Here is a 144,179-nt window from a genome sequence, read left to right on the forward strand (position 1 = left end):
AAGCTGTGAGGAGGATGTCGTGAAACTCCAGTACGATTTGGACAGATTGGGTGATTGGGCAGAAACATGGCAAATGCACTATAATGTGGATAAATGTGAGGTTATCCACTTTGGTGGCAAAAACAGGAAGGCAGATTATTATTTGAATGGCAATAGATTAGGAGAAGGGGAAGTGCAACGAGACCTGGGTGTCCTTGTGCACCAGTCGCTGAAGGTAAGCATGCAGGTGCAGCAGGCGGTTAAGAAGGCAAATGGTATGTTGGCCTTCGTAGCAAGAGGGTTCGAGTACAGGAACAAGGATGTCTTGCTACAGTTGTACAGGGCCTTGGTGAGACCGCACCTTGAGTATTGTGTGCAGTTTTGGTCGCCTTACCTGAGGAAGGATGTTCTTGCCATGGAAGGAGTGCAGCGAAGATTCACCAGGCTGATACCTGGGATGGCAGGAATGACGTATGAGGAGAGATTGTGTCGATTGGGCTTATACTCACTGGAGTTTAGAAGATTGAGAGGGGATCTCATCGAAACCTATAAAATCCTGTCAGGCCTGGACAGGCTAGATGCAGGAAGGATGTTTATGATGGCCGGGGAGTCCAGAACCAGGGGTCATAGTCTAAGGATAAAGGGTAAGCCATTTAGGACTGAAATGAGGAATTTCTTCACCCAGAGAGTGGTGAACCTGTGGAATTCTCTGCCACAGAGGGCGGTGGAGGCCAGTTCATTAAATATATTCAAAAAAGAGTTGGATATATTTCTTAAGGCTAAAGGGATCAAGGGATATGGGGAGAAGGCAGGGACAGGGTACTGAATTTGGATGATCAGCCATGATCTCATTGAGTGGTGGAGCAGGCTGGAGGGGCCGAATTTGCTGAATCCTAAACTGCTCCCAATCCTCAGATTTGCTGCTTTTTCTGGCCAAATTATATGTCCTCTCCTTGGATCTTATGCTATCCCTAATTTCCCTTGTTAGCGACGGTTAAGTCACCTTTTTTGCTTTATTTTTATGCCAAACAGGGATGAACAAATTCTGTAGTTCATGCGATCTTTAAATGTTTGCCATTGCCGATCCACCATCAACCCTTTAAGTAACGTTCCCCAATCCATCCTACCCAACTCGTGCCTCATACCATCGTAGTTTCCTTTATTTAAATTCAGGACCTAGTCTCTGAGTCAACTACTTCACTCTCCATTTTAATGAAGAATTCTATCATATTATGATCGCTCCTCCCCAAGGGGCCTCGCACAACAAGATTGCTAATTAATCCTTTCTCATTACATAATACCCAGTCTAAGATGGCCTGATCTCTAGTTGGTTCCTCGACATATTGGTCCAGGAAACCATCCCGTATACACTCTAGGAATTCCTCCTCCACGGTATTGTTACTAATTTGGTTAGCCCAATCTATATGTAGATTAAAGTCACCCATGATAACTGCTGTGCCCTTATTGTACGCGTCTCTAATTTCCCATTTAATGCCATCCCCAACCTCAGCATTACTGTTTGGGGGGGGTCTGTATACAACTCCCACTAACGTTTTCTGCCCCTTGGTATTTCTCAGCTCTGCCCATACAGATTCCACATCATCAGAGCTAATATCCTTCCTTACTATTGTGTTAATCTCCTCTTTAACCAGCAATGCTACCCCACCTCCTTTTCCTTTTTTCCTGTCCTTCCTGAATATTGAATACCCCTGGATGTTGAATTCCCAGACTTGGTCATTCTGGAGCCATGTCTCCGTAATCCCAATTATATCATATCCGTTTACATCTATTTGCGCTGCTAATTCATCCACCTTATTACGAATGTGCCTCACATTAAGACACAAAGCCTTCAGGCTTGATTTTTTAACACTCTTAGTCCTTTTGGAATTATTTACTGTGGCCCTGTTTGATTTACACCCTTGATTTCTCTGCCTTCCACCTTTGCTTTTCTCCTTTCTGTCTTTTGTTTCTATCCTTGCTTCCCTTTCCTCTGTCTCCCTCCACAGGTTCTGACGAAAGGTCATTTGACCTGAAACTTTAAATCTGTTTCTCTCTCCACAGATGCTGCCTGATCTGCTGAGTATTTCCAGCTTTTTCTGGGGGGTTTTCCATCCCCCAACATCATTGTCTGTGGACCCACTCTACTCCGTGCTCAGTCAAATCAATTCACACACACTGGAAATGAGCAGCCTGCGGGGGAATATTTAAAGCAAGAACCAGGGAGAGATTTACCTTGTAAGCCACTTCTCCATTAAATCCTCTCTGGCCTTTTGTGCTTTCTCTTCTATCAATCATTGTACTAAAATATTTGTCTCACGGTTATCTAACCGTGGCTCATTAGAACATCAGACGTAGGAGCAGGAGTCGGTCATTTGGCCCCTCGAGCCTGCTCTGCCATTCAATAAGATCATGGTTGATCTGATCTTGGCCTCAACTTCACTTCCCTGCCCGCTCCCCATAACCCTTCACTCCCTTATCGTTCAAAAATCTGTCTATCTCCACCTTAAATGTATTCAATGACCCAGCCTCCACAGCTCTCTGGGGAAGAGAATTCCAAAGATTCACGACCCTCTGAGAGAAGAAATTCCTCCTCATTTCTGATTTAAAAGGGTTTCCCCTTATTCTGAAATTATGCCCCCTAGTTCTAGATTCCCCCACGAGGGGAAACATTCTCTCTGCATCTACCCTGTCAAGCCCCTTCAGAATCTTATATGTTTCAATAAGATCCCCTTTCATTCTTCTAAACTCCAATGAGTATAGACCCAACCTTTCTTCATAAGACAACCCCTTCATCCCAGGAATCAACCTCGTGAACCTTCTCTGAACTGCCTCCAATGCAAGTACTGTATATCCTTCCTTAAATAAGGAGACCAAAACTGTACGCAGTACTCCAGGTGTGGTCTCACCAACGCCCTGTACAGTTGTAACAGGACTTCCCTACTTTTATACTCCATTCCCCTTCCTAATTACTTGCTGTACCTGCATGCTAACTTTTTGTGATTCATGTACAAGGATCCCCAGATCTCTGTGGGTAGCGCTCTCTCCTCTGAGTCAGAAGATTGTGGGTTCCAATCTCACTCCATGAGACTTGACCACATAATCCAGCCTGGCACTCTAACGCAGTACCGAGAGAGTGCTGCACTGTCGGAGGTGCTGTCTTTCAGATGAGACATTAAACCGAGCCCTCACCGGTGGATGTAAAAGATTCCACAGCACTAGTCAAAGAATAGCAGGCACATTCTCCCCAGTGTCCTGACCAATATTAATCCCTCAATCAACATCATTAAACTAGATTATCAGGCCATTATCACTTTGCTGTTTGTGGGAGCTTGCTGTGCGCAAATTGGCTGTCATGTTTCCTACATTACACTTATGAAGAGCTTTGGGATGTCCTTACTGCATGAAAGGTGCTATATAAATGAAGGTGTTTCTTTCTTTAAATCCTCCAGTGATGAGGGGGATACCTCGAGAAGGCCCCTCTGCCCCATGCGAGACTTTTAAAGGAGTATTGGCCATTATGTGGGGAAAGACGGTTTGGGGGCTGGAGACTCGAAGCAAAGCCCTGTGCCGACAGGGATAAGAGACTTCCTTTCTGCAGGTGCTCAAGTCTTACTCTGATTTAGACAATATTCTGGAAAATAACAAAAGCAAACAGATAGAAGTGATGTTGAGCAAACCGAAAACAAACTGTGCTCTCTCTGAATTCTGTTATAACAGCACGATAGCAAAATACTGCGGATGCTGGAAATCCGAAATAACAACAGAAAATGCTGGAAAAACTCAGCAGGCCAGGCAACATCCGTGGAGAGAAATTAGAGTCGACGTTTCGGGTGAACCCTTTTTCAAAACTGTTTTGAAAAAGGGTTCACCCGAAACGTCGACTCTAATTTCTCTCCACGGATGTTGCCTGGCCTGCTGAGTTTTTCCAGCATTTTCTGTTGTTATAACAGTGTTTGACAGTTTAATTGACTTTATACATTCATCAGACAATCTCGTGGTCACAAAGTTCATGACAGTAACTTCCCATTAATTAGACAATTCATGGCCAAGACCAGATCATTACAGTATATTCCTTTCCCTAATCCGGAGGCGTAGCTTGATGGTTATAGGCCAGGTATTGGATTTCTGGCCCAGCCGTTTATTGTGTCTTCAGATGGCTTGACACAGGTTGCAGTTGATATCTTTCTCTGTGAAGCAGGACAGTTATATAAGACTGCACGGAAATGCAGTACTGCAAAATTTCCTTCAACAAATGAAATGTTGCTGCATTGCAGAGCCATCGACTGTCCAAGGAGGCTGCAGTTTAGCTTGGACAACAGCAACTACATCAGTACTCACCTCCCTGTCATTCTACCAAGTGAAACCAGTCAGCGATACATCCACCCCCACAAACACTGGACTAATTCAACATGGATACAGTCTCTACACCTCAATAAAGTCTGGTCAAGTGGCAAATAACCTCTGATTACTGGTGGCTCCTGGTTCCCTGTAGCCAAATGACCAACGTAACCAAATGCCAAGCATCAAGGACATGGTAAGAGAAATAGAATTCTCAGACCTGCAGATAGGATCAGGTAACTGAAGGGTTCATGTTATCAACACTTACAGATCATGTGGAAAAGGGTTTATTCAGGAGAAACAGTGATAAGAACAGGGAAAAGAAATTAGATAAACTCAGCATCTCACCATATTGCTCAATCCCACCTACCCATCTCCCTCAACCCAAATTACCCACCATCTCACAATATCCTTCAACTCCACCTGCCCACCATATCTCCCCTTCCTCCTCTCTCATTCCCTTCACCTCCCAATCCTCTCCTGCCCTTCATTTCCCCTCTCTACCTTCATCTGCTCGTCACTCTCTTCCCCCTCCCCCCTCTGACCCCTCATCCAGCCCTTCACCGCACTATTTCCACCATGCAAGTTGGGAGTTGTGGTTGGATGTTGGTGTTAGTTAGTGGTTAGAAACCACTATGGGCAATAATGCTGTCACTGGAGGTGCCTATAAAAGAATGGCTGTTGAACTTTATTTTATTAAGTTACAATTTGAAGAGGATTTCTGGTGAACAAGTATGCTGCACTTATTGCAAAGATTTAGTCGCATCTCCCTGCTGTCCTTTGCAGCCTCTTTTAAGTGTTAGCCGTGGCTCAGTGGGTAGCACTTTCGCCTCCGAGTCAGAAGGTTGTGGGTTTAAGTCCCACTCCAGAGACTAGAGCACAAAAATCCAGTCTGACACTCCAGCACGGTGCTGCACTGTCAGAGGTGCCGTTAAACCGAGGCCCCGTCTGCTCTCCCAGGTGGACGTAAAAGATCCTGTGGCACTATATCGAAGAAGAGCCAGGGGAGTTCTCCCCAGTGTCCTGGCCAATATGTATCCTTCAATCAACATCACTAAAAAACAGATTATATGGTCAGTGTCACATTGCTGTTTGTGGGAGCTTGCTGTGCGCAAATTGGTTTCCTACATTGTAACAGTGACTACACTTCAAAAAGTACTTCATTGGCTGTAAAGCGCTTTGGGACGTCGTGAAAGGCGCTATAGAAATGCAAATCTTCGAGGTAACTTGTTAATCTCAATCATTTAAAACTTTTTTTATTTGTTTATGCCCTAATTGCCCTGGAGAAGGCGGTGGTGAGCCGCCTTCTTGAACGGCTGCAGTCCGTGTGGTGAAGGTGCTCCCACAGTGCTGTCAGGGAGGGATTTTTGTCCCAGCCACGCTGACGGATCGGCCGACATACTTCCAAGTCAGGATGGTGCGTTGGGAGGTGGCGGTGCTCCCATGCGCCAAACCGTTCCTGGCATCAAGCTCCTCGAAAGCTGGGCGCTAACAGCGACAGGTTGCGGTTGGATCAGGAGGAATTTCGTGTTTGCCAATCACAAATTCTTTTGTGCTCGCCCCTTTAAATGTGCTGCCCCCAGGAGAAGGAACGTGCCACTTTGAGGTTGAGAGTGTGGGGAGGGGGGAGGAAGAAACATATTCCCCCTCCCTAATGGTTGAATAAAAGTATTTTTTTTTAAAAAGCAACAGATTTGGTTGTGCGGAATTGTATGTTGATCAGCAATGATATCGAGCTACTGCACCACGTTGTTGGCTCATTCCTCCCTCTCCAATACCTTCAACCACCCCCCCCCCCTGCAATTTTTGAACTTGGTGGAGTCCGCGTCACGAGCCACCGCCGTTGGGCGTGACGTCAGTTCCGGCAGAGCGGCTCGAGACGAGGGAGCCGAGCTCGAGCAAAACAAGCGGCGGAAAACAATCGGGAGGCGGAGAAGAAAGCTACGCTGCGGACCGCCGGCTTTTTAAAATGTTTTAAACGGAGGAGGAGGAGGGAGGGGAGAAAAAAAAAAACCCCAACTATTCCGTGGCGAATCCGATAACTTTAATCTCTAATAACCGTGTCTTGCTTTTTTAATTGTTTTGTCGGGAGCCGCTAAAAAGGGAGAAAAAGATGTCGGCGCAGGCCCAAATGCGAGCCATGCTTGACCAGCTAATGGGCACCTCTCGGGACGGTAAGCGCGATACTGGCCACCCTTGTCCTTACTCTGTTTAAATCTAGTGTCGAGATTGCCTTACGAATTGAAGTAACATGTCCGCTGCCAGAGTCCGGCCAATATGGTGGAAGAAGCCGAACTCCTGCCTCTCTCTCTCGCTTCCCTCCCTACCTCCTTGCCGCTGATTGACGGGTAGCTTTTAACCAATCGGCGCCGGCCCTTCCCCGGACTAACGGCGGGCCGCGGGCCAATCAAGAGGGAGCTGGCGGCGATTGACGGCGGGACGGGCCAACCGGTGGAAAGGACGTCACCCGAGCGTTCGTAAGAAGGCGGGGCACTCGGGGCTTCCTCATTGGCCATTGCCCGGGTGGCAGCGAGCCAATGCGGTTCTTGGGATGGGCGGGGACTTTTCAGCGATTGCTCAGGCCAGGGGGAAGCCTCCGAGACCGCTGGTCCCGAGGTTGCTGAACCAGTTCTTTGCGTGTGTGGAGGGTGATTATAGCCCGAACTGAGGGGAACAGTTGTAATGCATGCATGCAGGCTATGCATTAAAAAGCTCAAGATTATTTAGAGATTATAAAGGAAATCTGAGCGCACTGGCACCGTGAATAATTGGTTGGAAATGCATAATAGAGTAGTTCTCACCTGAAAGAGAAACGTAAGTTGATACCTCTCTGTGCATTTGCTTCATTTATTCATGTTTTCCGGAGTTTCCGTTTATAATTAAGCTTGTACTACTTGCGTCTTGTGATTCCATATAAACTTCATCCTGCATCTGTGACACAGGACACTGTCTCTGTGCTGAAAGCCACTCTGGCCGGAAAAATAATCCAAAGGTCATACCTTGTGTCTTCAGTACCCTGGAGTGATTTCATGGATGGTGTTGATCTCCAGATTCATTCATACGATAATTACGATCTGTTTGTTCAACTGGTGCAGTTGTCACCATTACGTCTTTGTAATCATTCCTAGGGGACCATTATTCTGTCAAATTGCATACACCTGCTAAATATATAATCTATATATAATATATGGTGGAGATGCTGTGGTCTTTTTATGTGATAATCTTACACTTTATGCAACACTGTATGTCATACTCAGTGTTTGACCAAACATAGAGTATATCTCATCATCAGGACCCTTAAACAAATTAAAAATCAGCCAGTTAGCAAGGATTAGGGCCAACTTTGATATCCCTTTGATTTTTTTCTGTATTTCTTTTGTCTTCTTAAATCTTTGTCTAAACAGTGAGTGCTGAAGACATCGGGGGGAAATGGCTTGGAGAGGAGTTACCAACGTTATGAGGGAACTAAATTAACACACACATCTGAAGTGGTGAGAGTCCCTCTTTTAAAGTCACCATAAGCCCATCTGCCTGTCACTAGTGAAGACAACCTACTAATTCCTGAGTAACGTTACTTGAGATGTCATGAGATAAGTAAATGGTACACTGCAACTATTGTAGTGGTTCTTGACCAGGGATAACTTATGTCCTATTAATCACTTTGACCTAATTCTCAGTGTGAACATGGAGATGTTCTGAAGGTACATTTGTCTATCAAAGTGCATAAAAAAATCACAAAATAAATATAACATTTCCTTTGAAAACTTTATTTAAAATCAGCTTAGATTACAAGATGTAGATATCAGCTTTCGGGATCATTAGGTTTGTTTGCTTGGCAAGTAATGGAAATTCTCATTTATAGGAGTTCTTAATTATAGGGATTTCTGTTACTCACATGATGGGTGTGATCCTGAAAGCCACCGTCTAAACCATGTAATCCAAGTTAGTCCGAATGAAGATATCAATACAGATCCTGTCCTGTTTTACCACTCAACTAATTGGCTCAATGCTGAAAGTTTACTGAGAAAGCAAGGTCACGGCAACCGTAGAACTTGCTACTTCGATCCAAAATCTAAATTTTGTGTATTTTCAAACTTTTGGTTTATTTGGATATATATTCCTTAAGCCATTCTAGTGTATAAAAATCTTTGACAAAAATACATTTAATAATTGGCAGGTTAAGGATTAAGTCATTCAGGACTAAAGATTCAAGGTAAAAGTAACTTTGGCCAATAATGTCCTGGCCTTTCTTGGAGTTAAATCCAAGCAACGACTTGTTAAATTGTCGTGGCTTAATAGATAATTGCATGTGACTGTCTTAATATTGAAGATTGACTCTAGCAGACCATCGTGCACTGTATTAGCAGGTTTGGAACTTCAGCTCTGCAGTCTATTTTTATATATTGGTAATGAATCCACACATCATATGAAATTTCACTGGTGAACATTACTGCTTTATGGTTTTTGTCACTTCTCACCTTGAGGTGATCTGTACCAATGAAGTGGCGGATGAGGGAACTGTCTTTGGTTACACGTGCTGCATTCACAAAGCAAACACCCGGATTGGATTTCTCTTTTCTCCACTGCTCCATTAGGAATGTATTCCGGTGGATGGGGCAAAACGGACCTTCCACCTATATTTGCGTGCCACAGCTTTTTGCATTTTACTGAGAAAATTTACACCAAAAATATATTCTCAATATGATGGACATACTATCTCCAGGGGTTCGGTAGTTTTTGGTGGTTCTGTTGAGTGTGAGCTAACGTGGTATATTGTGAACTTACTACAGTAAGTGGTTACTTGGGATTAATTTGTTGAATCCAGCATCAACACTTACTTGAAATAGTGTATTACATTACAGAGGATATACAGCACAGGAACAGGCCATTCGGCCCAACCAGTCCATGCCGGCGTTTATGCTCCACTCGAGCCTCCTCCCGTCTTTCCTCATCTAACTCTATCTATAACCCTCTATTCCCTTCTCCCTCATATGCTTGTCCAGCCTCCCCTTAAATGCATCTGTACTATTCGCTTCAATCACTCCCTGTGGGAGCGAGTTCCACATTCTCACCACTCTCTGGGTAAAGAAGTTTCTTCTGAATTCCCTATTAGATTTCTTGGTGACTATCTCATATTGATGGCCTCTAGTTTTGCTCTTTCCCACAAGTGGAAACATTCTATCTACTCTTATCAAAACCTTTCATGATTTTAAAGACCTCTATTAGGCCACCCCTCAGCCTTCTCTTTTCAAGAGAAAAGAGCCCCAGCCTGTTCCTTTCCTGATGGGTATACCCTCGCATTTCTGGTATCAACCTTGAAAATCTTCTCTGCACCCTACCAGAATTGTACGCAGTACTCCAAGTGTGGTCTAACTTTTAGTGATTTGTGTATTTGTACTCCGAGATTCCTTTGCTCCTCTACTCCATTTAGATTCTTACTTTCCAAGTAATATGTGACCTCCTTATTTTTCTTACCAAAATGTAATAGCGCACATTTACCTGTGTTGAATTTCATTTGCCAATTTATGCCCATTCTGCAAGCTTATTAATGTCTACTTGTAATTTGTTGCAGTCCTCCTCTCAGGGAAAAATCATGAGGCATTGAATGCCAGTAAACTGGCTCATGAGGAGCATTGACTCAACTGTTCACAATTAGTGATGGGATTTTGGATTAGTATTGACAAGTGTATGTTGATTCTTGGTTTCTGTTACCAGAATTTTGTGTGCCCTGAAGAGTAACAAATATAATTCATTTTTCATTCTTTTAAAAATTGCATTCGGAAACATAAATAACACAACAAAGTGAGAATTTAGTGCTCAAAAAAATGTATTAAAAGACTGCCTAATGATGCAATGTGGCATCATGTCAGCCTGTCAAATGCCGAATTTTGACTCTGGTATTTTTGACATCTATATATAAATTTTTAAAATATCGAATTCACTAATCAATCTCCCGTGACGTTGCACATGGAGAGTAGAGACCAAGTGTAGTCTTCGGATCGTGAGGTGATAATCGGACCAGGGCGCACAGATGTAATTCAGTCTCCATTTTAAAGCCATACATTCTGTCCTATTTTAAATAATACTTTGATTTTATAATTTTTATAGTTAATTAGCATAACTTCGGGCAGTTTGTGAAATAGAGAAGTAGAGTTGGTTGGAGCATAGGCGTTTCTCTGCTGTACATACTGAGGAACTGGGAGATACAAAACTGAGGTGCTGCAGCACCACCACAGACAGGAGGATGTAATTACAGGGAGTCAAGTTTACATAAGCAGTTTCAATAAAACATCTCAACATAGGATTTTATAATATGTGTAGACATAAGATTTTTAACATTTTTATAGTTATAATCTATATCCCCCCTCGTCCTTCTTGACTTGTCTGCAGCCTTTGACACAGTTGACCACTCCATCCTTCTCCAACGCCTCTCCACTATCGTCCGGCTGGGTGTGACTGCACTCGCCTGGTTCCATTCTCTATCTAATCGTAGCCAGAGAATCACCTGCAATGGCTTCTCTTCCCGCTCCCTCATCGTTACCTCTGGTGTCCCCCAATCTATCCTTGGCCCCCTCCTTTTTCTCATCTACATGTTGCCCTTTGGCGACATCATCCGAAAATACTGCGTCAGTTTCCACATGTACGCTGATGACACCCAGCTCTACCTCACTACTTCTTCTCTCGACCCCTCCACGGTGTCTAAATTGTCAGACTGCTTGTCCGACATACAGTCCTGGATGAGCAAAAATTTTCTCCAATTAAATATTGGGAAAACCAAAGCCATTGTTTTCGGTCCTAGCCACTCACTCCATCCCTCTCCCTAACATCTGTCTGATGCTGAACCACACTGTTCGCTACCTTGGTGTCATATTTGACCCTGAAATGAGCTTCCGACCACATATCCGCGGCATAACAAAGACCGCCTACTTCCATCTCCGTTACATCGCCCGTCTCTGCCCTTGCCTCAGCTCATTCGCTGCTGAAACCCTCATCCATGCCTTTGTTACCTCCAGACTTGACTATTCCAACACACTCCTGGCCGGCCTCCCACATTCCACCCTACGTAAACTTGAAGTCATCCAAAACTCAGCTGCCCGTGTCCTAACTCGCACCAAGTCCCGTTCACCCATCACCCCTGTGCTCGCTGACCTACATTGGCTCCTGGTTAAGCAGCGCCTCGATTTCAAAATTCTCATCCTTGTTTTCAAATCCCTCCATGGCCTCGCCCCTCCCTATCTCTGTAATCTCCTTCATCCCTACAACCCCTCCCCCCCGAGATATCTGCGCTCTAATTCTGCTCGCTTGAGGATCCCTGATTATAATCGCTCAACCATTGGTGGCCGTGCCTTCTGTTGCCTGGGCCCTAAGCTTTGGAATTCCCTGCCTAAACCTCTCCACCTCGCTACCTCTCTTTCCTCCTTTAAGACGCTCCTTAAAACTTACCTCTTTGACCAAGCTTTTGGTCACCTGCCCTAATTTATCCTTATGTCAAATCTTTTATCTTAAAATACTCGTGTGCAGTGCCTTGGGACGTTTTACTACGTTAAAGGCGCTATATAAATACAAGTAGTTGTTGTCTAGAGCATACAGACATCACCCTTGTTACAGATGAAAAGCAATCTTAAAATGCTTGATGCTTCTGAGCTATATACCCTGACATTGATGAGCACATTCCAATCTACAAAGTTTCCATACCAAACGACAGTTAAATTCGATTGACCTGACTGTTTATGTTGCAACTCGTATATAGTTGGTGAATACAGTATAACTGTGTTTAGCACTAAATCTGTCATTTAAATGTGCAAGGGCGGCAGAAACAGAGTTGAAATAGCATGGAGAGCGAGACTATGTTCAGAGAGCTCTGAGGAGAAGTAGTTTTTGGCTTGCTTCCCTCCAGTACTGCCAGACCACGGGACCCCCCCAATCACCACCACCATCTGTACTGCAAGAGCAGAGACTCTCTCCACTCACATTGCCTTCCCATCTCCAGTCTAGTAGTACTGAGGTCAGTTGAGGACCTCGCCATCCCTTGATTGAGATCAGTTCATTTGGCAGAGATGGAGAATAAAACTGGGACCTTTATAGGCCGCATGGTTCAGCTACTTGCTGGATTAAATTGCCAAGCTACTGAGGGTGCTGGGTTTAAGTACATATTTTTTAAGAGAAGCGAAGAGGTTTAGGCAGCTGGTGCCTGCATGCTCCCCTGCTGTCATTCTTGTGCTTTCAGTGGGATTTACTTTGTACGTTGCACCTTAGCATTCGAAAAGGAGTGAAGAAAAGTCGAAAAAAAATTGCATGTACTTGTGTGGTTCGTTCAATACCTTCCTGCTTTGTTTTTTTTAATTGAAACTAGTGAATATATGAAGTATGTCCTGACAAAACTACTATGACAAAGGTGAGGAGGTTGCAAGTTATATAATTTATTGCAATCCGGGTTAACGTCGGAACAGGAGTGGGTCATTCAGCCCCTCAAGCCTGTTCCATTGGTTTACATGGATTGGGGAGTGGCTTGTGTTCCTGTTATTTTTTTTTTTAAAAAGGGGAAGATGCCAAACCCTGGTTGCTTTGGGGTCTGTGAGTTTGACTTCAGCAGTAGGGATTCTGTTGAAAAGCATTATATGGAGTGTGATGTATGGTCACTTGAAGAGGTTGTTGATTAGGGTCACTGAGCGTAGCTTTGGGCAACCTAGGACCTGCATCACCAACTTGATTTGATTTAAGGAAGTCACCAGTATGGTGGAGGAAGATGATCTGACTGATGATGTATACCTTGACTTTCAAAAAGCATTTGATAAAGTACTGCATAGATGGGAAAAATATGGGGGAGGGGAAATTTGATGTGGGATTATAGGACAGTAATTACTTTAAATAGGTAACTAGGTGAAATCACAAGCTAAAAGTTGTTAATGGAATTTGAGCTGGTTGACATTTTGAGTTTTAGAAGTTAGGTGGGACTAGGGTTACAAAATGTCAGGAATTTTTAAGAAGAAACTTTCCATGGGAATTTGGGGAATTTATGGGAATTTTGAGTTTTTTTTGCACACTAATGGTTTTTGTCTCTGACCCTTGTATTTGTCATCAAAATAGACATACAGTTCCATACAAATAAAAACAGGCTTTCAAAACTTTATTTAGGTTATAATTTTGAACTTTATTGAACCCCCACAAAAAAGACCCATCTAAAATAAAATAAAAAGAGCGTCAGCTTATTTAGCCTGTAATTTGTCCTTATTTTGTCCCTTTTGAGTCTGCTACTTCTGAGTCTTCTACTCATCATTGCTCCTCCTGATTCTCTGGCTCTGACGTGTCCATTTCCTCCTCTGTGTCACTATCTAGCTGTGTGGTGGACACTTCTGTATCTGGCTCAATAAGTTGTAGGTTCGCCCGGATAGCCACCAGTTTCTCCACTCTCGTTAGTCAGCCTGTTGCGCACCATTGTATGCGTATTCCCAAAAAGTGGCCAGTTTCGTTCAGAGGCCGCTGATGAAGGTGGGATTTGGAGTATCACCGATGCAATGGGTGACAGGGCCTCAGAAGCACAATGTCCCTTCCACCAGGTATGTGCACTGATATACTTGCATGATTCCCATATCCCGTCCCCATTCCAAAGACCTTGCTTGGTAGAGAACTTTGCCAGACTTCCCAGAACTTTGCCCACGTCCAGATTGAGGTGGCGTGAGAGGGTAGAAATCACACTAAGTGCTGTTGATCTGTTTTCCAGAAAGTATTGGTCTCCCAACATGCTTTGGGTCCAGCATGTTGCATTTGGATAAATGCTGCTGCATCTTTGTGGCATTCTTTACATATGGCTTTGTACAGTGTTTGCACATGTACACAGTCTTTCCATTTTTAACGCCTGGGGTAAAATGCTTCCACTCATCCGACGGTAAACGTGACATTGTTCTATGCAGAGAAATAAAGGGCATTCGTCTCTGTGTCGAACTGCGGTCGATCGGCACGATTGCAACAGGGTGAGTAAATTTTCCTGATGCGCCATGTGATGGAAGCATGACCTGTGCACGCAAGAAGCTACATCACCAATAGAGGGAGCTAATCGCTCATCCAACCAATCAGGACACATTTGTTCACAGTCACATACAAAACTTGTAATTATTAAAACAAGCCAAGTAAGCAGATAAACATATATTGATTAAGAAATTTCTTAATAATTAAGATTCCATCTCTGTTAGTAATTTTAAGAGAGGACCTGTGGGGGGGAAAAAATGAAAGATACAAAAAAAAACAATATTATGCTAGCATGTGCTTTTTTGGGCAAAATTCCCAAGCTAAACTTCCCGTGGAAAATTTCCTGGAAACTTTCCACCCCTTCGCAATCCTAGGTGGGACCAACAGTGACTAGTGTTACCTGTTATTGCAATTTCCTAGAGTTTGGTTGATTGCGTTTGGGTTGGTGGGGGGCGGTGTCAGAAAGGAATTTCTCAGTCCACCCCCCCCCCCCCCCCCCCCCTAAATTGGCCTAGTTTTGTTTCCTCATTTTGCCTTTCCCAGAAGATTGTATACTTTCACCATGTCTGGACGGATGGAACAGTTGCTCTTTTCTTATCCTTCTTCATGTGTTCATACCATGCAGGGGTACCTGTTAAAAGGTAACTGACAAGAAAGAGGTCTGGGGTTTATAGTTGATTAGCAAATACAGTTTTATGTTGTATTGCTAGGGCTTTTGGGTATAAACTAAGACTACGCTACTTAAGCCATATAAAACTTATTGTACCCAATTTTCGTTCCCTCACTTGTTAAAGGACATGTCTTTGGGGAGGAGGCAAGCAGGCTGATGCCAATTTTAGTGCTTTCAGTTATGAGGATAGGCTCCATGATTACTTTGAAGAAATGCAGGCTCAGTGGGCACATGATTGGAGTTGATAGTCAGATTATCTGGTTATTATCACATTGCCGTTTGTGGGAGCTTGCTGTGTGCAAATTGGCTGCCGCATTTCCTGCATTACAACAGTGACTGCACTTCAAAAATTACTTCATTGGCTGTAAAGTGCTTTGGGACGTCCGGTGGTCGTGAAAGGTGCTAGATAAATGCAAGTCTTCTAGTCTAGTTAGACAGGTTACTTGAAATGGACAAGGATGGTAAGGCTGCAGGTCATGCCAATAAAATCCATACACAGAGAGATGGTTAGCGGCCAGCAGGTATTTCTTTTCAGAGTCATCATTCTTTGAGGGGGGGGAAAAAGCTGCCAAGACCCTGTGGTGGGTATAGAATTACTGCAGTCCTTTAAGAGAACTTGGACAGATTCATGAGAGACGAGAGCATTTCCAGTTACAGGGAATAAGTTGCTAGTTGGAATGAATCATTGACAAACATGATCTCCTGGAGCCTTTCTTTAGGAATTGGAGAGGAATTTTCCAGGGTGTTTCATGAATTTGCTGCAGTTTTTTTCCTATCAATTTTGCCTTTCTAAGAAGTTAATATCGATGGGAGATAGGTGAACAGTGTGATGGTTGCATTGTTGACTGAATGAGGCAGGCTTGATGGACCTGATTGTCTTCTCGTCCTTTTCGTATATGTCCATATTTCTGAATTATCCAAATTTAAAACCGTGAAAAATTGGAGTTGAATCAAGTGCTTGCGTTGCCACTCCCCTCCTGCTTCAGTGAAACAGCAAACGTTCAGACATTGACCGTGACCGGTCATGCTTGAATCACTGCCAATTGGTATTTTGCATTCATATTTCGTGAAGAGAAAATAATTATGGAGAAAATAAGGGGAGTAGGTAAAGCTGCTGCTAGTGTGATATCCAGCTGTTAATGTTTCTGATTTCAATGGATAGTTCCACCTATGTTATAATTTTTCTCATGTTACACTGGTGTGTACTAGTATTAACTGGTGAAAATTGGAACTGCAAGCCTAGAACCCCCTCCAGCTGTAAAGAGTGACTGCCAGAATCATTTTAAAATCGAACTGTTATTTAGCATGTTAATATGAGGCTATTTCAAATTTGCCACAGGCACGTGTTCTGGATTCCTGAGATCGTGCACAAATATACTGTACAGTAGGTTGCTAATTTAGATGCAGTAAAGTTATAAATTTGAAAGCTTGGTGTCTGGCTGCGCTGTAAACGTCCAGAAAAGTTTATGCTACTGAGTTTCTTATATTTGCAATGAAAAATTGTTTTATACATCACTTGCCATGATTGTGAGAGAACATGGTGATAACGAGGATAATTTCCAACCATTATAAAATAAATCCATCGGGCTTCTCAGCCTAGAGTGTATTCCAGCGGTAAATTGTAGAGCTTGGACAGGGTTCGAGCTTCATGATTGGATTTGAAACTCCTCCGTGCATCTTCACTATATTGAAATTGAGTTTTTGATTCATTGTAGTCTCAGGACCCCCCAAACTGTTGACCGCTTTACTTCTCAATCCTTCCTTCAAGTTTTCAAAGCCAACCTTGGCATCACATAATCATTATTTTCTGATTTACATTGTCTTCCCATTTACTTGGTTTAATCTTGTTGGTTTCTGCATTATGGGCCTGACCCATTGTTGTGGTTTCTTAATTTAGAAAATGGGAAAATAAGTGGATCAGCAATATAGAACATTGTCAAATCTGCCTGACCACGACAAGCTCTACCCTTGAATTGTAGACCACGGCCAAATTCTCAAAGCACTTCAAGATCATCCTAGATAGTAGGAACAACTCCATAACCTTCTCTTCCACAACTAACAATCTCCTCTAACCTCCTCCCACTGATCCTCCATTCTCACCGTAGACACCAAATGCATGGAGCTACTGCACTACTTTGCGTCAAATCTGTTATCCATTCTGCTGGCTCCTATGAAACTTCCCCATTTGTCAACTTCCTCCCAACTGAGCCCCTTGTTCTTTGCTCTGCCATCGATGGCTGCTCCTTCTTCTGGAACTCTGTACCCTGTCATCTACTCTTTGCCAATCCTCCCTGCCTTTAAAAGCAAGCTTAAGACCCTTCTCTTCAATGTACTTTCACCCTATCCCTCCTGTGCTTCCCAACACCACCCCCCTCCTTTCCTTTTTTTGTTTAGGTTGCCAGGGAATGGTAGCTTAGGTAATTTTTTTGGAAGAAGTATCAAACTTTGTGGTTAATGCAGAGGCGAAATTGGTATGTAGCTCGCCCTGGTCTCACACCTTAATACATCTGTGAGACAAGTCACAGACCAGCATTAATTGGTGCTTGTATACAAGTCACTGGCATTAATGACTCATTTATAATTTCTGTATGCAGATCGAGGTATCCAGGCAAACTGGAAGCTGCCTCATGAAAACCTGAATCAGTTCACAAGGAGTTAATATTCCTCTTTATGTAACTGCTTTTATATAGGTTTTTTAATTGTAGGAGTTCCTTTAGACAAATCAGCTGATCCATCTCTTTCTTGGTATGCAGACCTCCGTCTTGCAATGTATCTTTTGGGATAAGATATTACACACAAAATATTAGAGCTTCTTGTATCCACACAGCCTGGTGCACTTTTGTTGGAACTAAAGGTTAACAGCCTGAACTAGGATACTTATGAAACCTTTTGGTTCAATTGGTAGTACTTGTCGCTGAGTCAGAATTCTATGGGTGCAAGTCCCACTACAAGCTTAATCATATAATCTTGGCTGACACTTCGGTGCAGTACTGTAAGTGCTACATTTTCTTTTAGATGAAATGTTAAACTGATGTCTCAAAGGATCTAAAGAAGATTCAGAGAAAAGCAGGGAGTTCTCCAGGTGTCATGGCTACCTGCATGCAGCAAGACCTGGACAATATTCAGGCTTGGGCTGGTAAGTGGCAAGTAACATTTCTGCCACAGAAGTGCCAGGCAATGACTTTCTCCCAAGAGAGAGTCTAGCCACCTCTCCTTGACATTCAACAGGATTACCATCACTGAATTCCCCACTATCAACATCCTGGGGGGTCACCATTGACCAGAAACTTAACTGGACCAGCCACATAAATATTGTGGCTACAAGAGCAGGTTAGAGGCTGGGTATTCTGTGGCGAGTGACTCACCCCCCTGACTCCCCAAAGCCTTTCCACCATCTACAAGGCACAAGTGTGATGGAATACTCTCCACTTTCCTGGATGAGTGCAGTTCCAACAGCACTCGAGAAGCTCGACACCATCCAGGACAAAGCAACCCGCTTGATTGGCACCCCATCCACCAACGGCATGCCGTGGCTGCAGTGTGTACCATCTACAAGATGCACTACAGCATCTCTCCAAGGCTGCTTCGACAGCACCTCCCAAACCCGCGACCTCTGCCACCTAGAAGGGCAAGGGCAGCAGGCGCATGGGAACACCACAACCTGCAAGTCCTCCTCCCTCCAGTAACACCATCATAAACCGATGATCTTGTTATTTATTCATTTGCTGTTTGTGGGCCTTTGTTGTGTGCAAATTCGCTGCCATGTATGCCTACATAACAGTGACTGCACCTCAAAGGTCACCAGTTGATTGTAAAGCACTTTGGAATATACTGACGGCGCTCTATAAATCCAGTTTGGTCCATTTTATGTGAAACCATTTAACTTGAAGCAGTCAAGCAAACAATATGTTAAGTCTTCATGCTTTGGTAGATGGTGAGATTACATTCTGCAACAATTGTTCATTTTGCATCCCCCTTTCCCCTCTAACTGCTTTTACAGATGACCACAGCTATGAATTACCTAATTGTCTGTCAAATCTGTATAATTAAATTTGAAACGTGCTGCCTGCTATTACACCACCTTTTTATATTAATTCATATCTGCAGTGCAGCTGCCTCCTATCTTCAAGTTTTTTAATGTAGCAAAGAGAACAGCCTCCCCTTTAAACCTTTGTAGCTTAAAGCAATATAAAACGAAGATATTTCCAATTTTCTCAGTCTTCCCTTGCTTTCCAAAAAGCATGTTGCCTATGAATAGGATTATCGAAAGATTTATTGTAGAGTTACATGAAACTGAAGCAGCAGGCCTTGGATTCCAGGACTGCCTACATTACCTGGGATGTCAGCTGTAGGTTACTGGAAGTGTTTGGATTATGATGTCCACCCCAATTGAAGTATTTTCATTGGAACCAGGGGCCTAGATAACAGATGCACTGATCTGTTTGTTTGCTACATGCATGAGCCAATACATTTCTAAGATGCCATCCTCATTTAGAGAGTTCCTTGAATGTAAAGCCTAGTGATCTGATTCCTTCTCTAGAGGACACATTGGTGTTACCCTAAACAGCTAACTTAACATATCTTGTCTGAATTGGAAACAGCAAGGGAAGTGAGTTCCACAGAAGGATGAATAAATAAAACTTCCTCAGTAGTCTGAAAAATTTCAAATAATTATATGATTTCTCTAGTCCAGAAAATCTTGGGGTTCTGCTTTCGATTACATTGTAGCCCCAAAGAGAATAGCAAATTCAGATTGTCCCAGGTGTACAGAACTTGAATTTGTGTTTTGTTGAAGGAAAGATTGACATCACTGTAGTTTGGGCAGTTCATCGGGTGGAGTCAGCTGGCAACCATTGACCTGAAAGACATATATACCATATCGGGATTTGATGAAAATATTCAGGGTTTATGTAAGCAAGTCCACTATTTTTACCAGGTTTTCATATTTGGCCTTCTCAGAGTGCTCATGAAGCATTTGTCCTTTTCTACAACCTCTGTTAACTCTGGAACTATGGCACCTATCCTACTTAGATGATTGAGGTCCTATCCAGAATGTTGCACAGATAACCCAAGAACCAAAGCAAGGTCAGGACTTGTGCTTCATACAGGCCTGATTTTTTTTTTGTTCCTGGGATGTGGGCGTTGCTGCCAAGACCAGCATTTATTGTCCATCCCTAATTGTCCTTGAGAAGGTGGTGGTGAGCCACCTTCTTGAACTGCTGCAGTCCTTGTGGTGAAGGTACTCCCACAGTGCTGTTAGGGAGGGACTTTGACCCAGCGATGATGAAGGAGCGGCAATATATTTCCAAATCAGGGTGGTCTCTAACTTGGAGGTGATGGTGTTCCCATGTGCCTGCTGCCCTTGACCTAGGTGATAGAGGTCGCGGGTTTGGGATGTGCTGATGAAGAAGCCTTGGCGAGTTGCTGCAGTGCATCTTGCAGATGGTACACACTGCAGCCACAGTGCGCCGGTGTTGGAGGGAGTGAATGTTGAAGGTGGTGGATGGAGTGCCAATCAAGCGGGCTGCTTTGTCCTGGATGGTGTCGAGCTTGTGTTGTTGGAGCTGCACTCATCCAGGCAAGTGATGAGCATTCCATCACACTCCTGACTTGTGCCTTGTAGATGGTGGAAAGGCTTTGGGGAGGCAGGAGGTGAGACACTCGCCACCCTCACCCTAACCCTCTATAGAGCAGAGTAGAGTTTTGGATAAAAATAAGCAGAGTGGGTCAGGAAGGGACAGAGAGAGTAACAAAGGTAATAAGGCATCAGTGACTAAGGTGACATTAGGGAAAAAGAGAAATAAGTCAAAGCTAAAGGCACTATATCTGAATGCGTGAAGCATTCGCAACAAAATAGATGAATTAATAGCGCAGATAGAAATGAACAGATTTGATCTAATAGTCATAACAGAGACGTGGTTGCAAAGTGGCCACGGTTGGAAACTAAATATTCCAGGATACATAACTTTTAGAAGGGATAGGCAAAATGGAAAAGGAGGAGGGGAAGCCCTGATAATAAAGGATGGGATAAAGACAGTAGAGAGAAAGGATCTTGGCTCCGAAAATCAAGAAGTAGAATCAGTTTGGTTGGAGCTAAGAAACGGCAAGGGGCAGAAAACATGGGTGGGAGTTGTTTATAGGCCCCCAAACAGTAGTTGTAATGTAGGGCAGAGTATAAATCAGGAAATTAGAGGCGCATGTAGCAAGGGTAATACAGTAATCATGGGGGACTTTAATCTACATATAGACTAGGCAAACTATAGTGTGGAGGACGAATTCATGGAATGTATGCAAGATAGTTTTCTAGATCAGTATGTTGAGGAACTAACTAGGGAACAGGCTATTTTAGACCTAGTGTTGTGCAACGATAAATGGTTAATTAATAACCTCATAGTAAAGGGGCCTTTAGGGAAGAGTGACCATAATATGATAGAATTTTATGTTGAGTTTGTAAGTGACTTAGTTAAATCCGAAACTAGGGTCTTGAATCTAAACAAAGCAAACTACGTAGGTATGAGGGGCGAGTTGGCTAAGGTAGATTGGGAAACTACGTTAAAAGGTATGACAGTGGACAAGCAATGGCTAGCATTTAAAGAATTAATAGATAATTTACAACAAATAGACATTCCTTTAGGGCACAAAAACATAAAGCAAAGTGGTCCAACCGTGGCTAACGAGAAGTTAAAGATAGTATTAGATCAAAGGAAGAGGCTTATAATGCTGCCAAAAAGAATAGTAAGCCTGAGGATTAGGAGGATTTTAGAATTCAGCAAAGGAGGACCAAGAAATTGATAAAGAAAGGGTAAATAGAATGAGAGTAAATGAGCAAGAGACATAAAAACAGGCAGACTGTAAAAGCTTCTATAGGTATGTAAAAAGGAAAAGATTAGCAAAAGTAAATGTGGGTCCCTTACAGGCTGAGACGGGAGAAATTATAATGGGGAATAAGGAAATGGCAGAGCAATTAAACAAATACTTTGTCTCTCTCTTCGGAAGAAGATGCAAAAAACTTCCAGGAATTAGTGGAGAACCAAGGGTCTAGTGAGAATGAGGAACTGAAAGAAATTAGTAAAAAAAAAAGTAGAACTGGAGAAATTAATGGAACTGAAAGCCGATAAATCCCCTGGACCTGATGGCCTACACCCTAGGGTTTTGAAAGAGTTGGATGGTAGCAAATGTAACCCCACTATTTTAAGAAAGGAGGGAGAGAGAAAACGGGGAACTACAGACCAGTTAGCCTGACATCAGGAAAATGCTAGAATCTATTAAGGACGTGGTAACGGCACTTAGAAAATAATAATAGGATTGGGTAGATTGAACACGGATTTATGAAAGGGCAATCTTGTTTGACAAATATGTTAGAATTTTTTGAGGTTGTAACTCGCAGAATAGATAAGGGGGAACCAGTGGATGTGGTGTATTTGGATTTTCAGAAGGCATTCGATAAGGTGCCACACAAGAGGTTATTAAACAAAATTATGGCTCATGGGATTGGGGATAATATACTAGCATGGATTGAGGATTGGTTAACAGGCAGAAAACAGAGAGTAGGAATAAATGGGTCATTTTCAGGTTGGCAGGCTGTAACTAGTGGGGTACCGCAAGGATCAGTGCTTGGGCCTCAGCTATTCACAACCTACATAAATGATTTGATGAGTGGACCAAATGTAATATATCCAAGTTTGCTGATTATACAAAACTGGGTGGGAATTTAAGTTGTGAGGAGGATGCAAGGAGGCTTCAAGGAGATATAGACAGGCTAAGTGAGTGGGCAAGAACATGGCAAATGGAATATAATGTGGAAAAATGTGAAGTTATCAACTTTGGTAGGAAAAATAGAAAAGCAGAGTATTTTTTAAATGGTGAGAGATTGGGAAATGTTGGTGTTCAGAGGGACCTGGGTGTCCTTGTACACGAATCACTGAAAGTTAACATGCAGGTACAGCAAGCAATTAGGAAAGCAAATAGTCTGTTGGCCTTTATTACAAGAGGATTTGAGTATAAGAGTAAAGACGTCTTACTGCAATTATATAGGGCCCTGGTGAGACCACACCTGGAGTATTGTGTACAGTTTTGGTCTCCTTACCTAAGGAAGGATATACTTGCCATAGAGGGAGTGCAGCGAAGGTTCACCAGACTGATTCATGGGATGGGGAGATTGACCTGTGAGGAGAGATTGAGTAGACTAGGCCTATATTCTCTAGAGTTTCAAAAAATGAAAGGTGATTTCATTGAAACATACAAAATTCTTCCAGGGCTTGAAAGGGTAGATACAGGGAGGATGTTTCCCCTGGCGGGGGAGTCTAGAGCCTGGGGTTACAGTCTCCGAATAAGGGGTCGGCCATTGAGGACTGAGATGCGGAGAAATGTCTTCACTCAGAGGGTGGTGAATCTTTGGAATTCTCTACCCCGGAGGGCTGTGGAGGCTCAGTCGCTGAGTATATTCAAGACAGAGATTGATAGATTTTTGAATATTAAGGGAATCAAGGGATATGGGGATAGTGCAGGAAAGTGGAGATGAGGTAGAAGATCAGCTATGATCTTATTGAATGGCGGAGCAGGCTTGTTGGAGATGAGCATTGCCTGGTATTTGTGTGGCGCGAATGTTACCTGCCTCATATCATCCCAAGCCTGAATGTCATCCAGGTCTTGTTGCATGTGGACATGGACTGCTTCATTATCTGAGGAGTTGCAAATGGAACTGAACACTGTGCAGTCATCAGCGAACATCCCCATTTCTGACCTTATGATGGAGGGAAGGTCATTGATGAAGCAGCTGAAGATTGTTGGGCCTAGGACACTGCCCTGAGGAACTCCTGCAGCGATGTCCTGCGGCTGAGATGATTGGCCTCCAACAACCACAACCATCTTCCTTTGTGCTCGGTATGATTCCAACCAGTGGAGAGTTTTCACCCCCTCACCCCCCCCCCCCCCCAAAATCCCCATTGACTTCAGTTTTACTAGGGCTCCTTGATGCCACATTTGGTCAAATGCTTCCTTGATGTCAAGGGCAGTCACTACCACCTCGCCTCTGGAATTCAGCTCTTTTGTCCATTTTTGGACCAAGGCTGTAATGAGGTCGGGAGCCAAGTGGTCCTGGAAGAACCCAAACTGAGCATCGGTGAGCAGGTTATTGGTGAGTAAGAGCTGCTTGATAGCGCTGTCGATGACACCTTCCATCACTTTGCTGATGATTGAGAGTAGACTGATGGAGCGGTAATTGGCCAGATTGGATTTGTCCTGGTTTTTGTGGACAGGACATAACTGGGCAGTTTTCCACATTGTCGGGTAGATGCCAGTGTTGTAGCTGTACTGGAACAGCTTGGCTAGAGGCACGGCTAGTTCTGGAGCACAAGTCTTCAGCACAACAGCTAGGATATTGTAGGGGTCCACAGCCTTTGCTGTATCCAGTGCGTTGAGCGGCTTCTGTGATGGTGGGGACCTCAGGAGGAGGCCAATATGGATCATACGCTCGGTACTTCTGGCTGAAGATGGTTGCAAACGCTTCAGCCTTATCTTTTGCACTCGTGCTGGGCTCTGCCTTTATTGTGGATGGGGATGTTCATCAAGCTTCCTCTTCCTTAGTTGTTTAATTGTCTACCACCATTCACGACTGGATGCAGCAAGACTGCAGAGCTTTGAATTGGTTGTGCGATCGCTTAATTCTGTCTTTAACATGCATATAGTCCTGTGTTGTAGCTTCACCAGGTTGGCTCCTCATTTTCAGCTATGCCTGTTACTGCTCCCGGCATGCTCCTCTGCACTCCTTACTGAGCCAGGGTTGCCGGGCCATGAGGTTACAGATTGTGGTGGTATACAATTCTTCTGCTGCTGATGGCCCACAGTGCCTCATGGATGCTCATTTTTGAGCTGCTAGATCTGTTCTGAATCTATCCCATTTAGTATGGCGGAAGTGCCACACAACAATGGAGGGTGTGAGGACAGGACTTTGTCTCCACAAGGACTGTGCAGTGGTCACTGCTATCAATACTGTCATGGACAGATGCATCTTCGACAGGCAGATTGGTGAGGACGAGGTAAAGTCGGTTTTTCCCTCGTGTTGGTTCTCTCACCACCTGCTGCAAGCCCAGTCGGTCAGCTCGGTCAAAGGTAGTGCTACCGAGCCACTCTTGGTGATGGACATTGAAGTCCCCCACCCAGAGTACATTCTGTGCCCTTGCTACCCTCAGTGCTTCTTCCAAGTGATGTTCAACATGGAGGAGCACTGATTCATCAGCTGAGGAAGGGCGGTAGGTGGTAATTAGCAGGAGGTTTCCTTGCCCAGGCTTAACTTGAAGCCATGAGACTTCATGGGATCCGGAGTCAATGTTGAGGACGCCCAGGGCCACTCCTTCCCGACTGTATACTACTGAGCTGCCACCTCTGGTGGGTCTGTTCTGCCAGTGGGCCAGGACATAACCAGGTATGGTGATGGAGTGGTCTGGGACGTTGGCTGAAAGGTATGATTCTGTGAGTATGACTGTGTCAGGCTGTTGCTTGAGTAGTCTGGGACAGCTCTCCCAATTTTGGCACAAGTCCCAGATTTTAGTGAGGAGGACTTTGCAGGGTTGACTGGGCTTGGTGTGCCGTTGTGTCTGAAGCCGGTGCCTAAGTCAATGCCGGGTGGTCCGTACGGTTTTATTCTTAATTGTTTTTCATAGCGATTTGGTACAACGGAGTGGTTTGCTTGGCTATTTCAGAGGGCAGTTAAGAGTCAACCACATTTCTGCGGATCTGGAATCACATATAGGCCAGACCAGGTAAGAACGGTAGATTTCCTTCCCTAACGGACGTTGGCGTCAAACAATCCTTGGCCTAGACTGGATGATGGGTGGGTTAACGCACAAACCTTGCACCTAGCTTCAGATCCAGTTCAGATTGACAGGATGAATGTCACCTCTCAGTGTTAGGGTCATATGTGAAATGCATTTTAGCCGTCAAACCAGTAACTTGTGGTCAGCCTCACAGTATCAAATGCCTAAAAACTGGCATTCTCTCACTCCAAAGACAGTGTGGGAAGTGGAAAATTCATGCTTGTGCAGCAGGGTTATCTTCTGAGGTCAGTGATTAAGGCACTTTGTTTGGTAGAAAGAAGGAGCTTTACTTTGTATTTTGGAGTTCCTGGTCCGGATATTAGGTTTCCAAAGTAGAAAAGTACATACCTGAATAATGTTGATTAGCTCAATAATTTACAAAAGTTTATAATTTGAAAGCAAACAAGTAAAACCCCTATACTATAGTTACTGGCTTGCTAAAGGCCAGACCCCATGAATGCTGCTTTTATAAGTAGGAGACAATGTTATGAGTGGATCCTGCAGTTGATGACAGTAGCCATTTTCATAGGGTAAGATACAAAGATGTTTTGAGTTCTTGCAAATGTCCTTGAGACACTAACAAGCAAAGATCATCTTATTGTATTAAGATGTTTGTATCAAAACCGAACTGTTTAGTGGTTTGTAAATGGATGTTGTTCTCTGGTAACTGCTGCTCACGCCAAATAGAGCTCCGGTCGTCAGGGAGAATGGACCAAGCTTCACATTGGCACTTGGGCATTGATCATTTGAGCAGTCTGTTTTATTGGACAACTGTTCTTGAAATCAGATTGTGGACAGACAGTATTGCGTGATGAGGTATATGAGTGGGTTCTTATTGACTGCTGATACGGCATTGATGGGTGTTAAACCTTTTGCTGTTTCTACTCTGCACCGTTTAGGATTGCAGAATATGGGAGCAGACTCCCTGAACAACAGATTAAGTTACTGAGAGATGTATATTTGTAAAGTCATTTGTAAGATCTGAGCCAGGAAGACACTCATTAACCCTGAACTGACTGAAGGAGCAGTTGTAGTTGGAGGGTCACACTTGTTAGTTTTGTTCCGAGCATCCACTGGATGATTTGATTCTTGAATGGGCCAACCTGACCAAACAGTTGTTTATTGCACCAGTGGTAGAGCTTACAGAAAGCTTCACGTAAAAACCTTTAATGCTAAATGAAGGTGACTGCTGGGATGTAGCATTCTTGCCATTTGGGTTTATTAACCATTACTCTCTGCTCAGAGTTAGCACTTGCCTTTTTTAAAGGGTTCACCAAATATCATTCAAACCTATCATTTCCTTTGGTAGGAAATCTAATTGGTAAGTGCATGGGTTCAGTTAAGTGAACAGGAAATCACATTTCTTATCTAGTTTGAAATACATATAAGGCAGTATACATCTGTGATGTTTGCCTAAAGTTATGTCTTGAGTTTCTTTTATCCCTGAAATTAATTATGCAAATTTGTCTTTCCCGTCTCCCCCCCCCCCCCCCCAACACCAACCAATGCCAATCAAATGTCTTTTTAGAAAGGAAATAGTGGCTTTTACAGAGTCTCAACATTCTAGGCATGTTTGGTAGTCTGGGAAGCTTTTTTTTTTCATTGGGATCAAAAGCATTACTAAGCAGTGAGACCAAACTCTGATGTCTTCCATCTGTGCCTCCAAGACAACTGATTTTATCGAGCTATTTGAATGTTGTCCCGTGGCAGAAGTCCATAGGCCTTTCAATAAGGGCTGGTGGTCGGAACAATTTAAAATGGCACATTCCGGTATCTAGAATTTTTAGTTTTTACATGTGCAAAGGGAGTGAATATTATGAGAAATGGACAACTTTCCAAAGTATTCATAATCCTGCATCTGTTTAGCTACCCACCTGAACCAAAGACTCCACATAAACAGTGGTGAGATTTTTTCTTTAAACCAGTGTTGTCCAATAAAAGTTGCTGACTAGCTATAGGTGTGGCTACAATGACCCCGTTTTAGCCACAAGTACTAATTTTAGTAGAAAACACCTTAACGCACACTATTTAACAAACATCTACCACCATTAAAGCACTCACCATGATCAAATAGAACACTCCTTTTTGTCTTACTGTTTTACCAAAAAACGCACAAAAATGTTAAAGTACACATGCATACACCGTGCAAATGAGTATTGAGATCACATGCCGAGAACGGTGTCTATTTCTCATTTTTAAACTTACAAATCAGAAATCCACATCTGGATTCCCAATTAGTTACATGTAGTGAGTAGCTCATGTATAGGCAGCACTGCTTTAAACTGACATGGTTTGTATCCTTGGTGTTTGAAATTCTTCCCATGGTATTGCACACGGGAAGTCGAGACCGATTTGTAGTCTTCAGGTGAAGCAGAGTTTGAGGTTGGGGTATAAGTAGACCAGGGCACACTGATCTAATTCAATTCCCATTTTAAAGTCGTACATTCTGTCCTTTACTTTTATATTTCTATTATAAATTAGTCCATATTTATAATGAAAGCTGCTATATTAAACTTAGATCACAATGTAATTTCACTCTCCGTCAGTGGTGACACTGCAGTACCACCACTGGCGGGAGGATGTAATTACAACATGGCTCGTTTCCATAGGTAGTTTCCATTATAAATGTGGGCAAAGGAATTAATAATGGAAAAATCTGACAGGAATTGAGTGCAGATGTAAAAATTTTAATATAGATTTTACCGAAGTCACTAACCAACTAATTAGTTTTAAACTAGCGCACAGCAATTTAATGCAAATGTGCATTAACAGCTAAAAGTAGTGCACAAAGGAATTTCAATGTCATAGTTACTTTTAACTAGTAGTAATGTAACAGTTGGGTCTCACCTTGGATGCTGTGCATCTCCTTTTGCTAAGATTCAGTTTTGTTCTGTTGCTGCCCATTTTTTTTGGATCTCTGTTGAATAGTGCTACATCTATTATTAAAGATAGGAGTCCTGGATCTAGATTTTTTTTTAATCCACGAAATTGGTAAAAACACAAGTTAGGAAAAAGAATCAATTCTGAACAGCAAATTAACCCATTTAGTGAAACTGGTGTTGACAATTCAGGAGGTCGTTCTAAGGTCAGTCCAACTGTCATGTGCTACATCCTGTCAGATAATATTCGGACGCCAGAATTGGTTCTATGATACGGAGTCGGGAAGCACAACAGTCTTTTACAGTAACATCCTGAATAAAGTATCATTTAATTGAGCTGAAAGTACTTCATTTTCACTTTAGTTGTTGTAGACAACTCATTGGTGTTTGAGAGGAACTTTTTTTTAATAGAAATGGTTAAAGCCACATGACCCCACAACAACTTTTTAAAATTTCTCTGTGCAACCTGTGTACAGTTATACATTGCTTACTGTGCTGATGGTACAATTAGTTGATCCATAATTTTTTTAAAATGTAAATAGGGGCCTCCTTCTGTACTATATCATTCTATGGTCAGCAGTCACAGTTCGCCATGTGCTGAGCTCCTCTCTCCAACCATACTGCCCAGGGAGTTGCCAAGTGGAGGACAGGCACGTTGCGTAGGAAGGGAGGAGAAAATAATAATCAGAAGCACCTTCTAGTGGCTGACTGTGGCAGGGAAGAGGAATGTTAGCAGGAGCCGAGGAGTAGGTCTTCAGCCATGCATTTTGGATAAGAGAAGTTGATACAGGAGAGGTACTGGGAGTGAGCATTTGTTTCCTGTTTCTCTGTTCAATTACTAGTTAACTTCTTTACTTTGGACTTTTAATAGTTTTTCCACATTTTGTAGTCTCATGCCTGCTGTCTTTGGTTGTTGCTGGTTCTCAGATTCAGCGCAGTTCTTTTTGCTCTCCAATTTAAAAAAAGCATGGTATTGGTAGGGGAGCTTATCTGACATTCATACCACAAATAAAAGGCTTCTATTTAAACTATAATAATGGATCTCTTGCATTTTGGATGCTGGGATAGCCTGATGAGCTTTTGATTTGGGATTGACTATTTGAAAATTTAACCTTTTTGAGTCCTGGTCAATTAAACATTTTATGCATCTGCAATGATCTAGTGTTACGTCTGCACTTGGTTATCTCCATTTGTCACCAGCACCTGTATTGGAGCCACTTTGGAACAATCCCTGTCAGTCAACAAAATGAGGACTAACCAATTGTCAAGTACGTAGGTTCTCTTCTTTTCCCCCCCCCTCCTCCCCACCTCCCTCAAAAACAAAATGCTACATTTTCAAATTGCAGACACCCTATGCAATGTGCAGTTGACCAAACTGGAAACGATCATTTATTTGCAAGTCAATCAATTCCTAGTTTAATGTTGGGGGAAAAAAACAGGCCTGAAAATACTGGATACAAGCTGACTATTTGTTAATGCATGATTCAACAGAGGCCATCCTTAATGATTTAAAAAGAAAATTTAAAAGACTGGATTAAAGTTGCGAGTCAATAACCTGTATTTCTGATCGTGTATAACATCTAATACTGTTTTTTCTGGCTTGGTGCTGGAACTGAACTTGTATAGAAAGTGCAAACATTTCAGTTTATTTTTGAAAAGTGGAAGCATTTCAAAAGTCCAGTGCATTCCCAGTGGGCTTTTTTGGGTGGAAATGAATCTGAATTTACTTAGAGATACTTAATAGTTCAAATAACTGGGGGGAACTGTCTGCATAAGGCTCTGTAAACTGGCAGTTAGTCAAAATTTGGTTATCTAAACTGGAAGGAAAGGACTCCTTTATATTTAAAGCATATGGGTTGCATATAACTACAAAGGTATTTTTTTCCTCCCTTCCAGGACATGTAATATTGCAGTTAGATGCATTGTTGAATTTGCTGGGCGTTACTCTTTTTTCCTATACAAACTGAACAATTTGGCCCCTTGTTTTATTTATAAAGGTTCAGTGTATCTTTGCCTGCCTACTTCAATCTGCAAGGGAGTTACAGAAACACCCCGCGTTCATCGAGCCGTGAGTCATGACTAATTTTTCCAGCTGTGTTAATAAATGTGGACAAGGAAACGGTCGATTTTAATAGCTGCAATATACAAAGATGCGGTGTACACAACAATGGAAAACGAGTAGACTGCAATGCAGTAACAACTCTGGCCAGACCAATTTGATATGTAGGTTTACTTCAGTTTTGGGGGCATCAATAGAAAGGATACTACTGCTAATCTCCAAGCAGCAATTTGAGACCACTAGATTTAAACTGGGACCAGTATTTACTGGACACATGCTGTGATTTAATTGCATTGTTTGTTCATATCAAGAAACAAATTCTGGAGCAGTTGGTCAAGATTTACCACATGCTTTATTGCTCTGGGCTTAAATGCAAATTTGCCATTTTAAAAACCTTGGGTCATCAGAATTGGTTTTTCACTCACTGAAGCTGTTTTTTTTTTCAGGGTGGTGGTGGTACCAAACAAGAATTGGCTTGGCTGTACAGTGCAGCTATAGCTCCAGGTCTAGCACTAAAAGCTCGCATAGTTGCTTCATCTAAAAAGAGCAATCATCTCGACTCGGGGTTGCACTTTACAAGTAACGAACATTGCACTAAATGTGATTAACATCAAAAATGATGGGTGATTGTGGCAAAAGGCTGAATTTCCAGGCAGAACCACCACCAGTATTATTCAAACTGTTGTAATGAAGGCACAACCTTTAAAACCTGATGATACACATCTAAATAATCCTGCCATGTCATATCCTGGAGAATGAAGTATCGATACTTCATCAGATGCACGTGAAAAGAGGACTAGTCAAGAAATGGTGACTTTATACCATATTGTGGGAACACAAGAGACTGTTTCTTCTCTCCCTCACTGAGTGCAGCGATATAGAGGAGGGAAAGTTTTACAAACTGATCAGCTCAACTCTCACACATCCTTACTGCTGGCATGTTTATTTGCTGAGGGAAGGGAGAGGAGATCTTTTGTGTTGCCAGTTCAATCCTATTTTTAGTCTTAAGTATCCAAACATAATTGTCTCCCTAGAATGTGGGAGATGGTGTCAGATGTGCTAAGGAGCAGTGATCTGCTTTGTTTCTGTAAACATGTATTTGGAAATTCCTAGTGGGCAGAGCTGCATGGATTCATCAAAATATAATTGAGAACTTGATCCCTTTTGCAGAACTAAAACTTGGAACACCCATCCCTCCCATAAAACTGTACTGATGTCCTTGCTCATTCTCCTGCTCCATGAGGGAATTTCCTCCATGCTGTACTTTCTCTTTAGTTCTGATTTTTTTTTTGCTGCACCTAGCCACCTAGTTGTTTTGGTTCAATTTTTAAAAAATTGTGAATGCAAACCAGTTTAGAAAACTTCACAATAAGTGCTTTGATCAGTTTGTTTGAGTAATGAAGTGAATTACAACTACAGCGCGGTGGTTCATCAGAGTTAATATTGGCCTGTACTTTCTCGCCGCAGCGCTGGAGTGTTCCTAGTTACTTCTGCATGGAGAAGTGAAGAATTGTCGGTACAGCTGAAAATACTCGCATCACTCCTGACCGGCATTTTTCACTCTGAGGAGTTGGAAATATTCAGGTCTTTTTTGGTGCCTCTTTCTCTCCTGCTAAACCCAGCAGGAACTGTCCCTTTCTAAGACTTCACAATCGGGAATGTGAACCTCAGCTTTCTCTAGGTGGAGAGTAAGTTGGGGAGAGGGGGAGAGGAGCAGAGGAGCAGTTCACTACCTTTTTAAAGACACCCAACTTACATTTGAGAACATTCTGTCCATGCTAAAAGCATTATCTCAATTCCATGTGTATTAGAAAACTGCTCATCCAGTGCATCTAGACTAGTACTCAAGAAATCTTTGTATTACGAGCAATAACATTACTCTAGGATATTATGATGATGGTGGGGGATCATTCACTGTGATGCCTGACCGCCTCCAGAATTTTTTTGTAAGTTGCTACCCATCTGCTGTACTTTCTCTAATGACCGGAATCAGTAACAATGCTATTTTTAAATGTATCGCAATAGCCCCAGCTTTAAATCAAGTGGCCTTAATTGCTACAGTGTAGTAACTTAGCAGTAGATTTCTTTCTGCAGTTAATGGTCTTAATGTCATAGTCCACAAGATCATCTATTAAACATTAATAAAACTGTCATTGAATAGTATCATAAGTGACCAGGGCATTATATACCCAAATTTCATTTGAAGGAAGAGTATGTAGAACTGTTATATACAATAGCTTGGTACATAGGCATCAAACAAGGCTTGACATTGTGCTAATTTGATACATCTGTTGCACTGCAAGGTTATTGGGTATATTTGTTGGTTAAGTACAACTAGAAGATTATTTCCCCCTACTTCTTCCCCAGACTACACACACAGGCCGGGCATGGCCTTTGTGTGTAATGTTGGGGGTGCACGTGGTTGTTTATGGATAATGGCTGGATGGATGTAAGTGAGTTCCAATGCAGTTCTCTCAGTAGAGCAACTCTGATGGCCTAAACAATGAAAATTAAGTGGTTCAACATTATCTCAACCCTAGAATGTGATTTTACTGTTCATTCACTTTGAAGTATGTTATTGCTTCATAATTTGTATGATGGTGAATTTGCATTGCGTTGGCTTTCTTAGTGTTTGATTTGGCAATTTTTTTGCACTGCTGTTTGAAGATGAAAATAGTGTTGCATAGATTAGGTTTACTAATTTGACACAACTTCTGAAGGATAGTGTATTTTGTATTTTGGGGCATGGATAGTCAAGAGGCAATCTGGACAACCAGAAAATGTCTGCCAAGATGGAAAATATGGACACTATATTGTTGCAGTACCTAACCTATATATTATACAGCTGGCCAGCAGTATCTACTGGCAGAACATGTGTACTCCAGCAGTATAGTACTGAGCAGACCTGAATATTTGACCATCAGTTTCTGAATGATCACAAAAACAGTCAAACCTACTTTCTCCCCTTTTCCCGTCACCAGCCTTCTTGCCTCAAAACGTAAGGTATTGAAAGCATTTTAAAATAAATGCTGCCAAAATCAAGTGATCGTGATCTCACTTCATTAGCAAGGGCATGTCACTCGGTTTTCTTTTAGGCTTTATTCTGTTGCCTTCTTGCAAGTCGCAAATATACCCAATAACTTTCTGTTCGGAATTAGAACATTAAAGTCTTAAAAATGCACTTCAAACCCTAGTTCAGTTTAATTAGTGCCTATTGAGTAATCGCTCTGAACTGAGCTGCAGTCGTTTGTGTAACTCTCCAAAAAGCAGAGTTACACATTGTTCAGGCTCAAGTATGGCCTGATGCTTTTGCTCTCTGCAAAAATGTCTCTGCTACCTTGCTTCCCGTTCTTGTTGCCAGCTTTCTACTAAGGAGCTGTAAAGTTAAGGCTATCTGTCCGAAATTTCTAAATTGGAGGCAAGCTCTGAGCTCAGTATAGAATGTAATACTTCTGGCATTTGTTTGCCAAATAATTGATACAAAATATACCTCTTCATATGCAAATAGCTTGTGCATATGCTTGAGGCTTAAACAATTGATTTGAGTCCCAATCATCTATTGCATAATTGTTCCAGAAATCATCATTGTGTCAAAATTGTGACCATTGATCATTAACATAAATCATGAAATTAAATAAACCTTAGAGTATTAGAATTCATTTTTGTTGCAAATAAATATCAATATGTCAAGGCTTGTTCAGAAAAGTATCAATCTATTGGGTAAAGCATTCTATGTAAGATCAAATCAGCAACGTGACTCAATGAAAGAATTAAACAGAAGCAGTCAGGGGCTAAAGTTCATTTTATTCAAACCCAACTCCCTCTAGTTTTTCCTCTGAGGTTCCATTTCCTTATCTTCTAGTTCGTGGTTTAATCACTCATTAGGAAAAGGGCAATGTCTAGCTCATCTTGCAATTTTTTATTTGTGGTTTCAATGATGCTGAAAAGTCAAAACCGTTCTAGTTAGATACTGTAGTGTGTGAAACATAAATTATTTAATTTGAACAGCCTTGAGTTGAAATCGTGCCTGAAGTGTGTGAGAAATGATCTTTCTCACAGTTGTGCAGTGCATAAGTTTTAAACCTACATTTTAATTTGGAATGGCCTTCAGAGAAGTAAACTGTATAGTCAACCAAGTGTTTACTGTTACTATTTTGAACACGTTGTTTAAGACCAAAAAAAGTAATTTAGTTTCATTTTGTAGAACTGCTTGATGTGTGATTGGTGTAAGTCCCTACTTGCAGGTGTATAACACTGAACACTCTCCCCTTTTTAACTTCCCAACATCCAGGGTGTAAAACACTGTGCAGCTGAGGCACTAATAGTGGAAGAGATGGAGGCTGGTGTCCTGGGGGCACTCGCAGTGTGTATCCTCATTTTGCAAGCTTTTTCAATCTATATTTTTGTTTATCCCTCCGGTTTTTTTTTTAAACAAGGATGCTTTGCAGTTGATTTCAAATGACAGTTTTACTGGGCTGAAAGAATTCCAATGAGGTATCATGTCTTGGAAAAGAACTGTGTACAGAATCCTGAAAAGTAGATGTGGGATTAATGAAAACCATGTAGAACAGACTGAGCCAACTGTGCAGTTTGGGAGTTATTAGTCTATAAAGTAATTTAAAAAAAAAAAAATGTCTTTTATTCATGTTTTCGTACTCTGAGCAGTTTATATCCATTAAACAATGCTTTACTCTCACAGGAGTTCACCTGACACACGGTCTATGTTTGGACCACTGCAACACATCATCTGTAGGGTAGGGTGATGCAACTACCAAAATTATATTTGTGAAGATTTGCATATTGTTTGGCGTGTGATCTTAATGGAGCTTACATTATTTCCCATGTGTTTTTTTTGTAACAGCATCCTAAATTTTGCCACTTGCGCACATGGGTTTAGAATTAACAAGTTAACTGCTTGGAGTAGTTTAGACCACGTGAACGCACTGCACTTCTGTGACATAATTGAGGTTATAAAATTCTGGACGGTGCTTTTTTTAATGTATTTATAACTCGTCTTCTGAGTGGTGTTTTCATCTTTTTTTAATTTTTTTTTTAGTTTTATGTGATTTCAATGTGTTTTTCTCCTGTCCGTTATCGCTCACATATGTAATGGCTCCAATGCAGCTAGATGAAAGAAGTGCGTGGGCAGGTGTATAAAGTGGGTTCGAATCAGGTCAGTATGGAGAATACTGTAAGTGACCGCATCTGACTACCCTTACTTAAATTGGAATCCTAATTTTAATTTGGTTGTTTTGGCATGATTGCTGTCAAACATGGAGTTCAGACAGTCATTTTAGTTGCTTCAAGTGATAGTGCAACCTCTTTAAATCTTTAGTAGGAGCCTCATTTGGAGGAAACATTTCCTTGTTTCTCTTAAGGTAGGACACGGAGCTCAGACCTCCTTTAACTGAATCTGTTGATATGGACCACTTTGTCAGTTTGAAATTAGACTGTCGTACAATGTTCTACACGTCGCTCTCTGAGCGTGCAATGTCCAGATAGACTGGCAATCTTGTTGGTGAACTTCTTTCCCTGCAGCCGGTATAATGGTATCCAGCTTTGTAGTTATCACAAAGTTGATTTTCCTACAGGTTTTATTTCCAAGACATGGTACTTGCCTGGAACCTTCTTCAAAAAGACTGATTAATGACTTCTTAAAATACAAGTTGCCCGAAACAAATGTGAAATCATCTGTGTGATTTGTAATATTAACCTACAGTAAACGTACTTGGGTTGAAAAGTATGTTTCCGATTGCCTTCTTGCCCTGCAAGTCCAGACCCCAAAACGAATGTCGGTAAAAGACTACCGCCACAGTTACATTGTACCTTGGGTGAAACCATGAAAGCCTATTCAGGTGTTGCAAAAGGTTCTAGTAACCCATAATGGGAAGGGAGGGGAGAATTCTAGGACTGAGGTGTGATATGCATGCGTGGTGTAGGAGTCCCCACTAATGCTGGTTTTGACAAGTAATGAACAGTCTGGCAGGATTGAGGTACTGGCTACAGACCTGTTCATGTTGCATTATTTACAGAGTGAAGCCCACTCTTTGGAAAGGTCGTGTATTTGATGCCAGTAGTCTCTGGAATGTTGTGGTTCGACAACAATGAATCCACCTTGTGCACCACAGTACTGCCGATAATGCATTCATTCTGGTGGTAACCTGCCGTGTTAGTATGTACACGTAAGTTTGTTTTTGGGAAGTGCCATTTTAGTCTGAGATAGCAGTGATATATTCCAAACTTCTAAACATTAACTCTGGAGCTCAGTGTTTCAGATGTGGCCCCAACAGGAGAATCTGCCAACCTTTTAAAACCGAACAAAAAATGACTTCTCTTTCCCTTTTTTTTTAAGAATAGTTCTAATATTTGATCAAATTGTTACACTAGTGCACATTTATACAAAATGATTTTGCTTTTGTAGAGTCCTATAGTGGTGAGTAACTTAATAACCAGCAGCTACTGGATGTGCAAAAAACCAACTATCTTGATTTCCATAACTACCTGGAGACAAGCCATGTCAAATAAACAATCAGGTAGGAGGAAGCTGGGGGCTAAACTGAACAAGGGGCTTAAACTCAATATTCCAAATTTTATGCTTTAGCTAATATTCCACATCTTTAGTTGTGAGGACCTGTTGGGTTGCAGGTAAACTGTTCATGTGTATCTGGATACAGCATTGTGCTTTGTATCAAATTTTTGAAAGTTCATAAAAGTAACTTGACTTTCAATGGCTTTAGTTTTGGTAATTTTACTGCAAATATCTCCAGACATCTATTTTTAATTAAATTAAAACTAGATTTTTTTTTTGCTTAAAAACCTTCAAGGTTCTGTTCCTGAGCCATTCTGCAGACACTATTGTGTGTGGGTATATTTTTAATTGTATCCATTTAGTTTAGGAAAGGCACAAGGTATTGGAAACATACTTTGTCAGAGGGATGGAGGCTGGGATTACTTGTTACATGTGTGTGTATGGTTCATGGTTTCCTGTCTAACCCTGTCTTGCACTATGACCTCTGTATTACAGGAGATGCCAGTCGGCAGCGAATCAGATTTACTGACGATCGGGTCTGCAAGAGTCACCTCCTGAGCTGCTGCCCGCATGATATTCTTTCTGGAACGGTAATGTATTTTGTTAAATAAAAATACATGCTTATTTTATTTCACAATTTTTTGCTTGGAAATTGGTCAAATCTGATAATTAACAGTTTCGTGCCTGGTAATTTTGGATTTCTGTTACTGTGCTTTTTGCTAAAATAGGGGCACGTTGTAATAAAGGTAGAGCCCAATTAAGCAGCTCCTGGTTAGATCAAGTTACTCGAGTATAATTGCAAAATACTGCGGATGCTGGAAATCTGAAATAACAACAGAAAATGCTGGAAATACTCAGCAGGCCAGGCAGCATCCGTGGAGAGAGAAACAGAGTTAGCGTTTCAGGTCTGGGACCCTTCAGAACTGGAAAAAGCTGGAGATGTAACATATTAAGCAGGTGCAGAGACTTTTTGGGGGGGGGGGGTGGTTAGGAGGGGAGGAAGGAGTAGAAAGAACATCCTGTACTTTTGTAAGAGGCAGGAAAGAAAATGTTGCAAATGGGAATGGCAAAAATCATACTGCATGAAAAATGGGGGCAGGGATAATTATCTGAAATTGTTGAACTCAATGTTGAGTCCGGCAGACTGCAAAGTGCCCAATCGAAAGATGAGGTGCTGTTCCTCAAGTATAATCTTTCCTGTCACTTCGTTGTGAAATAAACACAGGATCAATTTGTAAATTCAGTCATTCTGCCTTTAAGCCAAACCGTTTAGACACGATTTTTAGTCCAATGTCACTTAAGATCAAATTTGCTGCTTTCTTTTATATACAGCACATCTATTTTAATGCATCTCCCATGACATTGCTCTCAGTAAATTGTGTGACGCACAGTTTTGTAATGACAGGAATACTATATTGTGTTGCTACAGTGGAGCTGTGCTGGCTGGTTTGTCCATTTAAAGCCAGAAAGACTCATTGCTGTTTAAATAAATGCAGCCTGAGGTTGCTCAATTTATTGCTGTTTTGTCAGGAATCTATTCATCTTGGAATATGCTCATCAGGCACCCAACATTTCAAGATTTTTGTTTCATGTGTGACGCTTGTCAGTGCGTACTGATGCACTGTTTTTAATATAAGTGATTTCCTGTGGTGTTGCTCATGGTAAGTCATGGTTTTATAAGGACTTGCATTTATATAGCGCCTTTCACAACCTCATGATGTCCCAAAGTGCTTTACAGCCAATTTTTGAAGTGTAGTCACTGTTGTAATGTAGGAAATGCTGCAGCAAATTTGTACACAGCAAGCTCCCACAAACAGCAATGTGATAATGACCAGATAATCTGTTTTTAATGATGTTGACTGAGAGATCAGTATTGGCCAGAACACCGGGGATCACCCCCCCCCCCCCCCCCCCCCCCCCCGCTCTTCTTCGAAATAGTGTCGTGGGATCTTTTATGTCCAATTTTTATTATAATTAGTTTATGGGATGTGGGCATCGCTGGCTAGGCCAGCATTTATTGCCCATCTCTAATTGCCCTTGAGAAGATGGTGGTGACCTGCCTTCTTGAACCGCTGCAGTCCGTGTGGTGAAGGTGCCCCCACAGTGCTGTTAGGTAGGGAGTTCCAGGATTTTGACCCAGCGACAATGAAGGATCGGCGATATATTTCTAAGTCAGGATGGTGTGTGACTTGGAGGGGAACTTGGAGGTGGTGGTGTTCCCGTGCGCCTGCTGCCCTTGCCCTTCTAGGTGGAAGAGGTCGCGGGTTTGGGAGGTGCTGCTAAAGAAGCCTTGGCGAGTTGCTGCGGTGCATCTTGTAGATAGTACACACTGCAGCCACGGTACACCGGTGGTGGAGGGAGTGGATGTTTAAGGTGGTGGATGGGGTGCCAATCAAGCCGGCTGCTTTGTCCTGGATGGTGTCGAGCTTCTTGAGTGTTGTTGGAGCTGCACTCATCCAGGCAAGTGAAGAGTATTCCATCACGCTCCTTACTTGTGCCTTGTAGATGGTGGAAAGGCTTTGGGGAGTCAGGAGATGAGACACTTGTCGCAGAATACCCAGTCTCTGACCTGCTCTTGTTGCCACAGTATTTATGTGGCTGGTCCAGTTAAGTTTCTGGTCAATGGTGACCCCCCAGGAAGTTGATGGTTGGGGAGTCGGTGATGGTAATGCTGTTGAATGTCATGGGGCGGTGGTTAGACTCTCGTTTGTTGGAGATAGTCATTGCCTGGCATTTCTGTGGCATGAATGTTACCTGCCACTTATCAGCCCAAGTCTGAACGTCGTCCAGGTCTTGTTGCATGCGAGCACGGACTGCTTCATTACCTGAGGAGTTGTGAATGAAACTGAACACTGCAGTCATCAGCGAACATCCCCACTTCTGACCTTATGTCGGAGGGAAGGTCATTGATGAAGCAGCTGAAGATGGTTCAGATGAAAGAGCAGACAGGGCCTTGTTTTAACATCTCATCCGAAAGACGGCACCTCCGACAGTGCAGCACTCCCTCAGTACTGCACTGGGCGTGTCCGCCTAGATTTTTGTGCCCAAGTCTCTGGAGTGGGCCTTGAGCTGTCAATCTTCTGACTCAAAAGCAAGGGTGCTACCAACTGAGCCATGGCTGACATTTCATGTCATACAATGCAGAGTGTATTATTCAACTGCTACGATGAAGCTATGTCGCGTTAAGTATGAATAGTAAGCAATGTTCCCTCTAAGCTGCGCAGCCCGGGACCGGCTTTTCCAACGTGAAATTTCGCACTTGCACGAAACTTTGGGCAGCGCAGCAATAAATATCTTATTGACACAGGCGTTAAATATCTTATTGACACAGGACTTATCGCCTGTGATTAACCTTAGCAAACACAATTTTTATCAAAAGAAACTTGGTTGTTCATCCTAGATTCTGACCTACAGCCTGAAATTTGTGACTATCTTCCGATCTGCAAACTGTCTTCAACAAAGAGCTATTAACCTCTGACCTCACACTGTGTTTACTTAATAGCTGTTGGATTTTTTGACCTCAAAGGGACATAGTTTCATTTTAGAAGCACCATGCCCTGTATTGCACAATGCTTTATTCTGCTGCTGTCATTCTACAGTAGTGTATTATCCAGATTACCAGGAGCCCTGCCGCTGGAGGCCCACGAGTAATTAAAACTTCATGGGGGAGAAATTGGGTTGAGGCGCCAAGTTCGCCTGGGCGCTAATTTTTGCGCAACGTTCGGAGCATTAGCGAACGTCAGAAATTCAGTTTCGGTGCCCCTAGAGGGAGACGGGGCGAGGCTCGAGGCGCTCCGTGTCCCTCTTAGGGCGTTGAAACTGAATATCGCAGCGCAACGTGCCGCAGGGCCATGCGCTGCGCCACGGCACGCTGCAGTACTGCAGGCCTTCCTCCCATTGTTAAGGGGGAGGGGCCTGCAACAGCGTGATCCCCGATCGCGAGTGTCGGCATAAGAGCCCGGCACCGAGGAGATGTGCCGGGCTCTCTGGAAACAGCCGGCAATGCCGCGGGGGGGGGGGTCAGGAGGCAGGGGACGGAGGTGCTGGCAGGCGGCGGCCGAAAAAGGCGGCCGCCCCGCACCTCCACCTTAACTTATGCCACTGCCAGCACAGCAAGGCCCCGTGAACCGGGCGCGGGTAGCGAGCGGCGCTACAGCGGCGTTCGCTACCAAATATTGCGATCGGGGCGCTGCGCACACCGATGACGTCATCGGTGGCGGCGCAGCACAATAGGCTAATGCCACCATTAGCGCCCCCGCTGAATATCGCGGGAGGCGGGCCAGTGGCGCTGCAGCCACTGACTGCCCTCTTTAGGCGCTAATAGGTGGCGCTACATACCCAATTTCTCCCCCCATATCTTTCCATTAACATCCTGTTAATACCAACTTGTGACCTTCTCTCTCCTTTCCCCCCCACCCCCCCTCTCAAGACAGTGACTTATGCTGGGTATGGTTCAACAGGTGCTAGCGTCCCTCTGGTGCATTGAAAATGTGGCCACTCTTCCTGTGTGAACTCATAGTCACATCAGGGTGTTTAAACTAGGGTGAACATACGTCCCCGTTTTCCGGGGACAGGCCCCGGATGGGGTAGTGTTCCTGGGCAAACAATGTCCTCTGAAGAGTCCCCGGTTCACAAAACTCGTCCCTGAATAGACTAGAACCATATTCATTGGAATATATGCATAATATACCATTAGACATAATCACAGTTTCAGGTCAATGGACTGAACAGTGTTACTGTATTAGTTATAAACGGTGTCTGAATGCGCTTCAGTTGTGTGATGGCACATCCACGGTAATTATTTGCACATTTATTTTGCATTTGTAGTGTGTATGGGTAGTAATCTAGGCTGCCAAAAAGTTTTGCCTCGCTACACTGGGCTGACGGTAGTGATGTAGGGGTGGTGGGTTGGGAAATATGAAGAGCAGAAAAGCATGTAGCAGAAACACTAATTATAATGGGAGATTTTAATTTTCACATAGAATGGGAGAAGCAGAATAGCTCAAGTGGTAAAGGCAATGCATTTCTAGAATTTATTCAGGACAGTTTTCTGGAACATTATGTTTTAGGACAGATGAGCAGGGATAAGGCCATACTAGATTTAGGAATGAGTAACAAACCAGAATGAGTTAACAATCTAACTTGCGAATAGTAACCATAATGTGATTGAATTAATATTCGATTTGAGAGGGAGAAGCGAGAGTCACAAACTAAGGTTTTAAATTTAAGTAAGGCAAACTTTGAGAGGATGAGAAATAAATTGACCACTGTAAACTGGGCTGAGAAGTTCATGGATAAACAGACGAACAGTGGGACGTATTCAAAAGTTTTTGGTACGATGCAAAACCAGCACATACACCTGAAAGGCAAAAGCTCCGCTTGTGTATTTAGGAAACCATGGTCAACAAATGAGGTAAGAGACCGTATCAAGATGGAAACAAGGCTTACACAAATGCATGAAAAAGCAGAAATCCAGTAGACTGGGAAAACTATAAAAAGCAACAAAGGGATACAAAGAAAGTGATGTGGTGCAAAAAGGGAATATGAAAAAATAAATGCAAGGGATAAATGATAAAAGGATTCAGTAGATTAGATACAGAGAAACTATTCCCTGTGGGGAATCCAGAACAAGGGCACAATCTTAATTAGGCCATTTAGGAGTGAATTCAGGAAGCACTTTTCCACACAAAGGGTAGTGGAAATCTGGAATCCCCTCCGCGCTCCTCCCCCAAAGGCTGGGGGGGTCAATTGAAATTTTCGACTGAGATCAACAGATTTTTATTAGGTAAGTGTATTGTAGGATATGAATCAAAGGCAGGGAAGGGGCTGAATGGCCTATTTCTGTGCCAATCTCCTGATGGGAGATTGTATCTAAAAGCTGTTTTGCATCATTGTTCTGGAGTCACAAGGAAAGTTGCTGGGGTTGTTAACGGTCTAAAACATGTTCTGGTAATAGATCAAAGGGAAGTTAGATGATGTGATAGAATGTTCAGCAGCTCATGCAATTCACCTGTGCAGAGGCTGGAAAGTATGGAGTGCACTGGTTACCAGCCTGCAGAGTGAGCAAGACGTGTAGATTGTGCAAGGCAGTATCTATTTTCTAGAATTGCTGAAGACTTTGCCTGCTTTCATCTAGTAGAAGATTTGAAGGCATGCTGATGAGATTGAACAGCAGTAGTTTCTGTAAATGATGAAGCAGGCAGAATCCATCGTTCACCTTTCTTGGACAGATATCCAAACGTCGGCTGATGAGCTCACACAGTTACTTGTTTCTTCAGAGGGCATCTAGCTTCTCTTCCTGTCTCATTGGTCTGCCTCCTTCATTCACATCGTTGGGTTCAGACCTCTTTGCTAGATGATGTGAACAGGAATGTTTGATGCATTTTTTTTAAGCCTTTCACAGTTGTTTACTTGACATGATCTTCAGCGAGGTGTGATCGGTTCATTGTTCTTATGGGCCTCCCTTTTGAATCAGTCATACTGTGATTGGGGAGAGGATTCTGCCAGAATTCATTCCTTAAGGTTAGAGAAGACTTACTTTGAGGATGTAGCAGCTTACTGTGTCCTGCTCTGGGCTTCTTTTCCCAAGTTAATTTTATGCTGAAGTGAGTCTGAAGGTGTCAACCTTGGCTCAGTGCGCAGCACTCTTGCTTCCGAGTCAGAAGGTTGTGGGTTCAAGTCCCACTCCGGAGACTTGAGCACATAAATCTAGGCTGAAACTCCAGTGCTGCACTGTCGGAGCTGTCATCTTCAGCTGAAATGTTAAACCGAAGCCATGTCTTCCCTCTCGGGTGGACATAAATGATCACATGGCACTATTCGAAGAAGAGGAGGGGTGTTCTGGTTTCCTGGCTAATATTTATCACAACCAGCATCACTAATAAAACAGATTATCCGGTCATGTTGTTTGTGGGACCTTGCTGCATGCACATTGTCTGTTGCATTTCCCTACATTACAACAGCAACTACATTTCAAAAGTATTTTATTGGTTGTAAATTACTTTGGGACATACTGAGGTCATGAAAGGTGCTATATAAATGCAATTTTTTTTCTTTCTTTCTTTCTGGGAGCCCACACCTTAAAACCACCCTTGGCTGTTGAGAACCTAAGTACTGACCATCCTCAAGTAGAATTTTATGTCCTCTGTCAAGTTGTTACTCGAGGAGAGAATGAGTCCTCATCTGGCTTCCAAGGCTGCTGTCGTGTTTTGCTGCTGTGGCATGGAAGACTACGGGTCTAAGCATAAGCAGGCTGCAGCCTGGATCAAAATTCGCTCAACTATAATAAATGTATAATTGACCTGTCTGCTTCAGGAAGTTACAGTACAACCTCAGTCTCTTAGTGCCTTCAGGCCATTGAAGGATGGCTCTTTCTTTTACTGGGTGAATCTTGTAGATTGGGGAGGGGACAAAAACTTTGTGTTTTCCAGGTAAGTGAAACTTTTACATTGTTTTCTTCACTATTATTAGCTTGTTAGGAACAAGAGGCTTATACAGGAAACTTTGTGCTATCCGGCAATCTGGAACCACCGGCAAAAATCAGCAGCCGTTTTTTATTCTTTTTGTTTGTTTTTTTTTTGCTTTGTTTGAACAGTCAAGCTGTGCAAGGTCTGTAGCTATAGCAACAACTTCAGCTACAGAGCTTTAGGGCCACACCCGAGTGTTTAGAAGCTGTTGCTAAGCAACAGTGTTTGTTGTCAAATACGGAGATAAGAATCTCCGTATCTCTCAACATTAACTCTGGAGAGTACGGAAGTTTTGAGGCAACGGCAGCAGCTCGGTCCCGTGGGTGCCGGATAGCACAAAGTTTCCTGTATCGTAGGTCCTTGACCACTCTGTGTTTCAGCTCCAGTGTCGATAAGTCACTGTATAAGGAGTTTGTTATATAAAGCGTGTTTGTAATGTTTTGATGTGATGAGGCATATACATGGAAGTAAGTTTTCTTCAGTTGTAGTTCATGCTGATTTAAACATTGCTTCTTAGGGATCCTGATGTTTAATGATATAGCCCTCTCTTTTTAGAGCACCTGTCCAATGTCATGTTATTTGTAGGTTGAAGTAATGGCTTGGTATTTTTATTTTGTGAATTCATTTAATATCATTTCGTACTGATTAGTTAATCATTCGATTGTTTCTCAATTTTCTACAGCGAATGGACCTGGGAGAGTGCACAAAAGTTCATGACCTTGCACTGAGAGCAGACTATGAAATTGCCTCCAAGTTAAAGGACCACTTTTTTGAAATGGATGTAAGTGATGGTGTAATTACTGCTATGTAGAGTTGAAAGATATGGGCACCTTAAAGTGGAGTCTAAAATTGACGACACATTTTCAATCTACAATTTGGGCTTTTAGTTGCATCCTCTTTGAACAAAAGCATAATATTGCGAATGCTGGAATCTGAAATAAAAACAAAATCATGGAATGATAGAGTGCTGGAAATAATCTGACACGGTCATCAACCTGAAACATTAACTCTGTCTCTCTCACCACAGATGCTGCCCGACCTGTTGAGTATTTCCAGCATTTTCTGTTTTTATTTAAAAGTGAAAAATGGTTTAATTGAAAACAAATTCACCAAAGGTTCCAAAAAATATAGATGCATTTTTGTGGTATTTGGATAATTTGATGGAATGCAATATGCTACAGCAATGAACGAATATGAGATTGTAAATTCCAGTAGTCCCTGCAGGTGGAATTTCAGCTTGCACAACTGCCCTCAAATTCAACAGTAATTGGTATGGATTTCATAGTCTCACTGAGCGAAAGCATAGGTGCACATGATATCGTCCTTTTGGGTTTGAATATATAGGGTGCATCTAAGCACTACTGCACCTGCTTGCCTGGAACTGTTTGCTCTCGCTGGAAGATTTTTAATAATCTTTTCTTCATTTTTTCAACTTCTACATGCAAATATGAATTACCATGTCAATTCCTTTCAAAATCCTAGATACCTCAATCAAATTACCCCTGAGCCTTCTATATTCCAGGAACTAAAACCCTAGTTTCTGTAATCTCTCCTCATAGTCTAACCCTTGGAACCCTGGTGACATTCTGGTGAATCTGCGCTGCACTCCTTCCAAGGCCAATGTATCCTTCCTAAGGTGCGGTGCCCAGAACTGTACACAATACTTCAGATGTGGTCTAACCAGGGCTTTGTACAGCTGTAGCGAAACTTTCTCCCCTTTTATATTCTAGCCCTCTAGATATAAAGGCTAACATTCTATTCGGCTTTGTGATTTTTTTTTTTGTATTTTAGTGATCTATGTACATGGGCCCCTAAATCTCTTTGGATCTATACTGTTTCTAGCTTTTCAACATTTAAAAAAATACTCTGATCTCCTTTTTTTTGGTCCAAAATATATCACCTCACCTGCGTTGAAATCCATCTGCCACAGTTTTCAAATTCGAGTGCATATCCATTATCCCTACTCTCTGTCTTCTACATCTAACCAGGTAACTAATGTGCCTTTAATTCCAAGAGCTTCAATTTTAGCTAACAGACTCTTATCGAACCTTATCGAGTGCCTTCTGGAAGTCCATATAAACTACATCCATAGACATTCCCTTGTCTACTACTTTAGTTACTTCCTGAAAAAATTCAATTGGGTTCGTTAGACATGACCTACCCTTTACAAAGCGCTCATACACTCTGTCCTTAATTATAGATTCCAATAACTTCCTCACAACAGATGTTAGACTAACAGGTCTATAATTTCCTGGTTTCACTCTCACCTTTCTTAAATAATGGAGCAATCTTCCCTTGCTCTACTGTATCATTGATGCAGTCTGCTTCAGTCATTTTCTCTGTCTCCAACACCAGGCATGTCTAGTTTTCTTCTACACAAAAAGTTTTTGTCATTTATCAGTTTTCTATTTGCTACTTGATGGTTTTCAATTCTTCCTGGAAGAGGAAGAAAGCTCAGGTTTTCAATTTTTTTTTAAAGGCTGCTAAGTTTGTGTGCTGTTTGCAGACAGGGGCAGACAAGTTTCGCTGCATGAGATTCATCAGTTACAGCTCAAATGAAACGCTCTGCAATTCAAGCAGGGTTCAGACACAACACTGTCCTCAGCCTGGTGGCATCAGCCATTTTTGTGGTGCCATGTGTGCACTTAACCCCTGCCCCCCCCCGCCCCACTGTTGGTGGCTGCTCAAGTCTCTCGTCGCATCTTTGTCAGTACCTGGAAGTTTATAAATCAGTTTCCTGCTCTAAACTTATCCTGTTTTTTAATATAAAAAATTGATGTCACACTTTTTCTAAGATATGCTTTGGCCACTTAGAATCGTAGCACAGTACAGCACAGAAGGAGGCCATTCAGCCCATCGAGTCTGTGCCAGCTCTTTCGAAGAGCAATCCAGTTAATCCCACTGCCCCGCTCTTCCCCATATTCCTGCATTTTTTTCTCCTTCAAGTATTTATCCAATTCCCTTTTGAAGTCTTTGAATCTGCATACACCACCCTATCAGCCAGTGGATTCCAAATCCTAACCATTTGTTGCGTAAAAAAGTTTTTCCTCATGTCGCCTCTGGTTCTTTTGCCAATCACCTTCAATCTGTGCCCTCTGGTTATCGACCCTTCAGCCATTGGAAACAGTTTCTCTTTATTTACTCTATCTAAACCCTTCATGATTTTAAACACCTCTATCAAATCTCCTCTTAGCCTTCTCTGCTCTAAGGAGAACCAGCTTCTCCAGTCTATCCAAGCAACTGTATTCCCTCATTCCTGGAACCATTCTCGTAATCCTCTTCTCTACCCTCTCCAAAGCCTTCACATCTTTTCCAATTTTTCCCCCCACACTTAGTAATGTGGCACAGAAGTTGGATGGACCTGCTGCAGAATCTACATTTTCTTGCCACAGAATTTTCTTGGGTTTGCTGCAGAAATGAGCCTTTAGGTGCTGCAGAATTCTAGGGACATTGTTTGTGCCTATCTGTTTGACCAGAAATCTTGATGATTTTCCCTCCCTCCTGTCCCCAGCACAGGATCTGAATTAAAAAACGGGAAGCAGCACACTCAGCATCTGTGGAAAGAGAAACGTAGGGTTAACGTTTCAGGCCCACCTTTCATCAGAACCCATTAACAACAACAACTTGTCATTTCTGTAGCGCCTTTAACATAGTAAAACGTCCTAAGGCGCTTCACAGGAGTATTATAAGACAAAAACATTTGACACCGAGCCACACGAGGAGAAATTAGGGCAGATTGATCCAAGAGAGAGGTTTTAAGGAGCGTCTTAAAGGAGGAAAGAGAGGTGGAGAGACGAAGAGGATTAGGGCCCAGGCAGCTGAAGGCACGACCACCAGTGGTTGAGTGATTAAAATCAGGGATGCTCAAGAGGGCACAATTAGAGGAGTGCAGATATCTTTTGGGGGGGGGGGGGTGCGGTTTGTAGGGCTGGAGGAGATTACAGTGATAGGGAGGGGCGAGGCCATGGAGGGATTTTAAAATCGAGGCGTTGCTTAACCGGGAGCCAGTGTAGGTCCACGAGCACGGGGTGATGGGTGAACGGGACTTCACAGAATCACAGAAACCCCACAGTGCAGATAGAGGCCATTTCGGCCCATCGAGCCTGCACCGACACATATTCCACCCGATCCCCGTAACCCCTACACCAACACATATCCCACCCTATCCCCATAACCCCACGTATTTAATCCCCCTAACACTAAGGGTCAATTAATCATAGCCAATCAACCTAACCCGCACATCTTTGGACTGTGGGAGGAAACCCACGCAAACACGGGGAGAATGTCTGTGTGGAGTTTGCACAGTCACCTGAGGCCGGATTCGAACTTGGTTCGAGTTAGGACATGGACAGCCGAGTTTTGGATGACCTCAAGTTTACATAGGGTAGAATGTGGGAGGCTGGCCAGGAGTGCGTTGGAATAATCACGTTTATAAAAAAAAAAGTATTCGTTCATGGGATGTGGGCGTCGCTGGCGAGGCCAGTATTTAATGCCCATCCCTAGTTGCCCTTGAGAAGATGGTAGTGAGTCGCCACCTTGAACTGCTACAGTCCGTGTGGTGAAGGTACTCCCACAGTGCTGTTGGGGAGGAAGGTAACAAAGGCATGAATGAGGGTTTCAGCAGCAGATGAGCTGAGGCGGGGTGGAGACGCGCGATGTTACGGAGGTGGAAATAGGCGGTCTTAGTTATGGTGTGGATACGTGGTCGGAAGCTCATTTCAGGGTCAAATATGACACCAAGGTTCCGAACAGTCTGGTTCAGCCTCACAGATGCTAGGGAGAGAGATGGAGTTGCTGACTAGGGAACGGAGTTTGTGACGGGGACCGAAAACAATAGCTTCAGTCTTCCCAATAATTAATTGGTGAAAATTTCTGCTCATCCAGTATTGGATGTCAGACAAGCAGTCTGACAATTTAGAGACTGTGGAGGCTTTGAGAGAAGTGGTGGTGAGGTAGAGCAGGGTGTCATCAACGTACAGTTGTGTTTTCGGATGATGTCACCGAGAGGCAGCATGTAGATGAGAAATAGGAGGGGGCCAAGGCTAGCTCCTTGGGGGACGCCAGAGGTAGTGATGCGGGGGTGAGAAGAGAAGCCATTGCAGGTGATTCTCTGGCGACGATTAGATAGATAAGAATGGAACCAGGCGAGTGCAGTCCCATCCAGCTGGACGACGGTGGAGAGGTGTTGGAGATGGATGGAGTGGTCAACTGTGTCAAAGGCTGCAGACTGGTCGGGAAGGACAAGGAGGGATAGTTTACCCTTGTCACAGTCACAAAGGATATCATTTGTGACTTTGAGAGCCGTTTTGGTACTGTGGCAGGGGCAGAAACCTGATTGGAGGGATACAAACATGGAGTTCTGGGAAAGATGGGCACGGATTTGGGATACGACAGCACGTTCAAGGACTTTGGAGAGGAAAGGGAGGTTGGGGATGGGGCGGTAATTTGCAAGGACGGAGGGGTCAAGGGTTATTTTTTTGCGGAAAGGGCTGATGACGGCAGGTTTGAGGGAGAGGGGGACAGTACCTGAGGAGAGAGAACCGTTAACAATGTCAGCTAACATGGGGGCCAGGAAGGGAAGTTGGGTGGTCAGCAGTTTAGTGGGAATCGGGTCGAGGGAGCAGGAAGTAGGTCTCATGGACAAGGTAAGCGAGGCGAGGTCATGATCGGAGATCAGAGAGAAACTGAAGAAAGATGCAAGTTCTGGGCTTGGGGGATGGGGGGAACCTTAGACGATGTTTGGCCCGGTGGGCTGGGGAAGGAACAGAAGTGGCAGAGGCAGCTGATCGGATGATCTCAATCTTAGAGCCAAAGAGGTCCATGAGCTCCTTGCACTTGTTGGAGGTGAGGGTAGAGGAGATAAGAGAGTTGGGAGAGTTTTTTTCCAGGGGCGGACACCGAAGGAAGTACGGTTGTGGGTGGGGGGAAGAGGGGATGTGGGTAAAGAGCGATACAAGGAACTGGTCGGAGATGACCTTTGCTGCGATTGACATGATGGGGGTTGCGAGGCCACGAGAAATGGCAAGGTTGAGGGGGTGGCTGTGAATATGGGTTGGGGAATTTACATGGAGGGAGAGATTAAGGGAGTATAGGAGGGTAGTGAACTCGGAGGAGAGAGAGCATGATGGTTTGAGATGGAGGTTGAAATCACAGAGGATGAGAAGTCATTTGGTGCAGATGTTGAGGGAGGAAAGCAGTGAAGATATCTAGTTGAGAAACTTTTTATGGTACTTAGGTGGGCAGTAGAGAACAAGAATTTTAAATAAACATTCACTCCCTGCACCACCGGCGCACTGTGTACGATCTTCAAGATGCACTGCAGCAACTCGCCAAGGCTTCTTTGGCAGCACCTCCCAAACCCGTGACCTCTTCCACCTAGAAGGACAAGGGCAGCAGGCGCATGGGAACATCACCACCTCCAAGTTCCCCTCCAAGTCACACACCATCCTGACTTGGAAATATATCGCCGTTTCTTCATCGTCGCTGGGTCAAAATCCTGGAACTCCCTCCCTAACAGCACTGTGGGAGCACCTTCACCACACGGACTGCAGCGGTTCAAGAAGGTGGCTGACCACCACCTTCTCGAGGGTAATTAGTGATGGCAATAAATGCTGGCCTTGTCAGCGACGCCCACATCCCAGGAACAAATTTTTTTTTAAAAGGTGAGATGGGTGGAACAAGGTGAGATGCTCAAAGGAAGAGAAAGTGCCGGAGGAGTAGGGGGACAGATCAAGGTGTGATTTGGTGATGAGAGTCACACCACCTCCATGGCGGTCTGGGCGGGACATGTGGTAGAAGGTATAGCCAGGCAGGGAGGCATCATTTAGGGGTAAGTTGTCATCACCAGCCAAGTTTCTGTTAATCATGGGATGTGGTGTTGATCCTCTCTTTCATTGACAAACAGCCAGAAAATGCTCTTAACGTTGTGGCGAGCACTGCTCAGACTACGCAGTCTCCATTTTTTCCCCCACACGATAAAACATTTTATTCGCCTCAAAGATAAGGGCTATGTGCCCAAGACCATCTTTCCAAGTCTGACACTTTGTCAACTGAGCTATCCAACCTCTACAGCAGGAATCAAACCTAGAGCGAGTTCTAGTAGACTGTATAACCCAGTGCCACACAATATCAGCTATTCAACCATTGGGGTGGGAGGCACATGTTTGTAATTTGAAAATTATAGATTTCAAGCAACATTATAGGGTCTGTAAGTATAATTCATGGGTTGGAGTTTGATGTGTATCCTTATTTGACACAGTAGACGTTGCCATCTGTATTGCAGTGTTAAACCGTGTCTGTTCTAAACTTAATCATCATTGACTTAAGATCTTCCTCAATCCAACTACAGGAAACTTCGCGATATACGGGACCGGCGTGATGCCGATCTATGAAAACTTCCGGACAGACCAGCGCTAATGTTGAAGGATACGGTCCGTATCGGACAACAAACACTGTTGCTTAGCAACAGCTTGTAAACAGTCGGCCCGTACCTTGGAAGCGTCTCTGTAGCTTAGCAACAGCTTCAGAGAGGCTTTCCAGAGACTGACTGTTTTTATAAAAAAAAAAAAAAAAAAATGCTAGGAGAAGAAAAAACTAACAAAATGGCTGCTGATTTCTGCCGTTAGATCGAGGTTTCCGGACATACAACCTCCGGATAAACCAAAGTTTCCTGTACATTGGATTTCCAAGAATAATCACTGTGCCCTTTAATTTTTTGTAGGCCATGGATCACTTGCAATCATTCATCACAGACTGCGACAGAAGAACAGAAATTGCAAAGAAACGGTTGGCGGAAACCCAAGAAGAGATCAGTGCAGAGGTGGCCGCGAAGGTATAATCAATATTAGTCATTAATCTAATGAACCCAGGGATTTAGCGACAAAATAGGCTGGCTGTAGCGGAGTAGAATAAGCAGGATGTGTGTCACTGCTTTTACATTTGTAAAAGCAAATGGCCAGTTTGAAGTGAAAGATGTAGAATTTCTGCCAACATTTTGTGTTTTGATCAGTTTCCTTGTGTTTTTCTTTCACACATTTTAAATAAAGTTGACTATTGAAGTTCAAAATACCACAAAATTTAGTGATAACACATGTGTGCAGCAGGCTGATCACACCTTGATTTCATGCTTCTGTAATTATTTGTACGGTTGAATTGTGTTAGGAGAGTGCAACAGTATAATTTATTCATCCTCCATAATCGCCTGTAAAGGAGGAGATTTCCTCTGAGATCAGATGACCTTCAATTTCCTCACTCCATAAACTCTGAATTGCACCTTATCAGCAGTTCTTGCCTGAGTTTTTCTCCTCCAGATATTTATTTATAAGGCTAGTGATGCCATCACATCCTGTGATTTTTGTAACCTACAATGATGTGCCCTCAAGTAATGTGATTATTAAAAACGCTGACTTTTTTTTAACAAAGCTGCCAAAATGTCAAATTGCCCGATAGGTTTGATTTCATCAATATTTTATAAAAGAGTTCAAGAGTGATTATACGTGCTTAAATCACTGCCTGAATGCAGCAATTAAACAATTGCAATTCCTTCAGTCGGCAAAGTTGAAGAGGAATAGTATTATCCAGAATGTCAACCAGTGCTGAGGATACAGATAAGCATTTGGGATCCGCTGCCATTCTCACTGATGCAACACAGCATTTTCCTTTTTGTATATATGTACAGTATATGTAAATCCTGTAAACTGTGTGATTGATGTTTCATACGTTATATGAAAATAACAAATGCACTCCCTTTGTCTTTATTAAATGGTAATGTGAAAGTTGTTTGTTCTCTAAGGTGCCACATTTAAAAGAAAAGGCTGAAACAGCCCTCAGTCCTGACAAGTCCCAGCATCACGATTGCACTGATTGCCATGGAACCTCTTGCCACACCGCAAAATCACCTCTATCATGATTGACAGCAAGTTGATTTTGTGACACCCCAAGCGATGATGCAGATCTGACCAGTCAGCACAGTCTGGGGGAAGTGAGAGATTGTGTAATGTAGAGTGTATGGCTGGAGCTGCATAGAAGCCAGGGGTGGGCACTGTTGGTTACTAACAGTAGCATCACATTATTTTAAATCTTATTTTATGTGGCAGTGCAATCTGTAGCCATCTCATTAGCCCCTTCGTCAATAAATCTCATTAAATCATAGTTTAAAGTGCAAAGCTTATCCATTGGCTTATTTGGTAAATTCACTGCTGGTGTTAAACTGGGACATACAGGCAAAGGCAGCCCCAGTTTCTATCCTCAATCTTTATTGAATAATTGATTTCAGTAGCAATATGGATGCTACAGTTGCCCTTCATGTCCCATCAGCCTGATCACTATTTACTGACCCTGTGGAGAAGTGTGCACACAAACGCTGGGCGAAAACAATATCTGATTCTGATCCTTTTCCCTAATCGCACAGCCAGCGAGGAGTCACACATAAAGAATGGTCACTTGGCAGAGGCGTCAAAGGGCTGCTGGAGCCTAAGAAAATGTACCACAGCATGAGTTGGAAGAGGGCGAAAATGGGGGTGGAGATGAGAGAGAATCAAGTGTAGAGCCCAACAACTTTGTCTTGAAAAGAAATTTTGCTTTTAAATCCATTGCATTGTTTTGTGTTCAACTATATTCAAGCCACAATAAATTCAATTTGTACTGTGGATTAGACAATAGCTCCAGGTAAAATAATGGGACTCAAGGCGGATAAATCACCTGGACCTGATGGCTTACATCCTAGGGTCTTGAGGGAAGTGGCGGTAGGGATTGTGGATGCATTGGTAATAATTTTCCAAAACTCCCTGGACTCGGCAAAGGTCCTGGCAGACTGGAAAACTGCTAATGTAACACCCTTATTTAAAAAGGGCAGTAGACAGAAGGCTGGAAACTATAGCCTAACATCTGTGGTAGGTAAAATTTTGGAGTCCATTATTAAGGAGACAGTAACAGGACATTTGGATAATCATAATTTAATAGGACAAAGTCAGCATGGTTTTATGAAGGGGAAGTCATGTTTGACAAATTTGCTGGAGTTCTTTGAGGAAGTAACATATAGGGTGGATAAAGGGGAACCAGTGGACGTAGTGTATTTAGACTTCCAAAAGGCATTTGACAGGGTGCCACACAAAAGATTATTGCTTAAGATAAAAAATCACTGGATCGGGGGTAATATTCTGGCATGGATAGAGGATTGGCTATCTAACAGAAGGCAGAGAGTTGGGATAAATGGTTCATTCTCAGACTGGCAATCAGTAACTAGTGGTGTTCCGCAGGGGTCAGTGCTGGGTCCCCAACTCTTTACAATCTATATTAACGATTTGGAGGAGGGGACCGAGTGTAACATATCAAAGTTTGCAGATGATACAAAGATGGGAGGGAAAGTAGTGAGTGAGGAGGACATAAAAAACCTGCAAGGGGACATAGACAGGCTAAGTAAGTGGGCAGAGATTTGGCAGATGGAATACAATACTGGAAAGTGTGAGGTTATGCACTTTGGCAGGAAAAATCGTAGAGCAAGTTATCTTAATGGCAAGAAACTGGAAAGTACTGAAGTACAAAGGGATCTGGGGGTCCTGGTGCACGAAACTCAAAAGGTTAGTATGCAGGTGCAGCAAGTGATTAAGAAGGCCAATGGAATGTTGGCTTTCATTGCTAGGGGGATAGAATATAAAACTAGGGAGGTATTGCTTCAGTTGTACAAGGTATTGGTGAGACCACACCTGGAATACTGCGTACAGTTTTGGTGTCCATACTTAAGAAAGGACATACTTGCTCTCGAGTCAGTACAAAGAAGGTTCACTCGGTTAATCCTGGGGATGAGGGGATGGACATATGAGGAGAGGTTGAGTAGATTGGGACTCTACTCATTGGAGTTCAGAAGAATGAGAGGCGATCTTATTGAAACATATAAGATTGTGAAGGGGTTGGATCGGGTGGATGCGGGGAAGATGTTCCCGATGATGGGTGAAACTAGAACTAGGGGGCATAGTCTTAGAATAAGGGGCTGCTCTTTCAAAACTGAGATGAGGAGGAACTACTTCACTCAGAGGGTGGTAGGTCCATGGAATATGCTGCCCCAAAAAGCTGTAGAAGCTACATCATTACATAAATTTAAAACAGAAATAGACAGTTTCCTAGAAGTAAAGGGAATTAAGGGTTACGGGGAGCGGGCAGGAATTTGGGCATGAGTCTAGGTTCGGATCGGTCATGGCCCTGTGGGTAGCGGAGCGGGCCCAGGGGCCGTGTAGCCTGATCCTGCTCCTATTTCGTGTGTCTAATTTTGTTAGATTCAGGAGATGGTTCTGTGATAGTGGATTGGCGGTTAGGATCAGATCAGCCATGATCTTATTGAATGGCGGAGCAGGCTCGAGGGGCCGATTGGCCTACTCCTGCTCCTATTTCTTATGTTCTTATGTCCAGCATTGCATAGTGGCTGACAGAAATAGTTTGGGATGTCTCGGTACTGTTGGGAGTGTTTCAGATAACAAAACTGCATTGCAAGTAGACAAAGATTCAGGGGAGAGAGATCCTCACCTGAGGTACTGAATAAGCCGTGACCAAGGAGGAACTTTTTCAGGGCAAGAAACAAAACTGGGTGAGAAGAATTTTGTTTCTGGGCCCAATAAAAAAAAAAGTTAAGGTGTGTTGTCCTCACTATTTGTCAGATAAATTGCGATTTACGATTTTCAGAATTATCAGTGACACATTTTTATCTGTGGTATTAAGACATCTGTCGCAATGCTTATTTCAGGAACAATCTCTTGTTCATAAATCTAAGTCAAGTAGGCATTTCATTTTTTTTTTTTGAATGTCCACATCAGGATTATTTTGATGCTAGGCTATTTGTCTTAATCTCTCAGGCTGAGCGGGTTCATGAACTGAATGAGGAGATCGGGAAGCTGCTTGCCAAAGCAGAACAGTTGGGAGCAGAAGGAAATGTTGAAGAATCCCAAAAAGTCATGGAGGAAGTTGAGAAGGCAAGAGCTAAGAAGAGGGAAGCTGAGGTAAGAATGTGGCTTATATTGATTCATCTACTTCTTTCTCCTCTAGTTCAGTTTAATAAGGCATTTTGTATTGTGTGAAAGTGTGCAATTCACCCACTTTGAATTCTTTGTTCTTTTTCCCGAAAAGAAACTTTAATTTGTTATACGTAGGAAATAATGAAATTTGAATACTTTTCATTCGATTGTGCCTTTTCTCCCAGTGACTACAATTATTAGCAGCACAATTTGAAATGCAGCTTGTGCAACAGATATAAGGTGTGACTTGTTACCATTTTAGAATTCTCCAAATAACAAGCTGTGGACAATACAGAAGAAAATGTGGAGCACTGTTTACATCCACATTAAGTTGTGATGTAACACCAAACTTTTTTTAAATGATTGATATTTATGTATTATTTTACACTTAAAGTCCCATTTGCCAAATTAAGATTGGATGGCAAGTGATCAGTTTGTGAAACTTGTTCGGAGACATTTGCCAGCAGTTAAAACGGTGTCTGGCATTTTAGTTAATAAAATTTGAGTACATGTACAGGCAGCACCCATGTTTATAATCCGAGCAATCCTGAGAAGAACTCTAACACTGTTAGTATCAGGCAGCCCTCCCCCAATTGGGTTACAGGCTTGTATGCAATATAGGGAAAGAAATTACATCAAAACAGAAACTTAAGTCATCCCTGTTACAAACCTGTAAGTGCATGGAGAATCAAACGTTCACCTTTTTGATGTTTAGATTGGGAAGCAAACATTTGTCCCAGTTTGTTACTTAGCTATGTTCTACTAAGAACATAAGAAATAGGAGCAGGAATAGGCCACTTGGCCCCTCGAGCCTGCTCCGCCATTCAATAAGATCATGGCTGATCTTGGGCTCAAAGCCACTTCCCTGCCCGCTCCCCATAACCCTTCACTCCTTTATCTTGCAAAAACCTGTCCATCTCCACCTTAAATGTATTTAATGACCCAGCCTCCACGGCTCTCTGGGGCGGAGAATTCCACAGATTTACGACCCTCTGAGAGAAGAAGTTCCTCCTCATCTCAGTTCTAAAAGGGTGACCCTTTATTCTAAAACTGTGCCCCCGAGTTCTAGATTTCCCCATGAGGGGAAACATCCTCTCTATATCTACCTTGTTGAGCCCCCTCAGTATCTTACATGTTTCAATAAGATCACCTCTCATTCTTCTAAATTCCAATGAGTATAGGCCCAACCTGCTCAACCTTTCTTCATAAGTCAACCCCCTCATCTCTGGAATTAACCGTGTGAATCGTCTCTGAACTGCCTCCAATGCAAGTATATCCTTCCTTAAATAAGGAGACTAAAACTGTACGCCGTGCTCAAGGTGTGGTCTCACCAATACCCTGTACAGTTGTAGCAGGACTTCCCTGCGTTTATACTCCAACCCCCTTGAAATAAAGGCCAACATTCCATTTGCCTTTTTGATTACTTGCTGTACCAGCATGCTAACTTTGTGTTTCATGCACAAGGACCCCCAGGTCCCTCTGAACTGTAGCATTTTGTAATCTCTCTCCATTTAAATAATAATTTGCTTTTTTATTTTTCCTGCCAAAGTGGATAACTTCGCACTTTCCCACATTATACTCCATCTGCCAAATGTTTGCCCACTCACTTAGCCTGTCTATAACCCTTTGCAGATTCTTTGTCCTCTACACAACTTGCTTTCCCACCTATCTTTGTACCATCCGCAAACTTGGCTACATTACACTCGATCTCTTCATCCAAGTCATTAATGTAGATTGTGAATAGCTGAGGCCCCAGCACCGATCCCTGTGGCACCCCACTAGTTACCATTTGCCAACTGGAAAATGACCCATTTATCCCAACTCTCTGCTTTCTATTAGTTAGCCAATTCTCTATCCATCCATCCATGCTAATATATTACCCCCAACTCCGTGAGCTCTTATCTTGTGCAGTAACCTTTTATGTGGCACCTTATCGAATGCCTTCTGGAAATTCAAATACACCACATCCACTGGCTCACCTTTGTCCACCCTGCTCGTTACACCCTCAAATAACTCCAGCAAATTTGTTAAACATGATTTCCCTTTCATAAAACCATGTTCTGATTTGCAGTACAGGTAGACTATCCTTTATCCGAAAACCTCGGGACCAGCCGTGTTTCGGTTTTCGGAGAATTTCGGATTTCGGAAGGTGGGTCGGCGGGGGGTCGTACGCACGGCCGGCCCCGACCCCCGCGGACTTATGGTCGGGGTCGGCGGGGGGTCGCGCGCACGACTTACGCTGACGCTCAGCGTAAGTCGGCGGGGGGTCGTGCGCACGACTTACGCTGACGCTCAGCGTAAGTCGGTCGGGGTCAGCGGGGGGGTCGGGGCCGGCGGGGGGTCGTGCGCACGACTTACGCTGGACTTACGCTGACCGAAAAAACCTTTGGTTTTTAGAGGGTTTCGGTTTTCGGAAGTCCGGATAAAGGGCAGTCTACCTGTATAACATTGCTGTAATGAAATGCAGGTTACGTACATCACTGTCCAGTTGCAGTTTTCAATCATTTAACGAATTATCAAGTACTTTGAGATCAAGGACCCCAGAAATTTGTCACTGCCAAAAGCTAATAGAGAATGTTAACCATTTGGGAAGAAAAAGGGGGAGGGGAGACACTTTCAGTGTAAAGTATCTTGTACTTGCATTAGTTAGTCCATTATCAATCTAAAGCACGGGGAGGCGGTGGCGTAGTGGTTCTGTCACTAGACTAGTGAGCCAGAGGCTCAGTCAAATGCTCTGAGGATATGGGTTCAAATCCCACCACGACAGCTGGTGGAATTTAAATTCAATTCAATTTAATTCTGGAATTAAATGTTAGTCTTAGTAATGGCGACCATGATACCATTGTCGATTGTTGCAAAAACCCACCTGGTTCACTAATGTCCTTCAGGGAAGGAAATCTGCTGTCCTTACCTGGTCTGGCCTACATGTGACTCCAGACCCACAGCAATGTGGTTGACTCTTAATGCCCTCTGAAATGGCCTAGCAAGTCACTCAGTTGTAAACAACCGCTACGAAAAACAATAAGAATAAACCTAACAGCATTGTGGGTGTACCTACACCATATGGACTGCAGCGGTTCAAGAAGGCGGCTCACCACCATCTTCTCAAGGGCAATTAGGGATGGGCACTAAATGCAGGCCTAGCCAGCCAGCGACGCCCACATCCCATCAATGAATAAAAAAAAAAAGATCTGATGTGCGCTCTCTTCCTGCAGCTTTTTTAAAGTTTCAGTATTGACGAGACACTTGGTTGATAACAGGCTGTTGGCGAGCAGCTCTTGAATCAACTTTATATTCCCAGATATCAATCCTATGAGCAGTGACGTTCTAAAGCATTCCTTGGTTGGTTGTATAGTAGTGTCCAATTGAGTCAGCTTGGGATCGAGGTCTAGGACTGAAAGGGTTGCTGGTGATTGATTGGAGGAGCTGAGCAACTTTCCAGCAGATGTTTAGACACAAAATGTTAGGTCCCTTTGTGACTTCAGGGAAGAGAACTAAAAAGTCGATCTTTGTTTAAAAGTAAAACATCTAGACTTTGGTGTAATAATTAAAAACATTGAAAGTATTTTCCTAGTAATGTTCTGTTCAAAGCTTAGTGTAGATCACGAGAAACCTGCTGCAGTGACTATTTGCTCATGTTGAAAGTAAATTTCTACCCAGCCCCCAACCCAAATATGAACAAACATGTTGACACTTGGTTTCTGGTCCTATATATGCAGAACTCTGACATTTTTTCCCATTTGTTAATGAGTGTCAGTAATTTTGCATGCATCTCTGTCCTACTTATGTTGCACAGTCAACACAATACATTATTCCCTGTTTCCTGAAGCTGAACTTTCCAAAAGAAAACTAAATTTTCTGGGATAGATGTAATTGTGGATGGTTAATAAAACAAAAAAGGCTTGTAACATGGGATCTCTGGTTGATCAGTAACTCCTTTTCTCACATTCAAATACTCGTATATTCAAATTGCTGCTTTCCCCTCTTTGGGTTATCCAAATGTTGCTTGGTTATCTAGCTGAGTGTGTGTTTGTGGGGGGGTCCTCTATACAGCAGAGTAGTTTAGTAGAGACCGCCCTGTTTCCTAAAAGAACAGACTCATGTCGTTAGAAAATTAATGGATGTTTCCTTTACTGAGCAGCCTTTAAACGCTAGAAGTGATCATTTTGATGGAATGCAAAACCACCTTGCCTCTATACAGTTTCAACCTGTTTAGAGCCAGCTTGCTGAGGATTTCATGAGTGTTCCATAGTGACACAAGTTTTCTGAGAGATTGCCTAAATGTAGCTTCGTAAATACGGTTCTTTATTTTCAACATACAGATCCACTGGGCCATTGAGAATCATCAGACTATTGGAAGGAAAGCCTACAATTTAGCCAGAAACAAAATGCACCCTTTTATTGTTGTAATCAAACTTCCTGCTTCACAGGAAGGGTTAACAGTAACTAACTTAGGAGTTCTCAAAGTAACTGATCACTCAGCCAAAAAGAAATGAGAGCAGCTTAAATCACTTCAGTAGCTTGGCTAACTTTGGAAAGTGATTGCTCCCACAGACTGAGAGTTCTCCCTGGAAATAGTTTTGGAAGTGGGTGCTGCCTGTACCCAGCATCATCATTTTTAGTGAGGTTGGGCACAGAAGAATTCAAAGTGAGTGAATACCCATTTTAGGTAGAATAGGGAGAACCCTATATGAATTATTTTCCAGAAAAATGCTATGTAATATATTTTAATACCTTTTAAACTTTATTGTGTGTGCAAATTAGGGAAAGCTGTCAATCATGTTACTAGCTGGCTTACTCAACATCACTGGTAAAATTGTAATTAAACTCTACCCTGTTTAAAAAATGATGAATCTCGATTGTTAAATCACAGTCCGCTGTCAGGTATTCTCAACAATGTGCTACTGTGTTCCTGGAGAAATCCAGCTTGTAACGTTGCATTTTTTCACCACCAGGGGGACACCATTGCTTCTCCTTCCTCCAGTGCATTCTGGGTAGGATGACATCACTGTGGCTGACTTGTGTTCTGTAACTGTTAAACAACTTGCACAGAATTTTTGCTCATTAATCTGAGAACATTTTGGTGTAAAATTACAGATAAAATGCTTTATAAGTTATATCCAACAATCCTAGATAAGGGTAAAGCTTTTATTTAGTAGATAGTAGTGAGTTTCTTGCCACCACCGATCAGAAGCTTCTGACAGACACATGCGTAAGTAGATACTACAAGAAAATACCGTAGTCAAGGCATTGGCTATATGTGCGTATGTATATATGTGTGATGTGTGTGGAACAAATTTCCAATTCAGTTGATTATTGAGATTGTAGGAAAGATTTGTTCTTGGGCTTTTCTTGAAGTGATAACATCAGGCAGACAGAAAGTAAACTCCACAAATTTTGTAACATCCTTGTCACGACCAATGCACGGACAGATGCACAAAGTAAACACTTCATGTTGTAAACCTCCTCTAAGGTTTGACTCAGTGGGTAGCGCACTCACCTATGAATCAGAAGGTTGTGGGTTTGAGCCCCACTCCAGAGACTTGAGCATAATCTAGGCTGACACTCCAGTGCATACTGAGGGAGTGCTGCATTGTCAGAGGTGCCGTCTTTCAGATAAAACATTAAACTGAAGTCCCATCTGCTCCCTTGAGTGGACGTAAAATATCCCGCAGCACTATTTCGAAGAAGAGTAGGAACTTTTCTCTTATGTCCTTGACCAACATTTTTTCCCCAACTATTTGTCTCATTGCTGTTTGTGGGACTTTGCTGTGATCAAATTAACTGCCGCAATACCTATATTACAATATAGTGGCCACTCTTCAAAAGTATTTAATTGGCTGGGAAGCCCTGAAGACGTGAAAGGTGCTACGGAAATACAGGAAACTCTTTGGTGTCCGGCACCAACGGGACCGGGATGGTGCCGGTTGATTAAAAATTCCGGATGATGGAGAGGGTTATTTACCGAGACTATTTTTAACAAACAAAAATAAAAAAATCGAGAAATGTGCAGTATACAGTAATTGGGTACTCACCTACAGAATGCTTGATTAAGCACAGTACTGCCAGTTGAGGGTAATCCATAACTCTAATTACTTAACAGTAAAACAAAACTTATACAGTAAACGACTGTATACAGCGCGGGAGAGTCCGACTCCTGTTATTGAGCTGGTCGGACTTCCGACAGCGCCAAGAAGCCAAGTAGTGGCAGCTTGGAGAACTACCCCCACTGACTAACTTGGCCACCGCAGGAGACTCGGACTCGGCAACATTTCTGGTAATTGAGGTGTGGTTTTCGGAATATGAATTTTGCCGGTTAATAGAGAATTCTGGATATTTAGGTGCTGTTTAAACGAGAGTTTCCTGTACAGTTCTTCCTTTCTTTCTAGCAGAATTTCCTGGTCATTGAATCTGGAGTTAATTTTATTTCAGATAAATGGTTCCCACACTTCCTAAGTGTTTGCTCAACACTAAATGCACAGTCATGCTGGCAACCCTGCACTATCAATCAGATCAAATTGGGTAAAGGAGAGGAAATGGAAAAAATATCAGCTGGGTATAATAAGGAAGAGAGTAAGCCCAAATGGAAAAATGGTGAAACAGAAATAGAATTACAAAGAGGCTGAAAACAACAAATGTTTGAAAGACAAACCAGAAACCCAAGTCACTTCACCAATTGTAGGAGAGGGGAAGCACAAAGTTGTAGGAGAGGGGAAGCACAAAGTTGTAGGAGAGGGGAAGCACAGCGTTGTAGGAGAGGGGAAGCACAGCGTTGTAGGAGAGGGGAAGCACAGCGTTGTAGGAGAGGGGAAGCACAACGTTGTAGGAGAGAGGAAGCGCAACGTTGTAGGAGAGGGGAAGCACAACGTTGTAGGAGAGGGGAAGCACAGCGTTGTAGGAGAGGGGAAGCACAACGTTGTAGGAGAGGGGAAGCACAACGCTGTAGGAGAGGGGAAGCACAACGCTGTAGGAGAGGGGAAGCACAACGTTGTAGGAGAGGGGAAGCACAACGCTGTAGGAGAGGGGAAGCACAACGCTGTAGGAGAGGGGAAGCACAACGTTGTAGGAGAGGGGAAGCACAACGCTGTAGGAGAGGGGAAGCCCAGCGTTGTAGGAGAGGGGAAGCACAGCGTTGTAGGAGAGGGGAAGCACAACGTTGTAGGAGAGGGGAAGCACAACGCTGTAGGAGAGGGGAAGCACAGCGTTGTAGGAGAGGGGAAGCACAACGTTGTAGGAGAGAGGAAGCACAACGCTGTAGGAGAGGGGAAGCCCAGCGTTGTAGGAGAGGGGAAGCACAACGTTGTAGGAGAGGGGAAGCACAACGTTGTAGGAGAGGGGAAGCACAGCGTTGTAGGAGAGAGGAAGCACAACGCTGTAGGAGAGGGGAAGCCCAGCGTTGTAGGAGAGGGGAAGCACAACGTTGTAGGAGAGGGGAAGCACAGCGTTGTAGGAGAGGGGAAGCACAGCGTTGTAGGAGAGGGGAAGCACAACGTTGTAGGAGAGGGGAAGCACAACGTTGTAGGAGAGGGGAAGCACAACGTTGTAGGAGAGGGGAAGCACAACGTTGTAGGAGAGGGGAAGCACAACGCTGTAGGAGAGGGGAAGCCCAGCGTTGTAGGAGAGGGGAAGCCCAGCGTTGTAGGAGAGGGGAAGCACAACGTTGTAGGAGAGGGGAAGCACAGCGTTGTAGGAGAGGGGAAGCACAACGCTGTAGGAGAGGGGAAGCCCAGCGCTGTAGGAGAGGGGAAGCCCAGCGTTGTAGGAGAGGGGAAGCACAACGTTGTAGGAGAGGGGAAGCACAACGTTGTAGGAGAGGGGAAGCACAACGTTGTAGGAGAGGGGAAGCCCAGCGTTGTAGGAGAGGGGAAGCACAACGTTGTAGGAGAGGGGAAGCACAACGTTGTAGGAGAGAGGAAGCACAGCGTTGTAGGAGAGAGGAAGCACAGCGTTGTAGGAGAGGGGAAGCACAACGTTGTAGGAGAGGGGAAGCGCAACGTTAACTTGAGTGGGCACAACCACATTACACCACCTTATTTCAAAGTTTTGGCCTGAACACTCTACAGTATGTAATGATTGACTTGCCAGGCTAATGTTTGCATCCTGTTGATCCCAAGAAACAGAGAGTTTGCATTTCTTAAAGTTACCCAATGGTTAAATGAAAGTTGCTTCACTTCTATTATTGCCCAAGGCATGCGATTCATGAGTGCAGCATGATGGTTGTGTGCCAGTGAATGACCAGGGTGGTCCCTGCCATTCCCCCTTTCTGCTCCACTGGTTCCTACCAAAGCAGTTGAGCTGGAATGGAAGAACAAGCTGCTGGGTGGAAACCTGCAGCAGTCTGGATGAAGCCAGAGCTTGGGGCCTAAGCTCTGTTCAAAATTCTTGTTGACAGTATGACTGTTGGGTGAGAGATGAGTGAACTGCTAAATGAATTGTGAAATAATTACATGGTGTAGTATTTTAACTAAATAACAAGCTTAAGTTCGTTTTGCACAGTGAAAGCTACTAAAAATCCATAGTATCTCTTAAAACACCTGCCATCTGCTTGTATTAACTCCTTTATGAAAACCGCAGCAAGCATGGGCAGAAGGTTTGCATTCCACTCACAACAGACCAGTTCAATTAAGTTTTTTCCTAAAGTAGTATGTTATAAACACGTTACACTGTTGTTAGTTCATGTGCTGCCAAATTTTAAAAATGGTGTAAAGCAATTTTAAGTTTGTGTGCAAGAAGCTCACTTGAGCTTAGCTCCTATTTAAACAATACAAACTTCATAAATCATGGTCTTTGTGGACACTCTGCATTTGTGCTTGTTCCTAGCTGTTATCCTCTTGTCTTCCTAATGCACTTTGAATTCAATCTACAGTTGAATTTCTATTCAGTTATGCAATTCACTCTTTTTAGCCCAGTGCATACCAACAGTGCCCACAACCATACTAAATTACAATGCCCTGAAAGTAAAATCAGTCATTGTTGATGCTTTCAACAAAAATGCTTTTTACTGTTTTGAACTGCAGGCTGGCAGCAGTGATTGTATTAATATTAATTATAGGGTTTTTAAACAGACTGTCAAATACAGTATTCTTTTTGCCTATGAAACATCTCTGCAGACCGAATCGTTGGTGCTCCTTGGTTTTCCTGCCAGGAAGTATACTTGAGCAATATGTAAAGTGTCCCTTCCTCCGCCCCTGCTCCCCTCTCTGACCTATACCTCTCAAAACTCCTTGGAAAGGCCAGGTGCTACTTGGACTCTGGTAAGCTAACATTGCTACATCATCCCCTTTGCAACATTGGAAATTTTAGGAACGGGGAAAGTCCATTTTTGGTCGATCTCAACTCTACCACCTCACTATGTTCCTTGAGCGCCTCTTTATCCAGGAGCTAGTCTTGAACTCCTTTTCCTCAATTGCCTTACCTGGTAACTTATTCCACATGTTTAATACCTTTTGTGTGAAGTTGTTGAGTGTGGAATAGTTCTGCCTGAATGCTCTGTTTTAGAAAATGTTGTCCCTTCGTTTTTGACCTCTTGTTTTTGTCTGCATCAATTTTATTATTTCCCTCCTTTTGATTTTTTTGACTGGATCACTTGAGCCATTTTTCCCCCAAAGAGAACAAGCCTAACTCTAACCTTTTCTCATAACTTAAGTGCCTGAAATTTGGTTCCATTTTCTTGCCCTAAGGTGCTGCCTCTCGAGGGCAATAATATTCTTCCTATGGTATAGGTCCCATAATAGATAACAAAAATCTTTTTGTTCTTGTGGCAACTTAATTTGCTTTACTGCACAAACTTAAAAAAAAAAAAAAAATAGGATGCCATGTTTACAAAATAGCAGTTTTCAGTAAAACAAGACACTCCTACAACTGTATTGGGGGAATACTGTTTTTAATAGGAAAAAAAATCTTGTGCCAGACAGTATTTGTACAGCAGTTATTGTACAGGAAACTTTCTGGTATCTGGCACTGACGGGACCGAGTTGGTGCCGTACCATCAAAACTGCCGTATAAACCAGCACTAATGTTAAAACATACGGAGCTTTTCAGCTCCGTGTGAATCAACAAACCCTGTTGCTTAGCAACAGCTTCAAAACAGTCCGCCGCAGCTTAAAAGCGTCTCTGTAGCTAAGCAACAGCTTCAGCTAGACCTTGCAGAGCCTGACACGGGGGGGGGAAAAAGCAACGAGAAGTAAAAAAAACTTGTAGGAAACGGCTCCTGAATTTTGCCGGTAGATAGAGCTTTCCGGACTTCTAACCTCCGGTTAAACGAAAGTTTCCTGTAATCGATTGGGGCTGGAGTATATTTTTTCCCCGCGGCCATATGTAGTTTTGCTGTGTCGCTTAAGCTAGGAAATGCAAAAATAAATAAATTTGATCAAATGCAAGATAGATGTTTATTTAATTAACTGCATTATGCAGTGTACGGTAAAAATTGTTAATTGTTAGAACAAGAAAATGTATGTGACTGCTTGAAGCCAATTTTGGTCACTTCAGGAAATGTTTGGGCCATTCTGAATGAGAGGGTTACAATAGAACATGGTAATATATGCATTAATGCTGCAACAATCTTTTTATTCTCTACTCTAGAAATTTTAATCAAACTATTGAGAAAAATACTACTGAACCCTTTCAGACTTTGTCATGTCTGAAAGATTATTAGGAAATTTGAGCCTTCTGTGTTGTGCAGTACTGTATATTGACCTATTAGAACATGCCCCACTAACTTGGCAGTATCCAACAGACCATAGCTAAACCATACCATACTGCTGCCATGATGGTGGCACTGTGGTAGATAAGTGGACTCCAGCATGGCTCGCACACGTTCACTTGTTTAAAGTGAGCAGTTTTTCACCTGATGGAGATTGAAAAGCAGCATGGCTAAAAGTGCTCTCTTTTGAAAGGAAATTTAAATCAGGCTAGGCAGTTTTGCTTTGTCAGGACCAGTCTTCTATACTGACATCAAATCCGCTGAAGTAGTGAATGTTGCATGGCTTGTTTCTGTTCCCTTAGGAGGTTTATCGGAATTCCATGCCAGCCTCCAGCTTCCAGCAGCAGAAGCTGCGAGTCTGTGAGGTGTGCTCAGCCTACTTGGGTCTTCATGACAATGACCGACGCCTTGCAGACCACTTTGGTGGCAAACTTCACCTCGGATTCATCGAAATTAGAGAGAAACTGGAAGAGTTACAGGTGAGGAATTAGGCCATTTGCCAAACCTTGGGGAATGGAAGCTAGTCATATCTTCCTTTTTGTAATGGTCACTGAAGGATGTAGTTTAAAAACATAGATAATTGAGACAGATGCTTGGTCTGTCCACCACGATAGGATTATATGGAGGCAAACTTGGAGAAGTATTTCCCTGCTCGCTTGTGACCCCTACAGTCAGTGTTTGTAGATGAGCAAGTAGCATTGAAAACATTGGTGGAACTTGGTGAAAACGGCACCTGGCCCTCATGGTACACATCCTAGAATGCTGATAAAAGTCAGTGACTACTGTCTTTTAAACATTCACTCCCTCCACCACCGGCGTAATCTGTCTGCAGTGTGTACCATCTACAAGATGCACTGCAGCAACTCGCCAAGGCTTCTTCAACAGCACCTCCCAAACCCGCGACCTCTTCCACCTAGAAGGACAAGGACAACAGGTGCATGGGAACACCACTACCTCCGTCACACACCATCCTGACTTGGAAGTATAGCGCCGTTCCTTCATCGTCACTGAGTCAAAATCCTGGAACTCCTTCCCTAACAGCACTGTGGGAGTACCTTCACCTCACGGACTGCAGCGGTTCATGAAGGCGGCTCACCACCACCTTCTCGAGGGTAATTAGGAATGGGCAATAAATGCTGGCCTTGCCGGCGACGCCCACATCCTGTATCCTGTTAACAATTTTTTTTTTAATATGGACGTTGTGCCTGAGGGCTGGCAGGTTGCCAATGTAACTTCTTGTTTGAAAAGGGAGAAACCATGTGTAACATATTGGGATTGGTCATGTCTGACCAATTGGAGTGCTTTGAGGAAATAAGAATGTGTATTAAAGAAAATACTGTGGCCATTGTGTACATGGGTTTACAGGAGGCCACGTAGGAGGTGTATTGATGGAATTAAATTGCACAGTATTAACGGGAGTGTACAAGCATGGGTTGGTTAAAGAATAGAAAACAAATTCAGAGTAATGGGTCATGGAATTTTTTTGATCTGGAGAGATGGTGTATATAGTTGGTTGAATGAGAAAACAACTTGGGGCCTATGGGATTGAGAAAAAAACATCTCGCGTGATTTAATTGGTTCCCTTGCTAGTTTTTTTTTAATTGGTAGCCGCTTGTTGATTGGTCATTGATTTTTGAATGGTAATTTTTGTATCTCCTTGTTAATTTTACTTTGATAGGTTCCATAGCTGTTTAATTGTGATCTGTTTTGAGTATACTTGAGCCAGTTGGGCAAGTGTGACAAACGCTCTGCGTGTGTGACCCCTTCGGGTTTGGGAGACCTATACGATGTAAAATTTTATTCGTGCAAATCTAGAAATGTCCTTCCTTTCATGGCCACAACCAAAGCTGGGTTAGACAAACGTCCAAAGAGTCAGTTTGGATTATCTTTTTTTTTTTCTTTGTATGTTGTCCAGGTTATGCCATCAGTTGATGCACTTTTCAGTGCAATGTTTGAATCTTGCAGTGAAACTTGCTAACTCGAGAATCAGTGGTGTAGCATTAGAGGCTGTGCACCTTGGCACATCTGCACATCCTTTAGGGATTGTCTTGATTTAGTCCACCTGTTCATTAAGTAATTTGGTTACTGAAGTGCAATCCTATTTTTCTTTTTCCTGCAGAAACTTGTTGCTGAGAAACAGGAGAAAAGGACTCAGGAACGTCTGAAGAGAAGAGAGGAGCGGGAAAAGGAAGAACGAATGAAAAGAAAGTTAGTGGCTCGTGTTTTTTAAATACTTATGAGATGAACAACTGTGAACTCTTTCTGTGCAAAGAATCATCGCTTCAATTTTCTCCATAAATGTTGGTATCCCTTTTATTTTGACTATATTGAAATATGACTAGAGGACCATATTGCCAATGTGGCTATATACAGGAAACTTTGGTTTATCCGGAGGTTGTATGTCCGGCAACCTCGATCTAACGGCAGAAATCAGCAGCCGTTTTGGTTAGGTTTTTTTTCTTTAACAGTCAGGCTCTGGAAAGCGTCTCTGTAGCTTAGCAACAGCTTCAGAGACGCTTCCAAGGTACGGGCCAAGTGTTTACAAGCTGTTGCTAAGCAACAGTGTTTGTTGCCAGATACGGAGATGAAAACCTCCATATCCTTCAACATTAGCGCTGGTCTATCCGGAAGTTTTGATAGATCGGCAGCAGCTCGGTCCCGTCGGTGCCGGATATCGCGAAGTTTCCTGTAGTATCTTTCTCGTCTGTCAGTTTAGTCCTATTGCTGCCTCCTTTCACTCTGATGATTATAACTGTTTTCTTCACCACTAGCCTGATTCTAATGTTCCTGTACCATCATGTTCTATAATTATGACTATCCTCAAATTTTATTCCTCCAATGTCTTTTAATTCCCTGGTCAATAGAATCGAAAAAGGCCTTTGATCCTGATTGCATCTCTCCTTTCGATGTGTGCTTCCTAACTTAATTCCGGTCTTGTACCATTACTTAGTCTCTTTTACTCCCAGTCCACATTTTCTTCACCTATCCAAGTCAGTGTGGATTTATGAAGTGCAGGTAATGTCTGACTAATCTAGTTGGATTTTTTGAAGAGGCCACTAACCTGGTGTATAGAGGAGTGTCTATGGATGTTACCTATATCGCCTTCCAGAAGGCATTTGATAAGGTTCTGCATAGAAGATTATTAGAAAATATTAAAAGTGCGCGGAATTGGAAGTGACCCTGTCACACAGATTGGTAATTGGTGTAGAGGTAGGAGGAATCATAGAATGGTTACAGCACAGGAGGCCATTCAGCCTGTTGAGCCTGTGACGGCTCTCTGCAGGAGCACTTCAGCTCGTCCCTATCTGCTCTGTCCACACCCCTCATGATTTTGAACACCTCTATCAAATCTCCTCTCCACCTTCTCTGCTCCAAGGAGAACAACCCCAACTTCTCCAGTCTATCCACTTAACTGAAGTCCCTCATCCCTGGAACCGTTCTTGTAAATCTTTTCTGCACCCTCTCTAAGGCCTTCACATCTTTCCTAAAGTGCGGTGCCCAGAATTGGACCCAGTTCTCCAGTTGAGGCTGAACCTGTGTTTTATAAAGGTTCATGATAACTTCCTTGCCTTTGTACTCTATGCCTCTACTTATATTGCCCAGAATCCCGTATGCTTTTTTAACCACTTTCTCAAAACCGTGGCAGATGGAGTTCAATTTGGGGGAAGTGTGAGGTCATCCACTTTGGATCCAAGAAAGACAAATCAGAACATTTTCTAAATGCAGCTGACTAAGAACTATGGAGAAGCGAAGGGATTTGGGTGCCCCTATACACAAATCACTAAAAGCTAATGCACATGTACGAAAGGTAATCGTAAAGGCAGTTCTCCAGATGGGGTCTGACCCAAGGCTCTGTCCAACTGAAGCATCATTTCCTCACTTGTATTCAAACCCCCCTTGAGATAAAGGTCAACATTCCATTAGCCTTTTTGATTATTAAGTTTCTAACATTGTGTTTTATTCATTTAAATGTAAGGTTTAAATTGCTAATTGTTAGACCAGGGATTCAAAATTTATGAACACCCAAGGCCAAGAATTCATATCCTTTTTTGTCATCTAGAGCTGTTTTCCAGTTGGAAATAGTTTTTTAAATATCTCATTTTTATACTGTGGGTTCGATGGTGTTGATTATCATGTGGGAATGAGAGAGAAAAAGAAAAGGACTTGCATTTCTATAGCACCTGTCATGACCTCAGAACGTCCCAAATCTCTTCACAGCCAATGAAGTACCTTTGAAGTGTAGTCACTGTTATGTGGGGAAACATGGCAGACAATTTGCACACAAAGATCCCCCAAACCACACTGAGATACATGACCCGATATTCTGTTTTAGTTATGTTGGTTGAGGGATAAATATTGGCAGGACTGCCCTGCTCATAGTGCCATGGGACCTTTTAGAACCACCTGAAAGGGCAGGCGGGACCTTGGTTTAAAGTTTCATCCAAAAGATGAAATCCCACCTGGCAGCCATTTCGGTCTTCCTCACATGTAGACCAGGGCAACACTCTGCACCCACTGGGATACTTTTATCAGGAGTGGAAGCGCTGCATACAGTATTTTTACAGACTTGTGCAGTAGGGTCCAGTTCTCCCCATGTTTGACTTTATACCTTTGTCATGAAAGAAAGACTTGAATTTATTGCATCTTAAAACATGTAGATGAAATGTCTGAAAGCACCATTATACCACTGTTTTAAAAACTTACACAGGCCATTTACACCATTGCTGTTTTCACAGAAATCACAGAAACCCCACAGTGCAGATAGAGGCCATTTCGGCCCATCGAGCCTGCACCGACACATGTCCCACCCGATCCCCGTAACCCCTACACCAACACATATCCCACCCTATCCCCGTAACCCCACGTATTTAATCCCCCTAACACTAAGGGTCAATTTATCATAGCCAATCAACCTAACCCGCACATCTTTGGACTGTGGGAGGAAACCGGAGCACCCGGAGAAAACCCACGCAAACACGGGGAGAATGTGCAAACTCCACACAGACAGTCGCCCGAGGCCGGATTCGAACCCGGGTCCCTGGTGCTGTGAGGCAACAGTGCTAACCACTATGCCACCGTGCTGCCCATCAGTCTGCGCTTTAATCTACATATAGATTGGTCTAACCAAATTAGTAGCAATACTGTGGAAGAGGAATTCCTAGAGTGTATACGGGATGGTTTCCTGGACCCATATGTCGAGGAACCAACTAGAGATCAGGCCATCTTAGACTGGGTATTATGTAATGAGAAAGGATTAATTAGCAATCTTGTTGTGCGAGGCCCCTTGGGGAGGAGCGATCATAATATGATAGAATTCTTCATCAAGATGGAGAGTGAAGTAGTTGATTCAGAAACTTGGGTACTGAATTTAAATAAAGGAAACTACGATGGTATGAGGTGCGAGTTGGCTAGGCTGGATTGGGGAATGTTACTTAAAGGGTTGACGGTGAATAGGCAATGGCAAACATTTAAAGATCGCATGGATGAACTACAGAATTTGTTATCCCTGTTTGGCATAAAAATAAAACAAAAAAGGTGACTCAACATTGGCTAACAAGGGAAATTAGGGGTAGCATAAGATCCAAGGAGAGGACATATAAATTGGCCAGAAAAAGCAGCAAACCTGAGGATTGGGAGCAGTTTAGGATTCAGCAAAGGAGGACAAAGGGATTAATTAAGAGGGGGGAAATAGAGTATGAGAGTAAGCTTTCAGGGAACATAAAAACTGACTGTAAAAGCTTCTATAGATATGTGAAGAGAAAAAGATTGGTAAAGTCAAACGTAGGTCCCTTGCAGTCAGAATTAGGGGAATTTATAATGGGGAACAAAGACATGGCAGACCAATTAAATACATACTTTGATTCTGTCTTCAAAAAGGAGGACACAAATAAACTCCCAGAGATGTCAGGGAACATAGGGCCTAATGAGAGGGAGGAACTGAATGAAATCAGTATTTGTAGGGAAATGGTGTTAAGGAAATTGACGGGATTGACGGCCGATAAATCCCCAGGGCCTGATAATCTACATCCTAGGGTACTTAAGGAAGTGGCCCTAGAAATAGTAGATGCATTGCTGGTCATCTTCCAAAATTCTATAGACTCTGGAACAGTTCCCATGGATTGGAGGGTAGCTAATGTAACCCCACTATTCAAAAAAGGTGGTAGAGAAAAAACGGGGTATTATGTAATGAGAAAGGATTAATTAGCAATCTTGTTGTGCGAGGCCCCTTGGGGAGGAGCCTGACATCGGTAGTGGGGAAAAATGCTAGAGTCCATTATAAAAGATGTAATAGCAGAGCACTTGGAAAACAGTGACAGGATTGGACAAAGTCAACATGGATTTACAAAAGGTAAATCATGCTTGACTAATCTACTGGAAATTTTTGAGGATGTAACTGGTAGAATAGATAAGGGAGAACCAGTGGATGTGGTGTATTTGGACTTTCAGAAGGCTTTCGATAAGGTCCCGCATAAGAGACTAGCGTGCAAAGTTAAAGCACATGGGATTGGAGGTAAGGTACTGACTTGGATAGAAAACTGGTTGGCAGACAGGAAGCAGAGAGTTGGAATAAACGGGTCTTTTTCCGAGTGGAAGGCAGTGACTAGTGGGGTACCGCAGGGATCGGTGCTAGGACCCCAGTTATTCACAATATATATTAAATGATCTAGACGAGGGAACTAGATGTAATATCTCCAAGTTTGCAGACGACACAAAGCTGGGTGGGCGTGTGTGCTGTGAGGAGTATGCAGAGAAACTCCAGTATGATTTGGACAGGTTGGGCGATATGGCAGATGCAGCATAATGTGGATAAATGCGAGGTTATCCACTTTGGTGGCAAAAACAGGAAGACAGATTATTATCTGAATGGCAATAGATTGGGAGAAGGGGAAGTGCAACGAGACCTGGGTGTCCTTGTGCACCAGTCGCTGAAGGTAAGCATGCAGGTGCAGCAGGCGGTTAAGAAGGCAAATGGTATGTTGGCCTTCATAACGAGAGGTTTCGAGTACAGGAACAAGGATGTCTTGCTGCAGTTGTACAGGACCTTGGTGAGACCACATCTTGAGTATTGTGTGCAGTTTTGACCGCCTTATCTGAGGAAGGATGTTCTTGCCATGGAGGGAGTGCAGCGAAGATTCACCAGACTGATACCTGGGATGGCAGGAATGACGTATGAGGAGAGATTGGGTCGATTGGGCTTATACTTGCTAGAGTTTAGAAGAATGAGAGGGGATCTCATTGAAACAAAGTTCTAACGGGACTAGACAGACTAGATGCAGGAAGGATGTTCCTGATGGCGGGGGAGTCCAGAACCAGGGGTCACAGTCTAAGGATAAGGGGTAAGCCATTTAGGACAGAGATGAGGAGGAATTTCTTCACCCAGAGAGTGGTGAACCTGTGGAATTCTCTACCACAAGACAGTTGAGGCCAATTCATTAAATATATTCAAGAAGGAGTTAGATATATTTCTTAAGGCTAAAGGGATCAAGGGATATGGGGAGAAAGCAGGGACAGGGTACTGAATTTGGATGATCAGCCATGATCTCATTAAATGGCGGAGCAGGCTCGAGGGGCCGAATGGCCTGCTCCTATCTTCTATGTTTCTATGTGCTCTCCTTTTCATTCATGCAACAATTTGATGGGCTCTTACACTGTGTAAAGTGTGTAAAGAATAACAGTTAAGTGCGTGCCATGTCTTGAGTGGGCACATTAGCAGAAAAATGGGAAGTGGAACATTTTATTATACAGCATTTGAATCATCGATACAGGTAACGAGGTTCATTACTTCCACTTGTGTTCAGTGTTAATAGTCTTCCCTTAATATTACAGGACCCGGTCTCGCAGCAGGGATCGTAAGAGGTGAGTTTTTTTTAATATCCTAGCTTGTATAGTTACACTCCTAACTACTGGGGCTTAGGGAATGAAAACAAAATAAAGAACTTGCATTTATATAGCACCGTTCATGACCTTGGACTCTAGAGGAATCGTGGGATAGGACAGGAAAGTGGAGTTGAGGTCAAAGATCAGCCATGATCTTATTGAATGGCGGAGCAGGCTCGAGGGGCCGCATGGCCTCCTGCTGCTCCTGATTCTTATGTTCTTATGACCTTAGGACGTTCCAAAGCGCTTCACAGGCAATGAAGTGCAAACATCTGCCAATACCACCTTCATTCCTACTCACATTAGTCATATCTACCCATCTTCAGCACAATACACCTGAAGATCTAGTACTGCCATTCAGTCGCACCATAAAGTCCTCTACATTTCGGACTTTTATTCAATGTTTATACAGTCCTCTGCGGCTAAGTTCAATCATTACAACTTTGTGCTATTGTGATCTGGTTAGGATATCCTTGGTGAGATTAAACTGTCTAGTCCCCATTACAAATTGAAACCATGAAATAATGTGACGTGTGGCCTGAGTCAGTGTCTAACATATGTAGAACTCACGTGTGTATACATGGTGGAGCCCAGCACATGAATATAAGAGCCGGGCTGAAGTGTTTGCAAGCACCTTCAGCCAGAAGTGCCAAGTGGATGACCCTACTTTGTCTCCTCCTGAGGTACCCACCATCATAGATGCCAATTTGGTTCACTCCAAGTGACATTATCCAAGCAGCTAAGTACATTTGTCACAGCAAGGAGTATAACATCTCAGTTGTAACACTCAAGATCTGCACGTCAGAACTAGCCAGCTCCCTGGACAAGTTATTTCAGTTCAACTATGACACTGGTATCTGCTGGACTATATGGAAGACTGCTAGCCACAAAAGTAGGACATGTCTAACCTGATGAATTAAAATCAGCAGCAAAAGATGAAAGTGGTAATCAGTAGGACCATCAAAGCAACATCTCCTCACCAGTAACCTGTTTGCAGACTCTCTTGTGATTCTCCCAGAACTATTGGGCTCTGACCTCATCGCACTTTGATTTAAACGTGGACACAAGCTGAATGCCAGAGGTGAGAGTAGCTGTCCTCGACATCAAGGCAGCTTTCAACTGCGTCTGGCACCAAGGAGACTTAACAAAACTCAGATCAATGCAGAGCAGTTGCTGGACTTACACCTGACACACAGGAAGTTCTTAGAGACCAATCATTGCAATCTCAGGACGTCACTGTCTGAGTCCTTTGGGGCAAAGTCCTTTGGGGCAATGTCCTTGGCCCAACCATCTTCAACTGCTTCATCTGTGACCTCTTTGTCATAAGGTCAGGAGTTGGGCTGTTCACTGATGATTCTACAGTATTTAGCTCCATTCACAATACTTCTGATAATGAAACACCTATAGCAGGACCTGGACAGTATCCAGGCTTGGGCTAACAATTGGCAGGTAACATTCATGCCACGCAAGTACCAAACAATGTAACTTCAACAAGAAAAACCCAACTATCTCCCCCTGACTTGCAATGGCAACAGTATCACTGAGTGCCCCATCATCAACATCCTGAGGGTCACCATTGACCAGAAGCTTAACTAGACCAACCATTAGCAATACTGTGATTACAAGAGCAGGTCAGAAGGTGGATACTCTGGGATGAGTGGTTCACCTCCATACCCCTCAAAGCCTCTCCACCATCTACAAACTTCAAATCAGGAGTGTGATGGAATACTTGGATGCGTGCCGATGCAACAGCATGCGGGACAGCACCCCTACTATTGAATTTCACTGACGCACTCTGGCAGCAGTAGGGAATATTTACTGGATGCACTGCAGCAACTTGCCAAGTTTACTTCAACAGCACCTCCCAGTTTTGTGACCTATACCGCCGCGAAAGGCAAGAGCAGCAACATTGGGGGAACACCATGACAACATGCTAATCATGCACCATTCTAACGGGCATATATCGCTGTTCCTTCATTGTCACTGGGTCAGAATACCCCAGGTTTCTACCTAACACCATTATGGGAGCAGCAACACAACAAGGACTGCAGCGTTTGAAGGCGGCGGCCCACCAGTGGTACAACTAGGGTTGGGCAATAAATGCGGCATTGCCAACATCACCCATGTCCCGAGCGCGCGCACATACTTTGAAAGAATCCTTTCTGTACAAAATGGTTGCTCTTTAAGAGAGTGCTTTCTCTACTGTTTAACTGAGTTCTGGGTAGGTTTACAGTGACATTTTTAACATTCTAAATGTATAGTTAATGGGTATTATTAGTGTGTTAACAACACTGGCTTGCTGGAATATTAGTTTATTATAAAGATGAGATGTACAAATCTAGAGGGAATTGAGGCGGAGGATGAAATTTTCTAGCTTTAATAGTTATGTTGCACTTGAACAAAAAATCAATATACTCAAATTTAGTATATATTGTAATGGTGCACTGTATTAAAGAAATTGAGTCATTTATTTTATTGCAATTCCATTCTGCACTGTAATAAGCTATGTGTCACACTAGATCACAAGATACATACAGATGAAGGAGATAATTGAGCCCATCTTAGTTGATCAATGTAGAATTTTTCGAAATTGGCACTTCTATTCTCGCAATTACAGTGCTGGTAGAATTTCTTGCTGTTGCATTTAGTGTCTCTGGCTATATTTATTTCCAGTTCCATCTTTGCCTCTCCAAATGCCCTTTTGGCATGCTTCTGAAGTTTCCTTTTATTCTTCCCAGCGCATACCCTCACCCTTCTCAATGCTGCCTTTGTAAAGCTCATTTTATTTCTTTATTTTATTTAATAATCCATTTAGTGTCCTTTTTTGGCTAATCTTGGTTATGCATTTGTCCTGCATGTTCCTCAGTAGGCCTTTTGAAGCTATTCCATTTGCCCTAACTGCAAACTTGTCATAGCAAGTATAACACTCCTGCCTATCCTTAAGACAATTATTCAACCATAAGAATTGTCAAGTACCTGTAAACCGATGTTCACGTTTGTTTTATAGGTGGCTTTTGCACTGGGTTCTGAGTCCTGGTGCAGCCTGCTTTTTCCTCCCTATGTGCACACAGCCTATGGACTGGCACTGACAGGATAATGAACCAATGGAGAATATCTTCTAGTAATGAGTGTAGAAGACATAGTTCATGAGCATTGTAGTGGATAGGGCAGGAGGGAAGATTTGGCTAGTTCTTGGTGGACATTCTCTCGGAACTATCTAAACAACGACTGATGAAAGGGAGAATAATTGGGGGGGAAATTATTTTTACAGATCAAGATCAAGGGAGCGCCGCCGACATCGATCCAGGTCTGCATCCCATGACCGGCGCAAACGTTCCCGCTCCCGGTCTCGGGACCGGCGCCGCCGGCGCAAGTCTCGATCTGGAAGTAGAAGCAGAAGCCGCAGCCACCAGCGCAGCAGGCATAGCTCAAAGGACAGAGAGCGAGACAGAGACCGGAGCAGAGAGAAAAGCTCCAAAAGAAAGTACGTCGCTTAATGTTTCCAAATTACATTGCCAATATGACTGAACTCTATTAATATAATAAAAGTCTGGCATCACTGTCTCACACATGAAATCTGTGGGTCGCAATCAAACATCCAAAGCAGAGAAGATCATGCCATTCTTTTCCATTGGCTGAAATAAGCAATTTAACCGTGTTGAATGTCAAATCCACAGAAAAACAATATCTTCTGAAAGACTTCAGTTTTGACCAGCCACATTGTTCAATTTATTTTTTTCAAACTGGTTCTGGTTACCATTTTTTATTTATGACATCCAAAGATGTGCGAGTTAGGTTGATTGGCTATGATAAATTGACCCTTAGTGTTAGGGGGATTAAATACGTGGGGTTACAGGGATAGGGTGGGATATGTGTTGGTGTAGGGGTTACGGGGATCGGGTGGGATATGTGTCGGTGCAGGCTCGATGGGCTGAAATGGCCTCTATCTGCACTGTGGGGTTTCTGTGATTCTGTGATAAGCAATAATAAATAACAATGTAAGACATAAAGAAATAAATAATTCTCCTAAAATCAATAAATTTACCCATAAATTCCCTGTATTGTATTTCAGGTTGGTACGGTAGCATTTCTTGGCGTCACTCTTTCATCTTCCTTCTACTTTCATTTTTTCATTTGGCGTGTCTCCTGTTTTATTTCCTTGACAATCCACCAAATCGTGCATGTGTTGTCTAGAACCATATTCTTCTCAGGGCAATCAGATGCTTCATTCCTTGTCCAGTCAGTGTCTCTATTTCCCTTCCCTAACTGCCCTTTTAAGGTGCTTAGAGACTCCCGGGTGTACTGAATCATAGAAATTTATGGCACAGAAGGAGGCCTTTCGGCCCATCATGTCTGTGCCAGCCGAGAAAGCGCTATCCAGCCTAATCCCACTTTCCAGCTCTTGGTCGTAGTCCTGTAAGTTACAGCATTTCAAGTGAATATCCAAGTACTTTTTAAATGTGATGAGGCTCTCTGCCTCTACCAGCCTTTCAGGCCGTGAGTTCCAGACCCCCACCACCCTCTGGGTGAAAAAAGTTCTCCTCAACTCCCCACTAATCCTTCAACCAATTACTTTAAATTTATGCCCCCTGGTTATTGACCCTTCTGCTAAGGGAACTAGGTCCTTCCAATCCACTCTATCTAGGCCCCTCATAATTTTATACACCTCAATCAAGTCTCCCCCCAGCCTCCTCTGTTCCAAACAAAACAACCCCAGCCTCATAGCTAAAATTCTGGCAACATCCTGGTAAATCTGCTGGAATTAAATTGCCTAAAACGGCAGCCTACCAGCACAGGTAAGCTTCCTACTTGCCTGTCCAGCTGAGACCACTCTACTGTAGGCCATTGGCTTCCAGGCACATCCAGAGCGAGTAGGAGAAATCACAGTCTCCCCGTCGACGGGTGTAGCTTCCCCAAGCTTCTATTCGTGAGCTAACCTGGCTAGTCAGTCACCAACCGTACCCTGGAGTATGGTGGACCTGTGTTGGGAATTGGCTCCCCCTCTCCCCAAAAAAATGAACAGCCATGTAGCTCTATTGAGAACTGATATTACAAAATTGGGATGGGGTACATACCTTCTGTGGTATGAGGAGGGGAAATATTCTTCTTGATCTGTTTTTTCTTTCATTTGGAAATTTGTTGGATAAACTATTACAGGTTGTTTAAAAATGGTAAACTCCTTTTCCAAACAAAATACTTCCAGGGAAGGAGCATGAGCTTCTCATTCTGTCACCTTCCCAATTCTAAATTCTTCTCATCGGATTACTTTGTACTACGGTATTTGTTTTCAGCTTATTGCTATGATTATTAAAGTCTTGAAGCTCAATTATTTTAGGGTAGGAGTACAAAATCGAGGCTCGTTTTGGTTCCAGGTTTGTAGGTAGTGAAACTTAGCGTGGGATGGCCCCATCAGTGTAGTTTGCAGGACAAGCACCTAATGAATTGAGTATAGAAGCCCAGTGCTTTCACCACCCCCCCTGCCCCTCAGATTGTGGAATTAAGCTACTGCTGATGGGTAATAGATATGTTCTTGCACAGTTACTTTGGGAATATGCTTTAGCTAAAATTATCCCATTTTTCTAGGTCCAGAGACCGAGACAGATCCAGAGAGCAAGACAGAGAAAAATCGAGGGAGAAAGATCGCAAGGAGAAAAAGCGTTCCTATGAGAGTGCTAATGGCAAATCAGAACACAGCTCTGAGGAACGAGAAGCAGGAGAAATCTAACGGACAAAACCTTTTTGGAATCAGGGCAGAGGATGTCTTTCTGATTGTTTAACTCGACTAGGGGAGCTCTTGTTTTGTTTTTGGACTTAGAAAAAAAATTCCAGTGGCTAGGTGACCGATAACTTAAAAATATTAGATAGTTGAAGATGTTGAGGACATTTTGTCAGTTTAACCAGCTGGTTTTGAAGGCAGCAACTGGAGGTGCCTAGAATGTACTGTGTGTGCATGTTACTGGTGCTGTTATACCACTAACATTAGGGTTCCTCCTTCCATTCGCACAAGGGTGCTATTTTATTTTGAATACGGAGTTATTTGTTTTGTTGCATTTTTTAAAAATGTGGAATCTGAAGTCCATGGTAAATTTTACTGGAGCTTAAATAGAAGGAAGTGGATCTGGTGGCTTGGGCGAGAGACCGCTTTGTCAGCAGTCAGTTTTATATCGACTTGTTACTGCGTTGGCTTGCAGTCTTTGACCCCCATGTCAGTAATGGTGTTTACTGCAGAAGTCGCCCTAAAATTGTAACGTTTGTCTTCGTCACTGTGTCATTATTTTTGTCAGTGGCATTGACTAGCAACCATTTGGCGAAATTGCTCAGAATCTCTTGCAGCCAGATCGGAGAAACAGTCCAAAGAGCTGGTTTCTCGCCAGTAGAATAAGTTCCCCTACTCGCATCCAAAGGAACTCTCCTCTCTCCCTCCGCCCCCTCTTCCCACAAGGTTGACATTGTTTGTTTTTGTTAAATGTTAATCCGCAGAAGCCCCCTTGGTTTGGTTTGAGAAAAAGTGTATTTTTTTTTTATTAACTTATATGGTGGAACAATTTACTGCCCATTTCTTGCTAAACCACCAAATAGGATTCATCAGGAGAAAATGCAACTGCTACAAATAAACCTGGTCCCTTCATCACCTTTATTCCCCCCTCTCCATTTAAAAAAAAAAAAAATCACATCTTTGATTTGGAAGAGTTTCCTCGAAGTGCAAGTCTGAAATGCACTGAGGCATTTTTGGAAACCAGAAATCTAAATTGCCAAATTTGTATTTTGTCCGTGTGTGTACTTTTTAATATAATTAAGAGGTCTTGGTTTTATTCTTGCAATTGTAGTAGAAGTTCAGATAGAAACGGTCCAATACTGATGAGTTCATGTGATTTCAGTAGCTTTTCAGGACACTGCGTGTCCAAAAACACACTCACCAAGAAAAGACCTTACTGGCTTTGTGTGCATGTAATCTTCATAAAACCGTAGCATGTCTTCAGAATACTTCTGGATCACAATGCACATCACTGTTACTTTGGATCTTTACTCATGAACTTTTATTTTTTGACAGTGAAATCATGCCCGTAAAATAAAGTTTAATGTTTATTATTCACAAAAATTGGTTCATTATTTACCCAAGGAACAGAACAGGATTTTCCACACATTAAAAGTAACTTATGGGAACTGTTTTGCTAGATTCGAGGGAACCCTGGGTTTTTCCCCATGCTTGTGGCATACGCGGCACACTCCAGGCAGCTCAGGGTGTTGTCTATGGCGGGCGCGGGGGGTGTCATAGTTCTGAAATGTACCAATGTATTCCATGATGGTTATATCGCTCGTTTTTGTTGGCCAGTTGTGGTAATCCCACAATTGCTGTAATTTCTTTTTTTTAAAGTGGTCAGCTTTACTTTGAGAAACTGACCTCTGTGCTATAAGAATATCCCAGTGTGATGTTCCTTAGTATCCACAGTGGCATTCTATTTGTGCACCAGATACTTTGGTTACTCGATGTTACACTGCTTGTCCCCATCATTCATTCAGTTCTTCATGGTCATTTGGTCAGTCAGATTATTGAGTTTACAATTTGTTTTAAGACCCAAGTAACAAGGTTTTAGTTTATTCCCCCTTGAAATCTTTCTTTTCCTTACATGACTTCTTGTCTATACTTGTATTGTTAATTGAAAACAATTGAAATAAATTTTCTGGAAACCATTTAATAAGATTTACAAACAATTTAAGTTTTCCTGTGTTGTATGAAATTGTGATGAATACTTGTTTGCTACTTTGCAATTAAAACAAACCAATATTATGTCTTCCTCCGCTTGCTTGGTGAGTCTGTTGGAACCCTTGGCCACTTGTGCCTTGTTCCCATTCCACTAACGGGGGAGCCACGCTAGTTCCACTGTTCAACTCCACTCATTTGCAAGTGGTAGACTCAATTCTTGCAGAATTTGGATGTGGACCCAGCACTGCAATAGTGATGCTTTGTTGTGATTTTCATATGGTTGAAAATCAACTTGAAATGTTTCACTTTTATCATGCTGTGGTCAAAGTAGACTCCATTTTAATTACGGTGATGAGGAATGGCCACTTGAGCCCGACGTGGTAGAAAGGCAACATTGTTAGCACCAACTTACTAGGTGAGAGTCCAAGCACATTAATACTGTTCTGGAAATCAGAAAGACCTGAATTTGGTTTTAATACAAACTGAAACTGGATGTCTTACAATCAGTGGGTGCAGTCTACCATTAGATCAGGCCACGATGTAATCACTGTACTCCCTTGAAAGAAATGTGCATCAAGTTGGCTCTGGCTCGACCGTAGAAGCTTGAGGATTTTCTGGGAAGGAGAATTTCCTTGCTTCATTCCTCCTGCCCCTTCCTACAGACAAACTAAGAGTGGCTTCTGCCTTGTTTGTTGATAAACCTGACTGCTGTGGTGGTGTCTCTTCATTACACTTGCCCTGAGTCAGAACCTAAAAGTCAACTTGGGCCAACTGTACCATTTAGGCCAACGGTATTGCCCGACGTTCAAGCCTGTGATGCATCACGTGGATTCTGCTGCCGTTCACTCTTTATGGATGTGAGCTGCCCAACTTAAGCCTTTGGAACACTCTTCCTACTTGGCACCACTTGAGAGGGAATTATTTTTCTTGCATGAGACCTCCGCAATTGTCGGTACCAGTTTGAGAAGCAAAGGATGTCGATTGATCCCGATTAACACCAATGGATTGGACTATATCCTAGTTACCTCATACCAACCTAGCTCTCCCTGCTATTAGTGAGGATAGGCAGGCTGTCTCTAGATGTCATTGCTGATGCCTTGCTTCTTGAAATGTGCTGATTATGGTCCCCAGGGTCTGCAAGCAGTCCTGGTTTTTCCCATGAGAAGAACCCAAGCACGTTTTGCAGTCATTCTGGCTGGAGAAGTATCAGATTCAGCAATTGTATCTGATCATAACCACCTTACTGCACTTTTTACAGTGCTTGAAGACTCCAGACAAATTTTACGGAAATCACGAGGAACAAGAACCTGTCCTGACAACAAGGTCTTGCGTTGGTACGCCCTAAAACAAAAACTTGGGACAGTGCACGGTCAGAATATTTTTTTATGCAGGGAAATCAAAATGAATCCTGGAGGTACGCGCACACAGGATAGATCGCCTGGGTGCTGTTTCCAATGCCATAATATCAAAATTTTTTAGTAAACTTTGTGTACAAGCTAAGGGATGTTGGGGAATGGAACATTTCTCATTTGGGCACTGGCTAAGCGTCAGACATTGTTGGATGAGGTTAGAATAAAGCTCCATCTACTCTGAACTGCCTTCAACTGCACCAGTCTAATATGTAGAAAGACTTGCAAAAGTGGGTTGCCTTCGGTAGAACAGAGGAGATCAGGAGTGTCGAAATCTCGACTTCGAGTAAGACTCTAAAACACAAGCAGTACCGTCAGATTGTTCGTTTATTTTACTTGCACAAGGAGAGCGTCCCGCTAAGTCAAAGGCTAGCAGAGACTCTGCAGAATTACAGATTAACAACATATTTATACAGTAAACAGGTTATGGTTTCATCATGTGTCTTTCTAGTCAGACAAAGGGACAAAGAGTTCTTCAATCCTTAACTAAGTTTCTACATATTTCTAAAGTCTGGCGTAGAGAAAGACTTGATAATACAATGGGTAGTTATTTATTCCAGACTATTTAATTAAGACCATCAGTATTGTTTGGAATGTAGTTACTTCATACAATATGTTTCTTCTGTTATCTGGTGGCTCCAGGCTAATCCCAAAATAAATCCAGCAGCGGAGCAGCGTTGGAGGCCCGCAGCGGGAGCTCATTGGGGCTCACTTGGGCCGGGCCTGAGGCGCTAGGCCGCGCACGGGGGCTCGGGCCAGAGCGGGAGCTCAGCTGAGGTGAGTCGGGCCTGGCTTGAGGCGCTAGGCCGCGCACGGGGGCTCGGGTAGGAGCGGGAGCTCAGCTGAGGTCAGTTGGGCCGGGCCTGAGGCGCTCGGGCGGGAGCTCAGCTGAGGTGAGTCGGGCTGGGCCTAAGGCCCTAGGGAGGGGGGGAGGGAGAGAGGGGCAGGGAGAGGGTGAGGGAGGGAAAGGGGGAGGGAGAGAAGGAGCGCGGGGAGGGAGTCTCCGTCTCCTCACACAACACACACACACAGCCCGAGCGATGAGAACCTCCGGCTTCACCTACATTTCTGGATCCTTTTTTTATAATTTTAAACCCACAATCTCACCTTCTGCCTTCCTTCGGCCGCCGCGATTCAAACTTCCCGCCGACTTCACAAAATGGTGGCCGCCCTTCTTCACCCGCCGGGCTCGGAGTCCAGCCCCTTCCCCAGGGTGTCTTCCTCTCTTTATCTCCTTCCCTCCCTCTCTCTCTCCTTCCCTCTCTCTCTCCTTCCCTCTCTCTCTCCTTCCCTCTCTCTCCTTCCCTCTCTCTCTCTCTCCTTCCCTCTCTCTCCTTCCCTCTCTCCTTCCCTCTCTCTTCCCTCTCTCTCTCTCCCCCTTCCCTCTCTCTCTCTCCCCTTCCCTCTCTCTCCCCCTTCCCTCTCTCTCCCCCTTCCCTCTCTCTCCTTCCCTCTCTCTCCCCCTTCCCCCTCTCTCCCCTTCCCCCTCTCTCCCCTTCCCCCTCTCTCCCCTTCCCCCTCTCTCCCCTTCCCCCTCTCTCCCCTTCCCCCTCTCTCCCCTTCCCCCTCTCTCCCCTTCCCTCTCTCTCCCCTTCCCTCTCTCTCCCCTTCCCTCTCTCTCCCCTTCCCTCTCTCTCCCCTTCCCTCTCTCTCCCCTTCCCTCTCTCTCTCCTTCCCTCTCTCCTTCCCTCTCTCTCTCTCCTTCCCTCTCTCTCTCCTTCCCTCTCTCTCTCCTCTCTCTCTCTCTCTCTCCTTCCCTCTCTCTCTCTCCTTCCCTCTCTCTCTCTCTTTCTCCTTCCCTCTCTGTCTCACCTTCCCCCCTCTCTCCTTCCCCCCCCCTCTCTCTCTCCTTCCCCCTCTCTCTCTCCTTCCCCCTCTCTCTCTCCTTCCCTCTCTCTCTGTCCCCCTCTCTCTTTTTTCCTCTCTCTTTTCCTCTCTCTCTTTCCCTCTCTCTCTCCTTCCCACACAGACAGACTCATTTATTTATATATATATATATATATATTTTTTTTTTTTTTTAATTCTTTTTTCATAACAGCATGCCCTCAAGAAAACGTAGCAGACTTGGACGCACCACTTCTGACTGGCGATCTCCATTAACAAAAAATGAAGTTGAAGAACCACCTCCTGGGTGCTTAGGAAGAGTTCTTCAATCCCAACAGTTTTATAAACATGGCACAGGGTTCTTGAGTTCCCTCGGCACCGCCGGGCACTCCAGCTAGTACAATATGTTTCTTCTGTTATCTGGTGGCCAAGCATCTGGCCAGGTGGCCTGCTTAAGGTTCCCTTTACTCATGTAAATGGTCTTTGTTTACAACGCAGATAAGCAACGGTTTACAGTGTTTAGTCAAGGTTAACGAGTTTAAGGAAGGAAACGAGGACATTTCTGCAGAGGCTTCTGGGAGGACCGGGACTCTCTTTTGTTTGTCAAAAAGGGGCACATGTAACTATATTCAGTTTTAAAAGGTACATTTCCACAGGAGATGATTTAAAATTATGAAGGGTGGGAAGAGGCTCGTGTGGAGCATCAACACTGGCATAGACCTGTTGGGGCGAATGGCCTGTTTCTGTACTGTAAATAGTATGTTTTGAAGGGATGGAACAGTAGATAGAAACAAACAGAGGGGTCTAGAATGATTGGATACAGATACGAAATTAAATGTAAGAAATCAGGACAGTGAGCAAGAGAAACTTTTCTACAGAGGATTGTGAAGCTGTGGAATGCACTGTTTGAGTTAGTGATTGAAGCAGAGACCGTGTCAATATTTAAGAATAAGTTAGATGGGTAGTTGGAGGAAAATGGAAATAAAGCTTATGTGGAGGATAAACACCAACAGGGACTAGTTGAGTCGAGCGGCCCGTTTCCATATTGTAATTTCCATGTAACTCTAAGAGGAGATCGTTCTTCATTCTCTGCATTCTCCATGCTGCTGGAGAGCGATTTTGCCGTTGTACTGTTGGGAAGGATCAGAATGGGGCAATATGCCTTTAACATATTTTGATGTCGAGGTCTGAGTGACATGCTGGATTGCTGCCACCCACCCATTGGCCTTTCGTCACGGGACTGGGATGAAAATCCATTTTCCTCGGTTTACTTTTTAAAAGTGAATTTCAAATAGTTGTGCATTAAAGGGCTCTTTTTCTTGGGTAGCCTGTGATACCCACCCACTTTGGAAATAGCATGGGTCTGTGTTTAGTCGTGAATCCTCAGCTTCCTGAACATGGTGCTCTTGGTCTACCAAAATTAGACACAGAGAATATTGGAAATACACGGCAGATCTGATCCGCCAGCACCTCAAAAGTTCCCACCCCCCAAAGTGTCGTCCTATCCTGAGCATGCTGACGCTTGCTGGGGTACAGGCCCATGGGTTTGGGGCACCCTCTGGTACCCTAGCCCATGCAGATATTCTTCATATCAGAGCCCACGCAATGTCACCAGGTTATTTAGGGTGAGGGGCATCAACAGAGGTCACTGAATAGTGATTAGGATTGGGAATCCGGACTGATTTTATCCCCCTATCCCAGGGAATCTGGGACCAATTGTAGTTCTCATCCAGCCTCTGCAATTGACAGAAGCTAACTCAACAGACCAGAAATCAAACCTCTGACTCACTGGTCTGTGTTTAGTTACACAGTGCCTGCACTAGCAGAGCCTCGTGGGGAGAGCTGAAAAGGCTCAATTTCTAGGTGGAGACACTTCATCATAAACTGACAGGGGGTCTCCACTCCAAATGTAAACCTGCCTTTCCTCCTAGTTGAAGAGTTCTGACCATCAACATGGAAGATTGCCCAGGTATGTCCTGTCCATTTTCCCCTAATAATAGGCCAATTACTGCCCTACCAGCCTACTCCCAAATATCAGTGAAGTGATGAAAGGCGTCATCAAACTACACCTACTCACCAATAACCTTCTCACTGCTCAGTTTTGGTTCAGCCAGACTGCTTGGCTCCAGACCTCATCACACCCTTGATCCAGACATGGATGAACGAGCTAAAGAGGACAGGTTAGAGGGCTGCTATTGACATCAAGGCAGCATTTGACTGAGTATGTTTCCAGTATTTTCTGTTTGTTTTATTTCTGGCATTAATTTTTTATAAGCTACCAAAACAGGCCTGTTCTGCTGAAGAGCATCTGTTCCAGGGATCCAGATACTTCCCTTTGGAGAGAGAGACATTGTACAGTTGGTCAACATGGGCTGCTCTCCTGGACCAGTTGGAGGGTGGCGACTGAATGTTATAGCAGGGGATTTTTTTAATGTTATTCATTCACGGGATGTGGGTGTTGCGGGCAAGGCCAGCATTTATTTCCCATCCCTGGTTGCCCTTGAGCAGGTGGTGGTGAGCCACCTTCTTGAACTGCTGCAATCCATGTGGTGAAGGTTCTCCCACAGTGCTGTTATGTAGGGAGTGCCAGGATTTTGACCCAGCGACGATGAAGGAACGGCAATATATTTCCAAGTCAGGATGGTGTGTGACTTGGAGGGGAACTGGGAGGTGATGGTGTTCTCATGCGCCTCTAGCTGGTTTGGGAGGTGTTGAAGAAGCCTTAGCGAGTTGCTGCAGTGCATCTTGTAGATGGTACACACTGCAGCCACGGTGCACCGGTGGTGGAGGGAGTGAATGTTTAAGGTGGTGAATGGTGTGCCAATCAAGCGGGCTGCTTTGTCCTGGATGTTGTTGAGTGTTTGTTGGAGCTGCACTCATCCAGGCAAGTGGACAGTATTGCATCACACTCCTTACTTGTGCCTTGTAGGTGAGGGAAAGGCTTTGGGGAGACAGGATGTGAGTCACTCGCCACAGAATACCCAACCTCTAACCTGCCCTTGTAGCCACAGTATTTATGTGACTGGCCTAATTTGGTTTCTGGTCAATTGTGACCCCCCAGGATGTTGCTGGTGAGGATTCAACGATGATAACATTGAATGTCAAGGGGAGGTGGTTAGACACTCTCTTGTTGAAGATGGTCATTGCCTGGCACTTGTGTGGCGCAAATGTTACCTGCCACTGATCAGCCCAAGTCTGAATATCGTCCAGGTCTTGTTGCATGTGGGCATGGACTGCTTCATTATCTGAGGAGTTGTGAATGGCGCTGAACACTGTGCAATCATCAGCGAACATCCCCACTTCTGACCTTATGATGGAGGGAAGGTCATTGATGAAGCAGCTGAAGATGGTTGTGCCTAGGACACTGCCCTGAGGAACTCCTGCAGCGATGTCCTAGGGCTGTGATGATTGACCTTCAACAACCACAACCATCTTCCTTTGTGCTAGGTATGACTCCAGCCAGTGGAGAGATTCCCCCTGATTCCCATTGACTTCAATTTTACTAGGGTTCCTTAATGCCACATTCGGTCAAATGCTGGCTTGATGTCAAGGGCAGTCACTCTCACCTCACCTCTGGAATTCAGCTCCTTTGTCCATGTTTGGACCAAGGCTGTAATGAGGTTGGGAGCCAAGTGGTCCTGGCGGAACCCAAACTGAGCATCGGTGAGCAGGTTATTGGTGAGTAAGTGCCGCTTGATAGCACTGTTGACGACACCTTCCATCACTTTGCTGATGATTGAGAGTAGACTGATGGGGCGGTAATTGGCTGGATTGGATTTATCTTGCTTTTTGTGGACAGGACATACCTGGGCAGTTTTCCACATTGTCAGGTAGATGCCAGTGTTGTAGCTGTACTGGAACAGCTTGGCTAGAGGCGCGGCTAGTTCTGGAGCACAAGTCTTCAGCACGATAGCCTGGATGTTGTCGGGGCCCGTAGCCTTTGCTGTATCCAGTGTGCTCAGCTGTTTCTTGATATCACGTGGAGTGAATCGAATTGGCTGAAGACTGGCCTCAGGAGGAGGCCAAGATGGATCATCCACTCGGCACTTCTGGCTGAAGTTGGTTGCAAACACTTCAGCCTTATCTTTTGCACTCACGTGCTGGGCTCTGCCATCACTGAGGATGGGGATGTTCATCTAGCCTCCTCCTCCCGTTAGTTTAATTGTCCACTACCATTCATGACTGGATGTAACAGGACTGCAGAGCTTTGATCTGATCCATTGGTTGTGGGATCACTTAGCACTGTCTATAGCATGCTGCTTCCGCTGTTTAGCATGCACATAGTCCTGTGTTATAGCTTCACCAGGTTGGCACCTGATTTTCAGGTACACCTGGTGCTACTCCTGGCATGCTGTTCTACACTCCTCAATGAACCAGGGTTGGTCCCCTAGCTTGATGGTAATGGTAGAGTGTGGAATATGCCAAACCATGGCATATTGTGGTGGAATACAATTCTGTACCTCATGGATGTCCAGATTTGAGCTGCTAGATCTGTTCTGGATCTGTCCCATTTGGCATGGTGGAAGTGCCACACAACACGATGGAGGGTGTCCTCAGTGTGAAGATGGGACTTCGTCTCCACAAGGACTGTGCGGTGGTCACTCGTACCAATACTGTCATGGACAGAGGCAGCTGCGACAGGTAGATTGGTGAGGTCGAGGTCAAGTAGGTTTTTCCTTCATGTTGGTTCTCTCACCACCTGCTGCAGGCCCAGTTTGGCAGCTATGTCCTTCAGTACTTGGCCAGCTGTGGTGCTACCGAGCCACTCTTGCTGATGGACATTGAAGTCGCCCAGCCAGAGTACATTCAGTGCCCTTGTCTCTCTCAGTGCTTCTTCCTAGTGGTGTTCAGCATGGAGGACTATTGATTCATCGGCTGAGGAGGGCAGTAGGTGGTAGTCAGCAGGAGATTTGCTGGCCCATGTCTGACCTGATACCGTGAGACTTCATGGGGTTCGGAGTCAATGTTGAGGACTCCCAGGACCACTCCTTCCCGACTACTGCCACCTCTGGTGGGACAGGACATACCCAGGGATGCTGATGGAGTGGGCTGGGACATTGTTTGAAAATATGACTATGTCAGGGCTGATGCTTGACTAGTCTGTGGGACAGCTCTCAGATGTTAGTGAGGAGGACTTTACAGGGTCGACTGGGCTGGGTGTGCCTTTGTCGTGTCCAAACCTGATGCCGGGTGGTTTTATTATTATACCTATTTGTAGTGGTTTGCTGGGCCATTTCAGAGGGCAGTTAAGAGTCAACCAGCTGTGGGTCTGGAATCATACATAGGTCAGACCAGGTAAGGACGGCAGGTTTCCTTCCCTAAAGGACATTAGTGAACCAGTTGGGTTTTTACTGACAACCTGATAGCTTCATGGTCAAAATTTACTAATTAACTTAATCCAAATTCACAACCTGCTGGGGTGGGATTTGAACTCATATTCTAGACCTACTGGATTACTAGTCCAGTGACATAACCACTATGCTACCGTACCCGGTAACAAAATTTGTGCTGGGTTCAATGCCGTCTATCCTGGGAACTCGGATACTGCGTATAGAGGTATAACAGTAATTGACATAAGAAATAGGAGCAGGAGTAGGCCATTCGGCCCTTCGAGCCTGCTCTGCCATTCAATGAGATCATGGCTGATCTTCTGCCTAACCTCCATTCACCGGCCCTATCGCCATATCCCTTGATGCCCTTACTAGTCAGAAATCTATCGACTTCTGTTTTGAATATCCCCAATGACTGAACCTCCACAGCCCTCTGGGGTAGAGAATTCCAAAGACTCACCACCCTCTGTGTGAAGAAATTTCTTCTCATCTCAGTCCTGAATGGCCTACCCTTTATCCTGAGGCTGCGGCCCCTGGTTCTAGACTCCTCAGCCAAGGGAAACATTCTCCCAGCATCCACCCTATCAAGCCCTGTAATAATTTTGTATGCTTCAATGAGATCCCCTCTCATTCTTCTGAATTCAAGAGAATACAGGCCTAGTTTACTCAATCTCTTCTCATATGACAGTCCCGCCATCCCAGGAATCAATCTCGTGAACCTTCGTTGCACTCCCTCTATGGCAAATATATCCTTCCTTAGGTAAGGAGACCAAAATTGTACACAGTACTCCAGGTGTGGCCTCACCAAGGCCCTATATAATTGGAGTAAGACTTCTTTACTTCTATACTCAAATCCTTTTGTAATGAAGGCCAGCATACCATTTACCTTCCTAATGGCTTGCTGCACCTGCACATTCACATTCAGTGACTCATGTACAAGGACACCCAGGTCCCTTTGAGTATCTGCATGCCCCAATCTTTCACCATTTAGGAAATACTCTGCCTTTCTGTTTTTTTCTACCAAAGCGGATAACTTCACATTTATCCACATTATATTCCATCTGCCATGTTCTCGCCCACTCACTGAGCCTGTTGAGAGCCCCTTGAAGCCTCTTCACATCCTCTTCACAACTGACACTGCCACCTAGCTTTGTATCATCAGCAAATTTGGAAATGTTACATTTAGTCCCCTCATCCAAATCATTGATATAGATTGTGAATAGCTGGGGCCCAAGCATTGATCCTTGCGGTACCCCACTAGTCACAGCCTGCCATCCTGAAAAAGATCCGTTTATCCCTACTCTTTGTTTTCTGTCTGTTAACCAATTCTCAATCCATGCTAGTATATTACCCCCAATTCCATGTGCCCTAATTTTGTTCACCAACCTCTTGTGTGGGACCTTATTGAAGGCCTTCTGAAAATCCAAATACACCACATCTACTGGTTCCCCTTTGTCTACTCCACTAGTTACATCCTCAAAGAACTCCAATAGGTTTGTCAAACAGGATTTTCCTTTCATAAATCCATGTTGACTCTGCCCAATCTTCCTATTAGTTTCTAAGTGCCCAGTTATTGCATCCTTTATAATAGATTCCAGCATTTTCCCAACTACTGATGTGAGGCTAACAGGTCTGTAGTTCCCCGTTTTCTCTCTCCCTCCTTTCTTAAATAGCGGGGTTACATTTGCTATCCTCCGATCTGCAGGAACCGTTCCAGAATCTATAGAATTTTGGAAGATGGTAACCAATGCGTCCACTATCCCAATGGCCAGCTCTTTCAAAACCCTAGGATGTAGGTCATCCGGTCCTTGGGATTTATCGACTTTTAATCTAATTAATTTTGCTAGTACTGTTTTTTTACCAATAATAACTTCTTTAAGTTCCTCATTCTCGCCACACCCTTGATTTTCTCGTATTTCTGGGAGGTTTTTTGTGTCTTCCTCCGTGAAGACAGAAACAAAGTATTTATTTAATTTCTCAGCCATTTCCTCATTCCCCATTATAAATTCTCCCGTCTCTGACTGTAAAGGACCTACATTTACCTTTGCCAGTCTTTTCCTTTTCACATACCTATAGAAGCTTTTACAATCTGTTTTTATATTTTTTGCTAGTTTGTGCTCATATTCCATTTTCCCTTTATCAATTTATTAGTCCCCCTTTGCTGATCTCTAAAAAGATCCCAATCCCCAGGCTGACCGCTTTTTCTGGCAACTTTATAAGCTTCCTCCTTTGACTTAATACTAGCTTTAATTTCTTTTGTTAGCCATGGTTGGATCACTTTTCCTTTTGGGTTTTTATGCCCTAGAGGAATATATGTTTGTTGCAAATTATGCAGTATTTCCTTGAATGTTAGCCATTGTATGTCCACCTTCACACCTTTTAGTGTAGTCTCCCAATCTACCATGGCCAACTTGTCCCTCATACCCTGTGGAAAGGAGAAGTGACCACATTTCCTCACGTTGACCTATTGGAAGGCAACTAAATTTCATGTGTTATTAGCCCAACTGAAAATATTTGAAACGAATGTAGAGATTAAATGAGTGCAGCAAAAGTGAAGCATTTTGTGGTGTGTCCGGCTTTCAATAACCTGCATCACACAGTGCAGCAGAGTCCAATCTTTATTTCAGAGTTTTTCCACATACAGCTTGATCAATGAATTTGTTTTTATTGCAGCGAGATCCCTACTATCCAAACGGAGCCTGGCCAATCTCTCAAAAGTCCATTTCCCTGCAGTCATGGACACTGAGGCAAGTTGCCCGTTTCTGTTCCCACTCTGTCTGGGTAGAGCTATTCCGTTGTACAACACGATGCAAGACGCAGTACATAAAAGAATACACAAGTTAGCAATTTACCCAAACGATCCCAGTTGCCTGAAGACCCCCATCACCAGTGAACTATTTCTACACAATGTGCAAATGTTGGTTTCCACCTTTGACTTTAGCAGTACATTGCATTACATGGGATCCCACCGGTCCCACCATTTGAAATGGACTGCTTGGAGCACTTTTCCCCTGGGCTGGAGTACCTGTAAAGATTGAATAGGCAAGCCGTACACCAACTATTGGCTGACTTGCTCCTCCTTGTGGCCATTAAGACAGGAGGGAGCAATATTATCTTCACAGCCCAGGCATCCTGAATATGTATTTCCATAAATGTGGGATGTAGAATGGGAATTTCCATCTCCCGCTGGAGCCTGTCACTGGATCTCAGTTTGCATGCAAAAAATGAGCAGGGTCACTGATATACCTATCAATTCGTCCAATAAAAAGCGACGAGTTAGGAACGTAACTAAAGGTTTTTATTGACTAAATAACAGAGCCCACCCTCGTGGGTGATCGGGTCCAACAAGGAGGAATACCAGCCAGTCGACTACCTTTATACCTGGGCAGGTAGGTGGAGCCATGGGCGGAGTCGGAGGTGGTCAGCCCAGGTATAACAGCGCGACAAGAGGCGACCTCGTATCGTGATACAACAGTGATAACGGTGATAACAATACAACAGTGATAACTATAGTGTAACGATAAAAGTGGTTTACCACAGTCACAGAATTCAATCCCCAAAACATTGCCAAATCCCTCCATGTCATAAAAGCAGAATGTGACTTTACTTTGTCACTGTAACCCAGGGGCCCTGGTTGTGATGGACTGTTTCTGCTTATTTGTAGCTTATAAATCGATGTCCCTGTGACCACACCGGTAGTGTGAAACTCTTAGCCAATCCCTGCTGACTATCTTCAGACAAGATGCTGCCACTGTTTAAATTGCCCCGTCTTCCAAACACGTTTTAGGATTTGAATTCATCTTTGACCCTGCTTCTGAAAATGCTGACAGCTTAGCTGCTTCTGATTTAGGTAATTAAAAACCCCTTCTGTAATTAGTATTTAAAAAGCAAATCCTAAAATACCTTTAAAATAAGCGATGGGGGGGGCACTCTTCACATCTCACAATATAACAGGTTCTTTGCTGAGCAGTGAAGTCCTACACCAGCAACGGTCGGTGTCAGCAGTTCAGGTCTAAACTGTAAACCTGGACAAATGTGCTTCATTTTGGGCACTAAGGGAATCACGGGATATGGGGATCGGGCAGGAAAGTGGAGTTGAGGTCGAAGATAGCCATGATCTTATTGAATGGCGGAGCAGGCTCGAGGGGCCGTGTGGCCCACTCCTGCTCCTAATTATTATGTTCTGCTACATCTGCTCTGCTGTTTCTCAGCAGGGACGGTTAAAGAAAGAACTTGCATTTATATAGTGCCTTTCACGACCTTAAAGAGCTTTACAGCCAATGAAGTACATTTTGAAGTGTAGTCACTGTTGTAATGTAGGAAACATGGCAGCCAATTTGCGCACAGCAAGCTCCCACAAACAGCAATGTGATAATGACCAGATAATTTGTTTTAAGGTGTTGGTTGAGGGATAAATATTGGCCAGGATAGCTCCCCTGCTCTTCTTCGAAATAGCACCAAGGGATTTTTTACATCCACCTGAGAGGACAGATGGGGCCCTCGGTGTAAGGCCTGTGTAACGCCTCATTCGAAAGACAACTCCTCCGACAGTGCAGCACTCCCTCAGCACTGCACTGGGAGTATCAGCCTAGATTTTGTGCTCAAGCCTCTGGAGTGGGACTTGAACGAACAACCTTCTGACTCGGAGGCAAGACTGCTGCCCGCTGAGCCACGGCTGACACAGTTTTGTGCACAAGTGCTGGCAGCATCGTGCTGTGGGAACTAAAGTCCCAATATCTCCCGATTTACAGGAATTGGGATTGTTGGGGGGATGGGTTCATTTGGCAATGTTCAAGCAGATGTTGGTGGACTTTCTGTGTTCAGTCCGAGTGAACCCGAACAGGTAACATTTTGGGAATGACGCAAGTGTGTGTAAATGGAGCTTACTCATCTCACTCTTCCCCATTCCCATCTAAATGGAGTTTGGGTCTTTTCAAGGCAAAGGTTGGGCCTGAGAAAGTACTTCAAAAGCTGGGCTGAGCGCCTCCTTCAGTTAGTGTCTGGTTCTACCTTTTATTTGAAATACAACAAGTTGCGCAAGAGGCCAGAGTTGGAGGAGTGCAGAGATCTCAGAGGGTTGTAAGGGCTGGAGAAGGTTTTAGAGATAGGGAGGAGCGAGGCCGTGGAGGGATTTGAAAACAAGGATGAGAATTTTTTTTAATCGAGGCGTTGCCGGACCAGAAGCCAACGTTGGTCAGCGAGCACAGGGGGTGATGGGTGAGAGTTAGGACACGGGCAGCAGAGTTTTGGATGAGCTGAAGTTTACAGAGGGTGCAAGGTGGGTGGCCGGCCAGGAGAGCCGTTGCTTAAACCATTGCTTGTTGAGGGTTTAGCTTCATGACTTGGTGTGGAGAGCAGAGGATCAGAATGTGGCTGCATTGTAAATGCTACACTGGGTGAATATTCCAGTGTGGCCTTCCATTTCCCATTCTAACTTCTAATGTAGAGTCACAGAGCTGAAGCCTGGTGCCAGCTTTGGGATTCAGTGATACAATATGTTGTATTTTGGGCTGAGCCTTTGCTGGGAATCCTGGCTACAGGGATTTTCAAAATAGCAATGGAGGAATGGGTGGGGCTTCCAACAGAAGAATGGACAAATATTTCAATTATCTAAATGCATTTGCACGCACTCGTTACATTGTGAATTCATTCACAAAGAAAATGTTATATTGCGAGATTAAAAAAAGGACCTACAATATAAAAAGCCCATCGGTAATTAAAAGCTGAATAGCCACCTCTACCAATCTGTTATAGTCAAATTATTCATTACAATTTCTGTGCTGTTGTGACCTTGATTCAGCAGTGGCACCTTTCAGGCAGTGCCCTTTTTAAAACATCTGTTAACCCTGGAAGTTAGCCTCCTTGTACAGTTTCTCAAGGTCAGAGCAGATGATCTTAAAAACGTTCGAGAATGACTCTTGCATTGGTTTAGTCATTTGAGTTGGGTAATTCTCGGTCAAAACTTGCACAGCGATGTTGGTGATCAACTAGGAGAAAACACAATAGGGCACAAAAACAGTAAGTGTACTGGCACCAAGAAAGTGGTCTGTTCAATGCAAGATCTCAAGTGTCGCCTTGTTCAGCTTGGCATTGGTTTGTTATAGATCGGAACAGTTATGTGTGTGTGTGGGGGGGGGGGGGGTCATATCAAGGGCTGGTAATCGTGGGGACAGTTACATTTAGCCTCAACAAAATCAGCCATTCTCCCTGCTCCTGGTGGATTTCCAATGTCTCCTACAGGAGAGTGAGCGTGTGGCTTTCAGACAAGGACACCATCATGTCCACCACAGTCAAACAGCCAGCCAACCAGACTCACAAATTAGGGATATTTAGTTGCAGAGAGCAGTGGACGTCATGGACCAAGATTGCCCACCTGAACTATTTGGTTAAATGTAGGTTAGGTTTGAGGTGTTGCCTCACCCCAGGGCTGTGGGGCAGCACCAAGGATTCATTGCTGATTCACTGGCCCAGCTGTGTGACAACATAACATACCAAATGCAATCAGGGGCTTACAAAGCGCGCGTTGGGACATCCTGAGGACATTCACCGTCTGGTCATACTTACGGTGAAGTTCTGGGGTGGGATTTTGTGTTTCTTGATGTGAGTGTCTGCAAGCTCCTTCACGTTGCTGGCATGGTTGCCCTTCTTTTTCAACATGTTGCCCAGAGCAACGAGCACGGTGTTGCCTTGTGCGCGGAGGTTCGTGTTGCTCATAAGCTGCTCCATGGAGCTGTCCTTAAACTTGGGGAATAAGGCTTTGGTCTCTGGGTGTTCCTTGAATAATCTGGAGGGGGAGGAGAGGGAGAGAGAGAGAGACAATGAAGTGGCACTTCCTGACTTTCTAACCAAAAAACTCACCGGCGGAGGGAAAGCGAGCCTCACCGGCGGAGGGGGAGCGAGCCTCACCGGCGGAGGGAAAGCGAGCCTCACCGGCGGAGGGGCAGCAAGATAGAGTAAATGAAGAGAAACTGTTTCCAATGGCTGAAGGGTCGATAACCAGAGGGCACAGATTGAAAGTGATTGACAAACGAACCAGCGGCTGTTTTGAGGCAAGAAGTGGTTAGGATTTGGAATGCGCTGCCTGATAGGGCGGTGGTAACAGATTCAATTGCAGCCTTCAAAAGGGAATTGAATAAATGCTTGAAGGCGAAAAGAAATTGCGGGGTACGGGGAAAGAGGCAGTGAGTGGGACTAACTAGATTGCTCTTCGAAAGAGCTGGCGCAGACTTGATGGGCTGAATGGCCTCTTTCTGTGCTGTACTGGGCTATGATTGTATGATTCTCCACACTGCACCCTCACCACATCACAACAGACTGCGCGCAGAACTGCAGGACAAAATCTACTTTGATGGTGTTCTGCTAAATAATAGGAATCGATTCAGCTCTTTCTACCTCACATCTCACTCCCTGCCTGCTTCTTCTGATGTTCCACATCCTTCACAGTGCGTGCTTTGTTTAAACTGGTAAGCTGACTCCAGCTTTTCCACCTGACTAACTATTCCCATATCTCCTTTCCCGGCTCCCATGGACCAAGGAAGCAGCGTGGAGACATTCCCTTAAATGGCAGCGTACGTCAGCAGGGTATGTCTTATTTGACGGAATGGAGACTTTATTTTGGTCACTTCACAGCTGTTGACCGTCACCCCACAACCTTGCCCGCGAGGTCAGTTTTTTTTAATGTGTGCGCTCACACGGTGAGTTTCAGCAAGCTATTTGACATGGTGGGCATCACATAGAATCATAGAATGGTTACAGCACAGAAAGAGGCCATTCGGCCCATCGAGCCCGTGCCGGCTCTCTGCACGAGCACTTCAGCTAGTCCCACTCCCCCGCCCTTTCCCCGTAGTCCTGCAAATTTTTTTCCTTCAGGTACTTATCCAACTCCCTTTTGAAAGCCACGATTGAGTCTGTCTCCCCACCCTTTCAGGCAGCGTATTCCAGATCCTAACCACTCACTGAGTAAAAAACTTATTCCCCATTCCCTGCTCTCCCACAGCACCCACAGGTGTGGGCTTTCCTGCAGTAATCACAGGATGAGGATCAGGAGCAGGAATCCAGGCTGTATTTGCCCCTCTCAAACGCACCGACGCCAAGTGTACTGTCCCCCTCGCCCAGCTTAGGTGAGCGAACTCTGCACAAATCCGGGATTGAGCCCGGGATTGAGCCTCAGTATCATTTACCCATTAAAAGGGAGCTCCTGCACATCGTTCAAAGTCTCTTCTCTTGTGTTCTGTGGCACAACACGTGTGCCAATACAGGGCATATTATCGCCACACAGCTAGCTGCCAAGAACAGGTGGGAGCATTTGCCCAGCGAGAGAGAAATATCAGGGAGTTAGATAACATTCGAGCTGCCTCTCGCAGCAGGCGGTCACGGAGCGGGTGGTCAGGGAGCGGGCGGTCAGGGAGCTGGCGGTCAGGGAGCGGGCGGTCAGGGAGCGGGCGGTCACACTGAACCACAGTTTTCGCAACCTTGGTGTCATATTTGACCCTGAAATGAGCTTCCGACCACATATCCGCAGCATAACAATTGGTACTTCCACCTCCATTAACATCGCCCGTCTCCACCCCTGCCTCAGCTCATCCGCTGCTGAAACCCTCATCCATGCCTTTGTTACCTCCAGACTTGACTATTCCAACTATTCCTGGCCGGCCTCCCACATTCTACCCTACGTAAACTTGAGGTGATCCAAAACTCGGCTGCCCGTGTCCTAACTCGCACCAAGTCCCGTTCACCCATCACCCCTGTGCTCGCTGACCTACATTGGCTCCTGGTTAAGCAGCGCCTCGATTTCAAAATTCTCATCCTTGTTTTCAAATCCCTCCATGGCCTCGCCTCTCCCTATCTCTGTAATCTCCTTCATCCCTACAACCACCCCCCCCCCCCCCCGAGATATCTGCGCTCCTCTAATTCTGCTCTCTTGAGGATCCCTGATTATAATCGCTCAACCATTGGTGGCCGTGCCTTCTGTTGCCTGGGCCCTAAGCTCTGGAATTCCCTGCCTAAACCTCTCCGCCTCGCTACCTCTCTTTCCTCCTTTAAGACGCTCCTTAAAACCTACCTCTTTGACCAAGCTTTTGGTCACCTGCCCTAATTTCTCCTTATGTGGATCAGTGTCAAATTTTTTGTCTTAAAATACTCCTGTGCAGCACCTTGGGACGTTTTACTACGTTAAAGGCGCTATATAAATACAAGTTGTTCGGGTGGTCAGGGAGTGGCTGGTCAGTGAGTGGGTGGTCAGGCAGCACCCACCCAACAGCAGAGGGACAGAACGTGGCAAAATAATTTAGAAAATAAGTCTACACACAAATTATTGGTCGGAATATTCACCCTCCAACGGCGAAACCGGGCTTTGAGTTAAAGTCAGGACCTCCACTCACCACTGGCAATTAAAGAAAGAATTGCCTTTATATAGCACCTATCAAGATGTTCCAAAGCACTTTACAACCTGGAGTGGGACTTGGACCCACGACCTGGGAGGCGAGAGCAGGCACTGAGACACACCTGGAGGCTGATAGAAACTCATGACAAGGAAAGCAGAATCATTTTGAACAGGACACACAAACCTAAAAGATTGCAGAAAAGTGATTTACCGCAGTAGAATAGTCATCCCGATTGTGGGCAGTTCCTTCTCCGCCACTGGCCAGACCTTGTTGACATTATCCCAGTCGCTCATTCTCCAACCCCAGCAGCAACAACAACAACAACAACAAAATAATTTTCTGTGCTTCAAAGTAACGTCAGACAAGAGCAGGGAGACTCTAACGGCCGCTAACAGACATGGCCCTTTATACCTTCCTGCATCTCTCTTTCCTCCTCCCTCCAATCAGCCAATCCAACCCCTGTCCGCTGTCTCCACTGCCTATTTTGAGCTGCATTTCTGAACAGGTATAAGGGAGTTTGGCAAAAAAAACCTTATCAATGGATAACGTTGTTGGGCAGCAGGCCAGCCAGTGAGATGCCAAGTCCTCAACTCCCCAGCCATTCTTGCAGCCCCTTTCACTCTCCAGAAGCTGATCTTTATCTCGCCGAGTGCCAGTATTTGTGACAAAGTGCTTGTCCTCTGCTTTCACCGCTGGCTCCGGCTTTCATTCCGCGAGGATTGGAGGAGCAGGATTGCGGCCAGTCTCGGAGTGGAGCGCTGAGCGGGTTCTCCACAACCCCCCCCCCCCCCCGGTGAAAGATTTGCGGGGCCAGGTTTGGCCGCACTTTCTCGTGGGTGACATTGTTCATGAACAAGTGCTGGAGGATGTGACCTCCAACGGGAAGGTGACTGGCCCTGGGCTGCGCTGCCTGTCACTCAAACATGCTGACCTCAGTGAGGGTGACAATGTGTGAGGAAGTTGCAGGGGACAGTTTAAACTAGGGAATTCAGAAGAAACTTCTTTACCCAGAGAGTGGTGAGAATGTGGAACTCGCTCCCACAGGGAGTGGTTGAAGCGAATAGAAACATAGAAGATAGGAGCAGGAGTAGGCCATTCGGCCCCTCGAGCCTGCGCCGCCATTTAATGAGATCATGGCTGATCATCCAAATTCAGTGCCCTGTCCCTGCTTTCTCTCCATATCCCTTGATCCCTTTAGCCTTAAGAAATATATCCAACTCCTTCTTGAATATATTTAATGAATTGGCGTCAACTGCCTTGTGTGGTAGAGAATTGCACAGGTTCACCACTCTCTGGGTGAAGAAATTCCTCCTCATCTCTTCTTTACCCAGAGAGTGGTGAGAATGTGGAACTCGCTACCACAGGGAGTGGTTGAAGCGAATAGTATCGATACATTTAGGGGAGGCTGGACAAGCGTATGAGGGAGAAGGGAATAGAGGGTTATGCTGAGGAAAGACGGGAGGAGGCTCGAGTGGAGCATAAACGCCGGCATGGACTGGTTGGGCCGAATGGCCTGTTTCTGTCCCGTATATCCGATGTAATCCTCTGTAAAAACTAGCAGGACAACGCAGCTGTGTCCGATCACTTAGTCTAACTCTTTGGGAAACTCACTATCAGTAAAACTTACATTTCTATAGCGCCTTTCACAACCTCAAAATGCCCCAAAGCACTTTACAGCTAATAAAGAACTCTTGAAGTGTAGTCACTGTTGTAATGTAGGAAAAGCGGCAGCCAATTTATGCACAGCAAGCTCCCACAAATGACCAGATAATCTGTTTTTAGTGATGTTGGTTAAGGGATAAATATTGGCCCCAGGACACCGGGGAGAACTCCCCTGCTCTTTAACTCGTGTCATGGGCTCTTTTACGTCCACCTGAGAGGGCAGACTCAGTTTAACGTCTCATCTGAAAGACGGCACCTCCGACAGTGCCGCACTCCCTCAGCACCGCACTGGAGTGTCAGCCTGGATTTGTGCTCAAGTCTCTGGAGTGGGACTTGAACCCACGACCATTCGGCCAGATACGAGCTCTTCAAAGCAACACTCTGAAGAGGTTCATGGGGATATCAGCATTTCAAACCCCTGTCTCCTGTGGCCAGAAGCTGTAAAGGCCAGTTGGTAAAGCTTATGCCATGTCAGAGACATCTGATTCCAACCTATAGATAGATTTCTGATGGATGTGGGACCTCATTTGTCGAGGCAGCTAGAGCCACCGCCAGTGGTGGTCTGATCCAACACAGCATGAGTCTTACAAAAGCAAAATACTGCGGATGCTGGAAATTTGAAATAGAAACAGAAAATGCTGGAAATACTCAGCAGGTCAGGCAGCATCTGTGGAGACAACAGAGTTAACATTTCAGGCCGATGACAATGTTACGAGGAGTAATTTAATCTCTCCTGCTGTCCACCCAATCACAGACCTTCCATTTTGTTCTTTCCTCCCCCCCCCCTTGCCCAGCCCCTGCACTTGCTTAAAACCTGTTACATCTCCAACTTTTTCCAGTTCTGACGAGAGGTCGTCGATCTGAAACGTTAACTCTGTTTCTTACAGCACAAGTCTTTCTGTTGGAGCTGTTCTGTTTGTAGAAAGAAAGACTTGCATTTATATAGCACCTTTGACGACCTCAGGACATCCCAAAGCGCTTTACAGCCAATGAAGTACTTTTTGAAGTGTAGTCACTGTTGTAATGTAGAAAATGCAGCAGTCAGATTTTGCACAGCAAGCTCCCACAAACAGCAATGAGATAAATGACCAGCTGTTTTTTTTTTGTGATGTTGGTTGAGGGATAAATATTGGCCAGGACACCGGGGAGAACTCCCCCTGCTCTGCTTCGAAATAGTGCCGTGGGATCTTTTACACCTCAGTTCAACACCTCATCCGAAAGCCGGCACCTCTGACAGTGCAGCACTCCCGCAGTACTGCACTGGAGCATCAGCCTGGTTTATGGGCTCAAGTCATGGAAGCGTTTGAACTGTCCCTGATGTCAGTGTGCAGGCTGAGGCAGGCCAGAGCGGAGAGGAGTGGGACAGGCGCCCCTGTTTTCAATTCAAAAGTTCTCCATTGTTTGGAGCAGGGGGCTTATTTGATCCAATATGGGATATTGTTGCTGCGTTAGTCTGCTTGGACAATGCTGTGTAAAAGTCCTGCTGGGAGTGGTCTGAGTGAAACCCACAATTTGTCGCAATTAAAATCTATAAACAGAAAATGTATTAAAAATCTTACATCTGCAAGCACTTCCTGCCCACAAAATTTAACTTCCTGTCATCACACTTTTGTGATACTTTGGTGTCGATTGTTCGTTACTATAAATTCCTGTGAGCAGATTTAGAATGGGATCTGCCTGTGTAAAGTTGTCACGCTGTAATTAAACCCTCCTGCCAGTGGTGGCACTGTAGCACCATAGTTTTGCCCCCTCACCTCCTCAGCCAGTACTGCAGTCAAACTGTTGTAAGTTTTGCTGTTTAACTATAAGTATTGATATAAAATTGAAGTATTGCATAAAAATGTTTCTATAGCAGGGACAGGGTACTGAATTTGGATGATCAGCCATGATCGCATTGAATGGTGGAGCAGGCTCGAGGGGCCGAATGGCCTACTCCTGCTCCTATCTTCTATGTTTCTATGTAATAAGGACACAATTGTATGGCTTTAAAATGGTATCCCTCCATGGCCTCGCCCCTCCCTATCTCTGTAATCTCCTCCAGCCCCATAACCCTCCGAGATCTCTGCGCTCCTCCAATTCTGGTCTCTTGCCCATCCCCGATTTCCATCGCTCCACCATTGGCGGCCGTGCCTTCAGCTGCCTGGGCCCTAAACTCTGGAATTCCCTCCCTAAACCTCTCCGCCTCTGTTCCGGCTCATTTTTTTGGGGCCTTTTTAACGGGCTGTGCGGCCCATTCGATTCCTTGTGCACACGAGGTTATTTCGATTGTAAAACTGTTCTGTGGCCTGCACGTGACCTCCAGATCGCTGCGCACCCTACCTCTCTCTCCTCCTTTAAGACGCTCCTTAAAACCTCTCTTTAATAACTCCCTTTGAGGCTCGGTGTCAAATTTTGTTTGATAATCGCTGCTGTGAAACGCCTTGGAGCGTTTTACTGCGTTAAAGGCGCGCTATAAATGCAATTTGTTGTTGTTGTACCTCAGGGGTCTGCCTCGATTCCGTTCCCCGGGAAAGGACAGGTCTCACAGTCAGATGGTGGGGGGGGGGGGGGACTCCAGATCCCCTACAGTCACTGAGCAGCCGAGGATTCTCCGGCACTTTCGCTTTTCATGAGATCCTCCTGATCAGGGGCCTTGAAGCCCACATGGGCAGTCCCGCCAGGCCCAGGGTTATCCCTCCACCTTCCCGACCAGACTATGTGCCTACTTGGCCAGCCCACCAGGCTGGTTCGAGGCTGATGCTTCCTCTAATTCCTTTCCCCTTTTCTTGCCTCTCCCAGGGCAGTGTGAGCGGGCAGGTAGCCAGCTTGCTTGCTCCCAGCCCTCTGAAGCCTGCACCTGGTAACTAGCCCTGTAACTGTCTGGCCTTCTCTGCTGGGAGTGTCTGGGCCATTACTGGGGCTCCATTACAGTGAGATGAGGAGCTCAGTGTTGGCAGGATTGAACCCCTCAGCTTCATGGTACACCACACAGAACCATCGAGTGTTACAGCGCAGCAGGAGGCCATTCGGCCCATCGTCCCTCTTTCAAAGAGCTATCCAATTAGACCCACTCCCCGCTCTTTCCCCAAAGCCCTGAAAATATTTGCTTTTCAAGTATTTATCCGATTCCCTTTAGAAAGCTACTATTGAATCTGCTTCCACCGCCCTTTCAGGCAGCACATCCCAGATCACAACAACTTGCTACGTAAAAAATAATCCCCTCATTTCATCTCTGTGTCAGCCATGGCTCAGTGGGCAGCACTCTCGCCTCTGAGTCAGTCATAGTCCCACTCCAGAGAGTTGAGCACAAAATTCTAAGCTGACACTCCCAGTGCGGTGCTGAGGGAGCGCTGCACTGTCGGAGGTGCCGTCTTTCAGATGAGACGTTACACCGAGACCCCGTCTGCTCTCTCGGGTGGATCCCACTGCACTATTTTGAAGAAGAGCAGGGGGGAGTTCTCCCCGGTGTCCTGGCCAATATTTATCCCTAAATCAACATCACTAAAAACAGATTATCTGGTCATTATCTCACTGCTGTTTGTGGGAGCTTGCTGTGCGCAAATTGGCTGCTGCGTTTCCTACATCACAACAGTGACCACACTTCAAAAAGTACTTCATTGGCTGTAAAGTGCTTTGGGGCGTCCTGAGGTTGTGAAAGATGTTAAATCTGTGAGTTGTTCAAGTAATTAATACTCAGACTTAATCAGTAACAATAAAACAGGTCTTTACTGGTTGGAGGTAGGGACTATACGTAGGTCTTTACTTCATGCCCACAGGCTGGAACTGAGGGGAGATCAGTACCCACAGTACTATTTATACCCCTATGGCCAGGAGTGGTACTGCGTATCACTACGCCCCACAAGTAGTGCAGTCCTGTCCATAGGTTCAAAGTAGCACACATATTACATACACAACATTCCTCCCTTCCTAGCTTTACAGTCATCTCCCCATTTAACATAACGTAATAACATATATACATATATAACTTCAGGTTTACATAACAGAATAACATAGATACATAGATAACTTCATGTCAAAACAGATCACAGATTCAGTCTCTGCGGAAAACAGTTCACAGATTCAATCTCTGTGGTGTAGTCGGTTCACGTTGCTGGAGTGACTCATTCAATAGTCCTTCCATGGATTTAACAGTTTGAACTTCCGAACTGAATTGGCTCCGTTCGGAGGGACCACGTGTGTGATCTGGTAGAGGTAATAATGGTTCAGATGGGTCATCTTCTGTTTCGACTTTTCCTTTTCTGCTTCTTGGAGACTCTCTGGGCTCCACTGTCAGCTGCCAGCTGCATGCGCAGTTCCTCCTTCTCTTCCTCCTTTTTCCGTAGTAGAGCCACCTTCTCCCGATGTTCCGTAGACTTTCGGTGCTCCTCCATGATTTCTGTATGGTGGGAGTCGAAGTTACAAGTTGGGCAGGACAGGACATAGTAATATTCGGTGTCGTCCTGATCTAGGCCAGCGAGAGGGTCTTCTATTTCCTCCATACCCAGCTGGGCGTTAGCCAGCTTTTGTTCCAAGTCCAGACATCTTTCCTGAAGAGACTTCTTCATGCATACCTCTTCATCCAGCTTTTTCTGGGCTTTCAGCAAGTCGTTTACTAATGACCTCATTTGAGATTTTACTACTTCAACTTCTTTTGGAGATTGATTGATCGGACTATTCAATCCCTCTACCGGAGCAGCTGTTTCAGCGGTCTGTTGTTCTACGTTGACGTGAGTCAGCGTACTTTTGGCATCCAAGGGCTGCTCTGTTGCAGTCATCTCAGTCTGTGTTGCCACCTCAGCTCTTCCAATAATCTTTGAGAGCTCCGAACCCCTTTCGTTTGAATATTGAAGTTCATGTTCAAGTTTTTCCCATTTCAGAGTCCTGTCCTTCAGCATATGCAGGAGTTGGCTGACCGTTAACTCCTCTGACATCAGACGTTTTGTGTGCTCCTGCTCCATTTTCTCCATCAGCTGCTTCTGTTGTCTTTCCAGATTCTCCAACTCTATATCAAAGAACTCTTTCGTTGCATTCAACTCTTGCTCAAAACGGCGAAGCATTTGTTCTAATTGCTGTTGTAGTTTGAAATGGAGTTGAGTTCGAGCCCGGTGTCCCTCAGAAATGGGCACATCAGTAGACTTGCCAGACTCAGAATCCACAGTTAAACTATGTTGTTGTTGCTCAGTGGAATTCTGTGCTGAAACTTTGTCTTTTGCACCTGAGTTGGGCTTACCATCATCCGTTCCAGAGTCTGGGCCGACTATCTTCACCGAGTTCTCACTCGTTATTGTTTGTAGGAAATGCCAGTCCATATTCATTTTCCTAATCCACTCCCGTCCTAGTAGTGGAGAACCTCCTTCAGATATCACATATAAGTCCATTATTTGACTGTCTTCGCCCTTGTGGACCACTGCAACCTCTATTTTCCCGATGGGGTACACCCTTTGCCCCGTGTATGTTTTCAATATAATCCCCGTATTCTGTAGGGGAATATGTTGGAATAACTTTCCGTAATCTTTCTTATTTATGACCGTCAATGCCGATCCAGTGTCCAATTCCAGTTTTACTTGGACTCCTTCTATCTGAAGAGTGACCCAAATTGTCTGGAGGTCTGCACCCTTACCAGCGTTGAGTACTCTTAAGCTAGCCAGTTCATTACAGCTTAAGCTAGCCAGTTCATTACTGCTAGCGTCTGAATCGGACTCCTGTTCGGTCACCTTGTGTACCTTTGCGTATTTTCCTTGCGGTGACTTCTTGTTGCTGGTCTTCTTCCCTGACCTGCATACTCTAGCTATATGTCCAAGCCTACCACAAGTTCTACATTCTTGGTTTTTAAACCAACACTGGTTCTGATCATGCGTTGTCTTTCCACAACGATAACATTTGCCAGAACTCACACCCAATTTGTGTGCACTGAGCTCCGGTGACCGTAGCTGCATTACTGCCGTGCCTCTCGCTGCGGCTTCGTATGCTGCTGCCATAGTGACCGCCTTCTCAAGCGTCAGCTCATTCTCCTCGAGCAGTCGCTTTTGTGTATCCTGTTTAAATAAACCACACACAAATTTGTCTCGAAGTGCCTCTGTCAGTCCCGTTCCAAACTGGCAATATTTTGCTAATTTACGCAATTCCAGCAAATAATCAGCATTGCTTTCATGCTGTAGCTGCCTTCTGTCGTAAAATTTAAATCGTTCCGCTAGCATCAGCGGCGTGGGGTTTAGATGATCTTTCAGGACAGTAACAATCTCATCGAACGTCTTATCCGCCGGTTCATCTGGTGATAACAGGTGTTTCAATTGCCCGTATGTCTTCGCACCCATTAAATTTAATAATGTTAGAGCTTTATCTTGGTCACTAATTTTATTGGCCTTACAATAATTTTTTACTCTTTCAACATATATGGCCCAATCTTCGAGGTCACTATCAAAGGTGCTAATATTCCCGTGTTTAGGCATTGTAGATTTGCAATTTCTCAGATTTTTTTTGTTTTACTGCTATCCAAGATGGCGGCTTCCCGCTCTTGCCGTCGTCCTCCGCCCACAAAATGGCGGTTTTCCCGCGCTTGGCGGTCTTCACCCGTCCCCCAACGCCGTCTCCCTTCAGCCCCCGAGTGCGGCCCTTATCTTCGCCGCGATCGCCCGAGTGCGGCCCTTATCAGCGGATGCGATCGCTGGATCGCGAAGCGGCTCTCGGCTCTTATCAGGAGTTGCGATCGCTCTGTTGAAACGCCTCCCGCTCGAAGCGGCTCTCGCGCCCTATTCCTCCAGCTCCCCCAGCCCCGTTCGTGCGGCCAACGCGGTCGACTGCCTGTCGCGTCGCTGCCCGGCTCAGACAACGGCTTACCCACCACCAAGCTGGAGAAGAAGCTGACGGTCGCCGATGGAGGCTCCGAGGTCAGGATGTCTTCCAGTGGGGTGGAGAGGGTGGAAACCTCTCTGCAACGTCCTGGCTGTGGACGAAGCTGCCGTGGAGTGACTGCCGCAGGGTCCGAATCAGACTCGTCGCCAGTGTTAAATCTGTGAGTTGTTCAAGTAATTAATACTCAGACTTAATCAGTAACAATAAAACAGGTCTTTACTGGTTGGAGGTAGGGACTATACGTAGGTCTTTACTTCATGCCCACAGGCTGGAACTGAGGGGAGATCAGTACCCACAGTACTATTTATACCCCTATGGCCAGGAGTGGTACTGCGTATCACTACGCCCTACAAGTAGTGCAGTCCTGTCCATAGGTTCAAAGTAGCACACATATTACATACACAACAAAAGACGCTATAGAAATGCAAGTTTTCTTTTTCTCTGGTTCTTTTACCAGTTACTGTAAATCTATGCACAGCAGTTGTCGCTTCACATCCCATAATTCTTCCGTCACAGCTGGGTTAGAGATGAAAGCTACTTTTAAAATGCAATTCAACGCGAGTAAGGGACCTCAGCGGTTAATCTAAAAACAATACGGCCATTTACATTTCACATCTCCTGATGTGATGAAAGAGTGAGTGAGGATTGTACAATGTGAATATTCAAAGAGATAATCTGAAGAATGCAATGACCAAACGACCTTGAGACGTGCTGTCCGACCAGCGCTGGGAAAGCTACTGAGTGTATTCCAACCTCCAGTGAACGTATCACTCTGTCATATTCCCCATTGGGTGCACACTCCCCACATATATCCCACCGTGAATCCCTGGAGCTCTGTGTCATTGCCTCCAGAGCTTGGCCAGGGGCAGACCGATTACTCAGTACGGCACAGTGTCAAACACAGATCCAGGCATCCAAAGGCCAATTTGTGAATGCATTCATTTTCAATTAATAGAACACAGAAATAGACTTAGGCAACACCTGCACATTCTCTGGAGTCAGCCGTGGCTCGGTGGGCAGCGCTCTCACCTCGAGTGAGAAGGTTGTGGGTTCAAGTCCCACTCCAGAGACCTGAGCACAAAGAAAATCTAGGTTGACACTTCAGTGCAGTGCTGAGGGAGTGCTGCACTGTCGGAGGTGCGGTACTGAGGGAGTGCTGCACTGTCGGAGGGGCGGTACTGAGGGAGTGCTGCACTGTCGGAGGTGCGGTACTGAGGGAGTGCTGCACTGTCGGAATGCGGTACTGAGGGAGTGCTGCACTGTCGGAGGGGCGGTACTGAGGGAGTGCTGCACTGTCGGAGGTGCGGTACTGAGGGAGTGCTGCACTGTCGGAGGTGCGGTACTGAGGGAGTGCTGCACTGTCGGAGGTGCCATCTTTCGGATGAGATGTAAAACCGAGGCCCCGTCTGCTCTCTCAGGTAGATGTAAAAGATCCCATGGCACTACTTCAAAGAAGAGCAGGGGAGTTCTCCCCGGTGTCCTGGGGCCAATATTTATCCCTCAATCAACATCACTAAAACAGATTATCTGCTCATTATCACTTTGCTGTTTGTGGGAGATTGCTGTGCGCAAATTGGCTGTCGCGTTTCCCACATTACAACAGTCCAGATTACAGTCCCATTCTGTCCTGCTCCAGATTGTAGTCCCATTCTGCCCTGCTCCAGATTGTAGTCCCATTCTGTCCTGCTCCAGATTACAGTCCCATTCTGTCCTGCTCCAGATTACAGTCCCATTCTGTCCTATACAATCTATAAACATCTACAATGTTTACAATCTATATTAACGATTTGGAGGAGGGGACCAGGTGCAACGTATTCAAGTTTGCCGACAATACAAAGATGGGAAGGAAAGCAGTGAGTGAGGAGGACATAAAAAACCTGCAAAAGGACACAGACAGGCTAAGTGAGTGGTCAGAAATTTGGTAGATGGAATATAATGTTGGAAAGTGTGAGGTTATGCACTTTGGCAGAAAAAATCAAAGAGCAAGTTATTATCTAAATGGAGAGAAACTGCAAAGTGCTACAGTACAAAGGGATCTGGGGGTCCTGGTGCATGAAACACAGAAGGTTAGTATGCAGGTACAGCAGGTGATCAGGAAGGCCAATGGAATCTTGGCTGCTATTGCAAGGGGGATGGAGTATAAAAGCAGGGAACTCTTGCTTCAGTTATACAGGGTATTGGTGAGGCCACACCTGGAATACTGCGTGCAGTTTTGGTTTCCATATTTAAGAAAAGATATACTTGCTCTCGAGGCAGTTCAGAGAAGGTTCACTCGGTTGATTCCGGAGATGAGGGGGTTGACTTATGAGGAAAGGTTGAGTAGGTTGGGCCTCTACTCATTGGAGTTCAGAAGAATGAGAGGCGATCTTATCGAAACATATAAGATTGTGAGGGGGCTTGATCGGGTGGATGCGGGGAGGATGTTTCCACTGATGGGTGAGACTAGAACTAGGTGGCATAGTCTTAGAATAAGGGGCCGGCCGCCCTTTCAAAACTGAGATGAGGAGAAACTTCTTCACTCAGAGGGTAGTAAATCTATGGAATTTGCTACCTCAGAGAGCTGTGGAAGCTGCGACATTAAATACATTTAAAAAGGAGATAGACAGTTTCCTAGCTGATAAGGGAATTAGGGGTTACGGGGAGCGGGCAGGGAAGTGGACGTGAGTCTAGATTCGGATCAGCCATGATCCTATTGAATGGCGGAGCAGGCCCGAGGGGCCGTATGGCCTACTCCTGCTCCTACTTCTTATGTTCTTATGTCCTGCTCCAGATTACAGTCCCATTCTGTCCTGCTCCAGATTGTAGTCCCATTCTGTCCTGCTCCAGATTGTAGTCCCATTCTGTCCTGCTCCAGATTGTAGTCCCATTTTGTCCTGCTCCAGATTACAGTCCCATTCTGTCCTGCTCCAGCTTGTAGTCCCATTCTGTCCTGCTCCAGATCACAGTCCCATTCTGTCCTGCTCCAGATCACAGTCCCATTCTGTCCTGCTCCAGATTGTAGTCCCATTCTGTCCTGCTCCAGATTACAGTCCCATTCTGTCCTGCTCCAGATTACAGTCCCATTCTGTCCTGCTCCAGATTACAGTCCCATTCTGTCCTGCTCCAGATTGTAGTCCCATTCTGTCCTGCTCCAGATTGTAGTCCCATTCTGTCCTGCTCCAGATTACAGTCCCATTCTGTCCTGCTCCAGATTGTAGTCCCATTCTGTCCTGCTCCAGATTACAGTCCCATTCTGTCCTGCTCCAGATTACAGTCCCATTCTGTCCTGCTCCAGATTACAGTCCCATTCTGTCCTGCTCCAGATTACAGTCCCATTCTATCCTGCTCCAGATTACAGTCCCATTCTGTCCTGTTCCAGATTGTAGTCCCATTCTGTCCTGCTCCAGATTGCAGTCCCATTCTATCCTGCTCCAGATTGCAGTCCCATTCTGAGGGATAAATATTGGCCAGGACACTGCGGAGAACTCCCCTGCTCTACTTCAAAATACTGCCATGGGATCTTTTACATCCACCTGAGAGAGCAGACGGGGCCTCAGTTTAATGTCTCATCTGAAAGACGGCACCTCCGACAGTGCAGCACTCCCTCAGTACTGCACTGGCGAGCCAGCCTGGATTTTTGTGCTTAAGTCTCTGGAGTGGGACTCGAACCCACGAACCCACTAAGCCATGGTTGACACTTAAAAGGAAGGAGGAAAGTCTGGGCCACTTCTCGGTCACAGAATTCCCCCACTTTATGGAAGTAATATATGTATTTATATGAATCTTGTCTGATATTTTTTAAGAGTTGGTTTTCTGAGTTGCAGGGAGGCACACAAGGTCAGGCCTCGCTCGCTCCTTGCTAGGCCCCACTGTGATGACCCTGAACTGAAGTATCTCGTGTTTCCGGGCTGGTGCTGCAGGAATGCGGGTACCAGACCATTGTCTGGAATTGCATCACCGTCCAATAGCAAAGGGCCATCAATCTACTCCATCTGCCACCCTCCCGAAACTTCAGCTCATCCAAACTCGGCTGCCCGTGTCCTAACTCGCACCGAGTCCCGTTCACCCATCACCCCCTGTGCTCACTGCCCCGTGTCCTAACTCGCACCGAGTCCCGTTCACCCATCACCCCCTGTGCTCACTGCCCCGTGTCCTAACTCGCACCGAGTCCCGTTCACCCATCATCCACCCTGTGCTCACTGCCCCGTGTCCTAACTCGCACCGAGTCCCATTCACCCATTACCCCCTGTGCTCACTGCCCCGTGTCCTAACTCGCACCGAGTCCCGTTCACCCATCACCCACCCTGTGCTCACTGTCCCGTGTCCTAACTCGCACCGAGTCCCGTTCACCCATCACCCCCTGTGCTCGCTGCCCCGTGTCCTAACTCGCACCCAGTCCCGTTCACCCATCACCCCCTGTGCTCACTGCCCCGTGTCCTAACTCGCACCAAGTCCCGTTCACCCATCACCCCCTGTGCTCACTGCCCCGTGTCCTAACTCGCACCGAGTCCCGTTCACCCATCACCCCCTGTGCTCACTGCCCCGTGTCCTAACTCGCACCGAGTCCCGTTCACCCATCACCCCTTGTGCTCACTGCCCCGTGTCCTAACTCGCACCGAGTCCCGTTCACCCATCACCCCCTGTGCTCACTGCCCCGTATCCTAACTCGCACCGAGTCCCGTTCACCCATCACCCACCCTGTGCTCGCTGCCCCGTGTCCTAACTCGCACCGAGTCCCGTTCACCCATCACCCCCTGTGCTCACTGCCCCGTATCCTAACTCGCACCGAGTCCCGTTCACCCATCACCCACCCTGTGCTCGCTGCCCCGTGTCCTAACTCGCACCGAGTCCCGTTCACCCATCACCCACCCTGTGCTCACTGCCCCATGTCCTAACTCGCACTGAGTCCCGTTCACCCATCACCCACCCTGTGCTCACTGCCCCGTGTCCTAACTCGCACCGAGTCCCGTTCACCCATCACCCACCCTATGCTCGCTGACCTACATTGCTCCCGGTCCGGCAGCGCCTTGATTTTAAAATTCTCATCCTTGTTTTCAAATCCCTCCATGGCCTCACCCCTGCCTATCTCTGTAACCTCCTCCAGTCCTACAACCTGCCGAGATCTCGGCGCTCCTCCAATTCTGCCCTCTTGAGCATCCCCGATTTCCTTCGCTCCACCATTGGTGGCCGTGCCTTCTGTTGCCTGGGCCCTAAGCTCTGGAATTCCCTCCCTACACCTCTCCGCCTCGCTACCTCTCTTTCCTCCTTTAAGATGCTCCTTAAAACCTACCTCTTTGACCAAGCTGCCCTAATATCGCCTTATGTGGCTCGGTGTCAAATTTTGTTTTGATAATCGCTCCTGCGAAGCGCCCTGGGATGTTTTACTATGTTAAAGGCGCTATATAAATACAGGTTGTTCTTGATTCTTCTAGACTGAAAACACCAGGCATGATTCTTGTTAGCGTGAATATATCTCTCTTCTCCATGCAGTGTGGGGCTGGGAACAAACTGCTCACAGCTTTCCCTATCGACATAACAAATCACTGGAATCCAGAACAATCACCACATGAAGCACTTTGAAATGTTTCAACAATGTGATAAGATGCGATATGGAAGGATTTACTTTTAAATAGTTTCCTTCTCCTCTAGGACAAAATGCGGTGAAATCGTCACGTAAGCACATAAGAAATAGGAGCAGGAGTTGGCCATTTGGCCCCTCGAGCCTGCTCCGCCATTCAATAAGATCATGGCTGATCTTCTACCTCAACTCCACTTTCCTGCACTATCCCCATACCTCTTGATTCCCTTAATATTCAAAAATCTATCAATCTCTGTCTTGAATATACTCATGGTGCGGAGATGCCGGTGTTGGACTGGGGTGGACAAATGTAAGAAGCCACACAACACCAGGTTATAGTCCAACAGTTTTATTTGAAATCTCAAGCTTTCGGAGCGCTGCTCCTTCATCAGGTGAACTGGAGAGATGCATATAGGTACAGCATATATAGTCAGAGAATAATGCCAGATGCTTACAGGTAATCTTTCTAACTGCCATTTATCACACCTCGGCAGAGAGATAATCACAGCAATCAAAGGTGTGAATGGTGTCCAAACAGGTCAGTCAGGAAAACATTACATCAAAGAACAATGAGGTGGGGTCACAAGGGGTCAAATGTTGCAGATGCTGGGATCTGTATGAAAAACAAAAAACAGACAAAAAAACATTTTTTTTGCTGGAAATCACAGCAGGTCCGGCCGCATCTGTGTAGAGAGAACAAGCCAACGACGACTTGAGTCTGGATGACCCTACGTCAGGTGGGGTTACATGTAGCGTGACATGAACCCAAGATCCCGGTTGAGGCCGTCCTCATGAGTGCGGAACTTGGCTATCAGTTTCTGCTCTATGATTTTGCGTTGTCGTGTGTCTCGAAGGCCACCTTGGAGAATGCTTACCCGAAGGTCAGAGGCTGAATGTCCTTGACTGCTGAAGTGTTCCCCGACTGGGAGGGAGCACTCCTGCCTGGCGATTGTTGCGCGGTGTCCGTTCATCCGTTGTCGCAGTGTCTGCATGGTCTCGCCGATGTACCATGCTCCGGGGCATCCTTTCCTGCAACGTATGAGGTAGACAACGTTGGCCGAGTCACATGAGTATGTACCATGTACCTGGTGGGTGGTGTCCTCACGTGTGATGATGGTATCTGTGTTGATGATCTGGCATGTCTTGCAGAGGTTGCCGTGGCAGGGTTGTGTGGTGTCGTGGCCGCTGTTCTCCTGAAAGCTGGGTAATTTGCTACGAACGATGGTCTGTTTGAGGTTAGGCGGCTGTTTGAAGGCGAGTAGTGGAGGCGTGGGGATGGCCTTAGCGAGGTGTTCGTCATCATCGATGACATGTTGAAGGCTGCGAAGAACATGGCGTAGTTTCTCTGCTCCGGGGAAGTACTGGACGACGAAGGGTACTCTGTTGGTTGTGTCCCGTGTTTGTCTTCTGAGGAGGTCTATGCGATTTTTTGCTGTGGCCCGTCGGAACTGTCGATCGACGAGTCGAGCGTCATATCCCGTTCTTACGAGGGCGTCTTTCAGCGTCTGTAGGTGTCCATCGTGTTCCTCCTCGTCTGAGCAGATCCTGTGTATTCGCAGGGCTTGTCCATAGGGGATGGCTTCTTTAACGTGGTTAGGGTGGAAGCTGGAGAAGTGGAGCATCCTGAGGTTGTCCGTGGGCTTGCGGTAGAGTGAAGTGCTGAGGTGTCCGTCTTTGATGGAGATTCATGTGTCCAAGAATGAAACCGATTCTGAGGAGTAGTCCATGGTGAGTTTGATGGTGGGATGGAACTTGTTGATGTTATCGTGTAGTCTTTTCAGTGATTCTTCGCCGTGGGTCCATAGGAAGAAAATGTCGTCGATGTATCTGGTGTATAGCGTTGGCTGGAGGTCCTGTGCAGCGAAGAAGTCTTGCTCGAACTTGTGCATGAAGATGTTGGCGTATTGGGGTGCGAATTTGGTTCCAATGGCTGTTCCGTGTGTTTGGGTAAAGAACTGGTTGTCAAAGGTTAAGACATTGTGGTCAAGGATGAAGCAGATGAGTTGTAGGATGGCGTCTGGAGATTGGCTGTTGTTAGTGTTGAGTACTGAGGCTGTCGCAGCGATGCCGTCATCGTGGGGGATACTTGTGTAGAGTGCCGAGACGTCCATCGTGGCGAGGAGTGTTCCTGGTTCAACTGGTCCGTGGGTGCTGAGTTTCTGTAAGAAATCTGTAGTGTCGCGACACCTCAGCACTTCACTCTACCTCAGGATGCTCCACTTCTCCAGCTTCCACCCTAACCATGTTAAAGAAGCCATCCCCTATGGACAAGCCCTGCGAATACACAGGATCTGCTCAGACGAGGAGGAACGCGATGGACACCTACAGACGCTGAAAGACGCCCTCGTAAGAACGGGATATGACGCTCGACTCGTCGATCGACAGTTCCGATGGGCCACAGCAAAAAAATCGCATAGACCTCCTCAGAAGACAAACACGGGACACAACCAACAGAGTACCCTTCGTCGTCCAGTACTTCCCCAGAGCAGAGAAACTACGCCATGTTCTTCGCAGCCTTCAACATGTCATCGATGATGATGAACACCTCGCTAAGGCCATCCCCACGCCTCCACTACTCGCCTTCAAACAGCCGCCTAATCTCAAACAGACCATCGTTCGTAGCAAATTACCCAGCTTTCAGGAGAACAGCGACCACGACACCACACAACCCTGCCACGGCAACCTCTGCAAGACATGCCAGATCATCAACACAGATACCATCATCACACGTGAGGACACCACCCACCAGGTACATGGTACATACTCATGTGACTCGGCCAACGTTGTCTACCTCATACGTTGCAGGAAAGGATGCCCCGGAGCATGGTACATCGGCGAGTCCATGCAGACACTGCGACAATGGATGAACGGACACCGCGCAACAATCGCCAGGCAGGAGTGTTCCCTCCGAGTCGGGGAACACTTCAGCAGTCAAGGACATTCAGCCTCCGATCTTCGGGTAAGCATTCTCCAAGGTGGCCTTCGAGACACACGACAACGCAAAATCATAGAGCAGAAACTGATAGCCAAGTTCCGCACCCATGAGGACGGCCTCAACCGGGATCTTGGGTTCATGTCACGCTACATGTAACCCCACCTGACGTAGGGTCATCCAGACTCGAGTCATCATTGGCTTGTTCTCTCTACACAGATGCGGCCGGACCTGCTGTGATTTCCAGCAAAAAAAATGTTTTTTTGTCTGTTTTTTGTTTTTCATACAGACCCCAGCATCTGCAACATTTGACCCCTTGTGACCCCACCTCATTGTTCTTTGATGTAATGTTTTCCTGACTGACCTGTTTGGACACCATTCACACCTTTGATTGCTGTGATTATCTCTCTGCCGAGGTGTGATAAATGGCAGTTAGAAAGATTACCTGTAAACATCTGGCATTATTCTCTGACTATATAAGCTGTGTCTTTATGCATCTCTCCACTTCACCTGACGAAGGAGCAGCGCTCCGAAAGCTTGTGATTTCAAATAAAACTGTTGGACTATAACCTGGTGTTGTGTGACTTCTTACATTTGTCCACCCCAGTCCAACACCGGCATCTCCACAGCCCTCTGGGGTAGAGAATTCCAAAGATTCACCACCCTCTGAGTGAAGAAATTTCTCCTCATCTCAGTCCTCAATGGCCGACCCCTTATTCTGAGACTGTGACCCCTGGTTCTAGACTCCCCAGTCAGGGGAAACATCCTCCCTGCATCTACCCTTTCAAGTCCTGTGAGAATTTTGTATGTTTCAATGAGATCACCTCTCATTCTTCTAAACTCTGGAGACTATAGTCCTAGTCTACTCAATCTCTCCTCATAGGACAATCCCCCCCATCTCAGGAACCAGTCTGGTGAACCTTCGTTGCACTCCCTCTATGGCAGGTATATCCTTCCTTAGGTAAGGAGACCAAAACTGTACACAATACTCCAGGTGTGGTCTTATCAGGGCCCTATATAATTGCAGTAAGACGTCTTTACTCTTATACTCAAATCCTCTTGTAATAAAGGCTCCTCACATGACCTTAGACACAATGTATGGAAAGGTGACAACATCTATATATTCAAGACTAGTGAAAAAGAAAAAAACTTACATTTCTATAGCGCCTTTCACGACCACCGGATGTCCCAAAGCGCTTTACAGCCAATGAAGTACTTTTAAAGTGCAGTCACTGTTGTAATGTAGGAAATGGCTGCAGCCATTTTGTGCACAGCAAGCTCCCACAAACAGCAATATGATAATGGCCAGACAATCATAATGCACTTTATGACAGAAAGAATTTGTTAGTCATTGCTATGGTTACCAATCTCTTTCCTGCTACATTACGGTAGGATTCCGTTCACAAACTGTACAAGAAGCAACACATAGCAGGCTGGAAATGGAAATTTGCACCACAGGGGGAGGCCATTTGGCCCATCGTGTCTGTGCCGTTCCGAAGCACTTTGCAGACAATTGATTTTTTTTTGCCCACAAAGTTGCTGGAAGTGCGAGCTGATAACAGGGCATCTGGGACCTCGGTGAACAGTGGGACAAACAGTGTATCTCCTTAACCACTGAGATTAAAGGATTGAGAAATAAACAGGAAGGACTGAGAAGGAGAGTGAATCAGAGTAATTACTAGACTTGACGTTATGTGGTGAGATTAACGGGCAATTAATGTGCAAATGCAGCAACTGCATGAAAATCACGGGGAGGTGCCGTTTACGCGAAGCTAAAGGTGGAGCGGCGCAAACCCGCCAGCAACTTATGGCGATTCGCAAATCACGGGGCATCGCTGTCATCACAAGTTACTGGCCAATGTGTGCGTTAATCACGGGGTGTGTCGGTCACACGCAGTTATTCTTTCACCCAAATCTGGGCCAGATTGTTACAGCCACCCGCCCCGATTGTAAGGCAACACTGCCACCTGGTGGCCAGCATCCTGCCGCTCATGTCCATCAAACTTCATATAAAATCACACAGCTCGCGTCTCTAAATCAAGCTGCAGACTTGTGCTTTGTTTACCCGACTCAGGAAAATATCTTTCTTTAGTCGGAGTGTGAGGAGAGCGACGCACATTCGGAAACGGGAAAGAGAAACAGGGGGACAGAGACAGAGACAGTGAGAGGGAGAGAGAGAGAGAGAGAGGGACAGAGAGAGGGACAGAGAAAGAGAGACAGAGAGAGGGGCAAAAGACAGAGAAAAAAGTATATACAAATTATATGAATGTATATTTATACACTCAGGGATATATCTGTTTATACACTGTATGGATAGATCTGTATTTTTGTATACAACCATGAATGTTTTTCGATGCTTTGGCAACATAAGATGTACCTTGTCATGCCAATAAAGCGATTTGAATTGAATTGAATTGAATTGAAAGAGAGAGACAGAGAGAGGGACAGAGAAAGAGAGGGACAGAGACAGAGAGGGAGAGAGAGAGGGACAGAGACCGAGACCGAGACAGAGATAGAGGGACAGAGACAGAGAGAGGGGCAGAGAGAGGGAGAGAGAGAGAGAGAGAGGGACAGAGACAGAGAGGGACAGAGACAGAGAGGGAGTAAGAGAGAGGGATAGAGAGGGGCTGAGACAGAGATAGAGAGAGCAAGACAGTGAGGGAGAGAGAGACAGAGTGAGAGAGAGACAGAGAGAGACAGAGAGAGAGAGAGACAGAGTGAGAGACAGAGAGAGAAAGAGAGAGGGACAGAGAAAGACAGGGGGAAAGAGAGGGACAGAGACAGAGAGAGAGACAGAGACAGCAAACCCGTCAAATAACCAGTTAATCTGCGACTTTTCACAGAAACCCCTCTCGTCCATTTCCGATGAAATAGAGCGTAACACAGCTGCCCCGGGACAGAATCTCCACACGGCCTCTCGGTCACATCCACTTTCAGCTCTCGGTTTTTTACATAGAATTTAACAGCACAGTAACAGGCCATTCGGCCCAACGGGTCTGTGCCGGTGTTTATGCTCCACACGAACCTCCTCCCACCCCTCTTCATCTCACCCTGTCAGCATATCCCTCTATTCCTTTCTCCCTCATGTGTTTATCCAGCTTCCCTTAAATGTATCTCTACTATTCGCCTCTACCACTCCCTGTGGTGGCGAGTTCCACATTCTCACCACTCTCTGGGTAAAGAGGTTTCTCCTGAATTCCCGATTGGATTTATTACTGACTCTCTTATATTTATGGCCCCTAGTTCTGGTCTCCCCCACAAGTGGAAACATCTTCTCCACTCCCCTATCAAACTCTTTCATAATCTTAAAGACCTCTGTCAGGTCACCCCTCAGCCTTCTCTTTTCTAGAGAAAAGAACCCCAGCCTGTTCAATCTTTCCTGAAAGTTATCATAGAATCATAGAAAGTTACAGCATGGAATGAGGCCATTCGGCCCATCGTGTCTGTGCCGGCCGACAAAGAGCTCTCCACCCTAGTCCCACTTTCCAGCTCTTGGTCCGTAGCCCTGCAGGTTACAGCACTTCAAGTGCATATCCAAGTACTTTTTAAATGCGATGAGGGTTTCTGCCTCTGTCACCCTTTCAGGCAGTGAGTTCCAGACCCCCACCACCCTCTGGGTGAACAAATTTCTCCTCAACTCCCCTCTAATCCTTCTACCAATTACTTTAAATCTGTGCCCCCTGGTTATTGACCTCTCTGCTAAGGGAAATAGGTCCTTCCTATCCACTCTATCTAGGCCCCTCATCATTTTATACACCTCAATTAAATCTCCCCTCAGCCTCCTCTGATCCAAAGAAAACAACCCCAGCCGATCCAATCTTTCCTCGTAGCTAAAATTCTCCAGTCCTGCCAACATCCTCGTAAATCTCCTCTGCACCCCCTCTAGTGCAATCACATCCTTCCTGTAATGTGGTGACCAGAACTGCATGCAGTACTCTAGCTGTGGCCTAAGTAGTGTTTTATACAGTTCAAGCATAACTTCCTGCTCTTATATTCTACGCCTCGGCTAATAAAGGCAAGCATTCCATGTGCCTTCTTAACCACCTTATCTACCTGTCCTGCTACCTTCAGGGATCTGTGGACATGCACTCCCAAGGTCTCTCTGTTCCTCTACACTTCTCAGTGTCCTACCATTTATTGTGTATTCCCTTGTCTTGTTAGCCCTCCCCAAATGCGTTACCTCACATTTCTCCAGATTGAATTCCATTTGCCACTGTTCTGCCCACCTGACCAGTCCAGTGATATCTTCCTGCAGTCTACAGCTTCCTTCTTCAGTATCAACCACACGGCCAATTTTTGTATCATCTACAAACCTCTTAATCATGCCCCCTACATTGAAGTCTAGATCATTGATGTATACCACAAAAAGCAGGGGGCCTAGTACTGAGCTCTGCGGAACCCCATTGGAAACAGCCTTCCAGTCACAAAAACACCCATCGACCACTACCCTCTGCTTCCTGCCTCTGAGCCACTTTTGGATCCAACTTGCCACTTTCCCTTAGGCTTTTACTTTTCTGACCAGCCTGCCATGTGGGACCTTGTCAAAGGCCTTGCTAAAATTCATGTAGACTACAAAACACTTTCCTTGAAGGAAATTCAAGATGTCTCCTGGGCTGGCAGCTCCCTCGCTCTGCGACTCTGTCCTTGGCCATCCTTCACCATTTCTGCCCAATCTCCTCTCTTCCATTGTTTAATTTCTCCAACCTCTAATAGTGGCTGCATTTTGGCCCAAACTACAAGTTTAAAGTATCCTGGGCCCACTGCCCAAATTTTCACTTTGTAAAGTGCACCTTCCACCACTTGCCCCGCCTAAACCACCATAGTGTCAATCTTTAAAAACACATCACCCCAGATGGGATTCAAACCCACAATCCCTGGCTTAGGAGGCCAATGCCTTATCCATTAGGCCACTGGGGCTGAACACAGATGACTGAATATCTTTCTCCCAAGAGGGAGCTGCAGCGTTCCAGGAGGCCCAACAACACCAGGCCGAAGCTCCCTCTTCTAAACATCGCTCGAATACATAATCGCAGATCGAACCTGCGTCTGTCTCGCTCGTTATCGTCAGCATGCCCAAAGGCACTTTACAACCAGCAGGTTATGTTTGAAGTGCAGTCACTGTTGTTGTCGGCCAACATGGCGGCCAACGTGTGAACAGGAAGAACCCTTCAGTTATGAGGAGAGATTGGGAAAGTTCGGACTGTTCTCCTTGGAGCAGAGAAGGTTAAGAGGTGACCTAATAGAGGTTTTCAAGATGATGAGAGGTTTTGATAGAGTAGAAAGAGAAACGATTCCCTCTGGCGAGTGGGTCAATAACCAGAGGTCACAGAGTCAAAATCATTGGCAAACGATGTCGAGGGGAGAGGAGGAGAAATATTTTCACTCAGAGAGTTATGGGGATCTGGGATGCTCAACCTGAAAAGATGGTGGAAGCCGATTCCATCAATAATTTTAAACGGGAGTTGGACGGGTTCTGGAGGATGAGGAACTGACAGAGTTACGGACAAAAAGTGGGGGTGTGGGACTGAGCACGATCGCTCTTTCAAAGAGCCAGCAAAGACACGACGGGCCGAATGGCCTCCTCCTGTGCTGTAGGTTTCTATGATTCTGTGATTCTATCCCAGGCAGCAAATGGCTGAATGACCCATTAACCGGGCAAGCTCCCTGCTCTTGTTCAATCAGGACCGGTGGATCTTTTACATCCTCCCCAAGCAGGCAGCTGGAGCCTCAGTTTAACCTCAGTTTGATGATAACACTGACCACGCTTCCAAAGCCCTTTGGGACGTCCTGTGAACGTGAGAGGCACGATAGAAGCGCAAGTCCTCTCTTCTTTAAGGTCTCATCCAAAAGACAGCAGCATTAACACTGCAACATTCCCACAGCACGGAACAGAAGCCTAGATTAGGGATGAAGGGTCATCGTAAGCCGCAACATTCTGGCTCAGAAGCAAGAATACCCGCTGAACCCAAGCTTACGCTTCGCACGTGACTTCTGCCGAGGGGTTCCCAACTCTGGTTGGCCCTATTCCTGGAGGCTTCATCACATGACCGCCCAACCTCCAACAGCTCTGCCCCCACTCTCCCGCCATTGGTCGCCTGATGTGTCAATCCTCCTGGTGCCCCGCCTCCCCAGTGGAAAGCGAACAGACTCTTGTTGCTCGATGGGATGATTCTTGACTGCCAGGCAAACATCTCCAACTAGTGAACAAAAGTGTTCAAAGGGATTGGAAAAAAAAAACACAATTATTTTTAATGCCCTGATGATTAATCTTCAATTCCTGGAGACTCCTGGCTAATCCTGGGGTGTTGGCGACCCTCCTTCTACAGTCTGGAAGGACCCGGCTTCCACCTGTACTTGGAGCGCGAGAGGTTGCTGCCCCGCTTCAGCTTACACTTCAGTCCCAGGCTCCTGGTCTTCTGTTGTGGAGTATTTTAAACCAACACTCGACACAAGGTTTTAGATCGAGAGTCAAGTTGTCTTTATTACACCGGTGGGGAGACAGTCTGCTCTGTCTTTAGCCAGACTTCTCCAAATTGTTACAGCAAACACGACATTCTTATACATTCAAATAAGCATGGCAGCCTCGTGCACAATTCATTCCTGCAACCTGATTGGATCTTGGCCCACATGCACCTTCACGGATTGGTTATATCCGAAGGTAAATGTGTATAAGTTGCCTCCTCAATTATTCACTCAAACTGCTGAATGCTGATTAAAAGATACCTTGGAATGTGACCTGGATAATAAAGTTCTTACGGGCAGGTGAAATTCTAGACACCCTGTCTCCACTTAATTGCTTTTTAGTCTTCAAAGGTCAGCTATCTTGACCGCCTCTTTATGGATGTGGCCTTTCATGTTAGCCCCCGTCATTCTTACACCATTCAGTGAGCTGCCAGCGATGTCATTTTAACTCTTTCCCCACTTCACTTCCATCAATCAGTGTAGAGGAGGGATGGGCAAAGAGGAGGAGGAAAGGCAGACCTTCGCCTGGGCCTGGGACTGGGCCTGGGCTCCATGGGACTGGGCCTGGGACTGGGCCCCATGGGACTGGGACTGGGCCTGGGCCCCATGGGACTGGGACTGGGACTGGGCCTGGGCCTGGGACTGGGCCCCATGGGACTGGGCCTGGGACTGGGCCCCATGGGACTGGGACTGGGACTGGGCCTGGGACTGGGACTGGGCCTGGGCCCCATGGGACTGGGCCTGGACCTTCCCCTGGGCCTGGGACTGGGACTGGGACTGGGACTGGGCCCCATGGGACTGGGACTGGGACTGGGCCTGGGACTGGGCCCCATGGGACTGGGACTGGGACTGGGCCTGGGACTGGGACTGGGCCTGGGCCCCATGGGACTGGGCCTGGACCTTCCCCTGGGCCTGGGACTGGGCCTGGGAGTGGGACTGGGACTGGGCCTGGGCCTGGGAGTGGGCCCCATGGGACTGGGCCTGGGACTGGGCCTGGGCCCCATGGGACTGGGACTGGGACTGGGCCTGGGCCCCATGGGACTGGGCCTGGGCCTGGGACTGGACCTTCCCCTGGGACTGGGACTGGGACTGGGGCTGGGACTGGGCCTGGGACTGGGACTGGGCCTGGGACTGGGCCCCATGGGACTGGGACTGGGACTGGGACTGGGCCCCATGGGACTGGGACTGGGACTGGGCCTGGGCCCCATGGGACTGGGCCTGGACCTTCCCCTGGGCCTGGGCCTGAGCCTGGGACTGGGCCCCATGAGACTGGGCCTGGGACTGGGCCCCATGGGACTGGGACTGGGACTGGGCCTGGGACTGGGACTGGGCCCCATGGGACTGGGCCTGGGACTGGGCCTGGGCCTGGGACTGGGCCTGGGACTGGGCCCCATGAGACTGGGCGTGGGACTGAGCCTGGGCCAGGGCCTGAGCCTGGGACTGGGCCTGAGCCTGGGCCCCATGGGACTGGGCCTGGGCCTGGGCCAGGGCCAGGGCCTGGGCCTGAGCCTGAGCCTGGGACTGGCCAAGACAGCGATTCACAAGTCCAGGATGGTCGCAGCCCATGGGAGAGATCACTCTGCCTGCCTCTCTTCCTCGGTCTTGTTCTTGCCCGGGTGGCCCTGGAGAGGGAGCATGCGGTGTCCACCGGTGGGCACCAGAGAGAACAGAGTGTCTGATAGACATCAAGAATAATATACTGATTTAATTGGTTAAGCTACTTCTAAAGAAAGACTTGCATTTATATAGCACCTTTCACAATCTCAGGACGTCCCAAAATGCTTTACAGCCAATGAGGTACTTTTTGAAGTGTAATCACTGTTGTAATGTAGGAAACGCGGCAGCCAATTTGCGCACAGCAAGTTCCCACAAACAGCAATGTGATAATGACCAGATCATCTGTTATGGTGATGTAAATTTTGGATCCAGGGCAAAGTGGCAAGTTGGATCCAAAATTAGCTCAGAGGCAGGAAACAAAGGGTAAAGGTCAAAGGGTGTTTTTGTGACTGGAAGGCTGTTTCCAGTGGGGTTCCGCAGGGCTCAGTACTGGGTCCTTTGCTTTTTGTGGTATACATCAATGATCTAGACTTGAATATAGGGGGCATGATTAAGAAGTTTGCAGACGATACAAAAATTGGCTGTGTGGTTGATAATGAAGAAAGCCGTAGACTGCAGGAAGATATCAATGGACTGGTCAGGTGGGCAGAACAGTGGCAAATGGAATTCAATCCGGAGAAGTGTGAGGTAATACATTTGGGGAGGGCTAACGAGGCATGGGAATACACAATAAATGGTAGGACACTGAGAAATGCAGAGGATCAGAGGGATCTTGGAGTGCATGTCCACAGATTCCTGAAGGTAGCAGGACAGGTAGATAAGGTGGTTAAGAAGGCATACGGGATACTTGCCTTTATTAGCCGAGGCAGAGAATAGAAGAGCAGGGGGGTTATGCTTGAACTGTATAAAACACTGGTTAGGCCACAGCTAGAGTACTGCGTGCAGTTCTGGTCACCACATTACAGGAAGGATGTGATTGCACTAGAGAGGGTGCAGAGGAAATTTACGAGGATGTTGCCTGGGGAACTTTAGCTATGAGGAAAGATTGGATAGGCTGGGATTGTTTTCTCTGGAACAGAGGAGGCTGAGGGGAGATTTAATTGAGGTGTATAAAATTATGAGGGGCCTAGATAGAGTGGATAGGAAGGACCTATTTCCCTTAGCAGAGAGGTCAATAACCAGGGGGCAGAGATTTAAAGTAATTGGTAGAAGGTTTAGAGGGGAGTTGAGGAGAATTCTTTTCACCCAGAGGGTGGTGGGGGTCTGGAACTCACTGCCTGAAAGGGTGGTGGAGGCAGAGACCCTCATCACATTTAAACAGTACTTGGATATGCACTTGAAGAGCCGTAACCTACAGGGCTATGGACCAAGAGCTGGAAAGTGGGATTAGACTGGATAGCACTTTGTCGGCCGGCATGGACATGATGGGCCAAATGGCCTCCTTTTGTTCTGTAAATTTCTCTGATTTTATGATGTGGGTTGAGGGATAAATATTGGCCCCAGGACACCAGGAGAACTCCCCTGCTCTTCTTCGAAATAGTGGCCGTGGGATCTTTTACATCCACCGGAGAGAGCAGGCGGGGCCTCGGTTTAACGTCTCATCAGAAAGACGGCACCTCCAACAGTGCAGCACTCCCTCAGCACTGCACTGGAGTGTCAGCCTGGATTTATGTGCTCAGGTCCCTGGAGTGGGGACTTGAACCCACGACCTTCTGACACAGAGGCGAGAGGGCCACCCACTGAGCCACAGCTGACACTACAATAAGGTTGATATAAGATTTGTAAATTAAATGCCTCTTATCTATATCTCTATCTCAGATCGTGTTTATTGTATTTTGAAGGTTTCAAGTTTATACCCTGAAGATATGGATCGTCTTTTAACAACAATATTTTAATTAGGGTGATTTTTGAGAGGTATTGCAGTTCCACCTTCTTCCAGCAGATGTCCTGCGTGGTTAACAAGCCTGCAGTTCCACATTAATCCAACAGGGGCCGCGGTCTTCCTGTACTTGGGATTCTCGGGTTTGGACTCTAACTGCAGGGAGAAGAGCTTTTTATCCCAAATATCCCAAATATTTTACACAGCGAGTGGTGAGGACCTGGAACTCGCTGCCGACGGAAGTGGAGACACTCAATGTTTTCAAAGGGAGGCTGGATAGGCAATTGAGGGAAATAAACTTGCAGGACTATGGGAATAAAGCGGGGGAATGGGACTGACTAGATTGCTCTAAAGAGAGACGGCACGGACTCTATGGGCCGAATGGCCTCCTTCTGTGCTGTTATGACTCTATGTGCGACATTTTGAATGGGCCGCACAGCCCGTTAAAGGGGCCGCGCACCCAAAAACAAAATTAGGGGGAACATTGGTCAGTGGGTTCAAGCCCCACTTCAGAGACTTCAGCACTAAAACACAGGCTGACACTCCAGTGCAGTACTGAGGGAGTGCGGCACTGTCGGAGGTGCCGACTTTCGGATGAGACATTAAACCGAGGCCCCGTCTGCTCTCTCAGGTGGACGTAAAAGATTCCAAGGCACTATTTTGAATTAGAGCAGGGAAGTTATCAATAAATGGTAGGACACTGAGAAATGCAGAAGATCAGAGGGACCTTGGAGTGCATGTCCACAGATTCCTGAAGGTAGCAGGACAGGTAGATAAGGTGGTTAGGAAGGCATACAGGATACTTGCCTTTATTAGCCGTGGCATAGAATACAAGAGCTGGGGGGTTATGCTTCAACTGTATAAAACACTGGTTAGGCCACAGCTAGAGTACTGCGTGCAGTTCTGGTCACCACATTACAGGAAGGATGTGATTGCTGGGGTTGTTTTCTTTGGGACAGAGGAGGCTGAGGGGAGACCTTATTGAGGTGTATAAAATTATGAGGGGCCTAGATAGAGTGGATAGAAAGGACCTATTTCCCTTAGCAGAAGGATCAATAACCAGGGGGCATAGATTTAAAGTAATTGGTCAGAGGTTTAGAGGGGATTTAAGGAGAAGTTTTTTCACCCAGAGGGTGGTAGGGGTCTGGAACTCACTGCCTGAAAGGGTGGTGGAGGCAGAGACCCTCATCACATTTAGAAAGTACTTGGATCTGCACTTGAAGAGCCGTAACCTACAGGGGTATGGACCAAGAGCTGGAAAGTGGGATTAGACTGGATAGCACTTTGTCGGCCGGCACAGACAAGATGGGCCGAATGGCCTCCTTCTGTTCTGTAAATTTCTCTGATTCTATGATGTTGATTGAGGGATAAATATTGGCCCCAGGACACCGGGAGAACTCCCCTGCTCTTCTTCGAATTAGTGGCGTGGAATCTTTTACATCCACCTGAGAGAGCAGACGGGGGCCTCGGTTTAACATCTCATCAGAAAGACGGCTCCTCCGACAGTGCAGCACTCCCTCAGCACTGCACTGGAGTGTCAGCCTGGATTTATGTGCTCAGGTCCCTGGAGTGGGGACTTGAACCCACGACCTTCTGACTCAGAGGCGAGAGGGCCACCCACTGAGCCACAGCTGACACTACAATAAGGTTGATATAAGATTTGTAAATTAAATGCCTCTTATCTATATCTCTATCTCAGATCGTGTTTATTGTATTTTATACCCTGAAGATATGGATCGTCTTTTAACAACAATATTTTAATTAGGGTGATTTTTGAGAGGTATTGCAGTTCCACCTTCTTCCAGCAGATGTCCTGCGTGGCTAACAAGCCTGCAGTTCCACATTAATCCAACAGGGGCCGCGGTCTTCCTGTACTTGGGATTCTCGGGTTTGGACTCTAACTGCAGGGAGAAGAGCTTTTTATCCCAAATATTCCCCATTTTATGGAGAAAAACAATCTTACAGCAACACCTTGCGTCTGTAAAGTACAGCTCACATAGAAAAACAGTTCAGGGCACTTTACAAGGAAGGAGTAAGGATACCGAGCCATACAATAAAAACAATTAAAGAGGACAGAATGGACAGAGGCCTGGACTACTGATCCGGAGCCGTGAGTTCAAATCCCACCACGGCAGCTGGGGAATTTAAATTCAGTTAATTAAATAAATCTGGAATAATAAAGCTCGCATCAGTAATGGTGACCATGAAACTATCGGATTGTCGTAAACACCCACCTGGTTCACTAATGTCCTTTAGGGAAGGAAATCTGCCGTCCTTACCTGGTCTGGCCTATATGTGACTCCAGACCCACAGCAATGTGGTTGACTATTAACTGCCCTCTGAAATGGCCCGGCAAGTCACTCAGTTTTACACAACCACAATGAAAAACAAGAATAAAACCGGACGGACCACCCAGCATCGACCTCGGCACCGGCTATGGACACAACAAAGGCACACCCAGCCCAGTCGACCCTGCAAAGTCCTCCTCACCAACATCTGGGGGCTTGTGCCAAAATTGGGAGAGCTGTCCCACAGACTGGGCAAGCAACAGCCTGACAGTCATACTCACAGAATCATACCTTTCAGTCAATGCCCCAGACTCCTCCATCACCATCTCTGGGTATCTTCTGTTCCACCGGCAGGACAGACCCACCAGGGGTGGTGGCACAGTGGTATACAGTCGGGAAGGAGTGGCCCTGGGAGTCCTCAACATTGACTCTGGACCCCATGAAGTCTCATGGCTTCAGGTCAAGCATGGGCAAGGAACCTCCTGCTGATTACCACCTACTGCCCTCCCTCAGCTGATGAATCAATACTCCTCCATGTTGAACACCACTTGGAAGAAGCACTGAGAGTAGCAAGGGCACAGAATGTACTCTGGGTGGGGGACTTCAGTGTCCATCACCAAGAGTGGCTCGGTAGCACCACCACTGACCGAGCTGGCCAAGTCCTGAAGGGCATCAATGCCAAACTGGGCCTGCGGCAGGTGGTGAGAGAACCAACACGAGGGAAAAACCTACTTGACCTCATCCTCACCAATCTACCTGTCGCAGATACATCTGTCCATGACAGTATTAGTAGCAGTGACCACCGCACAGTTCTTGTGGAGACGGAATCCTGCCTTCACACTGAGGACATCCTAGCAGCTCAAAACTGGGCATCCATGAGGTGCTGTGGGCCATCAGCAGCAGCAGAATTGTATTTCACCACAATCTGTAACCTCATGGCCCGGCATATCCCTCACTCTACCATTACCATCAAGCCAAGCGACCAACCCTGGTTCAATGAGGAGTGTAGAAGAGCATGCCAGGAGCAGCACCAGGCATACCTAAAAATGAGGTGCCAACCTGGGGAAGCTGCAACACAGGACCACATGCATGCTAAACAGTGGAAGCAGCATGCTATAGACAGGGCTAAGTGATCCCACAATCAGCCGATCAGATCAAAGCTCTGCAGTCCTGCCACATCCAGTCATGAATGGTGGTGAACCATTAAACAACTAACGGGAAGAGGAGGCTCCATGAATATCCCCATCCTCAAAGATAGCGGAGCACAGCACGGGAGTGTAAAAGACAAGGCTGAAGCGTTTGCAACCATCTTCAGCCAGAAGTGCCAAGTGGATGATCCATATCGGCCTCCTCCTGAGGTCCCCACCATCACAGAAGCCCGTCTTCAGCCAATTCGATTCACTCCACGTGATATCAAGAAACGGCTGAGCGCACTGGATACAGCAAAGGCTATGGGCCCAGACAACATCCCGGCTATCGTGCTGAAGACTTGTGCTCCAGAACTAGCCGCGCCTCTAGCCAAGCTGTTCCAGTACAGCTACAACACTGGCATCTACCCGAAAATGTGGAAAACTGCCCAGGTATGTCCTGTCCACAAAAAACAGGACAAATCCAATCCGGCCAATTACCGCCCCATCAGTCTACTCTCAATCATCAGCAAAGTGATGGAAGGTGTCATCGACAGTGCTATCAAGCGGCACTTACTCACCAATAACCTGCTCACCGATGCCCAGTTTGGGTTCCGCCAGGACCACTCGGCTCCTGACCTCATTACAGCCTTGGTCCAAACATGGACAAAAGGGCTGAATTCCAGGGGTGAGGTGAGAGTGACTACCCTTGACGTCAAGGCAGCATTTGACCAAGTCTGGCATCAAGGAGCCCTAGTAAAACTGAAGTCAGTGGGAATCAGGGGGGAAAACTCTCCACTGGCTGGAGTCATACCGAGCACAAAGGAAGATGGTTGTGTTTGTTCGAGGCCAATCATCTCAACCCCAGGACATCGCTTCAGGAGTTCCTCAGGGCAGTGTCCTAGGCCTAACCATCTTCAGCTGCTTCATCAATGACCTTCCCTCCATCATAAGGTCAGAAATGGGGATGTTCGCTGATGACTGCACAGTGTTCAGCGCCATTCACAACTCCTCAGATAATGAAGCAGTCCATGCCCGCATGCAACAAGACCTGGACGATATTCAGACTTGGGCTGATAAGTGGCAGGTAACATTCGCGCCACACAAGTGCCAGGCAATGACTATCTCCAAGAAGCTAGAATCTCGTCACCACCCCTTGACATTCAACAGCATTACCATCGCCGAATCCCCCACCGTCAACATCCTGGCGGTCACCATTAACCAGAAACCTAACTGGACCAACCACAAAAATACTGTGGCTACAAGAGCAGGTCAGAGGCTGGGTATTCTGAGTCGAGTGTCTCATCTCCTGACTCCCCAAAGCCTTTCCACCATCTACAAGGCACAAGTCAGGAGTGTGATGGAATACTCACCACTTGCCTGGATGAGTGCAGCTCCAACAACACTCAAGAAGCTCGACACCATCCAGGACAAAGCAGCCCGCTTGATCGGCACCCCATCCACCACCTTCAACATTCACTCCCTCCACCACCGGCGTACCGTGGCTGCAGTGTGTACCATCTACAAGATGCACTGCAGCAACTCGCCAAGGCTTCTTCGGCAGCAGCTCCCAAACCCGCGACCTCTTCCACCTAGAAGGACAAGGGCAGCAGGCGCATGGGAACACCACCACCTCCAAGTTCCCCTGCAAGTCACACACCATCCTGACTTGGAAATATATCGACGCTTCTTCATCGTCACTCGGTCAAAATCCTGGAACTCCCTCCCTAACAGCACTGTGGGAGTACCTTCACCACACGGACTGCAGCGGTTCAAGAAGGCGGCTCACCACCACCTTCTCAAGGGCAACTAGGGATGGGCAATAAATGCTGGCATTGCCAGCGACGCCCACATCCCAGGAACAAATAAAAAAACTTGCATCTATATAGCAACTTGCACAACCTCAGGATGTCCCAAAGCACTTTGCAGCCAATGAAGCCCTTTTGAAGTGTAGTTACTGTCATAAATCTCATCATCGAGAAACTACCTATGAAATAACGCTGGACGGCCAGCTGGTGGCGCCGTCCAAGGAGTATAAATACTCGGGCGTGGGCCCCAGCTTTCCAGGGACATTTTGTAAGACAAGGAGCTAGTGAAATACAACTAGACCTCCATGTTCTGAAACAAGTTGATTAAAGCCTTGCTTTATACTCAAACCAAGTGAGTAGTGAGTTTTATTACATCAGTTACTGGTGTAATGTAGTGAAATGCAGCAGCCAATTTGTGCACAGCCACAAACTCTGTTCCCTCGCCACCGACTCCATCCTGATCCAGACTGTTCTCAACCTTGGTGTCGTACTTGACCCTGAGCTGAGCTTCCGACCACAGACCCGCGGCATGACTAAGACCGCCTACATTCCACCTCCGTAACATCGCCCGTCTCTGTCCCTGTCTCAACTGCTGAAACCCTTATTCATGCCTTGGTTACCTCTAAACTCAACTATTCCAATGTTCTCTTGGTCGGCCTCCCACATTCCACCTTCCATAAACTTCAGCTCATCTATAACTCGGCTGCCCCATGTCCTAACTCGCACCGAGTCCCGTTCACCCATCACCCCTGTGCTCACTGACCTACATTGGTTCCCAGTCCGGCAACGCCTCAATTTTAAAATTCTGATCCTTGTTTTCAAATCCCTCCATGGCCTCGCCCCTCTGTAACCTCCTCCAGCCCTAAAACCCTCCGAGATCTCTGCACTGCTCTAATTCTGGCCTCTTGCGCATCCCCGATTTTCATCGCTCCACCATTGCCGGCCGTGCCTTCAGCTGCCAAGGCCCGAAACATTGGAATTCCCTCCCTAAACCTCTCCGCCTCTCCACCTCTCTCTCCTCCTTTAAGACGCTGCTTAAAACCTACCTCTTTGACCAAACTCTGTCCTAGTATCACCTTACGTGGCCTGGTGTTAGGTTTTGTTTGATAATTGCTCCTGTGAAGCGCCTTGGGATGTTTTACTACATTACGTTGAGAAGTTGAGGCTGAAGGTACTAAGGGCATGAATTCAGGTGTCAGTGGTGGTGGGAGTGAGGTAAGAGTGGAGGGAGGCAATGTTGTGAAAATGGGAAACCAACGGTCTTGGGGGGGATAGGATTTGGGGTCATTGTGACTGCGTTTCACTTCAACAGTATGCAGGATCAGGAGAAGCACTTTTGGTTCATTTTATGCAGAAAACTGTAGTTAAAACAAGCTTGATTGTGTGAAGATTTTGGTTCGCAGTAGAGCTGACCCAAGATGTGCCCAGCAGCTTCCCCTGTCAGTGATGCCCATGGAGCAGCCTTGCAGGGAGACCTCCCCAATTCCTCTCTGCAGCTCAAAAACGGACATTTATCTGACATGTGTCAGCTGTGGCTCAGTTGGTAGCACCCGGTCCTCTGCGTCAGAAGCAGCGTACCCTCCAAACTGCGCCTCCGTGCGGCCGCGCACCTGTCTGTCGCTCCCATGCAGCCTGGGACTGGTTTTTTAAATGTGAAATTTTGCACCTGGGGATGGGGGATCTTAGCTACAAGGACAGGTTGGAGAAGCTGGATTTGTTTTCATTAGTGCAAAGGAGGTTGAGGGATGATTTGATAGAGGTGTACAAGATTATAACGGGTTTGGATAGGCTAGACGGGGAAAGGCTGTTCCCACTAGTTGATGGTACAAGGACTAGGGGACACAGATTTAAGGTTTTGGGCAAGAGATACGGGGGGGATGTGAGGAAAAACCTTTTTACGCAGCGAGTGGTGAGGATCTGGAACTCGCTGCCGACGGAAGTGGTGGAAGCGGAGACACTCAATGTTTTCAAGGGGAGACTGGATAGGCACTTGAGGGAAATAAACTTGCAGGGCTACGGGGATAGAGCGGGGGAATGGGACTGACTGGATTGCTCTAAAGAGAGACGGCACGGACTCAATGGGCCGAATGGCCTCCTTCTGTGCTGTTATGACTCTATGTGCAAAATTTTGAATGGGTCGCACAGCCTGTTAAAGGGGCTGCGTACCCAAAAACAAAATTAGGGGGAACATTGGTCAGTGGGTTCAAGCCCCACTTCAGCGACTTCAGCACTAAAATACAGGCTGACACTCCAGTGCAGTACTGAGGGAGTGCGGCACTGTCGGAGGTGCCGACTTTCGGATGAGATGTTAAACCGAGGCCCCGTCTGCTCTCTCAGGTGACGTAAAAGATCCCACGGCACTATTTCAAATTAGAGCAGGGGAGTTATCCCCGGTGTCCTGGCCAAAATTTATCCCTCAATCAACATCACTAAAAACAGATTATCTGGTCATTATCACATTGCTGTTTGTGGGAGCTTGCTGTGCGCAAATTGGCTGCTCTATTTCCCACATTACAACAGTGACTACACTTCAACAAGTACTTCATTGGCTGTAAACCGCTCTGGGACGTCCAGTGGTCACGAAAGTCGCTATATAAATGCAAGTCATTCTTTTTTTAAAGAATTGTTCATCAGGAAAAAGTCTTCATCGACTCTGAGAGTTCACAACAATTCTGCACCTTGTCTTGCCTTTAGCGAGATTGGAAGATCAAATCAAATCAAAGGTGTTGCTATGGGTACCCGCATGGGTCCTAGCTATGCCTGCCTTTTCGTGGGATATGTGGAACACTCTTTTTTCCAGTCCTACTCAGGTCCCCTCCCTCACCTCTTTTTCAGGTACATTGATGACTGTATCGGTGCCGTTTCCTGCTCTCGCCCTGAACTAGACAATTTCATTCACTTTGCCTCCAATTTCCACCCTTCCCTCACCTGCACATGGTCCATCTCCGACTCTTCCCTTCCCTTCCTCGACTTCTCTGTCTCCATCTCTGGGGATAGGTTATTGACCAACATTCACTACAAGCCCACTGACTCCCACAGCTACCTGGACTACACTTCCTCCCACCCTGCCTCCTGTAAGGACTCTATTCCATTCTCCCAGTTTCTCCGTCTCCGCCGCATCTGCTCCGACGATGCCACGTTCCATACCAGTGCTTCCGACATGTCTTCCTTTTTCCTCAACCGAGGATTCCCCTCTACCGTGGTTGACACGGCCCTCGACCGTGTCCATTCTATCTCCCGCACTTCTGCCCTCACCCCTGCCCCTCCCTCCCGGAACCACGATAGGGTTCCCATTGTCCTCACCTTTCACCCCACCAGCCTCCACATTCAACGGATCATCCTCTGCCATTTCCGCCACCTCCAACGTGATCCCACTACCAAACGCATCTTCCCCTCCCCTTTCAGCATTCCGTAGGGACCGCTCCCTCCGAGACACCCTAGTCCACTCCTCTATCACCCCCAGCACCCCTTCCCCTTCGCCCGACACCTTCCTGTGCAAGCGCAGGAGATGTAACACCTGCCCTTATACCTCCCCCCTTCCCACTGTCCAGGGCCCCAAACACCCCTTCCAGGTGAAACAGCGATTTACTTGTACTTCTTGCAATCTAGTATACTGTATTCGCTGCTCACGACGCGGTCTCCTCTACATTGGGGAGACCAAACGCAGATTGGGTGACCGCTTTGCGGAACACCTCCGTTCAGTCCGTAAGGGTGACCCCGAGCTTCCGGTCGCCTGTCATTTTAATTCACCGCCCCATTCCCACTCAGATCTCAGCGTCCTTGGCCTCTTGCATTGTTCCACGGAAACCCAGCGTAAGCTCGAGGAACAACACCTCAGCTTCCGATTAGGCACTTTACAGCCTTCCGGACTCAATATCGAGTTCAACAATTTCAGATCATAACCTCGGCCCCTATTACATTTTTACATATTTTTTATCCACACCTTTGTTTTGGCCCTTTCCCCTTTTTTTCTCTCCCACATGGCAGCTGTCTCTCATTCTGTCAGCGCATTTCACACCTCATCTAGAGCCGTCTTTTGTCTCTTTACCAGTCCTATCACCATCTCCTCTGGTTTTGAAAACCTCTTAATGTCTCTTCACTTCTCTTTTGTTCTTTCACCCCCATTCCCCAGCCCCCAAACTGGCCTTTTAATCTGTTTCATTTCCTGTGTTTTTTCAGTCCTGACGAAGGGTTTCGACCCGAAACGTTGACTCTATTTCTCTCTCCACGGATGTTGCCTGGCCTGCTGAGTTTTTCCAGCATTTCCTGTTGTTATTTCGGATTTCCAGCATCCGCGGTATTTTGCTATCGTTGGAAGATCGCCCCCTCTGTTGGACTAGTGTGGAATTGCAGGCGTGCGAGCGAGGCGGGACAGCGACATCTGTTGGAGGAAGGTGGGAAGTTCTTCTGTACGGGACCCGCGGCCACTGACTGGAATGGCCGCTGTCAGTTTTACTTACACTTCTTTATTGACAGAAAATAAATTATGAAAGGCGAGCCCATCACTTCGGAATATGAAACATTCACAATCCAATGAGCATAAGGGAGATTGAGGGTTTACAAATTTTCAGGAATGGGGCTAAATCCGACCGACTCGACGGTCAAGCCACTGATTGGCCGCAGTCACGTCAATCAAAGAGCAACCGCGCTGCTGATTGGGCTGCTGACTGTCCCCGCCTCGAGGGGGGGGCGGGTGGCACCATTCTAATCTCTGATTGGTTAATGCGGATGTCAATCAGGCGTGGGCGGGGCCTCGGCAAGCCCGGCCTCTCTGGACTGCGCAGGCACCGAGAGCCCGGCAGCGGAACCAGGAGAAGGGCCGCCATTGCTGAGGAACCGCTTTATTCTGTGATTTTATTTTTCCTGAGAAATTTCATGAATTTTCTTCAGGTGAGATTCAGAGAAGGGGATGCTGGGAACTCGCCCGTCGGGGGAGGGGTTTCGGATATAAAATTGGCTGAGACAGAAAGCAGAGTATCGGTGAACTTCCCGTTCCTCTCTGTCCTTCAGACTGGGAGGAAGTATGCAGTGGTGTTCCTCAGGGGCCATGACCTGGGTATAATTTCAAAGTTTGCAGATGATTCAAAACTTGGAAATGTAGTAAACAATGAGGATGATAGTAACAGACTTCACAAAGGAGGACACAAATAACCTCCCAGAGATGTCAGGGAACATAGGGTCTGATGAAAGGGAGGAACTGAAAGAAATCAGTATTTGTAGGGAAATGGTGTTAGGAAAATTGATGGGACTGAAGGCCGATAAATCCCCAGGGCCTGATGGTCTACATCCCAGGGTACTGAAGGAAGTGGCCCTAGAGATAGTAGATGCATTGCTGGTCATCTTCCAGAACTCGATAGACTCTGGAACGGTACCCATGGATTGGAGGGTAGCTAATGTTACCCCACTATTCAAAAAAGGTGGTAGAGAAAAAGCGGGGAATTATAGACCGGTAAGCCTGACATCGGTAGTGGGGAAAATGCTAGAGTCTATTATAAAAGATGTAATAGCAGAGCACTTGGAAAGCAGTGACAGGATCGGACAAAGTCGGCATGGATTTACAAAAGGTAAATCATGCTTGACTAATCTACTGGAATTTTTTGAGGATGTAACTGGTAAAATAGATAAGGGAGAACCAGTGGATGTGGTGTATTTGGACTTTCAGAAGGCTTTCGATAAGGTCCCACATAAGAGATTAGTGTGCAAAATTAAGGCACATGGGATTGGGGGCAAGGTATTAACTTGGATAGAGAACTGTTTGGCGGACAGAAAGCAAAGAGTTGGAATAAACGGGTCGTTTTCCGAGTGGCAGGCAGTGACTAGTGGGGTACCGCAAGGATCGGTCCTAGGACCCCAGCTGTTCCCAATATATATTAATGATCTGGATGAGGGAATTGGATGTAATATTTCCAAATTTGCAGACGACACAAAGCTGGGTGGGAGGGTAAGCTGTGAGGAGGATGTCGTGAAACTCCAGTACGATTTGGACAGGTTGGGTGATTGGGCAGAAACATGGCAAATGCACTATAATGTGGATAAATGTGAGGTTATACACTTTGGTGGCAAAAACAGGAAGGCAGATTATTATTTGAATGGCAATAGATTGAGAGAAGGGGAAGTGCAAAGAGACCTGGGTGTTATTGTGCAACAGTCGCTGAAGGTAAGCATGCAGGTGCAGCAGGCGGTTAAGAAGGCAAATGGTATGTTGGCCTTCGTAGCAAGAGGGTTCGAGTACAGGAACAAGGATGTCTTGCTACAGTTGTACAGGGCCTTGGTGAGACCGCACCTTGAGTATTGTGTGCAGTTTTGGTCACCTTACCTGAGGAAGGACGTTCTTGCCATGGGGGGAGTGCAGCGAAGATTCACCAGGCTGATACCTGGGATGGCAGGAATGACGTATGAGGAGAGATTGTGTCGATTGGGCTTATACTCACTGGAGTTTAGAAGATTGAGAGGGGATCTCATCGAAACCTATAAAATTCTGTCAGGTCTGTACAGACTAGATGCAGGAAGGATGTTTCTGATGGCCGGGGAGTCCAGAACCAGGGGTCACAGTCTAAGGATAAGGGGTAAGCCATTTAGGACTGAAATGAGGAGGAATTTCTTCACCCAGAGAGTGGTGAACCTGTGGTATTCTCTGCCACAGAGGGCGGTGGAGGCCAGTTCATTAAATATATTGAAGAAAGAGTTGGATATATTTCTTGAGGCTAAAGGGATCAAGGGATATGGGGAGAAGGCAGGGACAGGGTACTGAATTTGGATGATCAGCCATGATCTCATTGAATGGCGGAGCAGGCTCGAGGGGCTGAATGGCCTACTCCTCCTATCTTCGATGAATCTATGAAACATAGGCAGACTGGTGAAATGGGCAGACACATGGCAGATGAAATGGCAGAGAAGTGTGAGGTGATACATTTTGGTAGGAAGAATGAGGAGAGGCAATATGAACGAAATGGCACAATTTAAAAAGGGGTGCAGTAACAGAGAGACCTGTGGGTGTATGGACACACATCTTACAAGTTGAGAAGGCTGTTAAAGCCAAGGATCCTGTATGCTTTTCTTTATTATTAATAGAGGAATAGAGTACAAAAGCAAGGAAGTTATGCTAAACCTTTACACTGGTTAGGCCTCAGCCCGGGTATTGTGCTTAATTTTTTAGGAAGGATGTCAAGGCCTTGGAGAGGGTGCGGAGGAGATGTACTAGAATGGTATCAGGGGTGAGGGACTTCAGTTATGTGGGGAGACTGGCGAAGCTTGGAGCAGCGAAGGTTCAGAGAAGATTTGATAGAGGTGTTCAAAATCATGAAGGTCTTTGATAGAGTAAATAAGGAGACACTGTTTCCAGTGGCAGGAGGGTCGGGAACCAGAGGACACAGATTTAAGGTGATTAACAAAAGAACCAGAGGGGAGATGAGAATTTTTTTACACAGCGAGTTATGATCGGGAATGCGCTGCCTGAAAGGATGGTGGAAGCAGTTTCAATAGTAAATTGCAAAAAGAATTGGATAAATACTTGAAGAGAGAACATTTTCCAGGCTATGGGGAAAGAGCAGGGGAGTGGGATTAATTGGAGAGCTCTTTCAAAGAGCTGGCACAGGGCTTCCTTCTGTGCTGTATCACTCTATGATTCTGTGGGAGAGGCGCTGCTGTCGATTCACCTGTCGGAGGAGTGAGGAGGGGGTTGATGTACGCTGATATTTAAGGGGGAATGTGATTAAGAAACGTGTTTTAGTCCTTGTGCGCACCGATAATTAGCAGTGTTCTTGTTTCCTTCAATTAGGACGGGATCGGAAACCACTCCGGCAGCCTGTGAAGGAAATGTCTTGGTTTTCAAAATGGTTTTCCACGGCAGCTGTGAAAGGTAGGAGGTGGTGGGAATGCTGGTCATTGGGCGCAGTGTGAAAATGGTCAGTTCCCCATCCCAGCATCAACCTCTCTAATCTCAGTTAGGGCCAATAACATTGAAAGGGAGTCTGGGTATGAAGGTGGCAGTCCACTGTGGGGGGAAAAAAGAAAGACAGGCTTGCATTTCTATAGCACCTCTCACGACTATCTGAGGAAGGATGTTCTTGTCATGGAGAGAGTGCAGCGAAGATTCACCAGACTGATGCCTGGGATGGCAGGAATGACGTATGAGGAGAGATTAGGTCGATTGGGCTTGTACTCGCTGGAGTTTAGAAGAATGAGAGGGGATCTCATTGAAACTTATAAAATTCTAACAGGACTAGATGCAGGAAGGATGTTCCCAATGGTCGGGGAGTCCAGAACCAGGGGTCACAGTCTAAGGATAAGGGGTAAGCCATTTAGGACTGAGATGAGGAGGAATTTCTTCACCCAGAGAGTGGCGAACCTGTGGAATTCTCTACCACAGACGACAGTTGAGGCCAATTCATTAAATATATTCAAGGAGGAGTTGGATATATTTCTTAAGGCTAAAGGGATCAAAGGATATGGGGAGAAAGCAGGGACAGGGTACTGAGTTTGGATGATCAGCCATGATCTCATTGAATGGCGGAACAGGCTCGAGGGGCCGAATGGCCTACTCCTGCTCCTATCTTCTATGTTTCTATGACCGTAGGACGTCCCAAAGTGCTTTACAGCCAATGAGGAACTCCTGAGGTGCAGTCACTGTTGTAATGTAGGAAAACGCAGCAGCCAATCTTCTGCCACCCACAGCAATGTGATAATGACCAGATAATCTATTTTACTAATGTTGGTTGAGGGATAAATACTGGCCAGACACCAGGGAGAACTCCCCTGCTCTTTGAAATAGTGCCATTAGATCTTTTACGTCCACCTGAGAGAGCAGACGGGCCCTCGGTTTAACGTCTCATCCGAAAGACGGCACCTCCGACAGTGCAGCACTCCCTCAGCGCTGCTGGAGAATTATGCTGCAAGCACGGATACTCCTGCATGCACACGCACTTGTGCACAGGCACTCTCGCTCACAAGCACGCGCTCTCACCGCCTTCAGTCTTTACACACACAGTTACAGGAAAGATGTGATTGCACTAGAGAGGGTACAGAGGAGATTTAGGAGGATGTTGCCAGGACTGGGGAATTTTAGCTGTGAGGAAAGATTGGATCGGCTGGGGTTGTTTTCTTTGGAACAGAGGAGGCTGAGGATTTAATTGAGGTGTATAAAATTATGAGGGGCCTAGATAGAGTGGATAGGAAGGACCTATTTCCCATTAGCAGAGGGGTCAATAACCAGGGGGCATAGATTTAAAGTAATTGGTAGACGGATTAGAGGAGAATTTTTTTCACCCAGAGGGTGGTGGGGGTCTGGAACTCACGGCCTGAAAGGGTGGTGGAGGCAGAAACCCTCATCGCATTTAAAAAGTACTTGGAAGTACACTTGAAGTGCCGTAACCTACAGGGCTACGGACCAAGAGCTGGGAAGTGGGATTAGGCTGGATAGCTCTTTGTCGGCCGGTACGGACACGATGGGCTGAATGGCCTCCTTCTGTGCTGTAACTTTCTCTGATTCTACATAAGTGCAAGTTCTTTATTGAAAAAGCTGTAGAGAGAAGTTTGAGCAACAATGAGGATTTTTTAAATGTAAAATTGATTAATTTTTCATAGATTTATATTATGATGTTTGATTTATTATGCTAAATGTTCCTTTTACCTGTAAATTTGGGTTTTCATTTTTGCTGCTGTTAAGTTGTGATACTATGTTTGTATGACGGGAAAAGCTTATAATGGGATGTCGAGTTTGACTGTCCATCCAATGGCCTCCTGAGATGCCGACTGGAGAAATGAGGTGCCTCCCACAACAGATCTCAGTGGGCCGGTTGATGTGATGTGCTCCGTGGTCTGGGACTCACGGCCACAGTCTCACTTCGGGCCGTCCCTCCTCTTCCTCTGGTGGAGCGGGTGGCCGCAGCGTCCGCGGACTGGGTGAGCGCCGGCCACTGTCTCCAAGGGAGGGGGAAGCCAGGGGACCTCTGCTGTTGGGCCAGTGATGAGCTTTCGGTTCTTTATGTTGCCGTGCGTCCCACGGGTCCCTCCATCTGGATCGTGAGTCGGTACTGGCTGCGTGAATATTGGCTGCTGTTTCCCAGAATGGCCGCCGCCATTTTAAGCGCTTTCGTGGTGGGTTTTCCAAGTCTCCGTGAACGGGAAAGTCGATGCTGCTCATGATTTTCTCCATCTCACGGAGCACGATGGCGTCGTGGCGAATGGCGGGCGGGGCGATGCGGGGCAGCACCGGGAGCCACTCAGTTAGAGTGGACTTGAGTGTCCCTAACACCGTCCTCATGGCGGCGTTTAGCTGCACGTCCACGATCTTTGTGTGGCGGCCGCAGAACCATGAGGCAGCAGAATAGACGAGGGCCACAGTTGCGATGCGAAGTGTTCTGGCTGTGGTAACCCCCCCCCCCATGATGTTCCAGCGAGTTTCCGGACCAGGTTCGCCCTGGTTCTTACTTTTGGGCTGAAGTTGCGATGTCTTGCTGTTTAATAAAACATCATAACAGGAGGAGACCATTCAGCCCCTCGAGCCTATTCCGCCATTCAATGAGGTCATGGCTGATCTGCGACCTAACTCCATATACCCGCCTTTGGCCCACATCCCTTAATACCTTTTGGTTAACAAAAATCTATCAATCTCCGATTTAAAATTAACAATTGATCCAGCATCAATTGCTGTTTGCGGAAGAGAGTTCCAAACTTCTGCCACCCTTTGTGTAGAAGTGTTTCCTAATTTCACTCCTAAAAGGTCTGGCTCTAATTTTTCGACTATGCCCCCAGTCCTAGACTCCCCAACCAGCGGAAATAGTTTCTCTCTCTCCACCCTATCTGTTCCCCTTCATACCTTGAAAACTTCGATCAAATCACCCCTTAATTTTCTAAATTCCAGGGAATACAACCCTAGTTTGTGTAATCTCTCCTTGTAATTTCAACCCACGGAGTCCAGGTAAACCCACACTGCACTCCCTCCAAGACCAATAAATCCTTCCTAGGTGTGGTGCCCAGAACTGCTCGCAGTACTCCAAAAATTAGGAAATTTGCATATAAGCCGGAAATTTACCTCTGAGCAAGTGTGAGAGAGGAATTGCGACAGGATGTGTGAAGCGTTGCAAAGGAAATGCGCGCACACACACGCACACACACACACGCGCACACACGCTGTTTTCAGTAT

At 45.5% G+C, this 144,179-nt stretch overlaps 3 protein-coding genes and 1 non-coding gene across 12 annotated transcripts in view; 2 read left to right on the forward strand and 2 right to left on the reverse strand.

Moving 5' to 3' along the window:
- Positions 1-6,179: 6,179 nt before the first annotated feature.
- LOC147098769 (putative RNA-binding protein Luc7-like 2) lies at positions 6,180-83,077 on the forward strand. Of its 6 annotated transcripts, none has more exons than XM_085969439.1 (13): positions 6,181-6,491; positions 30,644-30,714; positions 35,405-37,238; positions 37,730-37,824; positions 45,383-45,481; positions 52,421-52,531; positions 56,544-56,687; positions 61,658-61,696; positions 67,707-67,883; positions 69,524-69,612; positions 75,232-75,261; positions 78,554-78,766; positions 80,866-83,077. In XM_085969439.1, the coding sequence occupies exons 3-13, from the start codon at positions 37,169-37,171 to the stop codon at positions 81,005-81,007; spliced, it is 1,209 nt and encodes a 402-aa protein (XP_085825565.1). In that variant the 5' UTR covers positions 6,181-6,491; positions 30,644-30,714; positions 35,405-37,168; the 3' UTR covers positions 81,008-83,077. The 6 variants fall into 6 exon arrangements, with proteins under 6 accessions (XP_085825567.1, XP_085825565.1, XP_085825568.1 ...); XM_085969442.1 differs by having other exon boundaries at positions 35,405-36,887; XM_085969440.1 differs by lacking the exon at positions 30,644-30,714.
- An 11,078-nt stretch (positions 83,078-94,155) lies between these two features.
- On the reverse strand, positions 94,156-101,550 carry mb (myoglobin). Of its 2 annotated transcripts, none has more exons than XM_085969446.1 (3): positions 101,465-101,550; positions 98,115-98,334; positions 94,156-97,537 (listed from the first exon to the last, which is right to left on the reverse strand). In XM_085969446.1, exons 1-3 carry the CDS (start codon positions 101,533-101,535, stop codon positions 97,391-97,393), a joined length of 438 nt encoding a protein of 145 aa, XP_085825572.1. In that variant the 5' UTR covers positions 101,536-101,550; the 3' UTR covers positions 94,156-97,390. The 2 variants fall into 2 exon arrangements, with proteins under 2 accessions (XP_085825572.1, XP_085825571.1); XM_085969445.1 differs by lacking the exon at positions 101,465-101,550 and adding an exon at positions 101,144-101,325.
- Positions 101,551-122,759: 21,209 nt separating this feature from the next.
- trnar-ccu (transfer RNA arginine (anticodon CCU)) lies at positions 122,760-122,832 on the reverse strand. Its single transcript has one exon. It is a non-coding gene; the product is annotated as a tRNA-Arg (tRNA).
- Positions 122,833-137,804: 14,972 nt separating this feature from the next.
- The window catches only part of serhl (serine hydrolase like), a 65,640-nt gene continuing 59,265 nt past the window's right edge, over positions 137,805-144,179 (forward strand). Inside the window, exons 1-2 of one of the 3 annotated variants that reach the window (XM_085969451.1) lie at positions 137,805-137,926; positions 140,814-140,894. In XM_085969451.1, the coding sequence (XP_085825577.1) occupies positions 140,852-140,894 (43 nt within the window). In that variant the 5' untranslated portion in view covers positions 137,805-137,926; positions 140,814-140,851. The remainder of the gene's footprint in view (positions 137,927-140,813; positions 140,895-144,179) is intronic. The other 2 variants (XM_085969447.1, XM_085969448.1) reach the window with 2 other exon arrangements.

This window comes from Somniosus microcephalus, chromosome 28 (genome assembly GCF_052327205.1).
Source record: "Somniosus microcephalus isolate GS21.2 chromosome 28, FLI_Smic_1.0, whole genome shotgun sequence".
Classification (NCBI taxonomy): domain Eukaryota; kingdom Metazoa; phylum Chordata; class Chondrichthyes; order Squaliformes; family Somniosidae; genus Somniosus; species Somniosus microcephalus.

Excerpts from the sequence above, each read along its gene's own strand:
- LOC147098769 (XM_085969439.1), top strand. The coding sequence starts at position 37,169 with ATGTGCAAAAAACCAACTATCTTGATTTCCATAACTACCTGGAGACAA. Across the intron at positions 37,825-45,382 it reads ATGATATTCTTTCTGGAACG|CGAATGGACCTGGGAGAGTG; the intron begins GTAATGTATTTT and ends AATTTTCTACAG. Across the intron at positions 61,697-67,706 it reads CTTCCTCCAGTGCATTCTGG|GAGGTTTATCGGAATTCCAT; the intron begins GTAGGATGACAT and ends CTGTTCCCTTAG.
- mb (XM_085969445.1), bottom strand. The coding sequence starts at position 101,226 with ATGAGCGACTGGGATAATGTCAACAAGGTCTGGCCAGTGGCGGAGAAG. Across the intron at positions 98,335-101,143 it reads GGGATGACTATTCTACTGCG|ATTATTCAAGGAACACCCAG; the intron begins GTAAATCACTTT and ends CTCCCCCTCCAG. Across the intron at positions 97,538-98,114 it reads TCCCACCCCAGAACTTCACC|TTGATCACCAACATCGCTGT; the intron begins GTAAGTATGACC and ends GTTTTCTCCTAG.